This window comes from Syngnathus acus, chromosome 5 (assembly GCF_901709675.1).
Source record: "Syngnathus acus chromosome 5, fSynAcu1.2, whole genome shotgun sequence".
Classification (NCBI taxonomy): Eukaryota; Metazoa; Chordata; class Actinopteri; order Syngnathiformes; family Syngnathidae; genus Syngnathus; species Syngnathus acus.
This window is the reverse complement of record NC_051091.1, coordinates 5,547,773-5,691,951: the sequence shown is the minus strand read 5'-3', so window position 1 is coordinate 5,691,951 and position 144,179 is coordinate 5,547,773. Positions and strand designations below refer to the sequence as shown.

Genomic DNA, 144,179 nt, shown 5'->3' with positions numbered 1-144,179 from the left:
CCTCCATCATCTGCCTTGCTCTTCTTCTCTGATTAGGTGTGAAGAATAATTAGCGAGCGCTGAAGAGTGCCGTGTGGACTGGAGACTCACGGATGTCTGGTCACTCTCCTCAGCACCAAATGTCGCTGGTAACACAGCTGCGAGTGGCCCACGCTGCATCCATAATGACAATGCTCCAAATGTATTTGTGTGGTCACTTTATAGAACACTCCCCCTATATATAAAAAGACATTTGGAAAACTAAATATAATTTATAGAATTTTAGCACTTTGAGGTTTCTTTGAAATGTAAAGTGCATTATAAATAAAATGTATCGTCATTATTATATATGACTAATAATAATAATAATAATGACAAAGAGGGCCCCATTTCCACCGTGCACTTTGGGTGGAGTCAGAAGACATGTTTGTGTTTTTCTGTCTGTCCTGAAACACTCATATTCAGTCTCCTGCAGTGAAGCTTCATTACACCACCTGCACACACACTGCTGAGTTCACATCCACCCCATGAAATGTGGATATTTGCATTCACCTCACAAACTGTCATAGACAAAATAATCTGGGCCTCACATGGAGGTGTGGAAGGATGCGGTGGCCTGACACTTATGCGGCTTGGAGACGTGAGTCTGGGTCCACTGCTTATGTCCTGTGTGTGTGTCTGTGTGTGTGTCTGCGTGTGTGTGTGTCGGGGGGGCTTGTTCTTTTCACATGTCTATAACAAGATTTCAGGAGTAGGTGAGCAATGTCTGAAAGCTTTTGATACACTAATCACACAAATATATTAAAAAAATAATAAGAAAATAATACCTCAGCAAATTGATGAGAACATGAGAAGAAAGTGTTGAACGATTAGAATTGCTTGTGAAGGTCTCCAGGCATCCAATACATTTATGGGAATGATATTATATCCACAAATTAAAATTTTGTGGCCACAAATTAGGTTTTTTTTGTGCACATTAGACCTATTTCATGGCCACAAATTAGCATTGTGTCCACATGTCAGTGCTATATTTTGGCCACAATATTATTTTCCCAATGTCATGTGTGGCGTTCCATCTCATTTAACCGCATGAGTATGAAAAAGTTCAAAAGTTATACTTAACATTGTGGTCATAAGAATATAAATGACCCTAGAGTTGCATTTGAACAGAGTGAAGCAATGCAGATTCTATTGAAATGGAAATGGCTGTATCCTACTTTGTGTGCTTGAATGAGCCCGTTTTGTTTTTCAGTTCCTGTGGCGAGCTACAGAGGTCACCAGTCAGTGAGTCCGACAGGCCCATGAATAAGAGAGGACCGTTATCTGTCCTGACTCACCTGGGGACATTGCACGATGAAACAAATGGGAGCGTCACCATATATCAATAAAGGATGGACACTTGAAAGACTTTGCAGAAGATGCTGAAGTAAAACTACTTTGTTTCTTTTAAACACCATTTCAACACACACTAATGGTCAGACATGGCAAGATCACAATGTGGGGTGCTCGGCAACTGTGTGCAGGCGTGACTCGAGTGCAACGTTCTACAGGTGTGTTTGCAGTTGTTTTTTGTCTTGTGGTTTGTGTCCTATTCATTATGTCTCTTTTTCCTCCAACTGTGCCTGTCAACCTGTCTTTCAATCAGCTCCATCAGCCAATTGTGTGTGTGGCTTGGATTTAGTTTCCTGGTTTCATTCACCCCTTGTCGGTTCATTGCCCTTGTCTCGTTATGTTGCGTGTTCGGGTGTTGCTAGTTGTGCCTTGTTTGTTTTGGTTTTAAGTACATCCTGTCTTTGTGTTTTCCTGCATTTTGGTCCTCAAACCTGCTATATATACTCTATACATGCTATCTTTTTCTTTAGATAAAAAAAAAAATTCTTTGTGGAGTCATCCACAGCTGATGTGTTTTATATTAAGTCAATCATGTCATGTTCTTGCGCACACGATGACGACTTGCAGTTCAGCCACATTAATTAGGCACCATGGCTGGCATACAGCGGAGGTGCTTTCAAGCATGCCTGTCTGTCTGTGCATGCATTTGCACTCATGAATTAGGAATATAGATCATCAGATGTGCTGACTGTCTGACATCCAAGAGTGTTTGTGGGTGTGTGCAAGCACCACCTGGTGGTGGTGGTGGTGGTGGTGGTGGGTGGGGTGTTGAGCGGGGGCACGGACTGTAAAGCTATGACTTTGGTTAACAGTAAACACACCGCTGAGGGCTCATTAGAGGAGCTCTCTGCTCTTTTCGCTGCTCCAGTGACAGGGCTTCAGCTCCAGCTCCAGCATGATCTGGTCTCCTGCAACAAACTAATTAGTGGCCAACTAATGCCATTTGCTAATCAGATCATGTTTGTCTCCATTTATTCCAAGCCCCTGAAAAAGCCATTTATAGACTTCTAGTCAGGGGCTCCCCAATCACGTAGCCCTGAAAGGATTCTCCCGGGGTATAATGCAAGTTTCCACAAGCCTGGAAAGATTGCTTGCTCTGTGCAAGGAACTGTCAGATGCTCAGGGCATTGTGAAACAGGCCCGTTGTCATGGTTACATTACAGGATCTCATGATGTGGAAAATTTGTAGTTTGGATTTGAAATCTTTTATGATATGGGTACTTTTCTGACATACCCTGTATTTCCATCTTATATAATGGGTGAGGAAAACTCTAAATAATTACACCTCATGCTTAAAGGTCAAACTATTCCGGAGCGTTATTAACATGCAGCACGGCAACACCCCCCCCCCCCCCCTTTGTGTGTTAAAACAAAAGGAAGCATGCATTCTTAATCACAAAGCCTATTCATCACAGAGGCTATATCCTCCATAATGATGCGTATAGATGAGAAGATAATAAGGTAAATGAGAGGGAGCATCAAATAATACAGTGGCCACCACGGTTCATGCTCTGTCGCACTGCTGATAAATGACATCGCTTCCTGCTGCCCCTTCTCGCCATTTTCCATTTGCACACCGCAGTCAGCCAGCTTTTGGTTAATGTCCTGGAATGTAACAAGGCCGAGATCATTTCCATACATTTATTTCAAATAAAATCAGACAAATAAACACACTTTAGGAGAGATACAAATTTTCCTCAAAGCTGACCTGTTGGAATTGCCAGATGGTTCCGCCCCAGAGAGATGATGGAAATAGAATAATCGCCAACAGGCTATTAGGTCACACCTTCCGTCTCTGCAGGCTGCGATTGGCTAGTATTGTCGCGCCGTGTCAAGAAATTAAATTAGAAGCAATAAATGGGGCCAGAAAGGGGTGATTTTTAATATTCTACAGATAAACCTTATAATGAAACTCGACCACCTTTTTCCTCAGAACACAAAAGTTCATACACACAAGTTCACAGTCTTCGGATGTGCCCTTCCCTTCTTCCTGACCTTAAGCTGTCGATGTTATCTTCTGTATGACTCATGCAGCATCTCGATAAACTCTCTCACTCTCTGCCTGTCTGTCTCTCTCGCTCTCTCTCATACACAAGAAAAGTCAGTCTGAGCACTTCACGTTCCCCACATCATCCCCCACAAAAATATTTCCTCAACTACCTGTACCTGACTCCACCTGCTGGAACGTAGAGCAGGTTAAACTATTTTCTATTCTCTTTTGCTGTAACGTTTTTGATTTAGGCGCGACTAATGATCCCGTTTTATTTGCATCACAGCATACGCTGCAATTGCCGCTTCAGCTGAGCTCGGCATTGACATTTTTACACTGCCGTCAATAAAAAAATAAAGCAAGTTGCTTCTTGTCACATAACCTGGCAACTGCAACCATGGCAACCTGTCATGCAGCGGGCCGTTTGCATACAAATGAGTGCGACAGAAGTATGTATGCATGCACAAGTGTGCAAGTGAAGAACTGGTGCTAGTTTGCAGGTGGGTGGCAACATACTTTAGTGTGTGTATTTGTGAGTGGTTAGCTACATTCATGCATAGTTACGTAAAATGTGAGTTAAGGCAGCAATTGAAACGAAATTGATTTCAGTGTTATTATAGCAAAAGCCTCAGCACATGCTCTAATGTGACTTAATTATCCATGGAAACTTTTTCCAGTGTTCTCTGTATACAAGACTTGAATTCATTTATGAACTTAAGCGCGTGTGCAAGTGAGGGAGTGATTGTCCTGTTTCTGCATCCGTGTGATTTTGTTCTCGTGTGTGTAACAGAACAGGGAGGAGGCATTGTTTGTTAAGCAGTGTGTGTGTGTGTGTGGGGGGGGGGTTGTGTGAGCTGTCTCCATCGGCCTTGGAAGTGCGCCCAACATCTGCAGGCGTGTCTTGTGATACCAGGGTGGCACAACTCATGATGGATTACAGTCATCGCACCAGTGCACATGCAAAGCTAATGTTTATATAAGCAGGTGTTAACAACTACACGCATGTGTGGGTGACATGGTTCATATGATTTGTACATGCACTTTAAGCCACATTATTGGAGATACGACATAAATTAATGGCCCTGGTCTTTTTTATTTTCTTTAATTCAATGACTTAATAATAATAATAATTTTCCAATCTGAAAAGTTTAATTTTATGTTGTTGCTTGGCCCTCCAGTAATATTTCAATATTTGAAAAGAAACAAGGCCATCATATAAATGAGCCTTCATTAAGCAAAAGATACAATCGGCCGAATAAATAAAAAAAGTTTAATATTTCATTGCTGAAGGTTCTTTAATCCTATTTCGTGTTATCGTGTTGTGAATGATGATGATGATTTCAATAATGCAAGAGGACTATTGTCATGATTAATTAACAAGAGGAATGAATGCATTGATTTCACAACATGTCCAGGTTAGAAGCAGATGCTTACACCCCATGCGAGAATAGTCTGAAATATGATTAAATATTAAAAGAATATATGTGGAGGATATGAGGATCCTCTGCTATTTCATCATTCTCTGCTGGCTCTGTGGAAAGCATGCTGTGATATGTTTAAATATATTTAAAAAAATATTTTCTAAGTTCTCTATCATTGAGTTTCGCCAATCGCAGTAGGAAGTATGTATCTTCCACGATAAACAAGACCTGACTGTATATTCCGTCTTCAAAGCGGCTATAATGATATAAGCTAAGACACTTGTAAATCTTTTTTTCATCTCCGTAAGTGTCTTCACATGTGCGAGTTTCGCAAAAAGAGGCAAACTGGCCGTCCTCCCACGTTGGAGAGCACCACCTTTTCAAGTTGCATCTTGAAGCTTTTTTTTTTTTTTTTTTTCTTCCTGGCGGGCTCCCGGCTGTTTGAGTGCATCTGTTGGCCCCCTTGGCTCCCCTTTCTCTTGATATCACATGCATTGCACCCAGAAGCCCAGCCGCCAATGCCTGTCTATGAAAAATTGATTTCTCCCAGTTCCACATCGCCATGGCGATACACAGCGAACCTGCCAATTCTCCCTTTCAAGGATTTGCGTCAAAGTTGCTTCACTGAGGGGAAGGTTAGCAAGGTTGAGGCTATGTGTAGTGCACAATAATGTGCAATAGTACAAAAATTCAGTCTAATGTGTGACTGTCGCTTAAAATAAATTAAAATTTAAAAAAAACCCAAAGGCTTGAACGTCTTAGTGGCTATCTGCCAGTCCATCAACACAAAGGCAGCTACTTTCTTTTTTCATGAAGCACACAAATTTGTGTGAATTGTAACGCTGGCGGGTTAACAAGGATTTGCGCAGCACTTATCTTCTCTTTGAACACAACTTTGATGGAGACAAAGATTTCAGATAAACAACCTGAGGTATTGTACCATTGGAGCCTTGTAAACAAGTATTTGAACAAAAAGGCAAAACATCACAAGGTCTGAAATTCCAGGAGGAGTCTTCAATTCTCATCAATGTTTTTCGAGGTTACGTGGGTTTATTTTGGTACATTTGGGCTTAATAAAATCAAGATCCACATTGTTGTTGAATATGAAAGTCAATCTCCTTTTTTGTTGAGTGCAGCTCCAGATGAGCATTGATAATGAGGGCCAACCATCCGTCACCTGCTCAGCCGACCAGGAAGCCTTTGTGCCCCGCCCTTTGCTTCCCTCCACCGAGCGGCAGGCAAGAAGGTTACGACTTGGTCACCGGTGTGACGTCTCACTTCGTCTGTTCTCTTTCAGCTTTTTTATGCAAAGCCGCATCCAACCCACCGTCGCTGTCCTCTGACATTGTCTCCCTCCTCTTTCCGCTTACACAGTCTCGCTTCCCTTACATCTCTCGCCTCCCCGGCCCCTCTCTCTTTCCGGCTCGCATCTGTTGGATCTACGGTGTTCCCAGGGGCCCGTGAGGGGCCAGAAGGGTCCATGAATAAGTCATTAACGGTGGCCCCAAGACTCTGTGATCATCGGCAACCTGTTCAAAAACATGCTTCTCTGCCACCTCTCTCGTTCCCACTGCACCCCTCTTTCTGCATCCATAAGCAATGAAAATAGAAATAAATAAATCATAAGGCCGCATGTGTGCATGTGTGTGTGTGTGTGTGTGTGTTTACAGCTTATGTTTTACAGCGTTCATTGGCATCTCGGCTGACATGGAGATGATGCTGTATTAGGCAATGGTCTAATCACATTTGCGTTTTTGTGTATGAGCCTTTTGTTGAGAAAGACAAATTATATTAAAGTCGTATGTCAGTCAATAAATGAAGGCTTTGTCATGTAATTATATTTGGTTGCAGCAATCTTTGGTTGTGTTGGTTTTGTTTGTGTCTTGATGTCATTTGTATGCGTCTATAGTCACTTATTGTGTGATTGTGAATTGGCAGCATCAAATACCATCTGTTGTAAGTCATATAAAAAAAAAAAAATATATGACCAATATACTGCACAGTAAACCAACAACCTTGTAAACCTGACCTCACTGCGTCTTCTGGAAACTTTACGAATCTACAAATCTCAATCCTCATTTTTAGTAAGCACATCTGGACTCTGGCGCCGCCGTGTCATTGGTTGGAATTTGAGTACCTTATTGCTCTGTATGTGAATTCCATAGTGTGGTTACGAAATGAGATAAATTCTCTTTCGGCTTTTGATCAGTGGCAATATGACTCTAATATCAGATGCTGCACCAATTAAGAACTTGCATTTAATAATCTGGGCGCATTTACACATGGAGTGCTTTTCCCAGTGCGGTCTTAATGTGTCATTGTAGCAACTTGAAGGGCTCCATCATGATGTGCTGGATGAATATAAATGTAAAGTGAGCTGATGAGCAGCTGTGTGTCACACAGGACAGCGGAGGAAGATAGCGGGAGGACGTAATGTGGAAGCAGGTGGGGCCATCGGAGGAGTAGAGAGGACCACTACCGTTGGGGCTTGGCTCGAGTTTGAAGGGAACAGAAGGAAGAAAGGAAAGTCTCACAGGCATTTCTCTTTCCTCTCTGCCCATTTATCAGTCCGTCTTCTTCTCTGTCCTTCTTCACACTGCGTCTGGACTCACTCCAGCTCACACTGGATTCCTCACATGATTCCATTCCCTGTCCAGATTCAATACTCATCCTTTTCCACATTGCCTTTCACGATGGTCTATCTCTGCTTAACACCTTTTTTTTTCCTTCTCTGCCTCTGCCGGTCCTCTTTTGGCTTCACTTTCCTCACCAGGAAAGAACTTGGCATGGGCTATGTGCCAGTGCCGTCTACATTGTGCCACATTACCAAGAGAGTGGGTGTGAAACACAGACATTTCCACAGTGTGCCAGTGAGATGGCACCACATCCAAGCCGATGGCTGCACAAAACATGAATACATTCTGTCTGCTGCCACCCACTCATCTCTTGTTTGAATTATTTTGGATCTCTTTGCTCTGGAAAAAAATTATCTACATGAGATAAAACTACTGACGTATAGCTATGGGCTTTCAAAATTTCATATGTGGCGAGGCTAAGGCTAGCAAAGATAAGCTATTCTTTTTTCATAGCCTACCTTTATTTTCCTTTTATATAGAAAGGCTTTATTTGATGGATTGTTGAAGAATTGCCGGTGTATTTTCTTGGACACACTGGACTGATTTTTTTTGGCTACTGGTTCTTTGGTGGCAGACTGGGCTCAAAAAAGAAAACACAGAAGTCATTAAAACAGTGAAGGAGTTCATCAAGAAGAACATGCAAAATAGTCGTTTCCCAAATTACTCTCCCCAAGAGAGCAAGCGAAAAGCATGCCTAAAAGCGTAATTGTTAAAACCTCCAAGTCAAACCATTTTTAAAGAGTTCCAGAAAGACAATTTTGCACAGAACCAATTAACTGACAAAAATGGAATCCTTTCAGTGTTTTGTTTTTAATGCCACTTTTGAGTCTGGCCATGACCCCTGGTGTGTATTTGGTCGGTTTCCCTTCCCTTCCGGCGAAACAGTCCGAAAACGCAAACTTGGAACTGAAAAGAAAATGGCACAAAATGGACCGCCATAAAAAAAGGGATTTGTGCCATTTTAGAAAATGACCATGACCCCTGGTGTGGGATTGGAAGATTTGCTTAACGTTAGGCTCTAAGCCAAAACCCCCCTTACCTGTGGGTGAAAAGTATGAGACCACTTTTTTGTGGACCCCCAAGACCTGGATGACTGGTAATCTCCGCATACCATCCCAGACCCCACCCAACCTGCTCTATTCTGGCGGAAGCATCCCGGGATCAGCATCTCGGTCTTGAGGTGGCGAGTGGCCCGGGCCGCTGTGACGACCCCACACTGACAGAGTGTCAATACAAAGCAATTTACAAGCGCATGAAAAATCGACCCTTGATAACAGGCAATTTCTCTGCTCTGCTGCCTCAAGAGGCGTGATCCGCTCGGTCAAAGTGGGGACGGAGGGGGGTGACAAAGAAGAGGGGTGATCAGGGTCCAATGGAAGTGATTACAGCTTACTGTGAGGAAAAAAGGAGCTGTGGGATGGGGGCGTAAATTGAACAGTAATAGGCCTGGAAACTGAATTGGTACAAGCGAATATAATTGTCATGCTCGAAGCAGAGAAATTGCAGAATCCTCCTGATGGAAAAATTGACAGAAAGGGCGGAGTCCAAACACTCGGAATAGTGTCGGACTGACAAGGAGACAAAGATTTGTGGCTGTTTGCACGCTGACGGAATAAAGTTTTTGTCTGGGAATGAAAAGAGGAAATACAACGAGGAGACACCAAGTTGATGATGTGTGTGTGTGTTTGTTTTTCTGTGTGTGTGTGGATTGGAGGCCACAGGTGAGGACAGAGATAATGACCTCATTCCTCTTCTGTGTGTCCAAGATGTGTTCGTTCAAGGCAGGACTATTCATCACCCCATCTCTTCATCCTTGCGCTCATCCTCCTTCCTCTTGGTCAAAAAGCCAGAGGTCACAGCTTCATCCACACACACAAAGAATTTTCTTTTTGTTGTGTTTTGTGTGTGTCAAGTTCAAGGTCCGAATCCCTTCATTCAGGGATGCGGTACAAATTTACAAAATATGACAGAATATCCTGACTGGGACTGCTTTGAGTTTCTTCCACTGTCTGCCGAATATCCCCCCCCCACTTTTGTTAACAGATAACTTTGTACTGTTCTCCTCTGAGTACTTCCGAGGTGCTTAATGAAAACAACACTTTAAAAGTCTAATTTGAGTTAGCATCAAATGCTGCTTCATTTAGTGAGAGGTGTTTGATGGTAAAAAAAAAGAAAAAAAACCATCAGCAGCCTAATTAAAGATTTCACACTAACAAAGTAGAGCTAAATCTTTTTTTAAGTTGCTTTCCCCAAATAGACCAAAAGGTTCTTTAGATGAGTCGATGAACCGGTGTCATTGGCTTTTGGACTGGTCACACACACGCACACGTTTATTGTTATTTTTAACTTGTGATTAACCTTTTAAAACATCAAGTAAATGTGAAGCCAAGTGTCTGTCTTACATCTTTTTTGATTTATATAAAAAAAACGTCTGCTTAAAACTGCCTCCGGTTGAGTATGTGTGTGGCCCACAGTGATTAGATCGACTAGACACGTATAATAAAAACGTTTGTTAAACGTGACTGCGGCTGAATTTACGTTGACATTCTAGCCAATCGACAATTTGGCTCTGTTCTTCTAGGGCAGTAAATCTTGATCAAATTTCATGACCACATCACGAGTAGTGCTCTGATGACATGTGTGTAGTATGATCCCAGCAGAGCGATATTGTTTCACGTATTGTAGCTTGTATTATGTTGCATCTCTTGTCTGGTCAGGGATGTAAAGAGTGTAACATAAAGCCATTTAAAGAATAGAATGAGGTTATTGAACTTGTTGGATGCCCTGGGACAGATTTCACGTGGGTGGTGAACAAGGGCAGTTAGATGAATAAAGCAATCAGCATAAACCCATTCACTACCATAGACGTTAATGATTCATTTTGATGGAGAATGAGTCAAAGCTGAGCTTGGTGCAGACAAAAAAATGACAAATATGCTAGATGAATGCACAAGAGGAAAACAAAAAGTAGTCTTCTCAAAATACTTGGTAAAAAAGTCTTGTATTACGCAACAGTGGACGAGAACTAGGAAATCAAACAACAATATTGGACATGCGACGTGCACACAGTGAATGCTCGGAATTCCCGGCAGACATCCAGAGACGCTTGGTAAGGACATGACGTTCTTCCCTTGTGGGAGAAAAAAAAAAGTGCAGCATTTCAAGCATGAAGTAAGATGATTCTGACTGAACTTGAGTTTGTTTTCAGGTTTGCCAGTTGCACTCTGCCATGCCGTGCCGACGTAATTGGCTGCAAAGTCGTTGATGTTATGTCACGAGCCATGTTGAAGACGTCGACGTGAGCGGAGGAGAGAACAGCCTTTAAACGTCAAAGTTTGTGTGCACATCTTTTGGCAAAGAGAGATTCATTCAAGTGATGGTGAGGAAACAACAAAAGATTTGAGTGCAACTCATTGACCGAGTTGGATTTTTTTTTTTTGAAACGCATAACATTTTGTGTTGTGACTCTGACTTTCACTTTTGGCTTTCTTTTGTGCATTGCGCTGCATACCAAACAGTTTGGTTCATTTTTGGCGCTGGGCCAACTGGAAAGCTTGGGAAGAAAGAAATACTTTGCATCACCTTGGGATAAAAAGTGGAAAATGACTTCTTGTTAATGTCCTTGTAAGTTTATGTAAGTCGGGCTGTCAAATTGTCACTAGGGTGGCAAATACATTTGAATGAAAGAGCTCGTTTCAAGCCTCAAGTCATGTAAAAAAAAAAAAAAAAAAGAGTTTGTTTGGAAGCCATGGGTGGCTGACACATCATCTACAAGACTTTTATGTTATTGTTGTGTTTTAATGAGTACAGCAAGTTAAGTCTTGCTCCACAACAGCAGCTGCTGGCTGTGTTGGCTTGTCAAAGTTTCCTTGAAGAAAATCTTGAAGTTTGTGTTGTGAGTGCTCGAAATATATTCAGATTTATCGCTATGACAATTCCTGGTGGGAATTAGGAAGCAGAGTTTGGGTTTCTTCCTCCACCTGTCTTTCGAACAAACTTAGTCCCGCCTCCTCACCATACAGCATCATCCTCACACAGGAGAACACCAAAAAGAAAGATGCTTTGACCTTCGTCGCTCCTCCTCATCTTCTGACTTCTCTCTCATGCACAAGGACAAAGACAAGAGGAGGGGACGCTTTGTGTCGAACAAAAAAAAGAAGTGCACCAAATCTGCGACGGCTAGAGGAGAAAGAAGCCTTCCAGTCAAGTTCATTTAAATGCGCACCTTTGAGGGGGTGTCACATCAAAATCATTGCCAGAGATGAAGAGCGCATTGGGTGTGGTTGGTGTTCTTGTATGAAAGAGGAAAAAAAAAAAAAGAGGCGGCACGCTGTATGAATAATGTGTGAGCAGAGTACAATGCCTTGTCATTACACAGGCTATTGTGTTGAATGATTTAAGATTCTTGTGAGTGTGCTGAATGGCAGCCTGTATGACAACGTGTCCTCTCTCTTATCTGCCTGCTTCTCCCCACAGGCCTCATTCAATACTCGGCTCTCATCTTCCTGCTTGTCACTTTCCCTCCATGTCAATTACGCTCTCATTCCCTTTTGTCTACACTTCTTACACCTTTTACATTTGGCCACAATGTTTTCTCTCCCTCCTAGCAGCTCGTCCTTTAAGTGTCTTTTTTTCTCATCATTTCCTTTGGAGGCATCTTCACCCCTCCACCATCGTCTTTTTTGATCACTTTCTGCCTCCCGCTCGCCCTCACCATGTTTACCGCGTCTCATCTTCCTGCAGGACGTTGAGACGCCGATGCTTTGCCGTCGTCCCTCGCCTCCATGCGGCATCTTCTCTCCTTCCGGAATCATCCTCGCACGGAGTGAGTGAGTGACCTGGATCTGTCTCTTTGCATTACGATGCCCGCCCCGTTGGAAGAAGCAATAGCATGGCAGCAGAATGAAACTGTATTGCATGCCCTCATTTGTGTGCCTGAGTGTAAGTGCGTGTAATTGAACCTGCTGCAATGATAAGGCAGCTGCCTTTTGGCACGTGTGTGTCTGTCTGTGGGTGTGTGTCTGTCTGTGTGTGTGTGTGTGTGTGTGTGTGTGTGTGTGTGTGTGTGTGTGTGTGTGTGTGTGTGTGTGTGTGTGTGTGAGAGAGAGAGAGAGAGAGAGAGAGAGAGAGAGAGAGAGAGAGAGAGAGAGAGAGAGAGAGAGAGAGAGAGAGAGAGAGGAGAGAGAGAGAGAGAGAGAGAGAGAGAGAGAGAGAGAGAGAGAGAGAGAGAGAGAGAGAGAGAGAGAGAGAGAGAGAGAGAGAGAGAGAGAGAGAGAGAGAGAGAGAGAGAGAGAGAGAGAGAGAGAAGAGAGAAGAGGTGAGAAGAGGAAGAGAGAGACTAGAGCAGAGAGAGAGAGAGATGAGCAGAGAGAGGCAGTGAGACGAGAGAGAGAGAGAGAGAGAGAGAGAGAGAGAGAGAGAGAGAGAGAGAGAGAGAGAGAGAGAGAGAGAGAGAGAGAGAGAGAGAGAGAGACAGAGACAGAGACAGAGACAGAGACAGAGACAGAGACAGAGAGAGCTTGTTGTGAGTGAGTGAGTGAGTGAGTGAGTGAGTGAGTGAGTGAGTGAGTGAGTGACATATCTTTGCTTTATTCTACTCAGTTACAAACTTCTTCTGTCTTGTGTAGCAAAGAAAAACTTTCTCAAATTGCCTGTGACGAGTGAGTGAGTGAGTGAGTGAGTGAGTGAGTGAGTGAGTGAGTGAGTGAGTGAGTGCGTGATTGAGTGAGTGATTGCGTGATTGAGTGAGTGAGTGAGTGAGTGAGTGAGTGAGTGAGTGAGTGAGTGAGTGAGTGAGTGAGTGAGTGAGTGAGTGAGTGAGTGAGTGAGTGAGTGAGTGAGTGACATATCTTTGCTTTATTCTACTCAGTTACAAACTTCTTCTGTCTTGTGTAGCAAAGAAAAACTTTATCAAATTGCCTGTGACGAGTGCGGCAACACATCAAACCCCACCCTGCTCCCGATACATGACTGAAAGCATACATAAGAAACTTTCCAGCAAAGGATTGTGTGGGTGTTAGACGGGGAAGAAGAAACATCATATCTGCCGGGAAGGAAAACAATCAAGGCACAGAGCACTGACTTGTCAAAGATTGCGACACCACCAAAACACTGAGGTCCCTGGAAACAAGAAGAAAAAGACATTCTAGTGACAAAAAAACCCACAACACCTTCAAACTTAGTTTGATAATTACATTTATTTTTCTTCCTTCCGTTACATCTAAACCTCGTTTTTAAACCTCTAATACTTCACCCGTCAAAGATTGAGTAGCATTCGTTTAGCTTGTACTTTGTAAATGCTGCTTCTGGGCTAATTTATGCACTTGGAGTTTAGTCATGACAGTGCTGTCGAAAGCAGAGCAAGACAACAAGTACACAACGTGGAGCAGACGTGAAAACTTGGGGAAAGTTTACATTTGAATTATTTCTGTTCAAATTCATGCAGGGATGTAAGTCATCAAATAATTTACTGCTCCGTTAACAGAGATGACGACATTCTTTTTTTTCCTGCAGCGCTCGTTCTCTTTCGGGGAACCTTCATCGGCGAATCAGGGTACACTGGATTGTGTGATTCATCTTCCCGGAAGGCACAGTAACTTGAATTCCATTTCAATGACATCCATTGTGCTTCCAAAACTGTGCCAGAGAGAGAGCGAGATTCTCCTCCAGTGTATTAGATTGCATTCGGCAGGACAATTATTTACGTCTGGCAGCAAATGAGGTACCATGTTGTGTCTGGCCTGGGATGTGGCGGGGGACTGAGTTTTTGACAAACTCAGCTGGTGCAAGTGTTGAAAAAAGGCAGCGGAAAGCAGAGCAGGCGGAAAACACAACTGCGTCCTTTTGGCTTTAAGTCGCCCTCCTTAGTGTAGCTTCTCCTTTTCCTCACTTAGGATGGGCAAACACTCGACACCACGTTTCCTTCCAGTAATACCACTGCATGATATTGTTGAGAAGCTGACGTTCATGGAGTTTCCTTCCTGGAGATGTTTTGTCAGGCTTTTGCAGCATCCGCCACCTTTTGCATCTTTTTTTACAATAGAAAAACATGCACTGTACAGTGAAGGAAATTCCATTTCTTTTCTTTCCTTTTTGAGTGTGTCATGTTTCAGGTGGTACTGCTTTAGTCCACTCAGTGTGGTTTCTTTTGATCTGTTGAGTAGAAGGCAGGAGGAGAAACAAAAGTGCAAGGTGAAAATGTGCTAAAAGACTTGTTGCTATCGCTGTCAACACTCTTCCAGCAATCCTAATGGTAATGGCTGTCTGACACGTCAGTTGCCATGGCAACGTGACATTGAACATTCACCTTTTGCTTTCTCAGTCTCCTCGTTTTCTTCTCACTTCTTCTGTCTTTCCTCCCCAATGCAACTCACTTTGAAACCTCGAGTCCAAACAGCAAACATTTGGAACAACAGAATTGAGTTTCAAATTAGGCTTTCAAATCAAGGTTAGGGTTTCATAGAAGGGTTTCAAAATGGAGGCTTGGTGTTCTATTTCAAACGAGGTTTGGAGTTTCAAAATGGGGTTTCAAACTAGGGTTAGGGTTTGAAATTAGCGTTTTAAACTAGGGTTCGGGTTTCAAAGTGGGCTTTCAAACGAGTGTACTGCAAATGAATAAAACGCTGTGCTTGTGCAAGTGTGGACTCAATCTGTTGGTGTGAAGTCTGCTTGACACGGACAGTGTACTGGAAGTGTGTGTGTGTGTGTTTGTGTATTTGTGTGTGTGTGTTTGTGTATTTGTGTGTGTGTGTGTGTGTGTCTGTGTCTCATCACTTGTTGAGTGTCCCATGATGTCATGACTAATGACTCCCTGTGGTTCACGGTGTGCATATACACAGTTGACATTTGCCAACACACACACAAACACACACGCACGCACGCACACACACACACACACACACACACACACACACACACACACACACACACACACACACACACACACACACACACACACACACACACACACACACACACACACACACACACACAGACAGCTTTCTTCAAACGGTTAATTAATTGAACTAATTACAGGTCCTCATGTCAGTTCCATTGCCTTATCTCAATCCCACAATGCACTTGATCACAAGCTGCCGTGCTGGGATGCGACTTGATAAATTCTGTCGTTCCCCCCGACAAGTGACAGTGACACGCAACACAGTCAGATAGAACAGGTCAATGGTAAACGCAAACCGTCGGAGGGGCTTAGTTGAGGACACATCTGGTGTTTTAAGATAACTTTAAGTTAACCGGCCTTGATGATTTATAAGAGTCTGATTTAGCATTTAAAAAAATCTAACAAAATATGAATACAACATTTCCGTTTTCAAGCGTTATCTATAGAAGAACACGCAATGCAATTTTATCTCCTTTTCAGAAACGTTAATTGGAATATATTTCCGGGAGAAAAACAAGCAAAAATATGGAGCTATCTATTGAGGCCACTCGCAGCTTAAGACCTCAACTGATTCCTTCTTTGCAGCCTTTCAACATGGCTTCAGTGGAACTGCAAAACAGACATGCAAAAAATCATTTAGGAGACATCAAAGTCAATCATTGTGTGTGAATGAGGAAGCAAAACAGCCAATGTGGACGACATAAGCAAGCTATTAGCAGCGATTGTAAAGAATTACATTCACGGGCTCTTTGACTCATCAAATTGACTGACGGTGTCTCACGTGGGAGGTGCGCATCACTGACCTCCACCTTGCGTGCACGCATGCAACAGTCGATAGCAAGAGCGCACACGTGAAGCGTGCAAACCTTGTAGACGCCGGTGAGGAGGCGGTGGTACTAATTGGGTAGACGTAGGAAGACCCCAGGGGACGTGACCCATTACGGAGAGGGGGAGCTCCCAAGTCTGACCATGAAAGACATCAAAGGAAGTGGAAGCATACATGAATTAGCCTACAGCCCCTGGGTCCTTATGTTAAGCAATGTTTTTTTGAATTTTGAAAGGGTTTGGAAATGAGTTGATTTTTGTGAGGAAAACAAAATGAGTTCTTGCACTTCATGTTGGATTCTTTTCTGTAGTTGTGACATCATTGAATGGTAATGTTTATGCCTCGAGGAAAAAATAAACACATTGCGATTATTTGGCTGTTGTCTTCTATTTTTTTGTCTTTAATACATACACTGGAAAATGTATTATCCAAATTAAAACTCGTGACAAAATGGGAACAAATAAAAGATTGACTCCACTCAGAGAACACATTGCGTTCAATTTCAGAGAATCCTGCAGTGTATCAAGCCATGTGTGCTAAAGTCACATCAGGGAACAAAAGGTCAGTGGAGCGCGAGATGGATTTGGTGTCATAATGCTTTTTTCACCTGTGGAGAAATTAACAAAGTCGTCATAAAAGATCAGCCACGGAATTTCAACTCTATCTTTGACACTGATGAATACTGAAAAGCTCCACTTAGCTTGATAAAACAAAAGAAGTAAAAGCATGTGTTGTACAAGAGTTGAAAAAGTAGATTTTGTTGCACAGCTACTTCCACTAAAGTTGCAAAACAAGTTGCAAAACTTTAAATCTCCAAACTTTGGAGGGAAATATCCAGTCATTTATCTCATAAAAGCTTGGCCCCGTTCACAGTTATTAAAACCTTACTCGGTTTTTTTTTCGCCTCCTAAAGAAAACATACAGAGGAACAGAAAAACAAGAACAGCAAAACACAAGTATGCTAAATCAGCTAATTAAATCAGCTCATTAAAATGCTCTTATCAGATATCAGCCCCTTGTCTGTTTTGTAGTTGGAAAACTTTTGCATGTTTAGCCCCTTAAATGTGCTTTAACGCAAGTAGGCATCAAAAACGCCTCCAGAGCCGAGCTGCCTCACTTTTCATAATAATAATACTAAATTGCTAATTAACTAAAAGGTTCAATTCACATTTACATGGACCGCCGGCAACAATTTCATTTTTATTTCATTTATTCATATAAGCCTTCTCATTTACATTACTAAAAACAATCATATTAGGGGCAAAAATAATAGTCATCTGTTGCATGGTTAGAATAATAATAAATGAAAATGAGAACTACGTACGTAGATGTTATTTTGCGCGTCGTTTTTTTTCCCTTTTGCGGGTCAACTAGTGATGTGCATTCCAGTTCTTTTAAGTGAACTGAATCTTTAGAATCGGTTGTGTGTGTTTAACGAGGGTAACTTGGAAAACATATTGGAACGTGGCCCCGAGGACTAGAGCTTGACACCTGTGACCTTTGACCGTGATATTTCCCTAATAAAGTGGCCTGTTATTAGGTACACTTGAAAATGGCGGTGTACCTAATGGAGTGTCCGTGTGATTCCCTCGTTAAGCGCACCTGCGTGAAAAGTTTTAGCTCCTGCGGAACGTGAAAGGAGCTAAAACTTTTCACGCAGGTGCGCTTAACGAGGGTAACTTAGAAAACATATTGGAACGCGGCCCCGAGGACTAGAGCTTGACACCTGTGACCTTTGACCATGATATTTCCCTAATAAAGTGGCCTGTTATTAGGTACACTTGAAAATGGCGGTGTACCTTATGGAGTGTCCGTGTGATTCCCTCGTTAAGTGCACCTGCGTGAAAAGTTTTAGCTCCTGCGGAACGTGAAAGTGACCAAAAACTTTTCACGCAGGTGCGCTTAACGAGGGTAACTTGGAAAACATATTGGAACGCGGCCCCGAGGACTAGAGCTTGACACCTGTGACCTTTGACCATGATATTTCCCTATTAAAGTGGCCTGTTATTAGGTCCACTTGAAAATGGCGGTGTACCTAATGGAGTGTCCGTGTGATTCCCTCGTTAAGCGCACCTGCGTGAAAAGTTTTAGCTCATGCAGAACGGGAAAGTGACCAAAAACTTTTCACGCAGGTGCACTTAACGAGGGAATCTTGGAAAACATGTTGGAACGCGGCCCCTCGAGGACTGGCGGTCGGCACCCCTGGTTTAAGTGAAAAGTGCCACACCCGCCCTCACCCCCACTTTCTGATTGGCTGTTTGATCTGTGACGTCACACGGACACTCCTTTAGGTACGCCGCCATTTTCAAGCGTACCTAAAAACAGGCCAGTTCATTAGGGAAACATCATGGCCAAAGCTTAACTGAAAGTGAAAAGTGCCACACCCGCCCTCACCTTAGGGTTAGGGTTAGAGCTAGGGTTAGGATTAGAGGTTGGGTTAGGGTTAGACCTAGGGTTAGGTTAGGGTTAGGGTTAGAGCTACGGTTAGGGCTAGGGTTAGGGTTAGAAGTAGGGTTAGGGTCAGAGGTAGGGTTAGGGTTATAGCTAGAGTTAGGGTTAGAGCTAGGGTTAGGGTTAGAGCTAGGGTTAGGGTTAGAGGTAGGGTTAGAGGCAGGGTTAGGATTAGGGCTAACCCTAACCCTAACCCTAACCCTAACCCTAACCCTAGCTCTAACCCTAACCCTAACTCTAGCTCTAACCCTAACCCTACCTCTAACCCTAACCCTACTTCTAACCATACACCTCCCTAAAGCTGTGGGTTAGGGTTAGGTTAGGGTTAGAGCTAGGGTTAGGGTTAGAGCTAGAGCTAGAGGTAGAGCTAGGGTTAGGGTTAGAGCTAGGGTTAGGGTTAGGGTTAGGGTTAGGGTTAGAGGTTGGGGTAGGGTTAGAGTTAGGGTTAGCCCTAACCCTAACCCTAGCTCTAACCCTAACTAGCCCTAGCCCTAATCCTAACCCTACCTCTAACCCTACCTCTAACCCTAACCCTAGCTCTAACCCTAACCCTAGCTCTAACCCTAACTCTAGCTATAACCCTAACCCTACCTCTGACCCTAACCCTACTTCTAACCCTAACCCTAGCCCTAACCGTAGCTCTAACCCTAACCCTAACCTAACCCTAGGTCTAACCCTAACCCTAACCCTACCTCTAACCCTAACCCTACTTCTAACCATACACCTCCCTAAAGCTGTGGGTTAGGGTTAGGTTAGGGTTAGAGCTAGGGTTAGGGTTAGGGCTAACCCTAACTCTAACCCTACCCCAACCTCTAACCCTAACCCTAACCCTAGCTCTAACCCTAACCCTAGCTCTACCTCTAGCTCTAGCTCTAGCTCTAACCCTAACCCTAGCTCTAACCCTAACCTAACCCTAACCCACAGCTTTAGGGAGGTGTATGGTTAGAAGTAGGGTTAGGGTTAGAGGTAGGGTTAGGGTTAGAGCTAGAGTTAGGGTTAGGGTTAGAGCTAGGGTTAGGGTTAGGGTTAGGGTTAGAGCTAGGGTTTGGGTTAGGGTTAGAGGTAGGGTTAGGATTAGGGCTAGTTAGGGTTAGCTAACTCTAACCCTAACCCAACCTCTAACCCTAACCCTAGCCCTAACCCACAGCTTTAGGGAGGTGTATGGTTATATGGGTTAGCAAACGAGCAACTGTTTTGCAAATTTTCTTTGATAAAATTTTTAGGTCCACTGAGATTCGAACCCGGGTTGCTGGGGTGAGAGCCCAGAGCACTAACCACTACACTATGGAAGCCTCGCTCTAATGGCTGGGAATACATATGGTTTTATGGAGTAGCTCACAAGCGAATAGCTTAGTGGTCCCCAACCTTTTTTGCGCCACAGACCGGTTACGTGTCAGAAATATTTTCCTTTATATGAATAAACAATACATTTATGATAAATATATAAATACGATGAAATAAAATGATACGACTATTTCTTTCTTTTAGTAGGGCTTTTTTGAGTTTTTCCTTGCTCTCTTGGGAGCTTAAGATCAGGGGATGCTTTGAGAATAATTGTCAATGATATATATATGCATATATATGTGTCTTTGGTGACATTAGGTACTGTAAATCCCTGCCAAGCTTCTACCCAGCGAAAGCATTTCTCTCGGTTCTTCCACGGCTTTGGGAAAGATATGAAGAAAACTCCCCTCATATGATCCCGGTCAGCATATCGCGAGTCGCTCCGGCAGACACCAAAGCAGCAGTGATTTGTTGCAACCGTTTCTGACCAAAAAGTCACTGGTATGACCCGGCCGGGGTTTGAACTCACAACCTTCCAGGCTCAGGGTGGACACTGTACCACTAGGCCACTGAGCTGGTAGACGCTGTAGTTTGGTGGTATAACACTTATAGTAGTTTTTAAATAACGTGTATGCATATACACACTTAAATATTGTTATCCAATATATTGACTGAAATTTCACATTGGATTGCTGGTTTGAAATTTACTTTTAATATTATTATTTTTAATAAACATTTATGTTAAAACTTGTCTGGTGTTTTATTCCTTGTTTTTATATTCGCCAATTAAAACATAAAAATCTGACATTTGGTTAACTGCTTTATATGCTTTATATGTCATATAAAAAACCCGAATCACTTTAGGAAGTGATTCGTTCACTCTCGTTCACTGAAAATAGTCGTTCATTTGAACGAATCGTTCACTCACGAACCAACACTCGGGTCAATGTGAAAAGACCCAGAAAGCAAGCAGATGTAGGCTCAACTCAGTTATTTTTTTTTAAATTATTAAGATACAGATGCAGAAACAGGTTGAAAACCTTAAAACAATGAAACATCCTGGGACTTCATCGATCACATGAACTTAATGTTTCGTGTGCAAACACCTCAATATTTTCATTTTAAATGTAGAGTCTTGGATATTAGACAGCCTAAAGCCACGTTGAATTTACCTGTAAATGAAATTGAGGCTTTTAAAGCAACGATGCTATTCACAAGTGCATGTCTGCAGACAGTCTCAACCAGCGTATCTTCTGCTTATGACCCAATCAGTCCAACCAGCATGCACATCATCCCGTCATTATGGAGCACATGCTCTTCGTTGAGCTAACTAAACAATAATGTGTCCCTTGTGAGGGACTGTTGTGGGTCACGTCACATGACACACAAATGTGTTGGAGAATTCCATGACTAACCCTAACCCGACAAACTGACCTAACCCTAACTTGTAGCACGCACACACCAAAGAGAACTTGGAGTGAAGCCGCTTGATGCTAATCCATCTTGTAGCATCCATTGAAGCAGTCACGGCTGTCACCTTGCCCACAGCGGCACAAGTGCACCCTCACTGTGTCTTTAGGACCTGTAGACAGCATCAAATGTGGCGTCGGTTCTGCCATGATTTTCTTTCAGACCCCGTCCCTCCAAAAAGAAGAAAAAAAGATCTGCCAAAGTAGAATTCAGAAAAAAGCCCTTATTGTGCAGCAACAAGATTAAGGGGGAAAGGCTAAGTGGGCCAAATATAGATGATAACTCTGTTAACTATAGCAACATCATTGTGCATGAATGGAGAGGTGGAGGGGGGGCAAGCATGTTGCGCTTGGAGAAGGAATTTATCACAGAGTCGGCACGGCGAGATCATTTGCCTCTTGACAGGATCATTATGACATTCAGGGCTCTCGCCACCGCTGCGCAATTTCAGCGTTCCTCCTTGTGTGGAATTTTAATTGAATTAGCTCGGCTGGTTACACATGGTGCCGACGATAACATTTGGTGTCTTTGGTGGAAGCGGGTTAACGCTTTTAACAAGGCCAAGAAGAAGAAAAAAAAGACAAGGTGTTTTTTGCTGATTGCAATATGCTCACTTTCGTTCCCTCTTTTAGCGACCCTCAGCCTGTCTTGCATGTCAGTGCCCGGGGAAGCTGGGAGCAACGTTGTGGATGGAGGGGTGGGGGTAAACATGTTGCTGTTGGAATGATGAATGATGGCGGTCACGCTTGGAAAGGCCATGGAGGAGGGGCGCCATCACGCTGCAGGCTGACAACAAGGTGTCTCCGAGTTACTTTGATGCTACATGCGAGCAGCCATTAAAATGAGATTAATGGACGTGCACTATGCTAATGTGGGCTAAAGTACACATAGCAACATGATTCTTTTTGGCACTGAGCCGGGCAGGGCCAGATGAATGTTCATGCCAGAGTAGGCCCCTGTCATCAGGATGGACAGCATTGCATGGTGGGACATGGAAAAACACTTTGTATTGATTTGCAGTGATCCATGTGCCCCCCTCCCCCAAAGGGCGACCACTTAAAAGGGGCAAGCATTCATGCATCGCATCTTTTCACTGGCCACAGGTGAAGATGATGAAGGATGGCCGGTGGAGCTCTTCTTTACACATCTCACCAGTTGACCCAAAAAAAAAAAAATCAACAAAACATAACATGCCGAAGTAGACAGGTCCATGTTGATGTATGAAAATTAAAGTCCCATTTAAAAAAAAAAGGGAAAATAAAACACACCTGTATCGTGAACAAAAACAAAGGCCTTTGCTAATCGACACCCCCAATAGTGCACAAATCCATCATCGTTCAAAAACAGACACATTTTTATTTAGCAAAACATGTTTAATCTCTCCTTGATGCGTGTTTATTTACAAGTAGTAAATCTGCAAAGTAGGAAATAACAGAATATTTACACAATGAATGTTCACCTGCAAACTCCATGACAGTCGCTTCAAGTTTGAGACACTAATAATGTTTTAAAAATTCCTTTGCCACTAGCTCTCAACTGGTTGTCTTGCTTGGTATGCAGCTCAGTTTGAAGACTTGAAAAAAACAAAAAGAGGAACAGGAAATCAAAGAGGCGGGCGATGGGACTTTTTCTTAGGAGTGTTTTACAAAAGCATGACGCCGTCGTGACAGAAATGCTTTCGAAGACACATTTTGAACAAGTCCGCTCTCAGCCCAACAGTGCAAACATGACTGACGCTTCATTCAAAGCAACCGATGTCACTTGATCAACAACGAGAAGCATTAAGAAGAAGAAGAACACAAGCGGACCATGAACCTGAGAGAGAATGAGTCCAGAATGTTTGCCACGTCGCCACTTGTTCTGTGTGCTTCTGCGGGGGATCTTCTGCACGCTACCGATCCGTACTCGTCGTTAACGAAACCAAAAAAGTACGAATGAGGTGATTGATGCTTACAGATGGGAAATGTCCTCGACCGGATATCTTTACATGATTCCCAAAGTGTATGCTTCGTGTGGCGAGTAAACATGTATCCAGTTGAAGTTCTGACTCATGTAAACAAAGTGTTGACTTTGAATTAAGGGACCAAAAAAAAAATCTGGAGAGCCACAGCATTCATGATCAGCATTAAATGAGCCCAAAAAGATGAGCTAGAAAAACAAATGTCAAGAGTTTAAAGCAGCAAAGTCACATTTCCATCACAAAGACAAATCATTTGGACCCCCCCCACTGAAGTCCCATCAAGTACTTTTTACCGTCAGGCAAATTGAAGAAAGTTCTAGTGTTTTTTTTGTTTTGTTTTTTTTGCCTTCAGCGTACCATCAAATGTACAATTTACATGTTGGGAATAAACAAAAACAACCTGATTACAAAATAAACACGTGAGAAAGTATACAAATTTACAAATGAAAACATCACACAATACCACAGTTTGGTTTTTGGGCAAGCAGAAAAAAATCAAATTAAAAAACTGGTTTATCCTCACCAGCAAGTGAAAAAGAAGCTGACTTGAGTGTCGGGGAGGAGAGTCTTAAAAGCCACCGGTGGCGATGGGCCAGCTCGACAAAGAAGAGCTGCAGGTTAGGAGCATGATGACCTCCTTCAGACAATATACACTCAGCACATCTGTGTCCAGCCAGGAACATTTGGAACATGAATAAAATGCGTGGCTTCGGGCTAGGAAAGACACCACCCGACTTTGCTCGACACGACAGTAAACGCCGGCCGCTTGAACTCACCCGCATACTTTTTTGTGTCATCTTGTCGAGCTTTTGTAAAGCGAATATTTGGAGTTCCACACCAAAAAGCGTCACGGACGGCCAAAACTAACCTCCCGCTTGTCTTTTGTCTTCTTCTGACGGTCGCAAAACGTTTCATTTCAGTCACAAGGCATGTTCATATTTAGAAAATCATACGGTAGCACATTCCATCTAACAAAATGTCTTTGCACTAAACAACATTCAAAGGAAACATGGCACAGTACGACTTTTTTTTTTTCTTCTTTTCTATTTTTTTTGTTTGTAGCGTTTTGCACTTCAACTATCAAATGTATTGTTGGATTTTGTCTCTTGATTAAAACAAAAACAAAAAAGGGGGAAACATTGCTCTCTCCCTAATCTTTAAAAACGTAGCTGTATTTATATATAACATCTATATATTCTTCCTTTGTAGCGTTTCTGTAAATTGTGCAAATTCAGCAGTAATACAAGTGGCGAGAGATCAGAGTGGGCAGTTGATTACAATGATACAAAACAATTGAAAAACAAAACAAACAAACAAAAAAAAGCCAACATCCTGACACGTGAGCCACAAAGCTTCTCTCCATTGTGCACAAGAGGCCCCGCATGGAGTTCTTTCCAATCACATCCACAGGAAGCCAAAAGCTCTCACTGACACTTTCTCCATGAACGCGGCGTGTGAAAATGTCCGCTCTGTCACACATACACGAACACACGTAGGCATACACAAACCCGCCCACCTCTGCCGACCCCGCTCCGTTTTGCAGTATACCGCCTCAATGCTTTTGCAGTTTGTCTGTGAGGGAGGGAGGGAGGGGGGGGGGAGGGAGATGGACAGACGGACGGCCGACGTCGGATGGTCCTCAGCTGGTCAGGGCCATTGTGTCGATGACCTGCTCCAGCTTGCTCCGCAGCCGCTGCCTCCTCGCCTGCTCGTCCCGCTCCAGCGCCGACAAGATCTGAAGACAGAGAGGTGGTTGTGCTTGTTCTCATGAGAATGTGGCAGTAATTTCACTCAAAATAAAAGTTGACTCAACAGACAAAAGAATATTAGGACTACGGTGGGATAAGAAAAAAAGGAAATTATCAGAGTAAATTAATAATTTGTGTTTTTCAAGCAGACAATATTTTATGATTAAAAAAAAAAATCAGGTTGAAGCTATGTTGAAGTGAGTTGAGGAGCTTCATTCAGACAATATTCATATTTTGAGACCATTTTGTAGAATCTGGGGACCAAGGGACTACGTTGAAGTGAGTTGAGCAGTTTCATTTAGACAAAAGTAGAGCTCTGTTAGCGCTTACCTCGTCCTTATACTTGACAATGTAAGAGTAGATCTCATGGAGGGCAGACATGCTGTTAAACTGGTTGGCGTGCAGTCGCGACTGCTCCGCCAGGTAGGCACTCATGTCCTGGTCGCTGATAGCCGACATCCTCGAGATATCAGAGTAGTACCTGCGGGAACGTAAACGAGACCAGTTCATTGATGAAAGTCTTAACGAGAGCCCGCTCGGTGCATTTGACCAACGTACCGCTCCACCCAGTTTTTGTAGTTGGGGATGTCTTTAGCGTAAAGTAGCTTGTTGGACGGCGAGTCTTTCCCTAATTTATGCTCGGACGTCGAACAGGAGTCCATGAAGGTCTGGGCCACCACCGACAAACAGGCGTCGGTAATGCTGTTCTTGTGGATGTCGAACACAAACTGCGGGTTCTTGATCACATTCACCCAGAAGCGCAGGGGGAGGCTGCCAGGTTGGAGGGAGAACAAAAAAAAAAAAAAAGTTGCAGAATCACTCGTGTCTGCAAAGCAACGGCGTTGAAGGCACGCCGACTCACCAGTTGCTCTTCCAAGTGTGCCGGACGTCCGAGTCCGAGATGGAGTGTTTGTCGGCCTGCTCGTCCAGGAAGTCAAACATGTACTTAATGGCGAGCGGCAAGGCGCTTCCTCTGTGGGCTGTGCTGAAGATGGTCTCAAAAAGGTCGTCCACAAACTTTTGAAGCGTGCCCTAAGGAGGAGAATGGCAGTGGGAGTGAAAAGGTGACAAAAATTAAAGAACAAAACAATTTGGTTCAGATAATTGAGAAAGGAGACACAGATGGGGGGGGGGGGCTATTCTGACGGTTACACGGAAATTAAGGAAAGGTAGCGTCGCAATCATTAATTAGGCATCACATCACGGCTAATGGTGTTGCCGTAGGCGACGGCTGTCAGTGGCAGGTGTTGCGAGTGCGCTTCGCTTTTAATACCCCAACTTGGTGACGTGCTGAGAGCTCAGTTTGCTTTTTAGTCATTCAGATGGCTCCCAATGAGAGTTCAGCCTTAGGCTCTTTTATAATCCCCCCCCCCCCATTTTTTTCTGGAATTTTTCAGTCCTCAAAATAATATCATCCTGAAGTTCACACACACTTTTCTTCAAACATCCTGTCCACATTTCACAAAAGTGTCTCTGAAACACACTTTCCACAAAGCTGCGGGGATGTCGTAAGCAAGCACAAACAGCAGCGTTTTGTCGTTGCCTTCCCTCGACTCGCCTTGTTAATGATTTCCTGATTGTGGCAACACAGATAACGTTCAACGTAGCGCGTGAACAATGGGAATGCGGAGTTAATGAGTGGAAACATCAGGGGAGAGGAAGCATCGGTGTGAGATGAGTCACTGAGGAATGCCAAGCGCAACACCGCTGGCAGGAGGCAGGAAAGTGTCCATGGGTGTGCAGCACGCAACCTTGCATGTCACAACTTTGGCTGGGGAACTTAAAATCAGAAGATTTCATGATTTAGAGTGGCAACGTGTGTCCTTCAGAGGCTGCAAAAAAGTAACTGACTAGATAATGGATTGTCAATAAATAAAATGGAAGGAAAGTTGTACTGTAAAATAAATTCTTACTTCCAAATGAGTATTTCATAATACGTAACATATCCCATTTTTGCACAACAGTGATGTATAAATAACTCTAGCACTACATCTGCTCTCCCAGATAACGTTTATAAAAGTGACAGGCTGTCAATCAAACCGTCCGATGAAACAAACGTGATGTCAGCTGTTTTGCGCAAAAAATAAACCCCAACATCTCAGCAAGTGAGTCCACATGCAAGCAGAAAGTGTATTCTGGAGGTCATGGAGGAAATGCGGAGAGTAATGATTGCAGGGGTAAAGGCCTGTGACTCTAAGCCCCGAGGCCACCAGGAGACCGTCCGGTAACACCAACAAACAACTCGATAGTCAAAGGTCAACTTACTAATTAAGACGCACACATTTTTTTTGGGCAAAAGGTTATGAGCAATGTTAATGAGCTCGGAGACCAACAAAACAAAGGTCAACAGGTGCTATGCTGAGGAAGTCAGCTTTGAGTTCAAGGTGATCGAGATCCTTTTCTTCTTACCTTGGTGGCCAGCAGCCGGGTCAGGTAGATCTCAGAGACCATCTTGCTCCCTCGGTCGCCTTCCCTCTGGTCCGAGTGGTCGTGGTTCTTGACCAGATGCCACAGTTTGGTACCGCTCTCCAAGTCGGGCGTGATCATTGGGGTTCGGGAGCGCAAACTGTCCGGACTGCTAGCTGTTCTCAGCATGCTCTCTGCCAGGAGCAAAGCAAGAGTGAGTTGTCTCATTTTTTTTTTGTTGCCCGCTCGCAGACACACAAAACACACTCACACACCTTCTTTCGTACCGTATCTGCTGAGAGATTTGGTGAACGTGGAGGAGTTGGAGATGTTGTAGGCCGAGTTCTGCTTGGGTACGAGGGCAATCACTGAACCGTCCGTCACCTGGAACGACATATCTGATCAATTATCGCTGCAAAAAAAAATACCTGAAGAAGAGTCAAAGCCTGGTACCTGGTAGTGAGCAAGCGTGTTGAGTCTCTTCCAGTCGTTGTCAATCTTGGTGGTCACATCTTCATCCTGAAGGATGATGCGAGCCATCCTTCCTTGCCGCCATTCTGATCCACACAAAACATTGCCCGTTATGATGAATTGTGACTTTTTTTTTTTTAAACCAGTAAACACCCCCGCTGACAAAGTCGTCTTCTTCTTCTTACCCAGGTCCATATCGGAGGCCTTGGGTCTCTGCGAGTAAGGCGTGCCCTTGTAGACGGCATCCAGGAGCTTCTCCTTCACCTGCGTGACTGTGTCACAGTTGAGACTCTTCACGGTCACCTCGGGAGCATTTTCATTCTCTGGGTTCACGCAGTGCAGCGTCTGTACATGGGAGGAAACAGAGGCAAACATTTCAAGCGGCGATTTTGTAAAACCTGCAGTCATTCCCAATTTGCTTTCCGAGCACACGCATACGATACACTGAGTCAATTTCGACTTAATATCCGTCTGTCAATATCTAGTTAAAGAATTAATATAAAAAAAAAAAAGCTTTTTCTCCCGCTTTCCCGCCAAGCGATTGCACGAACGATTCAATGGACTGACCAAAGTTTTGTAGTCAATCTGCTGTCTGATGAGCTTGTCCTCGCTGAGGGAGTAGCGAGCCTCTCCCGTGATTGCGTCTATCGGCCCCTTCTCCATTTGCTGCTTCATAGCGCAATACAGCATGAAGAGCGGCTCACCGGCACACTCCTGTAAGAGAGAAAAAAAAAATCATCATGTAGATTCCTTAACATGTACTTTTAAACCATGATCAGATGAGAAGTTTATCATCCCAAAATAAACACTTATAACTCAAGCCTAGGTATTCTGAAGTTTTATGCTTTTGTCTGTCTTGGCTCAACATAGACTGTTTTTGTTGGAAGCGACTGAGATTTTGAATGGGTCAAAGTTCACCAAAATGACAGTTTTGGATTCATAAATTAAAGGCAGCAATATACAATGTGCACATGAAAAGAATGCAAAGTAGGTGGGGTAGTGAAAATTGAAGCCTCCATGAATCTCTGATCTTGTATCAAGAGGAATTCAAAGTGAGACAGACAGCTCACACAACACCGGAAAAATAAACCCGCATCCAAATTCTGCTACCAAAATAATGAAGTGACGGACTGGAAGGGAATCTGGTGAAGCGCTTTGGCAGTCACAACAACACGAGCGACGGCGTCTGAACACGGATTCAGAGCCCGTCCATTCGGAAGAGAGGAGCATTGAGCAAATGAAAGGCGGAGGTAAACGATAGGTAGCCGCTGGCCTCCGCCTTATCTAACGCTGCAGCTGTGCGCGTTTACCGGGGATTTTTCTACTCTACTGCAAGCGGGATCACTCCCAAAACAAATGTGTGCCTGTGGGCGCGAGAGAGTATTTCTTACCTTGAGGAACTTGTAAAGCAGGAAGGTGAACCAGTTGGTGAGCATCTTCTCAGCCACCGACTCTGTCCTGGGAAAGACAAAAGATGATAAAGGATGAGAGGAGATGAAAATTCAATCTCAAAGCGTATAAAAACATTATCCCCAAGTGAAACTTTCAAGATTGCGATCGTACCAATTATTAGACGACGGAGTCCTTTCCCTGAGAAAGAAAAACACCCCGCCCCCAATTTCCACCTGCTGTCTTCAACACTTCATTGTCACTATTGCTGTTGAATTATCTCACTTGTGTCTTTAAATAGACTCACGCTAATAACGCTACTATTTGCTTTACAAAGTTCGAAAGGGCTCAATACGATGAGAAATGACACCACCGAAAATGTCATTTTACCACCTTCTGTTCAAGACGAAGGACAAAGAGAAAAATAAAAGTGTGTGTGGGGGGGGAAATGGGAAAATAGGCCAAAGAAAGCAGCCAGTGAAAGCCTGTAGCAGGAACGTGAACTCCTACGCTTCCTTCCACCAGCCTCCTGTTTGACTGTTGTTTGATGTATGTGAAACGCTTTCTTTCTTCACGGCTGTCAGCCAAATATAAGCCATGAAAGATGAGGCGACGGGTAAAGGAGAGCTGGAGGATGAGGGAGGTGAATACACCTGGACAGTACACGCTTGTGGGCATGTCAGGTCCTGATAGAAGGTGACACCAATCCTTCTCTCATTCAGGGGAAACTACGCGCCAGCACTTATTGTTCTCAAACACATGGCGTAGCATTCCTGTCCGGAAAGCAAATGTACGGCTAAAGTTTTTTTTTTTTTTTTTTGGCTCAAAGTTCTCGTCCAGCTTGGCAGTTAAATCTCCAGATATTTGTGTGTTTAGCAAGGGCAGCATGTTGCGACCATTCCCCGCTGGATGGGATTAGAAAAAGCTTTACAAAGGCACATTGGTGGAAAGTCATTAATTTGATTAGATTGTTTTTTAATTAAATATCTCTCCAGGGAGAGGGGGAAACGACAAGGGGGAGAAGTTTTGATTATTTAATGTCAAATCCCTACTTCTTTGGAGAAAGGCTATTTGTCTCCAAATGTGACGATACTACTATCCATCCTGCTTCTTTTCCTTTTCTTCATTAAGACCGCCTATATTGCACCTTTTCAATAGTGCAACCACTTTAAACCGGTATTTATTCCGGGTCATCGTTTCGTATAAATGGCACGGACACCTAATGGGGCGTACAGACAATATTCCACTTTGGGAATGGCGGCAACATCTGTGTTAAGGATGAATGGCGGCACACGCAGCAGTGGTGCACTCACGTCTCTTGTGTTGTCCATCATTAGGGTGACAGCTAAACTTCAAGACAAAAGATGCGGATTATATCTTCTATATTCCTCCATCAGTTTGATTCCAGCTCAAATCTCCTCATAAATGTGTGAATCCTCTGCTTTGGCACTCCATCCGCCTCGCTCTCACTTCCGACGACACAAAGCCCGAATTCAATTTTGACTTTTATTTCACTCCTCTTGCACACTGCTGCACCTTTAGCAATCCTGACTTCATTCAAACCTTGACACACACCTTTGTAAATCTTTCTCCTCTATCCATTGACATTCACTCCATCCCTTGTATGCCCCCCCACTACCTGTGTGTGTGTGTGTGTGTGCTGAAGAGAGAGGTCTTTCTGTCTGTCTGTCTGCAACTCCACTGGGAATGTGTGTGCTCAGGGGTGTAATCCTTTTTGACAGCGACAGGGTTGACAGAGAGAGAGGACGAAACATCGCATATGCTTCTAAAAAGAGTCCCCTTGCCATCCTGCTCCAGCACAACACACAGCAATGCACGTCTTGGCAAACTTCGTCGCTCTCTATCAAAAGGTATAGAATAAGGAAATCCTCCCTTTGCGCCTACCTCCGCAGTAAAAGCTTGGGGTGATTCTTGCTCTCCAGGTTCTTATCGATGAGGTCGGACAGGAGCTGTTTAAGGACGCCTGTGGCGTACTCCATCTCCCCCTGCAGCGCCGTCATGATGAGGGAGGCCACGTTGCCGCGATCTCGCATGGAGAAAGACCGCTGCGCTTCCAGAGTGCGGATGAACGTCAGCAGGAAGTGTTTTTTAGTCAGCATCTGTCCGAAGAGTGTCAGGGCCTTCTCCACGTTCGCCGGGACCTACGGGAGAAGGTTTAAGAAAGAAGTTGAGGAAGTGAAAAGAAATTTGAAAGAAAGCAAGCTTGAGCAAGAGAGTATAATTTAATTTGCAGTGAGTTACACAAGGACACATTGGCAAATGAATGACTGGAGCAATGCGTGCCTTCGCATCCACTTGTTCTTTGTCTCCTTACAAAGAAAATCAGACAAATTGATTCACTTTCAGCTACATGCATAAACCAATTTATTGTCATCCCCTTTCACTTATTCTCATTACCTAATATTCTGTCTTTATCTTTCTCCTTCACTCCCTTCATCCCTCACTCCCCTCCCACACACTCTCCATCCAGCCTCTTCCTCTCTTCACAGCCGTAAATGTGAGCTTGGTGCTGTAATAAGAAATTGATCTGCCTACTACTGCACTACTGTGGCCTGTGATTGCCTGGGCCATACAAATGAAAATCCAATGTCGCGCTACACTATCCCTTTGGAATACAGTTGATAGCCGAGTGCAGATACTGAAATGTACCTGACACCTTCCTTGCATATCAGCACACAAGTGTGTGGGTGCGTTTCCACGCAATCTCTCTACTGACCAGTACCTCCATCTCCTTGAGCACAGGGTGGTCCTCAATTCCAGGGAAGAGGACCCTCATGGCATAGGTGCGGTAGTCCAGGAAGGGGATTCCTGCTCCGTCAAGCTCCTGAGTGAGCTCATGGATGTCGGTCTGCAATTCTGCGAATGCTGCGTAAGAGAAAATGATGATTAGCGTGTGTATGGGATGAGAAAGCCATCCACTGCTCAAACAAATCTCTCAGTTGCTTTTCTGAAACCCGGTTCACCGAAATAATTAAGAATAACAATAAATGGCTTCATTTTATATTGCGCTGGTTGAACTGGTAAACCCGCATATGCTTTTTAGCCGTCACCGTGCATGTTTTATTTGATCTCTAGAGGCAGTATGGATGTGTACGCTCATGATTATCATTATTCGACTCTTTCTTCCCATCTGCCTCCATAGCAGACAAACCATTTAGCAGCATCAATAGGCACTTGCTCAATCCACGCAGTTGCCTGCCAAATTAATTTATGCTAATGTGCTGGTGTGGAAGTCTCTCGCTTTGGCTCCCTCTTTCTTTGCTGCCAAGCCCCTCCTTCCTTACTATTGCCCTCATTGTCCCACCCTCTGCTCCCCGCATCTATCTGTCCTCCATCTCTGCCTCTCTCACACCCGCGGACACTCGTGAGGCCAGCCAGGCGGCTCTCTCGCTGGGTGGAGAGCCAACATCTGGTGGCTGGCTCAGATCAAAGTACTCCTAGAATCACACCAACACCCACACACACTTTACTGCCACATAACAGCAGGAGGGACTGTTTGGAAGTGGGAGGGAGGGGGAGGCAGAGCAAGCGAGGAAATTGAGACTAAAATGGATAGCGATGTTTAATTGGGGTTGTGCAGTGTTTGAGGTAAGCTGCAGCAAGGGAAAGATTTGCAGTCGGTTATTTCGGGACACGGGAGTTATTTCGAGAGAACGCTCAAGTGAAGGTAGAAGGGAAGCTGCGAGAGCACCGCGAGGTCTGATGGCGATAACTTCTACGATGTCAACTTACCTTCCTTGCACTCGAGGGCCACCCTGGATTCCAAGTTGTCCATTTGCAGTTGGAGTCGTTTGAGGGTGCGGTCTGCATCGCGGGACTTCCTTTTGTAGGCAATCAGCACCACAATAATAACCAGCAGCAACAGGCCGCCTCCACCTCCGATGCCGATGATAGCGGGCAGGGTGAGAAGGCTGTCTGAGTAGATTTGCAAGGTCCCCGGCGAGTGTTCAAAGCCTCCGACACGAACCTAGAGAGAGGAATAAGTAGACACTTGGATGCAAAATAGAAAACCAATGATACAATCAACATTACTGGCCTGGAAAAAAATGCTACTATTAAATATATTGTGATGATGGGCTGAATTCAACATAAATCAATAAAAACAACACAATGCTAGATTGCTGCATTGGTTGAAAAATTCTCACTTGTGTCAAGTCCAGACCAACCTGAACGCCTTCAGCTAAATATTTGTGCCCCGAGGCACATTTCACTAAAAACACAAAAGCGATTACATTTCTATCCATTTTTAACGTATTTTTAATTCTTCAAGTGGCTTAGATCTAGAAATACGAAAAGCAAGGCGGAATGAAAATAGTCTCAGTCTATTGAAAAGCAATACTGCCGAAAGCCCCCGGGAGTATACCAGCCAGCCAAGACCAATGAAAAGCCGCTAAAATATAAATACATTTGCAAACACCCCGAGCAATATTAGAGCCAGGATGTATGCTTTTACGGGCGTGGATATATGAATGGGGATGAGGAATGTAGAATGACTAAAAAGATTTACGTTTTATGCATGGGGAGCAAAGAATGAGAGGAATGAGAGGAAGGATGTGGATTGAGCTAAATGAGAGAGATGAAGAACGCAGACTGAGGAGATGAGAATTAAAACACACGCACCGGACATTCTGTATTTGCCAAACAAACACAACTCTATTAGCAATAGTAGTTACTTATAAAGTGAACATAAGAATCTAAGAGTATGAAAGATATTAAAAGGTGTGTCTTGGCTCGGCAGCACAGTACTCACAGTGACTTTGTGCTCTCCAGTCAGGTTGGGCCACTCACACAGCAGCTGGCTCTCAGACAAGGTGAGAACACATGGCGTGTCCCCGATCAGCACCGTGTAGTTCAGCTTTGTATTTCCAGGGGCTGCGGGAATTAGGTTACGGCCCTAGAAAAGTACACAATGTCATTTTCAATTGCAATCACAGTTGTGTCATGGCTTCTGTTTTACGAACAGGTATGTATCAACAGTGGGTCGCATAGATTTGAATTTGTGTTCAGGGTGGGTAACCATGGCAACAGTGCCGCAGAATGACAAGGTCTAAAATGATTTACTACATAATATTTCACAATATAAATTTGGATAAAAAGGGTTGGATGTAAAGTACAACATGACATTATACACTAGAACATTTTATTATTTTTTTTAACTCAAGAGAATGTCTGACATCTTGAATAAACCAGAACAGGTGATTTTATAGCAGTTGAGCTGACAAAAAAAAAACATGACATAAAACGATGTAAAGCAAAATCAGATTTAGAAAAAGACAATAAAGCAAAAAAAACAGATCAATGCTAAAAGCAAAAGGCAATTTACCTTGAGTATAAGTGGAGAGCTGGGCTTTAGCTCCAATATGCCGTTGGGACTGAGTGGTTCAAACACTGGATCCGGATGGTAGCTGAATGTCTCATTGACCACCAGCACCGAATGTACATTATCCATGATGAAGCCAATTTCATCTGGACTGCTGCCCACCTCGGAGAAAACTTTGTCAGACCCGGCCACGGAGGGAGCGAGACACACCATCACCGTGTTGTTAACCACGGTGCAGTTCTGAGGAGCAACACAAATTGCACATTAGTCATACAGTTTCATTCCAAAGAACCAATTAGCATATTAAGTAGTGCTAACAGAGGCCTATATGATATCAGAGAACATGTTGACATTATAACGTTAAAAGAATGCTGGATTAGTCGTGTCAGAGCAAATTGAATGCAATGATAGTCAGATGACAAACAAAAAGAACAAGAAAAATCATTCTATTTATAGCTCAATTGGAAAACTAACCAAGCAAAACCAAATCAACTGCAGCGAGTGGCCACAAAGGCAAAAAGGGATATTTTTTTTTCACTTTGAGCAAAGAGCCGGTGAGGGGGAAAGGTTAGCTAAGCCCCATGGTGCTATAGGTGAAGAGGGGAGGGGAGGGGGGGATTTGCCAGAGCCGCTTTATTACTGCTTGACATTTCAAAGGTTAAAGCTGCTAAAAGGAAATTCAACATCAAAAACAAACAGAAAATAGGCCCTTGGCTGCTTGACTGACAGTTAAAGTGTGCGTGTGTCCCAAGAGTGTGTGCATCATTTGAAAATCACTACTTTGAACAAGAATGTACAAAGGAAAGATAGAGACGCCATACCGGTGTGAATTCAATTCACCCATTTTTTTTTTCCACTTACATTTTCTGACTTGGCAGCTCCATATTTGGCCCTCATCTTGGGTTCCTTGATAGTCATCAAATTGGTTCCCGTAACGGTCAACATGGTCCCGCCACTAAAAGAGATTGTTAAACAAATGAGCGAGAACGATTACAGGCCACGTCAGCAAAAACGTTGGCTGAAAATAGTCTTGAACGGCACTTGCAATGACTCCACAGTGTATATTACAAACACGTCCCAAAAATAAAAGTAAATTGACTTCAGTCTGTATCCTCTGAGGAACGTGACCAGCATCTTTGTGCGCTTCAACCAGAAATGACTGCAAAGTAAATTGCTCCTGTAATTAACTCATCACCTGTCGTCTGACCTCTACTTGCAATATTTAATGAACTCTGCACAGCGCCCGTAGGAAGATATTAAAATGTAGGCACTGAAATTTTGCTGTGGTATTTCCAGCATGAGATATACAGTACACTCAGAAAGGGCTGTGTTGTCAGTGATCCGACATTTTGTGTAACCTTTACACCTGTGACCTATTCGGGTCCATGTGACGCTGACCAACAGAGACGTCGGTAACACGGGTGAGAGACTTCCCTTTTCCTCGCTGCCTTCTTAACAGCCCCCGTTGGCCCGAGACGCTGAACTTTAGCTGATGCGAACAACTCTGACAGCGGTTAAATTAGTTAACATACAACTTAAAAATGGAGCAGCGCTCGGCAAGGCTTGAGGCCCGAAACAGCATAGGCAGGTGTATTCATCGCGGGGTTTTACACAAGCAGGAGGACCAGCTCGAGAACATTCAATAAATAACAGAATATAAATTCCAACGAGTCGGGAGTTCCAGTGTCTTATCTCTAAGCCTGGGTAGCGGGCGCTGAGATGGAAGGAAAAAAACGACAGAGTGGAGAGAAGGCTTGAGGGGGTTTTGAATGGCATTAAGGCGGCTGACGGGCGGCCAAGTGGCAATAAAAAATAACAATGGTAAAAGTGACAAGAAGTGATTTTTACACAAGAACATTTTCAAGGAGAAAGAGCAGAACACTTGCGGTTTAAACCATGTATTGTGAAGGGTGTAAATCCTCATCATTACTGAAATACGGCCTAATCTTTCCAAAATCATTTGTTAGCCCAAGAATGACTTTCAATAGGGGAGGGGGGGCGCGTTTTGGATGAGGTCTGTTTCAGAACAGGGCGACAAAAGAGACCGGTAAACATTACACTTTCTTGTTATTGTAGCATGACACTTCATGTCAATAATTATTTTTGAAGGAACACAAAGTATGATTCTCAGCTCCTTTTTTTTTTTAATGTATGCCAATCTAATTGAAAGGCCAGGAAATAACGCGCAAACATTTCCTAGTAGTCTCTCGCTGGAGTCAATGACAACCACGTGAGCCAAAGAACAGTTTCTAGGTCATATTAGTGAGCCTATTAGTGTTTGGTTGCCGCAAGTTATTTATTTATACATTTTTTATTTCCTTATTTTTCACACCCTACAATGCAAGCTTGTGTTCGAGCAGGAATGCTTCCCTTGGCTATAGAGCCTCGTTTCAATAAAGTAATATTTACACACACTGTATATCTAGTATCTGTGCTGCAACTCATCAAGTACGTAGCGCCGCACTGCTCCAGGAGCTCTCCTTTACTGCTGTCGCTGCTCACAAACATTTACTTTTCATGCAGAACTATAAACAACATAAATAAGAGGCCTTTAAAAAGAGAGATGAGGTTGAAAATTGAGCGCAATGTTTGTTTTCCTATTCACCGAAATGCGGCCGGGGTGTATTGCTGGAATATTATGACATGAATAAGTTCACACGCAGAGTTCATATCTCAGTTGAGTTGGCGAGTTTCATGAAAATGTATAGCGCAACCGTCAGATACGATTAATAATGCATTGGGCCGGTAGTATCTGCTCTATTTGGATGCATCAAGCAGCATTGTAGATCAAACACAGTTCATATAAAATGGGAATTTTATTGCGTTCTATATAGATCATGAAGTGAGCAGAAAGTACTCCGCTCGTAATTATTTCTTTTTTTTTTTTTTTTTCTCTTACCTAGCAATACTCCAGTCGGGTTCAATTTTCAGGATGGTGGGATCATCCGAGTAGTTGAACTTGACCCCTGGGTTTCTCAGCTCAGCTGAGTTGATGTCCACCATGACCGGGGTAGGGCCTGGAGCTTGTCCGGCTGGGGTCACACACACTATCTCGCTACTGTTTCGCCTGAATGAGCAGGAGAGAGTGGGAAAGAGATGTGTTAGTCACAAAAGGTTGCTTGGTGAAAGAAAAAGAGCTACACGTATAATTCCTACTGAATTATGATTCAACATTTGCAGCCAAAACACACTTCAAGTCATCGGCGTAGCGCCTAAGTTCTAACAACTTTTAGCCTGTGCAGCAGTAGTCTCATATGTCAGCCTCTCTCCTCCCTACTGTGCTCCATCTTGCTGAAAGATCAAATGTGACAGATGAAGCTGGTCGTCTCTGTGTGTGATGTAACGGCATCGCGAGCAGACAGGCGACCGGCTGTGACCTGCAGGGAAACTTTGTGTTCCACTCCAGAGGTTTATTTTAGGTGTCCTGTGATGTCAGGGTGAAACACAAGCAATATGGCGATTGGCCTCCCATGAGTCCATCTATCGGGGCGTGTAAAAAGGTGCTTGTGCACAGCGTGGGGGTCGGCGAATTAGCATATAAATATGCTAAACGCAGGTAGAGTCTCTCGCCGCCCAAGCTTTTGCTTCCTGCAAATGTGAACAAGTTGCCCAAGTGGCACGTGGCGCAGTGTGATAGTCGGAATAGGAATTGAACACACTGATCTATACGCAAATCCCCCGCTCGCGTCCCTGGGGAGGCTGAAATCCACAGAGAGCAAGGAGATGATGGGGAGGATGATCAAGTGTGGCTTTTGCCTGACAACTTGCAGTGAGATGGAGACAAAATTAGCTGTGGAGGAAAAAAACGTTTTGAATCGGGAAACGGCAGTGGATCAAACTGAATTGTTCCACCTTAAAGTGGATTAAAGTGCATTTACAGTCCTGACAAGTTGATTCATATTGTAAAATGACATCACCTCAAACTCTACCATATTGAGTGAAATCATAATACCGTTGAATCGAAGGGAACAGAATTGATCCGATTTGAAATGAATCGTATCTCACCCCGTGTATCCGCTTTATTGGAGAGATGCACACGCCTAATAAAAAAATATATAAAGTACATATCTGCAATACATATTTGCTCTCGACGAATGTAATCCCTGCCGTCGCTCGGGATGCAATTTTAACAGTTTCCTCTGTGCATACTCAAACTGAGAAGGGACTGAAATGGGGGTTGAATATGGAAGAAAAGGAGGATGACTTCTTTAAAAAAAAAAAAAAAAGGTTTTCCATATTCCACTAGTCCCCTTGTTTCCATGGTAACTATTTTCACAACACTGTCACTGCTGAGAGTGCCTGTGGTGTCACGTATGTATTTCTGACAAGGTTGCGGCTAACACAAAAGAAAGCCAATGGGGAATACGGAGCGAAAGAAAACACCAAAGAAGGAAAACGCGTTGCAGAGGGAGATAAGCGGATGAGTGACTCGGGGTAAATAGGTTTTGATTAAAGTTGAGGCCCCGCTGAATAGAAAGACACATTAAAAAGACAGACGCAACCAGTTCATTACTTTGCCCATAAAGGTTATTGCTGCTCAGTGGATGAAAGGCCAAGACTATTATGTTCACCTTTCTCAGGGTGCGCTACCAAGCTTTAAATTGGCCTTTGCTACGACATAAAAAGAACTTCATAGGTCCGAGCTCATTAGTTGGACCTGTCACTTGTTGCGGCTGGAAAGGAAAACTAATATGAGAAAAATAAATGCAACCGATACAAGTCAAACGTTGAGCTTCAAAGCACAAGATAAGATGGGAAAGCTTTTATCATCAGTTCTAATTTATTTTGAAAAAGGAACCTCAAAATATGACTTTATCAAATCGCGTATGTAGTTTGGAATCAGAACAAAGTGTTTTAGCTTGGATAGTATACAAGGCATTTTTTGGCAGCAGTTATAAAAAATGTGTTTACTTCCATTATTTTTGTGTAATTTGATGCAAGTTATGGAAGTTATTTTAAGAATCTCGTCATTATTTTTTATACAAGCAAGGTAGGAGGGGTGGTTGATTAAAAATGGAAATTCGATTTTTGTGAGGAAAAAAATCCCCAATCCGTTTTATTGTTTTAAATCCACAAAGCTAAAGTATCTGCAGTGCACTCAAACGTGTGCTGTGACATTTACACGCAGACATGAGTGCAATTTACAGGGTGAGCCATGAGAGGAAGGAAGTTACCTTCGCAATTACATACATGTAAGAAAAAGACAAAATAACACCGTAGAGAGCAAAGTAAACGTTTTCAACACCGTATAGTTTGAGTCATTTCTCTTCAATGTGGACCACACACATCACGCTAAAAATAGGCTACACTGTCATTTTTACAATTGCTCCAGGTCATCCTCTAACCAAGACCTACCTCTTTTGCAATCTGCAGCAAATCAAAGTGATGTTTCTATAATTACAAAACACTAAAGTATAGTTCAACTAATAACTGGTGTAGCTGGGCTTTAAAAAAAACAAAGGGAGCGACGATATAGCGTGTTTGTATGACAATGTAGTAAAGCAGGACAAATATTTAGACTACATCGGGTTCACTCACTTCTCAAAACGGCAGGCATGGAGTCCAATCTTGACATACACGGCACTGCCTGCGTTTAGATGACTGCCATCTATGGTGATCCTCGTGCCGCCAGAAAGCGGCCCGGTAGACGGCCTGACGCGGCTGAAGTACGGTGACTGAGAATGGACACAGAAAGAATCAAATTATGGCCGTGGCACCGAAAGATGCTTTTGTCGGAAAGTCTCAACTCTTACCACAAACGTAAAGGCCTTGGTGGAGATTGCTTTGTAGTCTGGATGGATGCAGTCCCTCACACACACCTCCACTTGAGCTTCCTGCACCCGGTAACCCGTGGCGTCATTCAGTCGGCACACAATCCTGCAACGGACAGATTAATACTTTCAATTACAATGAGCAAATCAGACCAAGGCACAGGGAGAAGGAAATCTCTGCCGGAAGTTTGAATTGTTTTATGAAATTGTTCTGAGCAGACCTTTGTATCGCATTGCATCCTTATTAACATTAAAATGAAGAAAAATAGATGTAGAAAGTGTTTTAAAATTATGTTTTGCCTTTTCTTTCAGCGTTAAAAAGAAAACACCAATAAGAGCAGCACTGCCATCTACTGTGGCGGATGTGCAATTACACTTTATTAAAGTACATATTTGTATGAATTGCATAACATGAGCTGGCCTTTTGAGCAAAAATCCACTGAACTGCAGTCTATCCCAGAAGGGCAAAAGCTTCCACACATTTCACCCAATGAAGTCATGCTTGCCTTTTAATTAGCCAGTGTGAAAGAATGAGACAGAAAGAAAGACCAATGAAAGGCGACGCGAGAAGAAAGTACCGAGGAAGAAGAGACAGGGAGAGTAAGCGGGTTAAAATGAGCGAGGTTTATTAATTGAACAAGCTCATATCCTACACATCTCCTCGCCTCCCCGAGATGAGTTGACTCCCCTGTTTGTACTCGCCCAGCACGTGGTCATGGCAACTGCGGTGCTGCAGCATTTCACGTTCTGATGCAGTATGTTCTATGTCCATTGTTTCTGTTTTTCCTTTCATTTATTCCCTGGACCCCCACTAGGGGCTGTGATTAAAATGCTGGACAGCTCTCAGTTAAAAACTCGGCTTCTCTTGCATCATGTTTGCCGGAATGAGAAGCTGTTGAATTGGGATGTTATTAAATCACGATGAAGAAAGTTCATGATAAATTGATGGGAAGTAGATGAAATACAGGCGATATCTTATTCCATCAGTGGGATTTCATGACATTGGACATGTCAAAGTCTATTTATGGGATGAAAATCACAGAATACAAGCACGGCATATTTGACGTTTTATTTTGGCTTCATAAAAGTCAGCAAAGCACAGTCGGTGACTGTGACCAGGCGGGATCTGGCTTGCTTTTCCTGGAACCTCTCAAGAGATGTCAAAACTGTCCAATAAGATGACAAATAACATTTTTTATTATATTAGATATGTTTTTTAACATCGTCAAAGTTTTATTTGTCACTTTCTGGTGTCATTGCTGCCATGAACGAATCCAACTCACTTTTCCGTTTCTCCTGGAACTGTTTATATTTATGCCTAACTATCAGTGCACATCATTTCTTTCCTTCCAGCAGCTGACCTTGGACCTGCAGCGTCAGTCGCATAATCTTGCGTCTCGTGTGTTACAGGCAGCTCCGACAGGGTCACGGGAATGAAGAGAGTATCCGGGCCGCTAATGGCGTCGCATGGCTAACATCACTTTTAATTATCGGGACAGCTTGACTGCCAACTGCCCCCCTTCCCTCCCTCCATCCTCTGGGTGCTATGACAACGAGCCAGTACGGCATGACAGAGCAGACAGGGTTAAAAATGGACACCTCTGTGCTTTTGGATATGCTAAAAAAGACAAAATGAACATGCGGTAGTGAAAGCGAGTTGCCAAACATAGCAGCCGTGTACGTACGGGAGATGTATCCCGTGAATATGATAATATGAGTTTATGAATTATAAAACAACACAAACATGTCAACAGCATATTTCTAAAGCCATTTCGGGGACACCTGTCATCACCGTGTTGAGCCGCACAGCATTGTTTGTCCTCTGTCAAAGCATCAAAGTCAAATTTGTGATGTTTCCTTCCTTGTGACAGAGCCAAAGATGACAAATCTTTTGGGACTTGTGCAAAACTCAGCAAGACCGTCATTTGAGTTAAATGACAGAGACAGCACTGAAAATAGAATATTGAGGACGCCACCAGCACCCAAGTGGGGGTGACAAGCAGCCATTCCCCTAACATCTGCATCGCCTTTTAAAAGAAATGGGGAGAGTAGGCTCATAAAAAATGTGGACTGAATACATTTCCTGCATTTGTTTGTCTTACTTACGGTGAAATATATACTAAACAACAAACTTTGCATGCTATCAGCTCAAATAATCATTCGTCCTTAATAAAATGCTGGAGTTACTAAAAGGAAGTAAGGCCATCGTAGTTCAGAGATCTCCCAGAAAACACAAATTAATCAGAGGGAGTGTTCACATGGCGAAGCTTTCACGAATCGCCCCACTCAAATGTCATTACGTTGCTGTCAGAAGGGGCTGAGTTAGTGTGATGAAGGGGGTTAAATGAGGTAATCCACTTGTGATTGGGCTCTAATTCTGATTGATAATGAAAGAAAATGTTTCATGTTAGATTGGCTGCCATTTGTCTTAACGTTGACCAGCACTTTGAATAAGCACAGCCCGAGAACCGATTTTTGGTCTGAATGCACAGCAAGTGAGGAACCCTGAAGAGAAGCTTAACAGAGACGCAAACACAAAAAAGGAGTAAAGATGTCGTCAACATACTGCTCAGCGCTGATGTACTGGTCTTCTTGAGGGTTGCAGGCCACTTTTCCAATACGGACTCCGTTCTGGATGTCTTTGAACTGGAGACCCAAATTCTCACCGGTGATGGTCAGCATGGTTCCTCCCTGTCTCGGCCCAGTCTCAGGAAATAGCTGCAGACAGAGAGCAATTCACCGTTATAAATAAATAAATCCATGGACACAAGTGTTCATTTTGGCAGGACTTGAGATTCTTTGCGACAAAATTTTAATGAAAATGACGACAGATTCATTCCTGCTCAGTCAATCACTGGCACGTGACCCCCCCCGGCCTCACTTTGGTCACTTCTCTGACCCTGAGATGATTAATTTATTGAACGCAATTACAGCACACAGTGACCTCCGATCCCTCCGTTTCCCTCTTGAGTTCCGTAAAAGGTGTGCAGGGGTGCTAATGGCTAGACAAGATGAACCATGTCGCTAATCACCGTACCATTATGTCACAGCATGGACGCAAACAATAGTCCCTCTGGTAATCAGTCATTACTCGGAGAATTAGGGTTACAACTAATTGGATTAGAAATTGATGGGGGTGGGGTCATCTGTCACATAATATGGGAGGAGGGGAAAACATATGCTGATAGTTGGGTGCTCATGTCATTCCTGTGAGGTAACACTTGGACACTAGTTAAAGTCGATTTGTTTCTGGGGTACATTTTGTGTTTGTTGTGAAACCATTACAGAAGTGTAAGTACATTCTCGTACATACAAATGTGCAACGTGGCGATTTAGCACATACAAGTTCCTGTTGCTCAATATTAACTAAAATAAAATAAAATAATTACATGTTCATTGGCAACTGTCTGTATAGCTAGTAGCGCCGAAGTAAAGTGTCTCCTTTTTATGACTTTAGATGCAAATGGGGTTCACAATTCCGCAAAACCACCTACAATGGCACATTCTCAGATAAACATTCGGCATACATGCTGCTAAAAAAATACGTTCACCCACATTGACGACACTGAGCAGAAACACAACGGCACGCAGGCCCAATCCAAAAGGCCACCGACGCGATAGAACGACGGAGTGTTCTTTATCTTATGCCAACAAAGCTTATGGTGAATATCTTCTGCTCTCCCCCCTTGGCCTTTTCTTCTTCCTCCCCGCCTTTGTGCCTTTTCAACTCGCTCGCCTCTTTTCCAGCGTGCATGAATGGCGTGTGTTTTAGCATTAGACAAAAGAATGATTGGCACAGAGTGGTGGCGTCATCCAAAGTCTCCAGATATGGTAATCAAATCTTTTGCTCTGTTCAGCCGGTCTTATCAAAACACACACAAATACAAACCTTGTCGTTTTCACACTGAAACAACACAAACAAAAAGCAGACTTTCATAAAAGCCACCAGCTCAAACAATCGCTCTATTCTTCCCTTTCACAGTCACAGCTCTTGACTTCCATTCAACGTGGCTTTTTCTCATTCTCATCTACAACTTGTCCCGTTGTGTCAAAGGCTTTTACGCCAGACCTATTGCAGCCCGCTCGAGCAACAGTGCAGAGATAACATCGACTGGTTAGAAAAAGGGGGGGATATTGATGCGACAGGAGGGACAGACTGTAAAAAGACACTGCGAGGCTTTCCACAAGTTCATCAGCTAGTTCGCAGATAATGATTTCACATGGGACATTTCTGCAAAATAAAAACAAATATTCATAGCCTACGTTGTGTTTTTTCTTGCCGAATGGTTAGCTGGTTTTGTACAAAGGACCACCATAATAACCAAGAAGCAACTCGGGGATCATTGCTTTGGCGGAATATTATTGTATTTTGCACCAAAGGAGGATAGACCTGTACGGGCTATTTATTTGCATCTGTATGTCAATTTTGGGAATCCCCCAATAATTTGGATGGGTAAATGAGTCACAAAATTAGCTAGAATTAATCAATTTTATTTTTTAAATTATTACAATTATTTTCCATTTCCAATTTTGCGGACTACTTGTAATACCGCCACGGACCACTACAAGGCTAACACTAACAATCCCTGCTCTAGTGTTGAGTCATTCGGTCAAAAATAAAACAAAAATGCAAGTCTAAAAATATTTACAATGTTAGTTGAGAGCAGTTAGCACGCTGCCTCACAACAAGAACATCCCTGGTTCTGCTTCTAACACGTCTTAACACATGACCTTGGGAACTTTCTGTGTGGCGTTTGCACGCCCCCCGCCCCGACTACCACAAACATGCAAGGATAATTTCCAGTCAGCTTCATTGACCAAAGTGCTGACACAAGATCTTAATTCACTCCCTGCCCACCACTCCTCAGGGATGGCTTCAATGCAGACAACTCATTTAGCTCGACAATGCACATGTGACAAATATTTCAAAACAAACATTACAGTTTGTAGGGTATATTTTTGCAACACAAACTAAAAATAATGCGTCTGCAAAAAGTACTGGGCTGCATGCAAACACATTAAATAGGCGCCCCCACCACCACCACCACAAGTATAGGCATGGGTTGTTTTAATTGGTTTCTAAGGGCTAACCCGAATGCTTTTTTATTCTCCGAGGGGAGAACAGGCCTGAAAAGATGGATGATGGAGGACCAGGCAGCAACCAAGGCCATTACTAGGACAATGCTGCTCTACGCCAAAGGACACGATGTCTATGTGTGTGTGCGTGTTATAGCTTATTTGATCGGTATCGTTCCAAATCAAAACCTTTCTTGACAGCCTTCTCTGTCAGCTGATTCAACTGTGTTCACAACGATTACTGGAAAAGTGCCACACCAATCATAAGAGCCCTTAATCACCATTTGCTGTGTTTGGTGACTGTTGTATGTCCCCAATGCTATTAGTGGAACAGTACCCAACTGCTTATTCTTGAGAGAGAAAAAAAAAGAATCCGGCAAAAATGCATAAAAAGGGAAGAGAGCAAATGGGCTTGGGAAGTGGAGTGATATTCAGTTTGTGTGCTGTTCAATGAAATGGCTACAGAGGAGGGATTCTCTTTGTCGCCTGTGGAACGTTTTCTGGCACTAAATGTCACAGTGTAAATGTCAAAGGTGGAGATGAGACGAGATCCTCGTAGGTAGGCTTGCTGATAAACAACTCTCCAGCAATTCACAGGTGAATCTCTTCTTCTTTGTCCCTGCTGCGCTCAAGCCAAGTTCCTCCTCTTCCTGCCGTTATCGGTTGACTACTACGCTTGCTTTTTGACTGCCACCAACATCTTGCCCCCAGGCCAAGATTTGTCTCAATATGCGCATGCTTGCAAACACCGCAACCCCATCGCCGCCAATTCTCTCACATGTACACGTACTCACAAGCCTTGGCTCTGTTCGCTTGCTTCAAAGAGATAAGAGAGTGTGAGAGAAAGAGAGATGACTAATCAAAGGATTTATCAATGTGCTAGTGCCCCAATTATCCAGTACCTTCATTATGTATTCAAAAAGAGGAAGCAGAAGTCACACAGGAAATATACAGAGGGGTTCAAGCAAGGAATATGTATGCAGACATATTTCACGCCATTTAGCTCAAGAAAATGGGCACTTTTTTCCAAGCACTTCCTCTCCAAATGAAATGAATATCCGTTTTTTTTGGAAGGCCTCAAACTCACCACTCTGTGTGTGTGTGTGTTGATGAACAGCATGCCATTCCCTATGGTGAGCTGTAGTGACCCAGGTCACAGTGAGACATAGGCCACCTCCACAGTTATGGATGGCAACAGATGGGTGCACCACAGTGTTTATACGCCTTAGCCCACCCGGCATGTCAGACGTCGAGCACATACACACATTCAGAACTCATAGTGAGACCCAATTAACACACTCCCCATTCACTTTGTTTCTCCATACACACTTCCCAAGCAAACAAGATCTGTTTTCTTTGCTGTGTCGGTCGGTATTCGTCGTCTCTAATCACAGCCGTGTGTTTCAGATTTGTTGCGTGTGTGCAAACTGCCTCCTCCCGCTCGGCCCATCTGTGTTGTGCTTGCCGTCATGGTAATGGTGTCGAAGGCGTCGACCCTCCCCGCTGCCTTCGACCGTGTTCGCTTCCCTCACTGGGGCCAAACAATGCTGATGCAAAGGCAGGAGAATTCAACTTTGGTCTCCTTTTAATGTTTTGCCTTTGGGAGTCAGGGATTTCTGTCAACTAGCAAATTGTGGATTTGGGAGTTTTTATGGAGCAAGAGGCAATCAAAGCTGGGTTACAAAGTGCAAACTGTCAGTTGAACAGGGCTGCCCTCTTTGACCACCTCCCTTGCACAAAGCTGACATGTTTGTTATTTGGAATGTTGAGGTTGCTAAGCAACACATGTTGGAAGGAGGCGAGGGATAAGTATTTGTTCAATTTAGGGGCTCCAGGATATGTGCCTTTTATCTGCCTTTTATTTCAACAACCAATAGGAGATAAAGGTTTATACAGGAAACTAAGAGAATACAATATCACAGGAGACAATACAGGCAGAGATGCTATCCAACGGTATATTGTAGAAACATTGAAAGTCCGATGTCTCTTCTGTCGTACAGTTTGATTCAAGTTTTGCGGCAACATAAAAATCGTACGTCACAGTATTTTGGAGGCGGATCCTCAGACATTCTTGTCTGAAATGTTTTTTTTCTTTTAGAATATTTGATTCTTGTGACAATCATTCATGTGCTCTTTTGTCAGCGGTTCTTGTGACCTCACTCGGGAACATTGTCATTCCGTTACATACTTCTTTCATGTGTGATCGTCTGTCATGTCAGGAACACGGCTCACCTTGGTGATCTTGGGGTGTGCACAGCGGCTGTTTCCCGTGGTGGCGTGCATCCAAGTGCTTTCTGTGGGAGCGCACTCCTGCCTGAGGGAGCACTTTTTCTCCTGCACACACCAGCCGCACTCAAATCTGGGGTTGGCCTTCAGACACATCCCACAGCTGTCTCTCAGTGCGTAGCACTTATATAGGTGAGCTGTGGAAAACAAATGGAATATTTGATTGCAGGAAAAGAGAGACTAAACATCCTGAAGGCTACAACTTGATTGAAGATAAAAACATTTTCTTATCAACTTTTGGTTAGCATTTCAAAAAGTGGTTCAATGTCACCATCTGAAAGCAATATTTCCCCTAAATGCCCCAGGAATTGTAGAGCGCAATCCTTTCTTCTCTCTCCGCTATTCCATCCCCAAATCCCATTGGTCACGGAGCAGCTTTAAAGCAACCCCCGTACCAATTACTGTCTGCTAAATGACTCCTTCCTAATTACATTAACATATCGGAATTTTTGAAAATTTCTCATGCGACACAAGATGATTATCGTGATTGAGAAATAGGATAGGGACCGGCGGGGTACTAAGATATGCAGGAGGAAGAAAAATATCTTTAGGCTGTCGTTTTCGGAAGCACAATGCCATATAAATTGTACAGACTGCCAGGAAGGAACATGAAATATGTCATTTAGAGATGCTGTGACCTTGAAAGGACAACAGGTCGTATTAGCAATTCCCATTGGATGGATGAACACAACTGAAATATAGATATAGATATATATGCAGAATTTGGGACAGCAAGTAAATAACACATTAGATATAATAATAAAATATACTTCAATTATAAATGAAATGTCACAAAAATCAAACTGTGACAGTCAGAGCAAAGTATACTGATTTTTTTTACATATCATCTGCGGGCCATCTTGACAATGGCAATAACGTTACTTTACCACACAGCAGGGGAAGAATGCCACGCCCCCCCTGCTGTGCGGTACGGACAGTAATAATTTTGAAGCCAGAGCTGTAAAGATACTCCTACGAGCAATTACATCCAGCAGACATTATCTCATTGTCTGCTTCCACACCGGTGCTTCGGGTATACCTTTTAACCCTAAACATGATCATTCTTGGGTTGGCAAGCAAGGAAGGCGTGGCGTCATTCCGTTTTAATCATATATCCAGGGAATACAAGACTTTTTGACCGGATACAGCTGGAACTGCCTGTCCTAAATGTATACACTGTAATGTCTCGTATGGGACATAATGATGAGCAATTACATTCTTACAGAAGAAAAAAAAGAAGAACGTTTCAATTGGGTAACAAAGAATGCATACAACGCCACCGCTGGCTGAAACCAGAAAAACATACCTTTTATGTTGTATGGGTTGTCGATGTTAAAGTTTCCATTCCAAACCACAGACAAATCCACAGGCAGGTCACTGATGTCATTGCCGTCGTACGTATACTGAAAGAAAAAAAAACAAAAAACAGTAACTCAGGTTTCTCATTCAAATCGAATTTGATACAATACATTTAACCGAAAAAACTCCAATTTGCGCAATGAAGCGAAAACGTGCCAAAAATAACAAGACAATTCAGTTGAGCTGGCGGCTGGTGGTAATGTCGTAACCTGCGCTGCACCACCAGTTGAAGGGCCATAAAAATGAGTGATGAGAGACAGGCTATATTGTGATTTTAACACACCGCACATTCGCGCTGCCTGCCGGAGCACGGAGTTGATTAAGAGATTGTAATCCTCACCGCCGGATGACTCACTCCATTCAGTGATGAATGAAAGGCCTAATATATCTCCCACAATAACATTCACATCTAATTTCATTTTTGCATCCTGAACTAATAACAGCTGAAATGTAATTGACTCTTTGGCGGCATAATCAGTTTTATGGAATGACTTGAAATGAGACAACACGATTCCAACGCAGCAATGTGATGGCGAGACAACCAGAATCTGTCTAATGAGACACTCATAAATCATGAATGCTGAATATCACGCATAGATAAAATGCTGTTAATAACTTGAACCAAATCCACCCTCCCTCCTAATACAGTTTGTGTTGTTGATGTGTGATGTAATGTCAGTTTGAGCTCGCATGTTATTTAAGCTACCTAATAGTTTATTTTATTTTTTCTGTTGATTATTTTTGAACGACTACAATCCTCATAGTTTCACTCAATACTAGCATAAAGGACACAGTCGATGACATTTTGGCCGATGGCGAGGAAGTCAGTCCATGCTAACAGTCAACGGCTATCCACTCTCGCTACCACTGCTATGGTCACTACCTTCAGTGCCCTCTGGATGAGAGATAGCACGACTATTATCTTCGACTGGAGTGGCGATAAAATCCCATGTGAAAGCCTGGTGCCCGGAGCTGCGGCACGACACAGGCCTATTCTCGCAACAACTTTGTCACCATTTGATATCAACCACTCCAACGTGATACTGGGGAGATTTATCGTGACATCAATAACAATATAGTGAATTGGAATGTATTTGAGAGGGGGAGGACCCTCAAGTATGAGAAATGTGCATTGAAAAGATAAGAAAATGAGAGCTAGGACAGAGCAATGTCACAATGTGCGAGTGGCTGATTAATTCATTCTTCACATTTGCGATTGGATGATTTACACTGAGTGAGCTCTAAAGGCATAGCGATATTCAAATTAGGGAGAATGTCTCCATGCATCTCATGGGAACTCCTAGTTTGCTCTTGAAATTTTATTCAACTAGTTTTGTCCTTTTTCCTCAGACAATGTTCTGCTTGCTATTTGTTTGACGAGTCTGGGACCGACAATAAAAGTGTTCAATATTCCAGACTAAAAAATGGTGGTGGTGGTGTAGACGTGAGAACATTTCAAAGTGAGGTGATCTGAATTGGGAAAGGGTGAGAGGATAACAGCAGCAAGGGTGAAGGAGAAATGGCCGCGCACAAGATGGATCGAGAGAGGTTATTGTGCGTTATTCTGTGGACACCATTCATTTACACACGGAATAAGAGGCTGCGGCTACGCTATAAACGGCTGAGCCGGTGGGCTCTAAAGTGAAATTGGCATTTTCAATTTGTTCCCTGACATGTCTGGCCGCTTGGTCTTTTCACACTCCCTTTTTCCTCTTCTTCCCTCTGATTATTTCCTCCCTCTGCTTCTTAACAAACACCCACTTGTGGGAATCCCATTCTTTCTTTCCAGCCTCCATCACACAAGGCCTACCAAGAAAAAACAGAGAAGAATCCTTCATGTCCTAAGAGAACTGCTTACAATGCTGTAAAAAGGGTTTTCCAGCAAAGGTGTGACGTCTGGACAGGAAATATGAATTATGAATAGAACACACGGCCGATACGCCACATATTTAGACAGCAGCTAAAATTTCTGTCCTCTACATTTAAAACATGTTTTCATTGTGTTCTTCGTGACCCCCTAAGGGACCACCCAGCATGCTTGGGAATGTGAATCATCACATAATGTTTGGAGTTGATGATCTTAGTAATCGTACCCATCTGGTTCAAGCCTGCCCAATAAAACTGTTCGCTGCATATTGCAGTATTGTGCTACTATAAAACATATATTAAGGAGCACTACAGTAGTATTGTATTGTGACTCCATGAGTCACATCTCTTGTATTAACTCTCAGTCACACAGCGGTGGACTACTTTACTTGCATCTCTATTTCACTGACTAATCTGGTCAGTCAGTGACCTTGTCCTTACAATGAATCACATGCTGAGAGCAAAATAAATGATAGATAGATGCATGTTACCTTTTTCACCCTGCTGCTTTTATATCCCAACAAGACTCCCTGGAAAGTAACACCACAAACACACAGCAGCAGTGTGGAGGTGCAGAGATCAAGTAAGCACAGTCCAATAGCTTGCCTTCATTCCCCGTTTTGGCCATGTACAAGTGTGTGTGTGTGTGTGTGTGTGTGTGTTTGGGGGCAGCACATTAATATGTAAGGCTGCAAGCACTATGTGTGTGCATCTGTGTTTAATGGGCAATAGAGGCATCACAGAGGTTAGGTTACGATCCGATGCTCATCGTCTCTCATTGCACCAAAGGCTTATTAAACTTTCATACCACACCAAGTATTTTTGCGCAACACATTCAGGGAATAGGCATAGTGTGTGCTGTACTCACTGCATAACCAATTTCAATATGGAAATATAAACATTACACAGGTTATTTCAAGAAAGGTCAGGATTTACATGTGCAAAGAGAAAAGAAAAATCAAGAGAAAGGCTTTCACCAGACTGAAACTAAATGAAATGAAAATGCTGATATTTAAACAAAAACAGAGTGCAGATGCAAACTGAAGCTACAAAATGGCCTGCGCCAGTGGCGGTGAAGAGGAAAGCTTAGATGGATAGAGAGTAGAGACAGGTAAGAAGTAACATTCGGTACGTCGGGCACCTTCTGTCGGGGTCGTGTCCTGATAATTAGTCATGTTGAAGGTGTGTGTGCAAGCTGGACCGCTAAAAATACCAAACCAGCCCAGGGCAAACTCAAAGCCGAGATCGAGTTGGTTAGAATCACTCGTTCTTCACAAGGTGATGAGGGAGGGAAAAAAGTGTGACCTCTGGTAAACCACCATGCAACACGAATGTAGTCACGGGAATGTTCAGGCAAGCAGGCTGTTGGACTGTGCTTTTTTTTTTTTTATCAACGTATGGCACCATCCTGTTGCATACGCATGCACAAGACTGATGTGGCCTCCCAATCAAGGATCAAGCGCTAATCCGTCCTATAGCCCAGTGTGTGTGTGTGTGTGTGTGTGTGTGTGCACGTCGTGTATGAGGGATCAGGCTCTGTTAAATCAGCGCCAGCTCATAATGGAGGCCTGTTAGCCCGTGCTAATCGCTAATGCTAACAGGATTGGAGCATGGCCGGACCCAGTTACCAAGCTTATCTCTTCCACACACAGAGGAGTGGACCACACACACAATTCATGGCGTATAAAAAGAGCATGGGGCGTTACAGAAATGCTGGCTTAAGGGAAAAATGTAGTGTAGTTATATGAATTAAGCTTGTGTAGGATTTCCAGACTTGTCTAATTATTTGCAGAAACATCCATCTTTCAACATCACTGCTTTTTCGCCCCTCACCAATATTGGAGATTATTATTATCATCATCATCATCACCAAGTAGTGTTAATATTATACCAACAAGGTTACATGGGTAGGGGACAGACAACTGCACAATCAAATACTGACATGGAAACAGGAGTTGAGAACATTCCGACAGATTCTCCCATCCCTTGATTGCAGCCCTACACACTGTAGCCAAATAAAGTCAAATTATACCGGCTGACTTTCCAATAAGGTTTCCAGTTATGTGGAGAAGATAACAATAGAAGTGAAGAGAATGCAAATGCCTCAGACAGCATAACAAGAAAAGATCATGGTGTGAACTCCTTGCTCATATAATTGGCCATCAAAGCTGACACGGACGGGTGGGACGATGCTACGAAAGGGTAAAGCAAAGTCAGGTAAAGGTCAGCGATTACAAGAAATAGATGATGAGACAGTAGATGGGTGGAGAAGCTGACATATGGTTTCAGCTAAACAGCAATTAATCTTTATTTATCAAGGAAAAATGAGGGAGCTACTTCTCACCCGTCATAAAGGAGGGGGGGCAGCAAAGAGAAGGAACGGGGGAAGAACAGATAAAACAAAAGGATGCTGTATTTCAGGGATTATAGTAATAGTAGTGTGTGAGAGATACAATCCCGAATGATTACATCTCTTGATTCAACTTTACTGTATGACTCTCACTGTTCTCCCCCAATCTACTTTAGGCCCCTCCTCTTTTTTTTTGTGTACATGCACAATAGCGGAACAATAGTGCACACAGATACTAGTGGCTGCCTCCACTGCAATTCATCATCATTTTATCTCCCTTAATTGGATGCCATCGGGACCCCTGATACTTCCCATCTCTCCTTTAGCTAACAGCTGCTCTCCACAGAAGAAGAATGCACAGACACATGTATCCGAAAGTAGATTTCTTCTCATTCCCGCATCTGTTTTCCCCCCCGTTCTCCTTCTCCTCTTACTGGTGAAGGAGTCAGGGATAGAGGGTGATGGAGTGGCCCAATGGTTTATCAGATGGAAGGTAATGGTGTACGGCCCACACAGATGTTATCTGTCCACTCATTCCAACCCTCCAGGGAGAAACCTCAATAAGAGGTAAAATTGAAGAGAGGAAAAAAGGCAGATGGGATGAGAGTGAGTAAAAAGTCGTGAACTCATTCAACTCACTTCCCTCACCTTTGACATTCACATAATACTCGGCTGAGGTCCATCGGCTCTTCTGACCCCAAAATGTGGTCATGTGAGCAGGCTGACTCCGAGCAGGCATTGTGTGAACCCGTGTTTATTTGCACCTTGAACCTGCCTGCCACTCTTGAGCACAATATCCCAACCAACTGCCCTCTCATTGGTTCTGCCTCCTGGGCTTTGACCTATGATTGGTTCACACAGCAGAAACTTTCCTAGGTTGAGTTAAAAGAAATGGACAAAGGGGATTCAGACGCCACCTTGTTATTTTACCTGCTGTTGACTGGAGCTAACTGTTCGCATAACGGCTGGTCATGAGGGCTTGTTTGGCTCCTATACATATTTGCAAATCAGCCTTTCTGTAACATCCACAGGTTCCAAAAAAATTGCTTTAACTGCTCCAATGTGTGGTAGCCAACCTTTTGTTAAGATGAAATTTCATGATCGATTGACCCCCCCCCCCCCTCCTTGGGATCAGATGTACATTATAGCTTACTGTATGTTCAGTAAAGAAAAAACGATAGCAGGCATATTGATATTTTCCCATGCAAGCAGTTATGGATCGCTGATACCCAACCGGATCAGTATGCAGCTTATGTTACACTATCATATATCAAGTGTGTCACATACATTTATACGGTTATTGGCAGTGTGCTGTTAGGGCATACCACATGGGAGTATCGGGTTATTACAGTCAGTGGAAATGAGGTAAAGAATCGGAAAGTAGACTTTAAACATGATCCGACTGCGGTCATAAGGTACATTTTCGATGTATCCTTTTGGATTGTGTTTGAAAGAGATGAGATTGAGTTTTGGCCTCAGGAGATACTTTTGAGACAATTTTCTTCCTTACTTTCTATCATCTTCTCCCTTCCCTCTTGTTTTTTTCAATATGACTCCTCTCACTGCTCTGTTCAGTCATACTCCAATTTCACCGGTCGGTCTTGTCTGGGCCCATCTCGGTTCTACAGAGTCCACTCTCTGTCTTCCCTCTCCAGTTATACATTTCGGAATACACACACACACAAAATTCAGTCTTTTGTCTTAGCCACTATTCCTAGCACATATCTGTGTTTCTAAAACACAAGGCTAAACTGTGGATTAGCATCCTTGTGTTTATTGATCGGGAAGCCCTCACTGCCTCAGTCTTGTAACAGTGGTACAATGGAACCAGACGCACTCTCAAAGATATTGTGGGCTTCATAGCCTTGGGCATTCCGAAAGGTGTGGTGTAGACACACAACTGCCAAATGAATAACTCATATCACCTTCACCTTGGGTCTTACTGAGGCAATTCAAATCTTTTTAGAGAGCTAGGTCATAGTATAAACTGGTTGATACAAATTGAAGAATTACTTGTGTTTGGGCTGACTTGAAATAAATATGGGAGAAGGAAAAATTATTAAAACCAGTCGTTAGTTGAATTTAGTGACAGATTGAAATAATAGATTGTTTTTAAAACACTTATCTAGAAACTAAAATTTAATCAAATCCAGAATTTTACAATCTGACATTAATCAAAAATTCATAAACTAAACTAAATGAATCACTTCCTCACCTGTTGAACATTAAATTACAATCAAGAATCAACAAGAAATTCAGAAGGAGGACCAGCATAGTCCAAAAGAATAGAATTCCAACTGTATCAGACCTTACAAGTGTGTCACAGATCAGTTACTAATCCTAAGCGGAAGGATGTTGAAAGCCGAAAGCAAGCGGCATTCTTCATGTGCTAATTGCAGCCATTAATAAAAAATAATTGTGTGTGAAGTACGGCAAGTAAACACAGCTATCCAATTTTCCCCATCTTGTACACAAGACAGGCTACTCTTCATCAATACTTGGTCATGAAGCCAGGGTGCAGCAGCTAATTGCTAGCAAGGGAGAAGCGCTGACAACCCGAGGCTAATTATTGTGAGCAGTATGTCTGGCTTTGTGGACACCAAATAGAGAACCTTGGCCAGATAAAGGTTTTGCTGCTGCCGCGTACAATCAACAGTTAATACAAATCTTCATTTTGATGTGGACAACCCTGTCAGTAACTAATTAGCTCCTGCCGTCAACAACTACCATGAACCAAACCTTAAATCTGTCAACATTCCCTTGTGTGTTACTATTCCCGACAGCTCACCTACAACCTGTACACCGCAAACTCACTTCTCATCTTGTGCGTGAGACACTAGAAAGAGGCACAAAGGAAGTCAGGCAGGAAGGAGAACATTTGACAGAAGAGGAAGTCCAAAGAAAGATGGGCTCTCGAGGCAGAGCGCGGAAAGAAAGGTGAAGTATAGCGTCAACGTGTAAACAAGATCAATCCGCTCCAAACTAGCTTCATAGGAACACTCGTTTTTCACATTTTCAGCCTCAGTGGAGCGCGACGCTTGCTACCTCTTATCTGTCATGCTAGTTTGAGGCCTCATACACACCGACACACAGACGCTACTTGGATTTGGACACAAATATACAATTTTGTCCACTTGTGCAAAGATGAGCGTTTCTTTAACTTTAACAAAAAGGGATTAACATTTATATATATCATTATGTATTATTTCTAGTAAATAATTGTGTACCGTATTTTCCGGACTATAAGGCGCACCGGACTATAAGGCGCACCATTAATGCATCATGTCAGATTTTTAATCCAAATGAAATCATTCTCCATTTTATCTTTTTTATTTCAACTTCAGACGCAACAAATTACTTTATAATCACAAAATAATGATCCATAGACCTTTTGATTCATGATTCATAGTCTTCAGCGGGCCACTTATGATTGATTTCATGACACAATGCTTCGGGTCAGGTTAAATTGAGGAATTTGGTCCATTTATAAGGCGCACCGGACTATAAGGCGCACTGTCGGCTTTTGAGAAAGTTTTAGGTTTTTAGGTGCGCCTTATAGTCCGGAAAATACGGTATTTGTACATTAAAAGCACCAGTGTTGGGATGTTGAACTTAATTTCTTTCTTTCAATCAAGCTCATTTCCTTATTTATTCTACATGTAAAATAACCTGCAATTTGCCATTGTAAAGGCACAAATATGAGAACACCCACTAAAATGTTCTGGGAAGGTGTCCCACTGTTGAATGGAGCATTATTAAAGGTCTGTCCATGACTGAGGAATGTTTCATGTCCAAGCCAAAACAATGAGGGTCCAAAGTCGCCAATAGATGTAGGTGGCAATTATCGCAATCCTAATTTAGTCATTGTGCTCAGTGTTATCATGATTTAGCTCACAATCGGCATTCAGCGGATAAAATCAAGACTATTTAGTGACGATACAAAGAATAAGTTGTTATTCTTAGCAGCGGATGGAGTTCTGTGTCACAATGCGATGTTTTCAAAAAGAATTGGATGTCTTTATCGGTGACTGGGGCGCCGAGCACATCATTTTTCTCTTGCCAGACTTTTAAATTCTTCAAAATTGAAATAATAACAAAGTCTGTCTTGGCTAAGTCATCCATCAAATCTAAATGGTGTTACTGATAAACAAAAACAAACACAAACTGTTCAAGTCAGTCGCTTGAATTCTTTGGAGACCAGCATCACTAAACAGCATTCTACGTGTTTGTTTTTTGGATCATCTCACTCACCGCTGTCTTTTGGCACTGAATTGATGAGCTGTTGAAGCGCAGTGCGGGGACACTGTGCGTCTCCCCCTGGATGTGGAAAACACACTCGTAGTTCCTCTGTCCCGATTGCGGCTGGGGAAGGTTTTTGGCAGCTAAGGTGATAGGCTTGGTCACCCCCACTGGGATGTAGATCTGTGTTGACGGCAGAATCTGGGGGCAGTCCTGTAGAGGGAGACACCGACATTACTCAAAACTATTTATAAAAAAAATGTTGGATTGGGGTGAAGTCAAATGAGTGTCAGAAAATAATTGAAACAGTTCTCTGATTGCAAAAATGTAATCAACATATTATGAAACTACAGTAGATATTTTGATTAATGTTTAACAACCGTCAATGCTCAAATACTAATAACAACTGGTGAGGTGTGCTGATGTCATGCATGAAGTCACTTTGAATTTTTTTCTGCAATCCCAGTAGGATTCTTATTTTTGCGAAACTTCCAAATTCAATTGGCTCAGAGGTATTCAATCGTTGAGGCTCCACAGCGAGCTGTGCATGTGTGGAATCGGCGCAATCTAGATGCCTTAGGGTTATGTCATGGCATCGTTTCCGAATAATTACATTTTTGAGTCAATAATTTTGCCATTGATCTCATTGCAGAAAAAAAAGGGTTTGGTCCAAAAAAATAAATTAACAATGAAGGTTAAAGATTTAGAAGCTGGGTAAAACCAAGCGAATGTGACAATTCAAGTCTTGTCAGATGATTATTTGTACAAAGCTTAGGTGAGTTTATTTTTGTAACGGGACCATACAGAGTAACTTTGAGGGCTGTGGCGCCAAAGTATAAACACAGAAAAGGAAACTAGGGTGACCTATATCGAATTCAGCGACAACTCAACTTTGATATGTTTAAACTTTGATTCTTCTAAGCCAAGTAAGCAGATGGTTTGGATTACCCTAGTGTGCTTGTTTGCTTTGCTACCCAAGGGTAGCACTGACATTTATTGTATTGAAGTTAAAAATATCAAGATATCTCATAATCAGACCCTTTCATTCTCCACGAATGCTTCTTCAACTTGCCAAAACACTGTGGGCAATATGCCTCCAATATTATGGGAAAAGTTTGGGGAAGGCCCTTTTCTGTTCCAACTTGACTGCATCTCACACGTTTATGTAAAGTATGTCATTTACTTGTCACCATTAAACGTGTCCAACCAGTCCTTGTGAGTTGATTGAAAATGTATTGGATCAGGCAAAAACCATCACCATGTCTCCGTCTGTCACTCACAACAGTTTGACCTCAATTTTTTGCTAATCTGTGCCATTTTAGATCGAACATTGCCACCAGCATTCTAAAAACAGAAGCAGCTGTCGTTCTAGGTCAAATCGTTCTAAAACTATCGGCCTCCACTTTTACCACTGCAAACTAAAAATTAGATGTGGAAAATTCAATAGAACAAGTGTTCAGTGGGCAAATGAGATAATCTACACTCGCAGGTGAGCTAAACACCTTTTAACATGCGCCAAGTGCAGATAATGAGACAGTTGGCTGACATGCGAGTGCGTACGTGTGTGCCTGCTTGCTGATATGCGAGTGGTGAGATATACCCGCCCCTCTCTCCCAAAAAAAAAAAGTGAGATGAGATATAATGGAGCGAGGGTGAAGAGTGCAGGGTTTCAGAATAAAGACCAAAGCCAGGACGGCAACGTATATACATAAATAAATGTATTAAGCCAAAAGAGTTCTGAAGGCTTTGGCATAGCCTGACAAGATATAAATTAATAAAGCGCCAAAAACACTGCGCATATGTAATGAGGCTGGTTGTCTGGTCGTTTTTTTTTTTTTTTTTTTTAATCTTCCTCAAACCCCCCCTTTTCCCTCCCAAAGTCCATCCATAATTAATTAGCTGCCTTTGTGATGTGGGGACTGTAGATCAGGGAGGAGAAAAAAATAACACACTAAATAATGAAGTAAAGCGATATGGGGAGAGCCCGGGGGGAGGGATGAGATGGCACGGATGGTCACAGAGGATTGGACCGAGGGGCACGTGGGTACAAAAACCATAACCGGGACGGGCGCGCCCAGAAAAACATGACATGTTGGATGATCCCTTTCCAAATGTCAAAGTGACCCCCGTAAAAAAGCAAACAGAGAAAAAATGAAAGAGCCGCCTGCACCCTGGTGACTAAACATGTCAGCCACAGCTGGTTACGATCCATTATATATTATTAACAAGATATCATTAACCGTGGCGTTTGGTGCATGCTTTTAACAAAAGGCCCTACATTAATGTATGCGGACAAGCTGTAAGGAACCCCGGTGGGGATTCAACGTCGAAACCTTGTAAAGACTTCGGTAAACACCTCAGAGGACAATATAAATGACACCCGCCATTTTGCTCAGATTACAATAGCTTCAACTTTTAAATTTCCAAATGATTATCTCGAAAAGGAATGACTTGATGTTATAAAATTATCTAGGGCGGTCCTACAAAGTAATGCTCCTCCGCACACAGGTATGTGCAAAACATACAACAATCATGACAAATGACATGAAACGTGTCTTATCAAAAAAACGAGCTGTAGTGTTGAAGTGTGTGCGCGTGCAAAAAGGTGCGAATGCGGAGGTCGTCTCATTAGCAGGCAGGAAGCAGAAAGATGTTCTGCGACCGGCTCGACACTTAATGTGGGGAAGGGCTGAGGAAAAAAAAAAAAAGAGCGGGAGAGCGTGGAACAACTTAATAAGGCTGCGACATGTAGAACAGCGCAGGAGCGAGCGAAGCCGAGGAAGAAAGGAGACTTTGAACCTTGAAAGGGACTGAGATTGTCCGCCTACGCCCTTCGCTTCCGAGCAGAACCGAGCGGGGAGAAGGAGCGCCAAAGATCAGGAGTGAAAGGGAAAACAGCGTGCGGAGGAATCACAGAGAAACAAGAACGTGTGTTATGAATGCTATTTAGCGAGGGGGGGATTATCAAAGTCACACCGAGCACAAGCTTGTGATGTGTCTTCCTCCTAAACATGCATCCGGATGCGTGTCCATGCTTTAATGTCATACATGTTGATTTCATCTTCTCCGCTATAATCCTCTATTCTTGACATACTGGAAAACCTACACAGTTGATCCTCTTCAACATACATGTAGGCCATGCAGAAATGTTTTTTCCACACTCAGTGAGATTCTTTGTTTCCTCCTTATGGATTTTTGTGGTGTGGGTGGGGGCCTGGCACCCCATTATCATGCTAACCCAAATATGTCAGCAGTAATCACGTCGCATGCTTTTCAAAGACAAACTTTGATTCAAGAGGTACGCTGTGACGTTTCCAAGCAATGACTCTTCTCGGCGCCGTATTTTATCTCTAAGGGACGAGTCAAAATAATTAGCCAAGCTTGTGTTTGGTGCGATCGTTATAGACTGCCGTTATGGTTTTAGGTGATTTAAATGAGCCAATTGAACGCACAAATAATGACCAAATACGCTTTTAAGTTTTTAATTCTGCTCCATGCGTCACTTGCAGTATGTATATTTAACTCATTCAGTGCCAGACCAGTTAAAATAAACGTTTGACGTCTAGAGTCGTCAATGGCAGTGAATGAGTTAACTAAAAACATCTTTCAGGTTTTCACTTTACGGCCCAGAACCCTTTTTGCATTTCTCTTGTTTCTACACTGTAAGAAAAAAAATGGGTGAAGTGAAAATTCCAAGGCAACAAACTGATTCAAATTTAAGTGACGTCCTTTGTATTGTTCCTCAACTTAGATTGTAAAAATAACGCAGCAACATTGCACCAGTGCTAATATTGTTGCCAAAAATGTCAATAATCTAATTTAAATTGTTTTAGCCCCTCCCCCAAAATTATATTTTTTTTTACATTGATACAATTCTATTAAAACAATTGATTAACTGGAAAACGAATTCCCCGTAATGACAGAACTCAGTGGCAGCAGACTCGAGCGACTGCCGATGACTTTGTTGATGGCTTTCAGAACTCAGCACGATGACAAGATGACAGACAGGTCAAATAGTCTTATAAGGCTGAATGACGCATTCATTACTGAGCAGAGTGTCTCCTTCCCTCTCTTTTGCAATACTTCTCCATCTCAGCAGGCAGTCGCTGCTACCTATTATCATATTCTTGCCTCCTTTTGAGTTTGTTTTTCCTGCGGCTCACATTGCGGTATTATTTGCCCGTCTTCCTCTAACATCATCCCCCTCGCTCAGTGACTGTGCAGTTATCTCGTCCTCTCACTCTCTGGGTTGGATCGAGAAAATGCAAAATTCATCCGTGTTCACATTAGGCAGGCTGCAGAGATGAAGATTTAATACAGTCTGAATAATTAAACCGCGGGGACCGGTGACTGACACAGACACACACTCGCATTAAAACACACTTATGCGTGTTCCGAACCTATGATGTTACTAATTCCTTTGCCGGGATATGCGTGCTTATATAACGTCCTCAATTTTTTTTCTTCTGTAAGATCACACTGATTTCAGTCGCTATTCAAAACACTGGCTAATCCTTTCATTTCTCCTTTTTTTCTATCTTTTCATCTTCATTACAAGTTGGGAGAGTCCATGATAGTTAAAAATTAAAAATCATTATGCTAGATGCCATTCCAACAAGTGCATCATTTCTCGAGCCTTCTAGCCCTGTTGTTTACACGACAGGGTGGAAAGAGAACACACCATTTTCGATTGCCCAGTGTCATCTTTGGAATAATTCATGCATTTTAAATAATCTGTAGAGGAAATGTTTTAAGAGCTGCAAAGGAAAACGCAAAGGATAAGCTCTGGGACTATAAATAGCCTAAAAAGAGACGGTGGGGAGGAGACACACACCTGCATGCATGACACATCATCATGTACGTGTAACACACACAACACATGCTCAAATGCACGAGATGATCAGAGGGAGGAGAAGATCCAAATCACACACAACACAACGTGTGACACATTACAGAGCTAAAATACAAATACACTTAATCCCCTCCCATATAATCCTCGATTAACAAATTCCAATAACATGGACTATATATGCGTATGTCATTCTAACTTTCCAGAGGTGTCTGAAGTCTGCTGTAACAGTCTAAGTGGCTTGACAGCTAACGGTGGTGCACCGCTACCAAAGCAAGGGTTAAATACTGGCTAGATACGGTCCAGTGAATATCCATCTGGCGAGGAGAGTACGCGCTTACTTCAAGCTTCCACTTCCACATGTCTTCTCCCTTCCCGCTCTCTCTCTGTAAGCACATGCAGCAGTTGCAAAATACATTGCGTCACTCTGACTGTAATCCCCTGCTTGTTACAGTTCCTTGACGTGGCTTCTTGCTATTGTCTTCACCCCCCCCCCTCACCCCCCATTTCATTGTGTTTATATCCATCTGGTTTCAGTTATGGCTGGTATGTCTGTCTTAAAATACCCATGCTGCATGGCGCGATATTATAACTCACTTCTTCCTTGGTTGGTCATTGATTTATTTGTCCCTTTCTTTGTTTATATTTCAATTGAAACATGGCAACTATGTTTTTAACATTTCACAGAGGCACGCACATGAGAGTGACTCACATTTAGGTGGGAATAAACTCTTAAGAGAAGTGCCCAAACAAAGACATTTGACGCTTTGAGATAGGAAGCTGCGTGATAAAACAAAGGAGTGAAAAATCATTGGAATGGCGGTCAAGGGATTGAATGACGGCACCTAAAACATGATATTGACAAAATGACAATAAAGTTCTGTCTAAGTCTAAGTCTAAGTCTAATATGATCACAAACGCGGGGAGAATGAACGGAAAGAATAAGGAAAAAGCGGGCAGAGGATATAATGGCCGGGTATCATTCAACAAACATCCCCCCCAACCCAGACCACCTTCACCCAAACCCAGATGGACCCCGCAGCCCTGAGCTGCTGGTTGTGCTGTACCCTGATAAGAAACAGTCACACGTGTGCATGTGTGACTGCACATATGCGTGCAGAGTCAAGCCCCTCAAGTGGCCTTGGCTTACAATGTGTGTGTGTGTGTGTGTCTGCCCTGTTCAGTACGTGACTACCAGGCAGAGTAAACTGAGTGTGCCAGAATGTCACGGTCTGGGGCCTTCACACCTCTGTCGCAAATAGCCCTGTCAGCTCAGCTATAGTGTGTTTTTGTGTGTGTGTGTGTGTCTGAGAGAGAGTTAAAAAGTATTTCTATGGTTGTCGAAGAATGTGTGGGTAGGCTGTGAGCTATAAGTGCACGTGCTTATTTAAAGGGTGTGAATGATAGAAAGACAGAGGCTGAGAAAATGTGCTCATGTTTTGTTCAGAGCGCAGACTAGACGGAGCCTCGGTCCATGTAGTGTCAAAGAGCAATGTGTCATACGTAAGCATTACGTGGGTGTAATTGGCAACAGATAGGAGCACTTTGTGAGCGTAAGCATGTGTCTACCAGGATCATTTCAGAAATGATTTCGCTTCTCGCATGTGGTGTGCGGTGAGGTGTGTGTCTTTTAGTGTGTCAAAGTAAACCGTCCTTAACCCCAATTCTTAGTGATGAAAGGCAGGTGACGTTCTGGAGAGCCACAAAATTATCTTGGCTCGAAAGAACAAAAAGAAATGTCAGGATAAAAGAAAGTAAGAACAAAGTTTTAGATCCATTTGGTTTAAAATGAAAATGAAGTGATGTGACTGGAATTCTTATACACCATCAACGTTTTCTCAAGCTAAACAATAATGCCATAAATTTGTCATTTTCTTCTTCTATTATATACTGGCTTTCGACAACATTAAGACCAAGAAAAAAAAATTCTGTCCTGCATCAGTTGAGATCTCTAGTATTACTAACACCGAACACAATGCTGACCTGTGTTGAGTGCCCCAAACAATCTCTGAGGTGGACGACCGACTGTGAATGCACAGTATCCCCAGAGTTTCCCCTAGCAGGATACAATTAAGCCTCGCCTTGTTTGCTCGTGCAAGACCGGACTGTGTTTTGCAGCCAAACACACATTAAATTAGCTAAGCCCAAATAGCTAATATTGTGTCTGGTACTCATCAAGACTGTAGCATTTCATTTCAGGGATGACAAAAGGTGAAGGAGAAATAAGAGAGAAGCGTGGAAATGATAAAAGAGCAACTTGAAGGGAAGAAATGAAGCCCCAACCCCTCCATCAATATCTACCTCCTTTTTACTGCCTACTACTAGTAGGCTTGTTTAATTACGCTTCTCTTTTTCAGGTTCTATTCCCTGTTAGTTATTGAAAGATATTATACAGCATTTCATAAAGTTCACGGCTAACACATGCGATGTGCAAGAAGAGGGGAGGGCATTTGAATTATGTTGCCATGGCAACACGTACCGTGAAAGCTATGAGGAAAAGACTAGAGTAAGAAACAAATTATACTACAGTTTATAAATGAAAATGTTGGATATTCATTTATCATTGCCAATGTAACCATCGTGAGACGCAATGATTACATTTCATTAGAGGAGTGGAAACTGAATTATGGTGTTAAGCAAGGAAGGAATGTCTGTGAGCATTTTTCTTTTAGTCACAGAAAACAGTCTGGGTGAAGTATATGGTAGCAAATGAAAAGTGTGTGTTTTAGACAACTTGTCGTGGGATTTGTGGGGAAAGAAGGGATAATGTCAGGTCATGCGAAGCAAGGTAAAGGAGAGGTGAGGGAGGAAGGAGAGACTCAGAGTAGAGAGAAAGATGGGCCTCGGAGAAGGGCGGGCTAAGTCTAGCCTACAGCAAAGAAGTGTACCGGTCGGGCCACAGAGAGTGCAACTAATGGATATGGCAGCCCAGAAAAGGATGATGGATGATTGCGTGTGTGTGTGCGTGCCCGTCACTGTCAAAGTGTTTACAATTCAGCACGTGAAAGACACAAAGCACCGTTGTCGTGTGTGTGCATGCATGGGCGGGAGATAGACAGCGCACATGATGGATTTCCTTGTGGAGAATGTGACCGCCGGTTTCTTGGGCCAATGAGACGATAGCAGATGTTTTGGTCATATCACCTCTTTTCCAGCTCGCCTCTTTCATTCGTCCTCAATCTCGCAATCTCCCTTTTGTGTCTTGATTTTGTCAAAGTCCGTCTCTGTGCCAATTTCAATTAGTTTGTATGTTTACTCGCACTTCTCCCAGAATCACTGCAGGCCTTTCCTGTTTACCCATCCGTCGGGCCGCCGGCCTCTCTCAGCTCAGCAACGCTTTCCTCATGCCTTGCAGATGGGTGCACTAATCCGCAAACGTCGGCTCTGTGAGGCATGAAGGCTCGGCCTGCGTGTTGTTTCGGATAAAGTCCGAGGCTTTGCTTCTGGATGTTAGTGTTTGAGACTCTCCCTTGGGTCGGTTCAGAGGGGAGATAAAGGGGGAAGTAATTGGATAAAGGTTGGCCAATTAATAAAGGCCGATATAACATCTTTCATCTACGTTGAGATAACAGGGAGAGTCCAAACAGAATGCGTAGCCTACACGTGGCCTAAATCAGATAAGATGAAGGCACGACTGTCCGTCGGTCGGGAGCGAGACGCATTTCCATTCAGAAGTTGATTTAAAAATGAGAAGATATGCATACATTGAATACATTCATGAGGTGGGAAAAAAAAGGAAAAGGATCAAACAGCATGGTGTACAATACTAAAATTGCTGCACACATTTGAGCAGTTGTTAACGCTTGTTATGTTTTACACGCAGCCTGCTCAAGCAGCTATTCGGCACGATTGATATTAGCTTTTATGCTAATGCAACGTTTGCTTATGTAAAAGCAAAGCAATATTTCCACGGACATTTATTCATTCTCGGCCTGCTTATGGCTTTATGGGCTGCAGCGGAATTATTACTGTTGTGTTACAGATGCAGATACACACAGCGGTGTGATGAAAGGAAAGCTGAAGCAAAAATTAAAGTGGGTGCGCACATTAGAAAACAATTTGTGGTTTTATTCCTAGAGATTAAATTAGCATGTGGGTAAAGTGCTCCCCATAGACAGTATTTATGGAGAAGGTAGCGACATGGAAACATGATACATCCTTGGTATGCATATGGGGTAGGATAAATTCATAACACGTTTAAGGGTAGAAGACAAAGACACAAATATTTGCAGAGGAAGTAGGCCGTACAATTTGGGGCTAAACTTACCTCCGAAATGTTAACTCGACCCTCTTGAAAGGAGCAGTCGTTGGCGTTCTGGGTACACATGTGTCGGTACTTGCACCAGTAGCATGGGAATGATCCGTTGACACACGAGAGGCAGCTAGAACATACAAAATACAGACGTGATGAATGTTGCTTAGGCAAAAATAATAACTAATACACAGCAAAAGATGGAATTCAAAGCAGTTTTACACAGTTAAGGTTTTACACCCGGTTTGAACATTTTACAGCAATTTATAACGTTTGACATTTCTAGCCTAATTTTGTGTGCGAGTAAAAATCCTGGAATTTGATTGCTCAATTATATTTGAGTATTTATGGAACATAAAGGTGAGTATATTTCTCTCCGATTTTTTGGGGTAAAATAAATCTTTTTCTCACACGCTGTCAAATGTGCACTTTGTCTGACCTGCTCCGCACACCTTTCGCCCACCTCATTTTTCTCCCACCGCAGCCCTTATTTATCACTAAGAGCTCAGCGATTCTCGTTGCAACACGTCCACTCTGCTGTGCATCCATTTCAGGAGTTTTTCTTTGTGTGTTTTCATCATTTCATGCCTCCAATCCCTTTCATTTGCCACAGACTCCGTTTTTTTTTTTTTATAGGCTCTGCCTCCCCATGTTCTTTGTCTAAAGCCCTCTTTCATCCGCGAGGCTATAATGCCTCCACCATTTTTAATTCACCTGCTCCGGCAGAGGTGAGGTGGAGATAGACGGGCTGAAAGAACATGATGGGAGAAAGAAGAGATGGAAACGGAGCAGAGATCAAAAGCAGGTGGATTTGCCTGATAGACGCCGAGACGCCATCCTATCGTGGGAGAGGGAAAACATGGAGGGGGTATGTAGCCTGCGGGGCTCCGTGTGGGGATCTCACAGGGGATGGAGGGGGGCAAGTTATTAACGGTGGTGTGTGACAGTTTCAAGTGCACAGTTCATCAACACAGCTTCGGGTTATTGGCCATTTTCGGCCCTTGAGACATATTACACTTTACAGAAACTCATTTACATGCAAACCTCGAAGTTTAATGTAACCAATATGACTATGAATAAAACTTTCATTTCATAACAAAGCTCTCTAACGTATTTCGTCTTCAGTGCACATTGTCTCTGTATGACTTATTTTGCGTTCACAAAACTAAATGAGCATATGGTTTATTCTGAATGTAATAAAACGAGGCAATTGTTACAAACCTGGATTTCTGACAATAAAAGAAAGGAGATGCTTAATATGCATGCCGATTTGTCGTCAAGCACACTTTCCACAGTACGTACGTCCGAGCTGCTTTGAGTACGCTTCCGACAAGCACTCAAACATTTTTTAACCCTTCGTGAAACGCTAGCCACCGTTCCACTTATCCGCATGAAAAATTTGAGTTTCATCTCCAGCCTATATATAAATCCATCAAACCCTGACATGGATTCATTTGAATCAATTAGAGCGGCTCGTTTGTTAGGTACGTACTTTAAGCGATCGTTTCCAGTGAGGGCCCCTCCTTTTGAGCAAGATCAGAGGCCGGGGCTTAATTCAATCCCACTGCTGCTTTAATTGACCAATTTAGCATTGTGCTGAGAGAAGCTGTCCATTTACAATGAGGGATGAGCGGCTAAGGAAATAACAGGCCTCTTAATACCGCACAAGAGCAAATAGGAATTTATCATTGTTACTAATAAATGGAGGGGGAATGAGTAGGGCACGTTAGTTTAGCTTAGCATAAAGTCCGCAGACTAAACCCGGCTTCTTAAGACAGTTTTTTCAAGAAAAACGGATGTAAATAGGTGGGTGACGGTAAAAGTAACCCATGGTACAGTCTATACCTTGGTTTTGGGGTCACAATTCACCAACGGCTTCAAAATTGGAGCTCAAAACATTCAAAATGACGAACCCATTTGAGATTTTAATTTTAAAGCAATCATCTAATATCAGTTTCAATTGTTTCCACAATGCCAGTTCATGAGGAAAATATTTCTTATTTTTTGTTTTTTTTAAGGCCCACCATTAGAGTAGGTTTCATTGAAATTCAGCAGCTTGCCAATTTAACAAGTATCAAAAAAACGAGCAGCAGCGTCAGCAACAACACACATCTGTCACAATGTCCGGATAATATTTGACTTTCATCTTTTATTTCAGTCAAATCAGCCTCGCTCGTGTCCCAGTGATAGAAATAACGAGCAAAATGTCAGCAGGTTGCCGACGCCAACTTTTATGGTTGTGCTCTTTGAAATAGGAGCTGAGTCATTACGGGTGCCACCCAGGGCCACTAAGCTCTGTTTGACAACCCCCTGCTGCTCAGTCTTTGCTCCCTTCAAGTGACCAGGGGTCTCCCTTCCTTGGGATCTCACAGATTCTCTTTTAGCCTAGGTGCAACTTCGCCCTTAGCCCTACCAAGGCGCATCGTGGAATGTTTGATATTTTTCCATGTATCAGCGGTGGACTCATTCTTTCAGACCCCCAAGTGTTGCCTTATTTCTACCCCTTGAATGGCCATCAGCTATTATTACTCAGAGGATTTGAGAAGCAGCAGACAGGCCCTATGCTCATAATGCTAATGCCTATTCAGATGCTAATCCACCAGCACTGCCTCGAGAGCGCCAGTACTATTATTGCAGACCTGGAATAAAAATACAACACAAATACCTAATCATTCCTCAACCCGCAGTCAGTTTGGAGTGTTCAACACAATCACCTGACCTAATGAGGTCTGTTTGACAGCACTACTCTCACCAAAATGACTTATTTATCGACTACCGTTTGGAAGGGGAGTTTAATAATTTACAGGTTGCTTTACATCTGATCCCTTTACCCAGCGAGTTTGTGAGTAAATACACAGTCGACATGCTGAATGGAACAAATATCGAATTTTGTGCAGTGTGCTGTCTCAGAAAGGTGCAAAATGATCAGCCAGTTCCACTCGGCAGTTCTGATCAGTACGATTGGAACTGGTTCCTGTCGCCTAAAATGACAGTTACATGCGTGATCATTTTTCCCATGGTCAATCAAGGAAATGTGGTCATTGTAATAAACTCACAAAATACGCAGAGCTGTACCACGACAGGTACTGTAGATCATTATAACCCCAATTCCATCCTCCCAATCTTAATAAACAGAGGGAGGAGAAATGAGAAAATGCTTATGGAAATATTTAATTACAGCGCAATTGTGGCCGTGGGTGATTTTCTATTTCAATCTCAGCAACCCTTTAACTGAAACAGTGGGAATTCTAATTACATTATGCACTATGCAAATGTATGGCATTTTTGAAAAGGCAAGGGCTGAAGCAATCAGTTGTATAAACAGGCAGGAGGGGTGTATACATTTTGGAGATGGGAGGTTGTGCAACAGTGGAAGTATGAATTATTAAAAAATATAATAGGATAATGCCAGGGTTCGGCACGACTGTATAAAGGAATATTAATGAAGAGCACGTGCTTGCAAATGTGCGTCAATGTTTTGAGAGTGTCTGTACGGTGGCTTCCTCCACACCACTTAAAGGAGCAATTGGCTGTGTGAGGAATGGCAAGTGAAAGTATGGCGCACATATAAACTTGGCATTTTAATGCAGGGACTTGAAATCATTAATACCTTTTACCTTGATGCCCAAGGGTCACTACGCCTATATGGGACAGAGTGCCACTTTGAAATGGGATTCTTATCTCTGCAGCTTCGCTCACCATAAAAGTCAGTGGCAAAGATGCAACGTGGCATATCTGTAACTTAATTAAACATGTCCATTACATCCCTCAAAGGCCATATTAGATCGGCCCTGGGAGTAGATTTAATCAGCTCATTGGGGTAATAGCCTCAAATGGGAGACTCTTTTACCTCGCTTCTTGTTTGAGGCTGCTTCCATACGAGAAGGAACGTCATAAACCTTAATGGGACTTTGTATTGCAATACATCCAAGTGACACCTTTCATTTTAATTGAGTATACTTTCTCAGAGCATAAAGGTTTTCTGTACTACCTTGGGAATGAAAAGGCACGCAGAGTTAAAAGCAAATATCACCGCGTCCTTATGGGAGATGAATTAAGCGTGATTAGACATTGTAAACCGCGGCGCCCTTAACCAGCTGGGCTAATCGCTGCGGTTTCGGCAAGGGATTCACATACTGCGACAGAAGTTGTGTGCAACCAGGTCAAAGGTCGAAGTGACAGATAAGGTGTCCGAGACATTCGGTGCTTAAATGAGCAGTAAGTGACTGAGCGGGGAGAAGTGTGGCTGTGCATGTGAATGTACGAGTGTGTTTGTGGGCAATCCTCGAAGGAGGCTCAGCTAACATCCAGAGGGAAGTCAGAATGGTATCCCGGGGGCCTACTGGCCATCTGCTGCCCTCGGGCTAATACCCCACCAGACGTTTTAGCCTCCACTGGATCAGCCATGGGTGGACAGAGGGAGAGTCTGAGACTCAAGGGCGGGTAATCGGGGTGATTTGATTCAGAGCTGAAGGATTATTTGATCCCGGCATCAGACACTGGACTGAACACTAAGTTAGAGAGCTGTGACTGTGCAAAAAATAGACAAAAAAACAGAGGGCATCCTACTGCAGAGGAGACTAATTTTGACTAATTCACTGCTCTCCGGTATAGTATTTTGTCTTTTATGTATAAATAAGAACCAGATGGAGCATCTCTTTTTAAAAAGAGAAGAATTAGTGAGAAACAAGGTTTGTATAACAGGTCGTCCAGTAATGAATTCATAATAATACAAGATTTATTAGTGTGTCATGGGTTATGATAATGAGACTAGAATTACCATCTCATATCACAATCGTTACATATATACATCATGTTCGATTTTTCACTCTAAAGGTAATGCGATAACCCGTGTGGACTTAAAAGGAAGATGGGTGTTTATTGTGTGAGTCATCCCATGGGAAAAGAGGACAGAGGGACGGAACATGTAAAGCGAGAAGGGAAGAACTAAATGAAACCGATGAGCAAATCCATATTAAATGCCCGCACGATTAATAAAATGTGGGAACTTACGAATGGTGGACACTGCAGTTGTAGAAGACAAAATCGACGCTGGCGAACTTCTTGCCTGTTTCCTTGGATTTCAGATAAAGCTTCACCACACGCTTGTCACCTGAATGAACAATAAACAATATAGAAAATAATAAACAGATAAATACATAACAGTAGCAACGTTTGGATACTGCAGCTGGAGTTAAAAAATGACAGTGCCACTTGGAGAAAACCTCCACGTTGCATATATTTTGGTGCTTGGAATACATTCATCATTTGTGTGGCAAAAATAGAAGCTGACATGCACTATCTCTGCTAAAACAAGAGGAAGCGGATATGTCTAAATACAGCCATAATCACCGATTCCTGGCTTTGAAAATAAGTTAGAGGCACAAGCAGTGTCCTTTAGAAGGAAAGAAAAAATAAATAAGTGAAACTGACAACGGTGCATAATGCATGATAATGGGAATTCAAAAACGTGGCTATTTTCAGGGGAAAAATGCAAACTTGAGTTAGGAGGCTTTGAAATGGAACAGCCAAGAATTATTGGTAATGACAAGGTATTCTGGATAGAGTCACACTCAGCAAATCATCTAATACTGCTAAAAATATTTTCTGGTAGCTGCACAGCTGCATCCTTCTCAGATTGCACAGTAGAAAAAAAGACCCCTCAGAAGGAGACATCAGCCCATGCTGATGAATTAATAGCAGCAAATAAATTCTGGGCACAATGCAGAGGGGAGCATATGCAACAAAACTTTAAAAGAGACTCAGCAAAAGCAAAATGGAAGATCCTCTGATTAGTGATTTCATCACCCCGCTAAACATATCCAACCTTTGTTCCGTGTGATGGGGATGACGTCACGGGCTGAGGGGGACAGGCAGTAAATGTGTCCGCCTTGGATCAGTCCCTCGGTCTCCACGTAGTCCTCGAAGGAGCAGTTGACCCCCGCCAACAGATCAGGCACGTTACGAGCCTGAAGGACCAGCTTTTGAGAGAGGGAGAGTCAGGCAATCAGTGCAAGATCAATGGAAGGACACGGTGTACATGGATTGTTATAAGATATGACATGGGGGTTAATGGGCACTGGATGGGGGGGGGGAAGCCGGACTACGTGTGGGTGTGTGATGGGCCCGGTAATTTGCGTGTGCATCTGTTACAATGGCAGCTATTATAATTATAGCAAGGTTAATGTGTGTGTTATGGTGCACCAAGAACCAGTTGGGATCCATTTTCAATATTAGATTCACAATGGGTACCACATTTCATTTGTATAGAACTTCTCAAAGAGAGTTAAAATATAAAAACACGTACCTGCACTTCCGACATAGTGACGGAAATATTTCTGGGCTGAACGGTGAGCTCCACACACTGTCTCTGGTCTGATGCGAACCTCTGCGGTTCTCCCGCCCTTTCACAACGGTCCTTTCGTGAGCATCTTTAGAGCGAGAAAAAAAAAAGAGTGACGAGAAAGAGACAGGGGCAAAGATAAGTGTTTTGATGTTATGACAATCATTTTAAACATGATAAAGAAGCAGAACAATCACCTTCACGCGGTAAACGAGAGCAATAATAGAAGACAAATTGGCTAATAGCTCGCCACGGCCATTACGGCAGGCCTAAACATCATTACCCTGGTGGCCTTGACATTTGTGCAAGAAACACTAAGCTGTGTACACCCACACAGCTCCTCATCTGTTCACTTTACAGTCCCGCCCAATTTCAACTTGTCAGGAGATATATATGCAACCATTAAAGTTTCACTGAGCTGTAAAAATGATACCATTCAAACCCAGCGCATAGCAAAAAGGGTCAGCAATTTCCCCTTTGCTTATTACCAGGCAGCTGATGACGAGGAGAAAAAAAAAAGCATCGCCGTGCAGCAGTTTTACTATTAGCTATTCATAATGCATTAGCTATCACTTCACCTCAGCGCTAACAACAACTGGTCCCAGAGGTGAGTGAAAAGAGCTGATGTGGCACTCTGAGAAGGACTGACAATAATGGGGAGGCGGGGAAAAATGCTAACTGCTTCCCTCCGTGAGCAGCCCCCGTCCTCTCATTTAGTTAGTCTGGTCGAGGCGTTTGTTCGATCGCCAGAAGCCCCTCCGACTACTCGTAAACTCACACACAAAGACTATTAGGAGATTTTTCTTTTCTTTTTTGCTGCAGCTCGTGTGTGCGTATTTCCTAAAAACCCCTGCATGTGTGTGCCCAGCTCAATTCTACTGTTGATTGAAACTACCATGGCTATTAATAAGATGTGGCTAAAGGCACCAGAGGCCCGAAACGAGGCTTATAAATAATTTGCCTATTAAGATTTGCCCCTTTTTATCCGCAGGGCCTTTGCCAGATTTGGCAACACAGTCAGCTAGAAAATGACACACAGTCGAGATGTGGCCCAATGGCAGGTTATCACTGGTTCAAGCCCGTCACCATGTTGTCATTTTAATGATGGCGGGGCGGCACACATGTGATTGTGCGTGCCTGAAGCACAGACAGCTTGCTGATAAGTTGTCTAGTTTTAATTAACACGGCCGGAAACGGCATTAGGCCAAAATGCTCACGGTCTTCTGGATGTAGTCTAACTTCCTGTCACCTTGCAATAACGTATAATTACTCTTGACACTCACTAGCACTCACTTAGTTTGAAAAAATTGGGGATAGGTAAGCTTGCCACAAGCCATCATTGGTACTTTGTTTGGCATTTAGAACATTTTAAACCCTGCACCAAACCCCATTAAAATTATTTACTGTTAATAGTGAAAACAATATTCAAGTAAGTATTGTAACTCAATTGAGTTATTGACCAAAGTTTAGGTGAATTATTTGGGCGTAAATGTAGAAATTAAGCAGGAGATTGTGTTAGGATGTAAAGGAAAATTTCTAACCAAAATTTAAAATCCGAATTTATCAATGAATGCATACAGAATGTATATTTGTTTAGTCGAGATAAATGATCCTTTTTTTGTCTTTGACTCTCATGGCACACTTCTGGACCACACTTCCAGGGAACCAGCCATATATTCAACAAAAAACATTCACATTAACTCAAAATTTTGGCCGGGGAAATTAATCCTAAATTGAAACAGGATTAACTGTCGAATAAAGTAGTCAAGATAAATATAGCACAAGTATTTTGACTGTTAGCAAACCTCAATAATCAGTGTGGGTACTTACACATTGTGGAGGACACACCACCCACAGTGAGGGTCTCTGGAGCCTAAACACTCCCCGCATGTCGTGTACTGTTCACAACTCTCCACTGGAACTCTCACCACCTGCAGAGAAACCAAGCGGCACAAATACAGAAAGAGAAGGTTAGTCGAGACATTATTTCTCCATTAACTTGGCTCATGATGAGTAACAGCGTATGTGGTGAGCCCCCTGCAATGCATGATGGGAGACATGACAAGTGGTCACAGATTGTATGGTGACCTCAAAAAAACATTGAGAGACAGGGAAGTGTACACGTCGCGAGACAGACTCAAGTGTTTGAACAAAGTCGGGGTAACAAGGTCCTATGTGACAATGTGTGTTTGTGTGTGTCAGTCATTCAGATGCATGCCAGAAGTGTGGGCTTGCTCAGGTGCCAGATACACAAAAAAGTGTCCTTCACTCCACTTAAAGGTGTTACAAGATGATTCACAACATGCTCCCTGCGGATCAGGAAGCAGGACTATTTCAAGATATTTCTCACTTGATGTTTGACAGGAAAATCACAAGCATATGTGCAACAAAGTGGACATGTCCTTGTGTGCACGTGAATGTTTCTAGGTTTGAGAAAGATCATAAAATTGTTTAAAAAAAACAAATATTGGAATGTGTCCCAAAAAGTGTATTAGAACATGGTTTGAGCGGAACCGTGATTAACTTTTCCTTGCTAACGGGGTCCCCGAGTTGCTGAGTAACTCGATCCCTGCGTCATGGTGTGTGAACATGTGTGTGCCTGCGCTTGTATCGAGTTGCTACTGCAGGCTACTTTAAATCAGGCAGTGCACTTACCTTGCTTATTAGGGAGAAACAACATCTAACAAACATCCCCCGGCTAACTAGTGTGGTCACACAGGGATGTTATGAGAACCAGCTTTCAATGGAATGTGGGGGCAAATGGGGGGGCGTGGCTTCTTCTTATGAAGTGCAACCGGGGTGTATGATATTGCGGAATGAAAAGAGGAACACAGACTGCAGGAGAGAATCCAGGAGCACAAAGGAACAGAGCAATGAAATATTAAACTTGAGGCCAAGAGTCCCACGTGAGCTCCAACTACAACAGATATGTAGGACAGATGTGACATAATGGAACTCATTTGTGCGCCCCAAAGTCTGCCTACAATGTTTTTAAAGGAACAATATGGCGCAGAGGGAGGCAAAATAAAAAGAAACACAATTAGGTCCAGAGAGCAGTCCATAGAAAATGATACGAGTGAGCGAAGGTGTAGAGCAGAGAAGACAAGAGCGGCCGGTTGGTTGGATGAATGAAAGCGTCATGGAAGACAAACACGCAAAAGAGGGAATCTATGAGGAGACGGGTTACGGTGGCAGACGCTTACTATGCGTCATTGTCGCCATGAGTGTGAATCCAGATTCCATTTGAAAGGCGAGCTGAACAATGTCTACAAGAACAACCGTGTGAACGAATAAGCAGATAATGGCGGCAAAAAAGACACCATTTCTTAGATTGGATTGTGATTTAACAAAGAGGAGGAACGCAAGAAGGATTCATCACAGCTCTTCTTCTCCATACATCACGATGATGATGATGATTAAAGACAATGGGGCCACATGCCGTAAATCCCGCTTACACTACCAGGCCGTGGTGATCTTACATCACCTTGTCATTGCGCTGTGTGATGATCGACACGGCCAGTTGTCCATCCCAAGTGATGAGGCAAATGTGGTACAACGAAAAAGAAAATATCGATGCAATAGAAAGTCGTTATGGTGAACTAGTCTGATGGGATTGGAAAATGCCTCACTGAAGTCTACTTGCATCCCAATAATCAACACATACTCCATGTTGATGATAATATATGAGTTGCCTCCACACATACTGACATACATTCTCAGTTTCCCTACTTCCAGTCTCTCCCGATGGCTCTTTTAATGAAAGCCAATTTCAGGCTGCGTAGCACATTACTCCTTTAAATGACCTCATAAAGCAAGACTGGATGCTCCTCTCTCTTGCCATCTCCTCTAATTTACAATGGCCTCCGCACTGTAACTCAAGTCCCTCCTTTCTCGGCCTTCTCCGACCGCTCGAGCCCGGCTGACTGAAGTGTCTTGACGTCTTCTTTTGCCTGTGAACTTTCCACCTTTCCTCTTCAATCTGTTTTTACAGTGCGCTATCACCTGCTTTTAAGAGTGCAGCTAACAGGCTTTGTGACGGTCACCCCCAAACCCAAAGGACGTGTAAAGCTTTTAACGTGGCTTTTCATTGCTTATTAAATCTAAACACATAAAAGGCCCTGCCTTGTTGAGGCTGTTTTTTTTTATACATTAAAAACGACAGCAGAGAGTATTGGTTAGTCTTTTTTTTTTGTTGTCTCGCACCATGATTAAGAAGACATGTTGCTTTCTTAATCATTGATTGTTCTGTATATGTCAATATATTGTACATTTGATTACAAATTACAACATGGTATTGTTCATATCCTTTGTGGCCACTTGGGGCATTTATTTATGGGATTCTGTAATATCTTTTAGCTAAGCCTAACGACAACAGAAGTGTGGTTGTATGAGTAGGACAAAAAAATGTTGAAAAATAATTAAATCTCATCAGTCTTCATTGCGGCTCTTGTTATATGGACGTTCCAATTAACTCCAGGAAAGTTCAATCTCTCACTATAGGTCAGTCGACTCCACAGTCCTTTGTGAAGCCAGTTGGTGCATGTGGTGGGGATGGAAGAATAAACTGGAGAGAGAAAAACAGCAGACCAAGACAGGGACTGAAGAAGAAAAAGCCGCCAAAACAAAGGTGTGAAAAAGGCAGAGGGTGAAAAAGAGAGAGACGGACGGGGTGGATGTGAATGGCGAAGGTAGACGACGAGCCTGGAGGTCTTCTAATTAACTGCGGATGGGAGAGAGCGGCTGCCTGGTAAATGACTCTGTCACTTTAGTAAATGGACTTTGTGAGGAGTGAGAAGCCACACAGCTGGCATTTCCATTAGCACTGCCAAGCGACCCAGCGCCATGTACACAGGTCGCCAGCAGAAGAGACGGGGGAAGACAATACAGTCATTCCTCAAAGGTGTTTGGATGAGCTGTGGAAGTTGGGAAGCTCTGAATCTTGCAGCTATAGCCGTCTGCTTCACTTTGGGTACCTTTACGCATAAATGGATTTAATGTAGTCTAGGAATCAGAATTTGAAATCGGAATTTTTGAGGATCGGTTTCCAGTGAATAGATTTTCAGAAATCCTTTGCTTGCCTGGCGATTCAGTTTATCGATTGATGATGTAAAAGGTTAAGAACTTTTCCAAGGTGGCACTACTTATATATAACCTGCTTATCGTTTATATTGTTAGTTTAAGGTGTCGAGTATTGTGTTAGCTCCAGTGCTACATTTACGACCTGCTGTCCAGTTTGCATGTTCTCCCTGTGCTTGCATGGGTCTTCAGACACGCCTAAATGAAGACTCAAAATTGTCCTTAAGTGTGAGTGTGAACGTTTTTTTGTCCGTTTGTCTTTGAGTGCCCTGTGATTGGCTGGCAACCTGTACATGGTGTACACCACCTCCACCAAGCGTCTCTGTGATATTCCTGAATTATACACCACTTTGCTGTAGCAATCTATTTTCTTGGTTCCCTCAAGTACCACCTCAAATATGATTATTTTCCTCTATTATGGCCATTGGTCACATGCCAAGAAGTAAATGGCGACAGTTCTTACTGTTTCCTATAGCTATTGAGGAGGTACTATTTTAAAAATGAAAACTGACTGTGCACAGAGAAAAAGACATTCACTTAACTGGAGAAGTGTTATCAAACTCTTAAGCAACACAATCACTCAATAGCGCCTTGGTCCGCCATTTTTTCTTTCTGTTATAAAGTACGGTACTTTTCCAATTTGAGACCCGGTTGCTTTTTATTTCGACTCTATAACGCTGCCATTGTGTAAAACCTGACCTGAAAAGTGGCTCGCTAGGGAGTTTTATATTTCATCTAAAGAATTCAATTCAGAACAATTAGCCAAGTTTTGAACAGACACTCGGCTCAAATGTGTGATGTGACACAATAAAGGCCATATCAACTTTTAGGCTGGCATCATTCCATAGCAGTCAGTCAGAACCACATTTTCCCACTCATCGCCATCCAGCTACAAGATCGCCAATTGTATGTTCGATTGAGGAGTAGGGCCAAATGGAGAGGAAGAGAAACCATTAACCTCCCTATCTATCTCACCTTCTTTTCCAACCCTATCAGTCTGGACCATTGCGCCGTCCTTTTGGGAGACAACAATGGAGTAAAACAGCAAGAGATGAGAGAAAGACAGAGCTATCTAGTGACAGCTAGACTTGCGTTAGAACTGATAGCATCAAGACGCGTCTGCACACACTTTTTCCGATGCCGCAAAATCCCACAAGAGATAGAACGGGAAAGTGTAACGGGGGGCGAGGCCGCAAGAAATAATCTCTCTCTTTTGATCAACGCCTTGCTCAATCTTCTGAAATGTGAGACTGTTAATAAGTATTTGGAACTTATTCAATAAAATCATCGTATTAACCAAAATGGTGCAAACTTCTACTCAGCTGAACAAACCTTTTGGATACTTAGGATTCCATTGTGTTATTGAGATCCGAATATAATGTACCGTATTTTCCGTACTATAAGGCGCACCGAAAAACCTAAAATTTTCTCAAAAGCCAACAGTGCGCCTTATAGTCCGGTGCGCCTTATATATGGACCAAATCCCTAAATTTAAACTGGCCCGAAGCATTGTGTCATGAAATCAATCATAAGAGGCCCGCTGAAGACTATGAATCATGACTCAAAAAGACTATGGATCCTTATTTTGTGATTATAAAGTAATTTGTTGCGTCTGAAGTTGAAATAAAAAAGATAAAATGGAGAAGGATTTGATTTGGATTAAAAATCTGACATGATGCATTCATGGTGCGCCTTATAGTCCGGTGCGCCTTATATAAGGACAAAGTTTTAAAATGGGCCATTCATTGAAGGTGCGCCTTATAGTCCTGAAAATACTGGTACTGACTGAAAAGGACATTATTAAAAAATATTGTGCCAAAAGGATGAAAATAGTTTTTAAATGAATTATGATGACTGAACTCTATTATTTTTATTTACAGTATTATTCTTAGTAGTAGTATTAAATAATTTTCTTGGGTGTGGGCATACTAGCTAGTTAACTGCTTGCTATTCAGCTTTTGTATATTTTCAGGAGCTATCATCAAAAGTGCATTGAGACACAAAATGCCCAAATTCATTCATTAATCACTATGATTAACACCGCTGAATAAACTGCTGCGTGTCTGCTCGACATTGTGCGAGAAAAAGAGCAATAATGGTTTGAACTTTTAGAATCGAGTAAAACGCTGCACTCGCTTTTGCCGCTCTCCTTTTCACAGCTGCCTTCGCCTCACCGCGCCATGTCCATTAACATTTGCATGACAAAGACCACCGACTTGTTCAAAGTCTTTCGCTGTGCATAGCTACTCCTGAGCGACTAATGTATGATGTTTGTGCTCTTCAAGCCTTGCATGGATAAACCAGGGAGTTGAAAAGAGGGTGGCGGGAAGTCATTAAAATAAATATTTCGATTATTATTTTGTAAATAAAACTGCATGAAATCCACTCTATCCTGAATAAATCCAAGAATTTAAGATGTGAACACTTAAAAGATGAATACATCAAGAACGCAGCCAAATATGTGTTATTTTAAACTACTTTTTTGTCCGATTGTTAACTATCGGAAATGTATGTTGATAAATAGGGCAAATTAATCTTGGAGCCACTTAGACCTGACTGATTAGCTGTATTGAGTTGACTAAATGACAGTCTTGATTGATACAACCAGCTGCCTTGTTATGTGTGTTGATGTCAGTCAGTGCTAATGTGTGTACTAACGAGATTGGCGGCGGACCAGTAATACGGGAATGTAAACAGATCGGCGGACACACAAACAAGAGCACCCCGGACTGATGCGTGATGAAACCATATGTGGGAGACATTAAATAATTACGCCTCGTTGTGGGGAATCAATCAGACAATACAACACATTGGTTTCCCTCCGAGACGCAAACTAAAAAAAAGGGAATACAGTTGTGGGCAACCTTGAATGAACCCCGACGAGAGCTCAACGTTTGCTATCTTGGGAAACACTCGCATTTGTTCGCAGCTCAGTGAAAAAGGGTCTTAAATCTCTCCATAATTCATGTCGTGTAAGTCTGCTTACAAGCTTTGGTAGGTGCTGCTGACTTGGTTTGCAACATACTTCAAAAGAGCTATTATGCAATCAGCAATAATTGAAAAATGTACCACGGAAAAGGCGACTTAAGAAATGCCACATTTAGTTGGCAAAAAAAAAACCGACATACAGTACATCAATTCCAGCCCCAAAATAACAATATAAAATACTTTAATGGAAAGACATTTACTACTTTGTATTGTATTAGCACCCTGTTCGAAGCGTACACACACACACACACCCACCCACGCATGCACGCACACATACACACACACGCACAGACACACAACACACACACTTTCAGCAGACTGCCCTCTCCTGATGTCATATCTTCTATCAATAATAATGACAGTGATGAATATAGCTGGAATTGAGCAAGTCATAAATCACAGAGCCTCGCCCCTAACTCTGATTCACCGGCCAGTGTGTGTCTTTGTGTGTGTGTGTGTCTGTGTGTGGAGGGATGGAGAAAAGGGAGGTCTTGTCTTGGGCTACGCGCGAGTGGAAATGTCCAGTGACACCTTAATGTTCTTGGCTTGTCTGAGGAGCCCCTGCAGGCAACCAGCTACACGCAGACACGCACGCGCTTCACTGAGAGCTACTGCGTGTGTGCGCGCGTCCATGTCATGAGCAGATAGGAAAAGAAGAGCATGGCCGCCGGACTCATGCAAAGTAACCTGCAGTGTGTCGCGAATAAAATCCAGCGCTGCCAATTGCGTTGCCGTATTTGTGTGTTGAGCAGAGGTGCAAAAGGGGGTAATAGCGAGAGATCATTAAAACACGGCAATGGGATCAGTATAAGGCAGCTGAGAGGGGAGGACTCAATTTGGGCTTAGTTAGAAACGTGTGTGAGTGTGTGTCAGTCGAGACAGATTCGTACAAGTAGGGGGGGGGGGGGCAGCGGATAAAATGAGGAGAGGGTGGAGGGCAAGAGGGAGGAATTGCTCCCCTCTGGTCATTAGTGATGGGAGGTCATTAGTGATGGGAGGGGCTTCAAAAAGCAGGCCTGGCAACCCGCTCGCTCTCCTGCTCTGCTTAACTCAAGCCTGAGTTATTAATGGCGATTTAACAAAAGGCAAGACAAGCATGTGTGTACATGAAAGTACAACAACTAAGTGCAGTTTGTTCTAAGTTCTAAAAAGTTTATTCATCACAAATGACCATGTGAATTCTTGTAAAGCCCTTGCCCACGGGTCTTTAACTGAGAAATATGATTCAATTTAATAGCCTCTGCTTGGCTCGCTACAGAGGAGATTTGCCAAGTCTCCAACACCTTCCATAAAAGCAAACATCACACATATATCTCGGCCGTTTTAATCAGACAGCCGCTTTAGATCTATTAAAAAAGGCCATCTTTGCATCATGCAAGCACCGGCTCTGCTTCCTTCACTCACTGCGCGCTAATGAGACAGACAAATGAGGGGAGCAGCTGGGCCTGGGGAGCGACAGAGCTGTGACACGCTCGCCTCCGCCTGCACACCACCCCCCTTCCAATCCCCAGTCTTATTGCTCTCTGAGTCCTACCATCAGAGTCGACATCAGCGGTGGGGCTGGTAATGACCATCGGTGTGTAGACACACACAGCACATGTGACCGCTCACCCTCTGTATGTCTGTGTGTGCGTACATGTTCATTATTAGAGGTCATGCTGGCTCGTTTGGTCCATATAGCTGGGAGGTGATCGTATGGGTAGCATTAAAATTGCTTGAAGTGTATGTTTAATGGGGCTGGGGGTTATCTGTTGATAATGGTCCGAAGAAAAGAAAGTGTTACATCTGCATGTAGGCAGGCGTTAATGTCCATAAAAATAATATCGTGTACTATAAGCATGCAAAAAAAAAGTCATCATCAAGAAAACTGGATATGGCTTAACCTTAGAATGACGTACAGACATTTTTTCTATTTGGTGTATTTCTTCTCGGGTTGTTATTATTTGTTTGTTTTTTGTATTTTTCTGTTTTGCTTTGATTTATTTTTTTAAATAGACATGAAGGACAAACTCACCTGTCTGTCAGTCAGTGTGTAGAGGTACTGCTGGTCTGGGCTGAAGAGCATGTCTCTCAGCATGGGACTTCCTCCTTCACTTAAAGTCACCTTTTCATAGAGTACTGATGGACGGTTTGGACTCACAGAGTTCACCAAGATCTAAAAAGAGGAACACAGACAATGCAACAAATTATGCAAAATAAATCATGGTGCGATTTTTGGGGGGGGATCATTTTAATATTTCCTTGTTCCAAATCAAGAGTGCATATATAAGCACAACAATACCCTTTAGATATAAGACAAATGTTCCTTCCATCTGAAAACTGTAGCTCATAACTCAGACTCTACAATGTCAATAATGCAACACGTATCCACAAGGAGCTATTTATCCATCTCGCTGGCGCTGCAACCATCCAATCTGACAATTGATTGAAAAGTGGATGCTCGACATAGTAAATGGCCTAATTGCAAGCCTTTGCCAATAGTGTGTGTTGATTCTATTGCAACTAATTATAGTTATGGAGACTTGATTACACAAGTAGATAAATGGAAAGGGAACTACTCAACCTTTCAAAGAAACAACACGTCTCCCAAGCAAATGAAATCAAACAAAGTGGAAAATAGTATACATTGCTCAGAAAGAATCACGCTAATCTCTTTAATAATCTTGATGTGGAAAAAAGGGATGACCATTGTGTAGCGCCTTGCAGGTCTAAGTGTCTTTGTGATCTTTGCTGAACAGTTCAACAAGACGTGAACAGTAATGGAGCAGAGAGAGGATGGAAGATTGTCTGGCTGGGATGGCTGTGAGCCAAAGTCATCTCAGCAGCAAATGAAAATCACAAAGCAGTGGCGAGGGACGGGGGTGGTGGGAGGGGGGGGGGCAAGTAGCATCTCTCCGTTATTGTCAAGTCGCTCTGCTATCAGCTCACAATGACAAGAACAGGGACAGCGGCAATGAGTAGTTGGAAAATGTATACAAAGACATGCAGACAAATAGGCTCGCTCTGATATAGAAGATAAAGCATGATTAGAAACAAACATATTAGACAGTTATTGCTGGATATGCACACCGTAAAAAGTATCTCAGGATGTAAATGGACTCAAAAATATAGTGGATGGAAAACTCAATATAAATATTAAATAATTTGTTTACAAACGAACAGACGGGCGTCCTATTATTTCCGCAAGAGAAAGAGCCCAACCAAAAAAGAGATAAAGCACTGGCGATAAGCAGAAATAAAGACAATATTATCAAGATAATGGAGCAGTAAACAAGGAATGCGTTATGGATCCTATCTGGACCAGAAATGAATAACAATATCATTTTTAAAGAGATGAGAAAAAACAACGAATGACACGCTGGGGTGGACGAGCTTGTCAGTGGGCTTCTCTCATTAGCGCATCGTGTGACCGTCAACCCAAAGATTTCCATCGACATCGAAATGACAGTGAATATTTGCGTACCAGTTTACCATCGGACAAATTGCTCCTTTGCCTACTGCTGTTGTTTCATTCAACCTTCGCTCTCAAGAGGGATATTGTATGCAGTGAAAACACAACTGTGGAAAGTGAGAAATGTATAAAGAAAAAAAAAATGGAAGCAATTGAAGGTAGTCGACCCGTGAAAGGAAGTAATAATGTTCATATCCATTTATCCAAAAGGGAGCACAGCCAAAGCTGAAAATATTGAAACCAGCAGGAGAACACCATTACTAAGAAGACTTAAGTGTACTACTGACGACATAATCCATGGGGATGGACACAATGATGGATGGATGGATGGATGGACGGATGAAGGAATTGGACACATTGTTTGAGTCCAACGGCACAAGAGATAAAAGCAACACAATCTATTAACCGGTTTACCAGAAGGCAGCCAAACTTAATAGAAAAAAATAAAATATGACTGTGTGGAGCCTTAAAAATCGACACGTCTGCCCCATCAATCTACAAGCGTCTCTTTTTTTAGCGTGTCGAAATTGAAGGCGTATTCATGATGTGGCTGTGCATGTTTATCAAGTCAAGAAATCAATGCAACGTCCAGATACAGTGCTACTCAGTCATTGTCTCCTCTTCATTGCTAAGCTTTCCAGTAAATACTTGATGGATGCTTTCGCAGACTCATACATAGAAGCATTTGGGTGGAGCCCTTTTTTTTTTGCCATCTTATGATAATGAAACCTCCAAAACTGAAGACAGTCCAATCCGAGGCACAGGCAAAACCTGATCACAAACGGAATTAATTTCTCCTGCACTGGTCACTGAATTCCGATAACACCAGTTGGGATTTACTGCTTAGTATGATTGTGAGATTGGCCACATGACCAAGAAGCAATGTGGCCATTTGACCTCTGGATTTTTTCCTCCAACCTTCCTCATTCCCACCAACCCACCCAGTGCCAAGATATCTTGCCACAAGGCCTGCTTGGCTGAGATAGACACCGGTGATAGCAAGCTAGTGATGGGGCGGCCGGGCCATGACAGCGAAAGAGCTGGCTGATAAGACAGTAGCATGAAAATGATGAGAATGATGCCTGTCACTGCCGGCAGTGACAAGTGATGGACCGAGTGGAAATGAAACTTGAGATATGCTCGGAAGAAACAAATAGGGGCCGGGAAATTTCGAATCAGTTAAAAATCTAAATCTCCATAATTCTAAACAAGTGAAGAGAACTAAAAAAAGGGATGGAAATAAATAACTGTGAAATTCTCAAAGGCCATAAATTAGCCTCGCTTAGAACAACACAGAATAAAAGGGTCCAGGTGTTCCAGGTCTGCTAAACATCTTCAACGCATCGTTACCTTTAACCTTTGCATGTCGATCAGGGAACGGCTGTGACATTTTAAAACCGATCTGGAAAATGTGGATGAACATAAAGCATATTTTGCTCGGTATAAATGTACCCATGCACACATTTAACACCTTAAACGTGACATAAGCACGTCTGGCCCCGTATAATTGCGGAAGGCCTCACATTCCTGACTTTGATGTGCAGGAGGCCCCGCATGTATGAGAGTGGCTTTTTTTTTTTTGTGGAGAGGGGAATTCAGTATGGCCCTGAACAGAACAAAGGGGAAGAAAGGAAAGCAGAAAGAGCGTGATGGACAGAGAAAGGGAATGTGTCAGGGTTCTATAGGACCTGTGCTGTTCGGAGCCACGAGGAGGATGAAAGAGTTAACAATGGATGGAAACACTTAAAACCAGGTCCTCACCCATACAATTCTTTCTAAGGTCAATCCCAACTTGAAAGCTTTCCCAGTTCTATGGTAAATTATATTTTACAAACTTTATCAAGCCAGAATCAGGCAGAAATATTGCTGCAACACAATTTGACCCTGGACAGGATTTTTTCTGTTTCCATTATATGAGATATTTAAAAATCCAAACAGGTTATTGACCTGTACATACTGTAAAATACGCTGTGATATTGAATTACTTTTCACACCTTGCTCATACACAAATGAACATGAAGGACATGCGTGTATTATTTATGTTGCGCAATTGTCAAGATAGTATTGTGCACGGCCATTAAGGGTTTTTTTCCCCCTCCCTCTCAAGGCTGTATTGCACATGCATTTTCTACCATTGATTCTTGCTTGCTATCATTGTCGCCGATCTATTCCACAAGGTTATTCCACACAAATCCTAATGAATAGACACCACGTTGCACTACCTCACCGCTTAATGATAGCTTCGTGTCCATCTTTTCTTAAATCAGTCACGTCCTATCGCATTGCGAGCTTGGACTTGGGCAGAGCAAGACGCAATACAAAAAAATATCACTTTCAAAACGGAGCATGAGCAAGCGCAGCTTTTCCATCATTGTCTGTGCAGTTAAGGTCAAACACATAATTGATGCCCTCAATAATTAGAAGGGTGTTTATTTGACGATTCTGCCGGCTTGTGTGCTTATGCCCTAATGGTGAAAAGATGAGGGCAGATGGAGCATCACGCGTGAGTGCTCAACCTTCCACATCTTTCGGACAAATCCCTCATCGCACACACCCCACAGACGCAAGCAAACGCACGGACACATTTTTATAACATATACAGCCAACTTGGATTAACTGGGGGTAAACTAGCACCATATGTGGGTCAGCCGGCCTTTCTTTCAACAGCGTCATGACAGACAAATGATGGAGGTGGTGTGTATCCACATATAAAACACACTCTGTGGAATGTTAGTGTGACAGCTATCATAACAGTCTCTGCCTGAGGGTATTTTAAGATCTGGCAACCATGATCTTTACGCGCCACCATTTAATTTCTATTGCTAAATATCAAAGGGTAAGTCAACATCCCCCAAAAATATTACAACATAGTCTACTAGTCCAAACACGGTATTCTGATTAATATTGTGTTTGCGTAGTAAAAATTAATCAGCGTAATCCACTTGTTTTTATCCATCTTAGAGGTGGCCATTTTGCCACTTGGCTCAGCTTGGAAAAATCACATAACAAAACTCAGAAAACAAGTGAGCTGTCAATTAACAGGAGACAAACGCAACACAGGGATCAAAAGTAAAGTTGAAACAACTTCATTTGACGACACAGGTGACAAAATAAAAGACCTTTGGACAGCCTTTGTTAACACCGAAGCAGCTACTTTCTGACAAATTTCACAACCATTAAGCCATTGACAACAAGTCCAAAAGGGTGACTTGAATCCCTTTGTCCTCTCTTGTTTACTTGTCGTGCCGACTCGGACTGACAGGCTTGGATCTTCACCTGCCAATCTGCACTGTACCTATTCATGCGCGAGACTGTGACCTTTTGCTGGACAAAGTGGCTGGGGAGAAGGAAGTCTGGGCTTCCCTGCTGAAATTGCTGCCCCCGTGACCCGACCCAGATAAACGGTAGAAAATGGATGGATGAATGGATGGATGGATGGATGGATGGATGGATGGATGGATGGATGGATGGATGGATGGATGGATGGATGGATGGATGGATGGATGGATGGATGGATGGATGGATGGACGGAAGGATGGAACTTCCATGTGTTGCTGCAAATTGTTGACAAACAACATAAATAGTACTACATTTGAACAGGGCTCCTCCAGAAGACCTGCAGAGTAAATCCAGCCTTACGAATCTTGTCATTAATTTATCATCACTGCTGCACACACTCTCTCTCCCCTCATTTGTCTCTCAAACATCACTACCTGTTTTTCCCATTCCTTCGTCTTCCCGTTCAAATTAAGCGTCTTTAGCTAGTAGTTGTCAGATAAAGTGAGCACAGCGAGTCACTATACACACAGCATGGCGGAGGCATTTCATCTTCCAGCCAGCACTATATCACACTAACTCAATCATCTGCGAGGAATTACATGCGTAGACACACACGCGCATCTTATGGCGCCTTACTATGCCTGATTTTATCTGCCGTCTCGCAAACGGTGGAAGAAATTGCACCACAACATTATCATATACAATAAAATGAGATTGAGCGTCCCAACTGAACCTTTTTAGCGTCGCCATTCAAATGAGGAAAGATCTTCTCTCACTGGGAGGCGGAGCACAAATTCCCTTATGGAATATGTCAGCTGAAACAACATTACACATTAACAACTGCTGAGCGAATATCAATGTACAGGATATTGCATGCATACATTTATAGGCCATCTTTTCTATTTATCCAGCAATAAGAATATGATTACGGTGCAAGTTTAAAGTGGAGTTGAGCCCGGATGAAATACTGACCTATGCTAATAAGATGCTAGTTTTATCAGACACTGGCAAGTGGGAAGTAACGACAAAGAATGGGAAGCAAGTTGATTTCAAGGGCCAGATGCTATCGTCGGTGGATCATGAGAGATCTGCAGAGCGTAAAAAACACCGTACATGGAGAGCGCGGCGAGGTGTGCAGCAGTGAGGGTGTTTGTGCCGAGTGTGTGTCTACAAACTGCGTTAGACAGGATGCTTATACCCAATTGAGCGAGCGGCGTTAAATCAATTAATAACTAGAAGGCATTAAGAACATAAAACAAACAACATCCCACAACTGATGGTGCACCACGCAGCATCACTTGACCCACCATTCACTGACTAAATCCTCAATTCTCTGGGATTACACTGATTATGGACCTCATCTTCAGCGGTAATTACCGAGGTAGGTGCGTGCATGTGTTCCTGTGGGAAAGCCAGAGTGATTACATGGCCACTGGTGCCTCTAATAGCATCTTTTAGAGAAAGGGAGAGAGGGTGATGAGTGATTTGAATCTTTCTTGGGAAGAACCCAAATTCATGGTGAGGAATTTTACGGTAGTTAAAATCTACATAAGATCTTTTATTCTTTTTTGACTTGACTCAGGAAAATAGTAAAATACATTGAGATGATAAAAACATAAAAAAAAGATTTCCGCAAGTAGTGTCACCCACTAGCCACCCATCTGAAGCAACTAATCTCTCAGATGAATTTAAACATAGTTTTACCAACGGCAAAACGGTTATCCCTACAGTATTAAACGTGATGTGTAAAATAATACAAGTTTTCAGGCACGTAGTAGAAAACTAATTTGAAACAGAAAATCAGTTTTGATTTAAAAGATGGGCGTGTATTGAAGTGAACCGAATTGAATCGTTCCCCTTTAAAACAGAGATATATATCGATTGTTTCTTTTATTGGAGGGATATGTTATTAAATGAAAGCCCACATGTCCAGTACTTCCAAGTTAATTCATATTGTAAAATGACAAGAACACTGTCTCATATCCTCTGCTGTACCATAGGGAATCGAATCGAATCGCACTACTTCTTCACTGTGACATTTTCAGGATAAAAAGAAGATACCAATTCAGCATGTATGAATGATTTTGACTATTAGTGAGTGAGCATGTGTTTCTTTGAAGATGTTTGCATTTGGATGTAACACAAGAGGGAGTAAGGCCAAAACTAAACCTCAGCATAATGTGTGCCATACCACTCCTGGATTCAAATTCCTTTTTTTCTGAATCTTTCTTCACATTTGTTTCACTCCACTTCACTGTTCAACAGCTAACATGAGATTTTCAACACCTTTTTTACATTGCTCTTTATCAATACTTCAACACTCATTCAAGCATTAAATCCTCAAGTATTTTGCACTGCTGCCTTTTCTTTCAACAGCGTTTTTTTTTCCGCCTTGCAAGCAAAAAAAAAAGTTTAAATCCTCACTCAGCTCCTACCAAAACCACAAACACTCATGGCAAAAAAATGAAAACAGAGTTTGTGACTGGGAGAAACTAATTTGACAGTGGGCGTTGGGTACAAAATTGGCGGAGTCATGAGTTGACAATGTTAAGAATTACAGCGGGAACAACGACAATCTTGGTAAGTACGATAATTTAATGAAACAAGAACACACACGTTACACATACACGGGCACAGATAACGTCTGTCTGTAAAGAAATACAGATGGTGTTTAAAATCAGCTTTATGGTGTGGTTTGGAGGAATTTACAGCAGTGGTGGGCTGGTAGTTATTGGCTCTGAACGTGTGTGTGTGTGTGTGTGTGTTTACTTGGAGAGTGTGAGACTGCTTGAAGACTTTTTCAAATGTGTTTCTTACACGCATGATTAACCTCTCCATTCAAACGCGACCTGTGTCTTTTCCTTGGCATTCATCTTAAAATGTCAGAGAATTGTGATAAATGCAAAAATTAAGATGAGCTGTCATTTAAACAAAAGACCGACAGTTCTGCTGAATTTTTACCACTGACAGAAATTATGAGATTACCATACAGGACATGTGATACGTGTACAATTCCATGTGTGTGTGTGTGTTGTTGCTGGTTACTCGTAGAGAAGGGGAGGCACATTCCTGACACGCGTGCTCTTAAATGCAATCCGACGACTATCTGTTAGCTCAACAACTCTGCGTCTGTGTTAGTCTACATTTCACAGTGGAGGTAGACAGCGATCCAGTATACAAACAAAGCACGCCATATGTTTCAAGGGTAACGGGTATCGGCATGGCAATCACCAGAGGAGGATACGGAGGTCCGCGTGCATGTGTTGTGTCAGCTTCACATTTCAGAGGGGCCTGGGGAAGAATTAACATTGGGTTGGAGTCAAAAACACCATGACCTGTGTCTTAGTGTGTCAAATGGTGATGCGGTATGTGATTTGTACATCTGGTGGGGTCTGTGCTGTTTGCTTAACAGCCAGACCGTATTTGTGCTTCTCTGTCAGGCAGAACTGTTTTTCTTGGCGTGGGGCTGAATGTAAGGCCTTCTGCTGTGAGTTGGACAGAAACGTCCTGATGGATAAGGTTAGAGTTATGGACGCTCCAAATCTGGACAGGGAGATGGATAGTCTGGGTGGAAATATGCTGAAATATCTGTTGGGCATTACTCGAAATGAACTTGGAATGTTGACGAAAAAAAAGTAAAAAATCTAACACCTTATTTTTTTTAGTTTGACTAAAATATGCCTCCTTCAATAGTTGTACCATCGTCATGGAAGAAGTAAGCTGTGTTTTGTTTTGACATTTCTATGACATCATCAGTGAAAAGAGACAGTAATGGAAGACGTAAACAAAGTGTTAGTAGGACCATAGACCAGGAACTGTGACGTAACATTCTGTTGTCCATTACTGTCCAGGCTGCTCGGTTTACAGCATGTTCTGTCAGTAAAATATCCACCGTCCATTTCTAAAGTCTGACAAAACTAAGTGTAGTCTGAACTCGTCATTTGTTCAGCCCACGGTGAGGTAAAGGAAAGTCCCTGGCTTGGATCTGAGGCCTTGTGCTTGAAATAGTTTGAAGCTAACGAACGGGAGGGAAAACAAGCACAGCAATGTGGCCACAGACAGGAAATAAAACTTGGAGCAATGTAGCAACACCTTTAAATACATGTTCATTCACTGACTTCATTTCCACGCGTGGTTAATTCAGAATAGTCCCAGTTTTACATTTTTACATCTCATTCCTCCTTCACAAGTCATACTGTGTTCTGTAATAGTTCATGGTGGCAGTCTTGGCCACGGTCCAATAATACAACAAGCTTGGCTGAATCAAAAGACAGACGAGGGGAGGAAAGAAAAAAAGAATGAGCTGTGAACGAAAGACTGGGACTAACAGCCACCCTAAAAGTATATAGACAAAGGTTTGGAGACACACCTTTTCATCATTTCCATCAGGGGCTGTGCTAGTCAAGCCCAAATCTTTCTCAATTGGCCGTTCTTGTCGGTTCTTACGTTGTTGCGGTCTCTTGAAATGTTGCGGCATAAGTACGGTTCCAATTGAAAGTACCAATAAACCAAGAACCCACAGGAGACCCAGATGTTGTTCTTTTTTTGCTAGCTTAAACCAAAGATGCATGGGTTGGATACTTGTGAAGACTTGTCAGGGAATACATCTCAAGATGCATTTTGTGCTGCTATCACAGAAACACGTCAGTGTTATGGGGGAGTTACAAAGAGACGACGTTCTACAATACATTTCGAGAAAAAATGTACTTGGCCAGTTCACTTTAACGCACTTTTCATTATTTATATTGAGAAACGACCAATCTGTCTTTTTGTGGATTGTTTAAGCGTTCATTTGCTGCTTGGTAGAAATGTCAGTACTTTTCCATTTCGGAACACAGCATAGTCACTGGTGGTGTAGTGACACATTTGTTGGACTTCTGTGTGGACAGCGTGGAGCTTCGGTTCCCACCCAGTGATGGTGCAAATGTGAGTGTGAATGGTTGTGCCCTGCGACTGACTGGCAAGGTCAGCAAGCTGATTTTGAGCAGAACGACACTTGGCAAATAAAGGTAGTGAAGCCAAACTAACAAGGATCAAAATCCCATGGAATGCATCGAAGCAAAATTCGTCTTGATCACAGCTCTGCATTGCACTTTCAATAGACTTGAATTTTTTCGAATGCACCACCACAGATTGCAGCAATCAAGACTTCATCTGTTAAACAGACAACGGAATGGAATGAGAGGAATTGGGTCGGGAGAATGATTGGATCTCCACCCAGTATACATACATGCACACAAATCATGATGGTACACAAGAAAGACAGATTGTGATTATCTGAAACTTCACACTAAATTCTAAATGTCAAACAAGAATTAAAAAGTAGGTAGTCTGTAAGAATAATGAGGTTTGCACATTTTAAGTCTCTGAGACAAGGTACATGGACAACATCAAACAGTTCCCCTTTCTATGGGTCGTAAACTTGCTGTGCTGTACTAAAACACATCTATAAATACTACACAACCGGACGGCATCACCTTGCGTAACCGAGAGGTCAACGAGTGCAAGGATTGGGATAGATTTAGGCCAAGGATGTTCATTGAATGCCATTGACAATCCTCGGCTCTCACTGGGGGTGCCACACAAACACACACACATATTCCTGTCATGCCACAACAGAAGTGCATGAGCAGCTGGTATGTCCAGGTGGTGACAGATTCCCCGCCTCTGCTTTGGACCGTAGCCATGGAAACACAATGGTGTCCGACCAATTGCTGTGGTCTCTGGAGAGGAATGTGGATGGGTTCAGGAGACGAATCAAATGATCCAGCTCACCCACATTTGCCAGAGCCTTGCCAGATTATGACAATAAGAAGCTGTAACCGACTTGCTGTATGTGGGCGCATGATGTCATCCAGGGCTGGCCAGCATGCGTGCAATTAGCATGAACAAATCTGGCAATGATTGAATCAGCGGGGACTAAGCCTGGAACACCCGGATGTGACTGCTTCCGAACCTTGATTTTTAATAATGCTCGTCGCCCCACAAAGGAACATACTCAACATGTTGTGTAATTGTGTTGAACGTTTTGGGAGGGATAAACTCAAACACATACACCGATAACACTTGAATAGTTTTGTGTTCCATGTACAGGAAGTCACAAAAACTAAACGCGGTAAATGTGAGCGGCGAACTGGCTTCAGTAATTCACATAAGAGCAACATGAGGGAGGACATAAAAGAGGTATGCGGAAAGATAAGAATGGGGGACAGCAAGAGGAAGGGAAACCAGGATGGTCTGAAGCAAATAATCATAAAACTGTCAAATTCAATGAAAGCACATGAAGATGATTGGTCGTTATTTTCGCTTCAGCAATGGAACAGGGTGAAATCACAGTATCGACTTCAACTGAAAGAAAGCGGGACAAGATAAATACTTTATGTTGTTTATATAACCTTCATATAAACATCACAGCAGCAAAAAAATTTTTGTGGAACTTTACTGTTGCTATTACTTAAAGAAAATGGTAACATGTTATGTAATGAAAACAGTAGGGACACCTCTGGTTTCATTTCCTACAATTTGGAATTCAATCAAGAGTTTTGAGATCACGCCATAAAAGTAAAACCAAACTTGGGAGTTTGAACCATCGCGACTAACTTTAGTGAACATCTTAAGAATTATCTCCACAAGTGTTTTGATTTTTACTTTATTTTAGTTTCATTTGGTGTTCTTACACAGTGTTTCGATGACAGTAAGAAATGTTATAAGGTTACTTAAAAAATTGAACAGTGAATAAATGATTTACGACTGGAGATGGTTTGAGTCTAGAACAAATTAATTCACTTAGCATGATTCCCTTTGGGGATTAACAACTTGCGTTGTAGGGTCCGCCGTATAATGAACGACTTAATATAAAACGGCACGTGCAACAGCGTACCGAGCACCACCATCAATATGTAAGAGAAGAACCCTTGTGTAAATGAGTTCAGGTAGGTGTGTGCGTGTGTGTGTGTGTGTGTACACCATACAGGCTCGTGACACATGTCTCTTTGAATTACATGGCTTATTGCCTCCATGGCAGTTTGCTTTCGAGCCCGTTTTCTCACTACCTCCAAAATAGAGCAAAAGCCCGATGACCTACGTCAGCCTTCCCCATACACTTAAAAAAAAAAAAAGCTAAAATCAGGAAAAGGCTTGCCATGAATCAAATGTGGTGAGCTGAAAGGAATGCACGGTAAAGTTTCCAGACAGTCAGCTGAGTGTGCTTGATTGTCACAAGACAGCTTTTTATAGAAGTGCTACTTATTCTGACGTTGCATCCAGCACACACACACACACACACAATCTTACCCAACCTTGTCACTTCCTATCGTTTCTTTCCCACTGTTTTTCAGAAAGAAACAGGAAGTGTGTATGAGTCTGGGAAATTGTCCATATAGAAGGCTAAAGGAAATCCTTTATCCTGGATTACTTTGTCTCACACGCACATGGGGAGCTCACAGAATGACACCAAGATGCGATCAAAACAATAAGGCTTGATTAAGACGTACTTGTAATTAGACAGGTCCACATTAACGCATTGATTACTGACAAGTTCTACTGACCTGATTTGAAGCCAACTAAAGAATACGAGTTACTGCCATTTTTGTTGCGACATGCTAGAGGGTAAATGGAACCTCTTGTGAATATGAACCTGCCACCGTGGTAACCAAACAGTAAATTGGTTCGAATTGGTTGAAAACAAAACCTGGACAACGCACCCAACAAGCGCATGAATGGCTCTTTGACAGTTTCCCGTTTGCCTGCTTCCTGACTCATACACAAACAAACACAGGAACCATTCACTTATAAACAGTTGCAAAACACAAACGCACAGAATTTGGATTCTGAAACAATTAAAAATGTCAATTCGACTTATATTTTTACAAAACTTGTCACACACTGTGTTTCAAGCTCTTTGCATTAAATAAAGGGAGAAAAAATATTTTCCCCAGGAGACAGCACAAGGAAGAGGTAACAAGGAGGGAGGGAGTAAATGTAAATATGTCTAATGGTGCGGTGTCTGCCAGGCTGTTAAGATAAGTGCCTGATATATGCAGCATCCAAGCAACACATTTTAGATACTAAAACAAATTCTCTTATTTTGCATGAAATCCCTCTGATAATGTTTGTTGACTTGCCAAGCCACTGCATCTTGGCAAACACTGTTTTCTTTCCATCCTTCACAATTGGACAGGGCTGCAAGTATTTACAAGCGGCTCTTTCGAAAACACATCCACTCACTCTTATTGTGTCTCTCTTCCTGGACTGTGTCATTTCCTGCAAAACTAAATATCATATTCACATTGACTTCCTCTCTGCTATCCTCAAGGTGCTGTGATGCCAAGTTTGTGGAGTCAGCCTCCGCATAAATCGACCGACTGTTTGTGTGCTTGCTCAAATTGCTATTGGCCGAGGCACAAAGTCTCTACTGACAATACCGCTCCATTCAGAACACAGATGGTGCAACCTGTAGGTTTTTCATGGCCCATTTGTGGACTGGAAATGCTTCACTGTCCAGCCTTGCTGGGCTAACACACACAAAGTGACACACACACACACACATTCACATACAGTTCAGGGAAGGCAATAAATTGAATCCAGTACAATCCGCCCCCCGCAACGGACAAGGTGGGAGTGACGGCTTATGCCAGAGAAAACTGCCCGCCCCAGAGTTCAAATGGAGGTAAAGTTGAATAGCGCTCACAAGAAAGGCATGTGATGCTATTTTTCAATTAAATGATGACGGGAATTTGGCTGCTTTTTCACTGGTTTAACTCGAACCACCACTTGGATGAATGTGATTTATTTAATTCCGTAATTGTTGTAATAAACGCTGTCAATGGAGGATAGAAATAATTTCTATTCAATATTTTTTACAAGAGGATTTATTGTATAGCAAAGTTGAAAAGACACGACTTAGCAATGTAATAAATATGCTTCGACAAATCCTAGCACTCCATCACTCTGCCTTTACCTCATTACCTTTACCTTTCTTTCCAACAAAGGTCTCTTTATCAGCTGAGTGAGCTCTAACCCAAAGCTGGAGTGGATGAGTCCCGGTGGGAAAAACCACTTTCCGGAACATTTTACCCAATTTGCATTGCTGCTGGCTTCATCACTCTTCCCTGGGGTGGAGCGAAGTCGACGCAGTGTATATATCTGCGTGTGAATGTTTTTGTCTCATTTGGATGTCTCTACTAAGGAGAACATGTTTGTCAGTTAAATCAGCAAAATATTTTTGGGGGTTCTTGTTGCAAAGCAAATGCTTCATATGTCCAGCCATTCAGTCATGATGGATTAAAAGGCACTTAATCAAAGTGTGCAACCAAAAAGTAGTAATGTTAGTAAGAGCAATGTTAAAGCAGCCTTGACTATAAACAACTGAAATTGATGTGTACAAGTGTAAATAGTGTACAGGTGAGGTTTGCACGCCAGAACTTGCCCCCTGCGGCTTCTGATTCTCCCGAGACCCCAGAATGTTTTTCGAATTGCCACACACAAGGGAGAAAGTGATGTAGGACCAATGCATTAGAGAAATGATGCAACAAGAGCAGCAATCAGTCTGATTAAGTGTGTGTGTGTGTGTGTGTTGTGTCATCTATTTTATCCTCCATGCCGCTCAGCGATGATTCCCTGCCTGTACTTTTGATTTTTGACACGAAACCACCGGGTTAGGTAGATGGGGAAACAGGCAAGTGTGACAAAAATACAAGAGTCAATCAATCAAGTGCCGGGAGTTGACGGTTTATTCCAAACGGACTATTACGAAATGAGCAATAATGCGAACATGCAAACCTATCAAGGTTGGGAACTAAATTAACGATCAAATTGGTAGCGACTCGGAGACGAGAGACTTAGTAAATAACCGAGCGGGCCAGATTTAAATGGAAGCTGTTATTTGTTGTTTGCCAATAAATGGACAACGTGGAGAGCCAACTGCAACTATTTAAAGCGTCTTTGCAGAGTGTGGCCTAAAGACAAAATAAACCACATTTTCAAATCAATCCACATTACTTTGAACAATACGTCTCATTTGATCTTTACTCTGTAGTCCTCGGGGTCGCTAACGATTACAAGCGCACCTCTTTATCAGAAGGCCCAATCGAAAGCTAATTTCCCTTAAAGCCAGCCTCTAAACTCTAATCACCTAGAGGAGCAAACAACAGCCTGGAGCTCCTGAGAGCTACCTTGCTGCAGATTAACTCACCTAAGGCCCATTTCAACATCCCTTAATAGCTCTATGCCTTTAATATGCTCATTAAACGTGTGTGTGTGTGTGTATGTTGTGTGTGTAGGAGATGCTAGCTTATACTGATATGCGGCATAGCGTGCTCTGTCATCAAGTAGCTATAAATGAGAAGGAAATAAAACCCAACCCAAGATCCTGGTTACAAACAATATTGTACAGTAGAGCAATTGGGTTGTCAGTGAAACAAATTGAATGTTTCTTGGTCTAGCATTACGACTTCTGGTGGCTGCATATTTTCGGCGACACAACAAAATGCAGTGTTAATATTCACTGAGAAATTGAAATCAAATTAATTTTTTGGGGGGGGTTTCTGTCACACCATTTTGACATGACCTGTCTTCAAATGCCTCCAAAGGAAGTGTAATTGGTACCTAGCGACAGTTAGCCTTTGAAAAAGTGGCCACCATAAGATCTTCACGCGGCGGCTTCTTTTCTAAACTCGGACACACTTCATTCGCCGCAGCAGCAGCAGCGGCCGCCTTGACCCCGGTGCCTCCTCTGCATCACTAAATGCAGCCATTTGGGCTCCCGTAGGGCCCATGATGGAGCCTCGGTCGCCTCGCAGCCACATTCATACCACTGAGTCTGTAATGAAACTATGGATTTTCCATCAGAGTCCCGACACTAACTGCCTGTTTGCCGTGCATCCAGTCCCCGCCGCCGTACTCTTCTGTACTGTATATGGAGAGGCGATTTCAACTGTGCTTCTGTAATTCGTTTCACATCATTCTGCCAGTGGCAATGGTTTGTCAGCTTGATAGCAATAACCATATACTATATATTGATTTGCAGTCAAGTGGGAGGCAGCTTTCAAAAAAATGTTTACAGTAAGATCCACACCCACAGGAAAATCTCAGTCACCGGTGAATGATATCAAACGGCATCTGAGCGGTTACCGAACATTTACATTTTATTAACATATAGGGAGCCTTTTCATGCATACGCCCGTATTGTGGCTGTAATTACAAGCGGGATCAAAAGAAGCGCAGAAGGTGAACTGGATCCTGTTCACAACCACTGCGTTGCGCATGAATGAGCACAAAGACGAAGCTCATCTGCCAGCACACAAACACGGAGACTGAACGAACATGCCAAGGGACTTAATGAGCAAGTGTGCCGTCTCTGCAGTTTCATCTCTGTACTGTCTCCTGCTCGCTCGCAGCCCCCCCACCCCCATCCACACACATGCGCACTTCGGGGTAAACATGACCTACAAGCCCACTTACTTCCAAGCCCATCTGAAAGTCTACTTCTAGCACTAACTTCAACCCAGTAACGTTTTGGATCCCTCTGCCTTGCACCGCAAAACATCAATGCTCTTTCTCTCTCCTTGTTCCTCTTCCTCACTATCTGTATCTATGGCTGCCCTGACTACTGTTGCCATAGCAACCAAGGAGCAAGCCCCGCCACGAGGGATTTTCAGGCAACTTGGAGTAAAGATCCCCGTGTTATTGGAGGCTTATTACTGGGTGTGTGCTTGGGTGCGACTTGTGTTTGCCGTGCTCTGTCGCATTGACGTCTTCCCCGCAATAATGAAGCAGGTCTCTCAAGGTGCAGTGACACAGTCGTAAACCACGGCATAGGGACGAATACAATTTAAAGGCGACTAGAGGAGCAAGTCTAATATCACCTACTTATTTAAATGTAATACTAAATCACCAACCAGTTTATTTAACGACGCGAGAACAGAAGTGGCCAAACCAACGGGCTCGTCTTTTTCCAGACGATGTTAGATGTGCATATACACACCATCTGTGCTGGTCCTCTCCATTCCAAGGTTATCAGTAATCCAATAGGTTTTGCTGAAAGCGGGCAACTTTCCAGAGACGCAGCCAATATCCTGTAAGCGGAAACATCCGGAAGGAATCGCGTCTAAGTGACACAGCGTTTGCTCTCTTCCCGTCCATCTATTTGACAGGAGGAAATGTTTCCTGCTGGCCGTAGTTATTTCTTCCATTTGTTCCACTCGTTTCTTGTTGGCGCTGATGACAAACCGATGATTCATACGTGTGAAACCCAGTATTGTATCGTGTTAATAGGCGCCACATAGTAGTACACGGTGAAACTGCAGAAAGTCACATGCAGTCAATTATTTGACGTTGGTCAACTTCCAAGTCATAGAAATAACAAAACAAAGTCACGTGACTTAACGTTGACTTCATATATAATATTTGAACTTTAGTAGTTCCACGAAACACATTTTACAGATATAGCATGTTTTGAAGCCATGCTATGAATTTAGAAAATGCAGAGACGAGTATAGTAACAAAAGGTCCACAAAAATATACCTGCATGCACGCATGGTGAACCCTCAAAATTGGACACATAAAAGCATGTATCAAATTTGAAGAAAGTGGGTCTTGTGTTATTTCTAGGCCACTAGTTCACTGCCAGTGACCCACAAATTGGCAGCACAAGGCTGTTATGGATGATAACACACAGTTGAGAGGCCTTGGGCTGAAGCTCTGAGCAATCACACTCTGTGCATTTGCTTTGAACAGCCGAGCAACACGCACAATGTTGCAGATGGGTTGCAGATTTAAGATGGTCTCCATGGAAAAGAAATGTGGCCAGGTTTATTAACATGTACAAGCTATACCTAACGAGTCAACGCTATCCGCGCTAGTTGATATGAATGCAAGCCCGTTCTCATGTTTCCTCCCTGTTTATTCCATTGTATGCTTGCTGTCATTAATGAGGGTGTGCGGCCACGAACATATACGTGTGTGTGTGTGTGTTTGGCCTTTCCCTTGGGACGCTGTTTGCAGTGCTTTAATTAGCTTAATCCACCAGCAACACATGGATGGGGGGAGCTGTGAATGAGAGGGGTTTGACGATAGTTGGAAGGCGAGGTGACTGAGGATACACAGAGGAGAATATCTCTTCTTCCACCATTTGTTTCTACCCCCCGAACACACCACACACATAGGGACACGCGCACACACAAAGCACCCCTCGGTCTTGGCAGCGTCGGTCGTTGGCCGAGCCATTGTTAAACCTGCAGGGAGGTGGAAACTGTTTCTGAAATGACCACATGTGCTGCAGGAGGCCAGCGAAACCATTTCCAGAGAGACTTTGCAGTCACAGAGAAAGCCAAGCTAAATGACCAATTAAATATAATAGCGATGGCTTAATTGGTGTTCGCCAATTTAGGATGACGTGCAATTAAAGCTATGGAGGATATATGGAGAAAACTTGAAATGTGGAGAAAAGGGAGTAAGATGCTCTAAAGGCAGGGAGGGGTAAAGTGGCGAGATGGGGACAGGCATAAAAAAATAGGAAGAAAGATGATGCACAAATGCTAGTCTTGGGAATAGATGCAATCAGCTCAGTCAGTCAGCTAATGACTAATTCCACAGGGGAAGTGCGTAGCAAGAGGAAAGGAGACATGCATGTCTATGAATCAAAATCATAAACAGGCTCTGGGTCAAAGACACGAGAAGTGATGAGGGACAGCCAAAGCAGAAGTTGCGACGAAGGTGGCTGCTTTTGAGTCAATAAATCAAAGTCATTGAAACGGGAATGATTGAATGTTTATTTGAAAAATAAAAGCGATAATTTAATAAATTTGCTGTTGCAAAGAGGATAAAAAAAAGTTCCAAAAGGGAATGAGAAAACAAAAACCACCCTTTGCGTGACATTGACTGAGCCATTTTTAATTACTAACAGCTTAATGGGTGAAAATCACATCGCCACAAAGTCAACTAATGCACAAATAATGCCATGATCTTTTTTTTCCTTGGTCCACTAATGCTGTAATAAAGCCTTAAGCTGGTGGACATAATTAGTCCACTTTTAGTTCCAAAACCGCAAATCCAAGAGGACATTCGTGACACAAGGCTACCCTATAGTTGATGACTTTTTGTGTATTGCCAAGAAATAGTCTGCAAAAGGCAAACGTCTCCTAGCTTAGCTTAGCGCAGTATCGGAAATTGTATCGGGTTCTCATAATTGCAGTAGTATATACATTATGCTGGAGAAGCCAGTACTTTGAAATACCAAGCAAGGAATTCATTCTGAAAGTTTATTTTGGTTGCAAATTATGGGCAAAGAGTTCACGCAAGTAAACTTTAAAGTGAGTTTTAGCCCATTTAGTTCAAGGGCTAAGTGTTCTACTTAAAATGCACACAAGAATGTGAGGACAGAATGTAACGTGGGAAGAAGAAGTGGTGGTATGAGAGTTATCGTGAAGTAATGTATGCTATGCATTTAAATTATAGGTAGCTTTAAGGTATTCTCCAAATGGGGGGCCAAGGGAAGGGGGGGGGGAGTAATTAGTTCACCAGCAAGAGACTCAACTACACTATGGCGGAATGATGAATGTGAGGGAGCCATACCTCATGGGTAATATCCTTCACGCATGCACCATAACTGCTCATAACACTGTGGCTTTCACATACAATGGTCCCTAAGCAGATGTCGTCCACATGACGCCACAGTTAAACATTCAAAACCAATCCCACCCGTAAGCATGTAATCTGTAGCTTTAACTGTGCTTTAATTTCATACATAAAATACTTGAGTGTAAAGCGGTGTATACAAATGTGCACGTATTCCTAAAGGAGCGTAATCATCCTGACAAGTTTACCCCAGAAGATCTCATCAAAATGATCTACTGTAAATCTATTAGCGTGGCAATGGCTAATCTGAAAAGCTTGCTCCTGTTGCATCCCTAAGCGTCTCTGTCTCTTTGCATTCTTCACACTAGATTAACTAATTTGATAGCAACATATTTACAATCATTTACACTCCAAATTTGGAAGGCTCAGGAAGCTGTGAGCAAGTGCCTAAATATCTTGCGTTCCCTTATGTCCTACCTCGATGCTAATGTACCACTAAAATCTTGTGCCGAGACGAAAAGCTTTATGTAATTTCAGTATGTGCTAGTTAAGGGCTGATGGAAGGTGTGCAGCCAAGGTAGCCTTAGCCAAAAGCATACATGGTGAGATGCTGGGTTTAATTGCAAGGAAATAAGTATGCACATCGAGGAGGTAGAGAGAGCGCGGGCCAAAGGTAATCTCGGCCTACTGTGCTACGTGTGCATGACCCTCTGGACATTGCTAGCGTCCAACTTTCCCACTGTGAATCTTTGTACATTCCAGTGGGAACATATTCTTTGAACTTGCCATCGGGTTTAATCACCGATACCAAGACCTGCACCAAATACAATTTTCCAGACAATTACATCATTTTGCATTCATGTAATTTCTAGTTTCTGATTTTAAAATGTCAGCCGTCGCAGGTACCAATACCTTGAAATAAGACCGTTACAGATAACTGGCATCGGTACTTGCCCAATGGTATTTTATGCTACGTGAATCTCAGGCTTGTCGTCCACGTCTTGTTGACACGCCAGATTCAAATGACGGTTGAAATCACATTTTATGATGTCCTGTTTTCTATAATTGGCTGCTCCAGTACACCACGTTCCAACTGTTAAGAATGGAACGGTTGGGTCTCATATGGTTGATGGACACCTTACTTAAAATTTGATCATGAGTTTTGGTTACGTTATTTAGCTGAGAGCAGATATGTTCACGTTCTTTAACATTTGAATACATGAAACATGAGAATACGTAAAACATAAAATGATGACCTAAAATGTCTATTTCTATTACAAAATATGTCATTTGACAACACGCTACAGAAATACTATGAAAACAGTGATGTGCGATGGAGATGATCCAGAAAAATGCCATCCAGGGCCTTGCTGGGATCATGCGAGTATTCCAGCTTGTATCCACTCATCTGATCTTCCTTTCAAATTGGATTCTAGCCTGACGTATTCATTATTCATCTCCTCTTCTCAAAAAGATTTTTCTCAGGCTCCCTCTCGCCTGGTCTCTTCATTGTGCCTCATTAACCCTTGAAAGTGGCGAATTTCAGCTGGCATTCGAAAGTGCTATGTGAGGTCACAAGCGAGGTAAAAATGCAAGAACAATGAGCTTTAAAAAAAGATGGCACGAGCGTGCTGGAAGAACTAGTAAAATGGTCGTCAATGATTTTTGGAGCTACAAAAGCCGCTCGCTTTAATTGGAGGAAATGATTATGGGGGTGTGACGATCATTACGCGATACCTCCACGCGTACTGTACATTACACAACCGTTATCAAGAGAAGAATCGGAGTCATTGATTACGAGTGGAAAGAGAATACAACAGCAGTGGATGGAACAGAAAATGAGAGAGCAAAAGCAGACCGAGACAATGTTAAGAAGCCGGTTTATTAATTCATAACTGTGGTGACACGATGGCAATTTAAATAAGAATGAGATTGCCTTTGAGTCACGCAAAAGCTTATCGTACAGTAAACCATGTCTGATTTTTATTTTATATACAGCACTTGTATGCTGCTGTTATTTTTAAGTGCTCTATAAATAAAGTTGAGGGGGGTTTTTTTTCTGCATAAATTAAATATTGAAATGATAATCCTTTGAGAACGATGAGTCCGTAAATTTTGTCAGGGGTTGTAGATTGCGGTCAGAAGAAGAACAAGTACTTTTGTTAACAGAATATGGTGACTTCTGAATACAATCATTATCTGGAGATGCAAATATGAAAATACACTGAAAATTCATTCAATTTGGAATAATACGCGGTGTGGTGTGTTGTGCTGGGTTAGCATGCTTTGGAGCAGATAGTCAGCTTGTGACTTCATGTGATTGAGCTGATTTGATCCAAGATTGGATGCCAAGAGAGAACTCTTGTGTGAGTGGGCGTGAGAGTGACTGAAAGAAAGAAAAGAAGATCGCCACGGAGAGAGATAGCGAGAGAGAAACTCGCTTGACATGCTTGACTTGTCACACTCGCATTATGGCTTAACTGGGCTGTAGCTAATAAGAAAATGCCATTAAGTCTCTGCCCCGTCAAGAGGAAAAAGAAATAACTGGAGAAAATGACACATTTTGCTGTTAATTTGGGAACATCCTGATAAGATTGGATGACTGATGGCGCTGCGGGTCGGAGTTAAATTAACTGGAAAAAGATGTACTTAAGCAAAGTGTAAATGATCTGTTTTGTCTTGAGCAGTATGTCTGAGCACTATTTGATCCCTTTCATCATTCTCTGCATTTCCCGTCTCGCTTTCATCCGTTCCATGCGTGTGCGTGCGACCGCATGCAGTTGTGTGAACTAATGACCGAAAGCCAACAAAGCCAACCTCTGTGCTGCTGCCCGGGTCAGACAACTCGTGGCTCAGTGGCTCAAGCCAAATGATGACACATGCACACCCACCCATACATGGGATCTAAACTCGATTTTGATTTGAAATGATCAACCAACAGTATAACGTTGCTGTTTTAGCATCAAATAAAGTAGTGTGCTATTTTGTTTTCAAGTGCAGGGTAAGGGGAGTGGGCGGGGGCACGATGCCACCGATTATTGGCAGCTATTTTTTCATGTCTATTTTCTTCTTCTTCTTTCATTCAGGTTGGATGAATTGGGAGGAACCTTAGCACTAACCCAACTGAGCCTGGCGCAACAACTAGCAGCACACAGTGGGCAACGGGATCACCCTCCATCCGGCTCACTGGACACACACGCATAGCAGATGGCTCACATTGAACGCCCCCTCACCAAAACCGCCAATAAATGAACATAGCTGAAATACGGGAGAACCTCTTCTGTCAAACACATGACCTCTTTTTTCTTTCCACTAGAAATAAATGAAAATACCACATCATCTATCAACAAGCAATATTTTAATTATTATTTGGTCATGACATCACTATGTAAGTGAGTGTACCTGACTCTAATTTTCCAAGGTGTCCAAAGCCATAACTCCCAGAGAGACAGAGCCGACGTCTCACTTTGCCAAGCCGACACGGCGTGATCTGCACTTAAGGAGCCATGTAAGCTTGGGTGCTGACAGATGAGGACACACGCTGACCAATGTCGGGCCAAATCGAGCAGTTCCAGATAATGAAGCAGCCAAATGAAATGGAGACTTTTAATCCGAAATATTAAATGCGGCGTATGGCTGGTCCACCGCTGTGTCCTTGACTGCGGTGGAATCCAGATGACCGCTGGAATTAGTTCATCACAGCAGTGTACTACACTTTCAGAACTTCTATCCCTCATGGAGTTGCTCTCTTTCGCTCCCAACAAGCCAAATGGGAAAAAATATCAAAGGTAAAATATTCTTTTGATAAAAATAAAAGTGGGGAAATATACAGACGTATACAATTGTATCATTTTTTTTCCCACTGGCGCTGTGAGTGTAATTGCTTTCTATCAATCTTTTCCTGCCCTTTCTCTAAAACTGTGACTGTACAAAACACTAGAAAAATGCCCTCTAGAAGTCTATTCATCCATTGGACAGATATTCTTGCTCCCCCCCTTTTGAGAAGCCTTCAGGCATGGCTATATAAACATGACTATACAGCCGTGTTCCCCAGGGGGAAGCATAAAGAACAGGGACAGCCTCTGTATTTTCTGCATGAACCACCACAAAACTGTCAGCACCTAAAAACATTGCGCCATTTTAACGATGCCATCATTTGAATGCACGGAAGTTCAATGAGTTAAACATTTGGTCTCCAATTGATTGAATGTGTGTATAAAAACCAGAGTTCTATTTACCAGAATAAAAACGGACGAATCTGCGCGACAGTGGAGGTTTGCGACATTTCGTGTCAAGATTGAATCAACGGCGCCATTTTGCCTAGGTTGTATTAAACCCCAAATCGTCATCAATCAATTCCACACTATGGATTGATTTTTTGTTTTCATCCAGTCCTAGTTTCATAAAGAGAATATAAAGTTCTAGCTCAATCATCTCTTTTCCTTTCCCCCTTCATTATTCATTTTTTCCTAAAATCTAAACTTTCCGAGGAATCAATATCGGGATTGTTGTGCACGTGTGCATCCATAAACACACCTTGCTGGCCGACGTGATGTACGTACACGCACATCTATCAAGCGGAAAGCACAATCACACTGAAAAAGGCCACAAGAATAACAAAGTAAAGACAGTGAATAGCTGTCATTTTGACAAATGTGCAACACTAAATCATAGTCCGGCGTGCATTGTTCCCCACCCTCCTGAACACCACATGGCAAATCCCAAGATGCTTTGCTGGGTCGCAAAGAAGCATTCAAAAGTCCTCAAACAACAACGTTAATTATATATTCATGATCTTTAATTGTTGACAGGTCTTGAGCGAAACCGGCATAAATTCTCACCATGACTCCCAAGAGGGTGCTCATTCATGGAATGAGCCCACAAACCCGAGCACACACACTCGGGTTGTTCTGCAAGTCGCTTCTATTATTTTTCAGTCATCCTCTTAATTGATCACAGAGCTGACGAAAGCAAAGAGTCTTTTTAAGTTTCCCTGCCAATGGATTGATCGAAAGCGAGCTCTTTGAATTAGAGGCGAGCCAGAATGCGGTAACGGTAACATTTTACACTCTGGCGTGACTAACATGACAATCAATGAAGGCAAAGCCACGGAGTTGCTGCAAACGCCTCATTAAACTAACGGGCTTCAAATCGGCCCTGAAATGTCATGAGGAAAATGAGTCTGGCTGCGTTCAATCTTTGCATTTGTGTGTGTTAGGGGGGATTGAAAACACACACACTACTGATCCAAATCAGTTTGAGCAAGAGACAATCGACATATAGTATTATCATTCATACCTTTTTCAGTTTGCCATTGCGCGTGCCGACAAAGGCCACGGTGTTGCCACGGTAGTCATACGCTGCCACCGAGGTCATGCCATCTTCTTTGTCGAGAAAGAGGGGGATGCCCTCGATGGTGCTGGTGCCACCCAGAGGCTGGTTGAAGTCCTGGCCGCAAAAGTTGTCGTCAATCTGCAAAGGCTGGCGAGAGAGAAATTGCATAGTTGGTATAGGTGCAAGTATAGCATAAGAATTTTTTTTTTTTTTTTTATTAGTTACTATATTTCGTAACTATTTTACAAAAACAACACAAAATGATCTATTCCACTTAAACTATCAACTTTCCGTGATGCTGCTCCATGTTAAGCGGCCCATCTAGTCAGAAACCCGACCCCACCCCTTCCAGAAAGAGAGCCCTATCATGGCTGAAGCTTATTGTAAAGTGCCTAGACATGCTGGTGGCGACCATGTGACAATATTTGGAGCATTCCAGTGTCACCAGAGAGACGATCACCCCGGGCACTCCGCTGACCCATATGACGCCTTAAACAGTCAGGCGTGCTCGCACACAGTCACGCGTTGGTTGCTGTCCAACAAAAAGCACGTTTCCACATTTTGTTAGCAGTCATATGTATTTTCAGCATTAAAACGATTTGGGGTGGGGGAAATGCAGATTTTTTATTTATTTATTTATTTACTCATTCATTCGTTCGTCTTCTTATATTCATTATCATTTATATCAAATGTGTTCTTTGCTGTTTTAGCATAACTGTGCCAAAGTGCAGGAAACGAGGTTCACACAAACACTTGGGTAGTGAGTAACTGGCAGTGTAATCCATAGTCTTATCACTACACATTATCTAATTGATCCGCGGAGAAGAAAAGATAACACGCAACACACCCTCACCCTCACAACACACCCTCACAATCTGACTTTTGCCTTTTGCGCAAGCGCACATCAACACATTGTTATTCAGTTTATTATTATTATTATTATTATAATACTTTCTTTTTCATTTCTATTACCGGTTTCATCCCTTCTTGGCAAATCTGCATCTATCATTCATCCACTTTGGAGTCCAAATGTGCGCATGCGTAGGGGTAGAGTCAATTGTCTTCTAAAGTCAACAGAGAGCTTGATCTCTGCCGACCTCTGTCTCAGGGTGCGAAGGAATTCTGGACTGTTTGATGGATATTTATGGCTGTGTGTTCAAGTAAGTGAGACTCACAGCCCCTTTCTCAAACAACTTTCTCTTGTGATTATCGTCACACAAAACTAGACTGCAGCAACCTGTGAGTTACTTCTCTGTGTATATAGACACTTTAACAAGCCAAAAAGCCATTTTAAGTCGGAGAGCAAGACAAGTGTCAGCGGGCAAAAGTTTTCAACCGTATAGCTATGGGAAAGCAACCCCCCCCCCCCCTTTCAGGATTACACATCCGTGCACCAAAGCAAAGCCATGACGTCACAGCCCAAGGGAAAACGTCTAAAGGGTTAATCCATTTTCTACAGACCAAGTCTCAGAAATGCTGTATACAGAACTCCCTAAAGTCCATAAAGGCCTAACATACACAAAACACACGTATACATGGTGCTATATGGGGCACTGGTGGGGAAAAGTCCCATAACATTCTATGAAGGATGAACTAAAAATTGCATGCGCGCTTTCATTTAATTTGAACATTGATTTTGCACATGGAATCAATTTTAAAAAATGACCAAGCAAAAAATAGACAACGACAGCGCCCACATCTAAAAAAAGAGTTTCCATCTGGAAAGAATACTCCCCTCTGTGATCTCTTATTGATGAGAGAGCATATTGAAGGTTCTGCTGTGTTCTCAAGGACGCACAACAAGCAGCAGGGAAGAAAGAGTTAAGCCAACAACCTGCTGCTGAGTTGAACAGCGGGCTTTTACAAACAAAAGAAAGCCAGATTCCGTGTGTGCATTGCGGCTTCCATAGTTGCGGCTTTTCTCCTATAGTGGCCCAGAACATTTATTATTCATCTTGCATCTCTTTTACATGTCACACTATAACCTAGATTGTTCTTTTCGTTTAGACGCTTTTGTTCCAGAATTCTCTGCCTACTTCAAATTGACTTGAGAGCTTTAGTCAGACATGTTAGCAAATGGTCACTGGTCTAGTTTTTCTCGGAAGGAGCTATTTGTACTCACGTCACACTGAGAACACACCAATGAAATGTAGTCATTCACGCGGCACTAAATATGCAAGGACAGTACACGCAAAACCGCCCGCAATTAGACCCGCTGAGTACGGACGCACATGGGCCAAGTCGTGCTAAAAAAGGAGATTGCTATTTCTTTTACATTTCATGCTAGTAAAATATGCGTGAGCAAATATTACGCCCGCCTCAAGTGGAATTCATCAATAGTCAGCTCCTTGAAAAGAAACAGCAGGGGACTTGTGTATGTGATTTTGATGACCAATGCCGGTGTAAAGAAAAACATACCAGAAGCCGAAAATTGCAGGGAAAATATTAGTTTGAATCAAGAAAGTAGAAATAACTTGCGCTGTGTACACATTACGTGTGAGACAGCGTAACCTTTGGTTAAAATAAAATAAACAAATTCACTCCGAGGTCACACCCAACTCTGGCCACTGTCTCATAACCATCATAACAGGGATCGGTATAGCATGATGGTTGTAGATAAGGCCACTAAGTACGCTACATAATCCTCTTCTGTGAGGGTGTGTGTGTGTGTGTGTGTGTGTGTGTGTGTGTGTGTGTGTGTGTGTGCGTGTCTGTGCGAGCCATAGGTTTGACAGGAAATGAATTATCTGGCAACAAACACAGGGGCAATTCCTCTGCAGCCTCTCACATTGTTTTCTTATCAGATGGCAAAAGTTTTCACAGAACACACACACACACACACAGGTGCCTTTACCTGAATGTGCATAGCAGAGTGAAGAATTGAGGGTGAGGCCGCCTCATAAATTACCCAGAAGTCTCAGCGGGGGCCTTGAACTTGTAGAGAAATTGCTAGAGTTGTTTCAAGAAGTGCTGCAGTGTGTGTGTGTATGTGTGTGTGCGCGTGTGTGTGTGAGTTACAACAAACACTCGAGTGATTTATTACAGAGGCACAACTCAGCATCTAATGGTAAGGAGAATACATATTCATAATGCTGAATTTCCTTGCGTGCAAATCCGTTGAGATGACTAACATTGGTGTTCAATGTGTTTAGAAGAACTTTTCTTGCAGCTACATTTGATAGAAACTGTGATCCAGACCACAATATAATGAATTTAATAGGGAGAACTCCACATTGTGTCCCTAATAAATTGATCTAAGCGACAATGAAGACGTTGAAAAATCTGCATGTGAAAAGGAGATCAGGTAACAATTGCGTGGCCGTCAATGGCTGCCCAGACATTCCCAGTTCTGGTTACCGGGGTGACACCCGATGATATGTCCCATTTCAGTCATCTGTCACTCAAGTGTATTCTAAGCTCCCACTGGAGCCTGCTTTTGTTGTGTCGTAAAGACTGCCAACACGTTTGTCCACTTCAACAGTTCTTTGACGCCAAAGTTTGGGCCAGGCCACAAAATGAATGAATGACATTCATTTCAATTTGACAGTGTTTCGAGTTAAAAGCGTGGTTAGCGAATACATTCAACTCATATCTCAAGGAACCACTGTAGGCAATAAAAAGTATCTCTCCTGTGTGCAAAAGATAAAAATGAACTAATAGTGTAAGAAGTATTTAAAAACAGTTGAATGTCAGCACTGCAGGCGCATTGTCTGGCCCACATTTTCTAATTACTCCTGATAACGATGTAAGCAACACGCCACCCACACACACATACAACACAGATCAATACCCAATTACATTGACAATTAGTATCATTAAAGCGTGGCGAGGGAAAGGGGATTTGTTGAGCTAAAGTCTCCTCAGAGAGACCAACAGAAAGGTCAAACAACATGAAGAACTGAGCTGCTCGCACACATTAGCTGCATGATGTCTCTTGCAAAATGTCCCCTAATAAACGAGATGAGAAGAAGGTTGGAGTGCAGAGCGGCTTTGACATTGTTGGCTCACACATGGGGGCTTTCTCATGTGCTCAGATGTTCATATAAATCAATCTTGTGAAGAAGGAAAAAAAAAACAAATTCCACAATTATGAATCTAAAAGGTGACCTAATCGCAGCGGCAACATAAACAGCCACCTGCACAATCAGTGTTCTCCGAGCTCACCTCATTTAGACTGCCAATTAACTCTGCTCATCAAGTCGGGCTCAATTAATCAAGGCAAATTACTTCAACACTTTTGCCCACACACATGCATTCTGGGTATTCCACTCCAGTCGGGTTGAGTATTACATGGTCCACAAGTGAGTTACACCCATTAAATGATATTTATCATGATGGATTTAATCAGGTTAAGAGCGGGTCTCACACAGTCGATTCTCCTCCACTTTGTCTGGGACAACATTAGCAATGTTTCTTGCTTACTCAACTTGGACTTGTGAGATTGATAATCGTAGTAAGAAAAAGGATCCGGTTACATAACGCCAATGATCATTTGATTAGATTTTTGCTTGGACATCTCCTAAATCGCGACCTATTTTTTTACAATTTTTTGGGGGTTTAGTTCAAGGACATGTAGGCCTGTTTTACTACCGGTTGACGATAACGGAATCTGATGGCACCGTACGGATTCTGCACCAAGATCAGAGGTGGGCCACCTTCCGGGAGGCGTTGCTATGGAGAATTCTGCATTGACATCACTGTGCATCATTACAGGGCGTACCGATTGATGGCAAGAAATTACTTTTGTTTGGATTGGAAGGAAGGATATGCCAACCCTGTGAATCAGACTGAAATTGAATTCCGATTTGGCTTGTTTATTCCGATACAATTGTTTCAATGGATGCTTTTTATTTGTCTTTGGGTTTTGTTCCTATCAGAATACAAAGCTTCATGTAAGCGCGGCTAGTGAATGATTCTCTGATGTAAGGACTTCACCACTTCACACACTTGCATGACTCATATTGCAATGAGAGTCCATGATTTGCTTTTTCATCATACCCACCGACTCTCAGCCTCGCCATGTTACAATTGTCCTTAAAATTGTCTTTCATCTCCGCTGTGTGATTGGAGCTCTTCAGTGCTCTCTGACTATTTAAAGTTCCTACTCACATGGCTTATTTTCTTCTCTAAACTCAACAATTGTCTTGTTTTCTTCTTCTTTTTCTTCACATTAACTTTGTCTTGCTTTCATGTGCACTTTCTCGGTGGAACGGGTTTGTATCGATCCACTTTCGAACCAAAGAAAAGGTCAGAGGTTTACTAATCACAAAAAAGACAGAACAAACACACGCCTACAAGGAGGGGAAAAAATAGCTAGGTCGCAGCATGAAGGTGGTGTGTGTAAAGACCAAAGACCATTCCAGGTAACAGGAACCAGCCACCATCTCATTCTGCCCATAAACACATCACACTAATGATTGCCAGAGGCCAGAAATTATGATGCAGCACAAATAGGAAGTCCACGCTGGGACTGGTGGAGCTCGGGGGGTCATCAATCACGACTGTGCGTCGTCTAGCAGCTGTGCCGGCCTCCCGCTCTCCTCCCTGGCCTGCCGTCTGTGCTGCTGTAACGCAGGGTCAAGCTAAACAGCTTTCCCACACAGCTCAGTCAAACGCAGTCTTAGGCGAGGCACTTAGGACGAAAGCACATTTGAAGTTGCGGGGAAGCTTGGAAACAGCGGGTGAGACTAGCTTAAGGGTTCAAGAACTGGAAAGGAGGACGGAGTTGAAGGTACAGTGGTGGGGAAAAAATGTCTGTCACCATTAGCGAGCCTGGCAAACCGGTTGAAAGTGTCTTGACTATTCTTTTAGATTACACCAGGTCCCAGTCACAGAAAAATTATATCGGCCATTTATGTGAGGTCAGATTTAAGGTCCTTTGGTCCACTGAGTGTGGTTATGGTCTCCAGTCAGTAGTGGGCAGCTGACATGAGGTCACTGCTTGAGGGCAGCGGAGCAGGCATCATTAACCTGAAGCTGACCCTCAGGCCTCACTGCTGTCATTCGGTTTGGCCATTGTGCTCATCTTAAATCATTGCTGCGGCCATCTTGGATACAATATTATCCATCTGTGCTGTGAGGTTATGATAACTCATGAGAAGAGCATATCGTATCTAAGAAATGAGAAAAATAATTCTGAGCGACAGACAAGATGGGGAACACAAGATGGGATATAAGTATTTAAAGCTCCCAAGAATGTAAAATACCCTGATTAAAGAAGATTACACAGATTAATACTGATTTAATGTTTTTGTCATTTAACAGGAGGGTCAACAAATCCCTTTTTTTTTCTTTTTTTTTAAATTACCTACGGTAATTCTGATGCCATGTATGAGCAAAACTCTGGACCCACATGAATAAAATATGAGGTCAGGGTAATCAGGCTCATGGAACAAGACAGCCAAGCCTTCAGCACCACACACAGTATATATTTTTTTTGTTTTTTAAATGAGAGCACTAGGTGCAGGACCTGATCATCAAAAGAGTCACGTGATCTTATACTGAATGTTATACCAATAGACCTCACACTCAACGTGCACTCCTTGCGCTTCCATACTTTGTACACAAGCACACACTTATGTGTTTCTATTGCAAAAGGGCAAGGGTCCAACTGAAATAAATGAGATCCTGTTTTCTGAATCACAGCTATTGTCTGTGTGGCAGGCCATAAAAAAAAAATCCACCAGAAAAGAATGAGACGACCACTGAACTGGAAAGATAGTTACTTTACAGAGGTTTTGATGACGAAGAAGGATAAAGGAGGGTGAATAGGGCCTTGGCTGGGTCCTTCACATCACTTACGCTAGCGAACAAAACACATCTGAACACAGGCAAATGAACGAGCATAAAGAGAAGGCTTGCGGCACAGCAGCCATCTCTTTTACACAACAGAGTGGAAAGTAATTAATGTGCAAAAAGGCCTTCTAAATGAAGGACACGTGCATTCGTAGAAAAAAACCCTCAAAAGGGATTTCAATTATAATGTACTGAAATTGAGCATGCTGGTGGGGTAGAATGCTTTCAAAAAGTAAAATGGTTGAAGAACCAAAACAGGGGTTGGACGTAAAGAAACTCTTCTCAATTGCCTCATATGGTTTAAGAAAGAACAAATAAAATAAATTCATAATGTCCACAAAACATGTACCGGACTATAAGGCGCGCCGGACAATAAGGCGCACCATTAATGCATCATGTCCGATTTTTAATCCAAATCACATCATTCTCCATTTTATCTTTTTTATTTCAACTTCAGATGCAACAAATTCCTTTATAATCACAAAATAATGATCCATAGTCTTTTTGATTCATGATTCATAGTCTTCAGCGGGCCACTTATGATTGATTTCCTGACACAATGCTTCGGGTCAGTTTAAATTTAGGAATTTGGTCCATAAATAAGGCGCACCGGACTAAAAGGCGCACTGTCGGCTTTTGAGACAATTTTAGGTTTTTCGGTCCGCCTTATAGTCGGGAAAGTACGGTAGACGAATGAGAACGAGTACTTTGAAGCTCAATTATTGACGATACAGTAACCAAACATTTTTGTCTGCCGAAAACTGCCCCAAAAGTGAAAAGTCAAAACACACTTACCGAGTTGATGCACGCCAGTTCCTTGTTGAGAAGCCATGGTAAGGAAAGCTTGCCATCTCCCTTGTAACAAGACTGGATCCTTTCCTTGATTTTCTCCTTTATTCTCCTCAGCGTGAACAGGCACAACGCTGATTCTTTGGGTGGTTTGGCGCGATTCTTCTGACCCTGAGAGAAGACCGTGAAGAGGATGTCTTCGTTCTCAGAGATCCCCAGAGAATTTGCCAGTTGACGGCCCGGTCGGGCCAAGTAGGCATCTTGAACCAGGCGGTACTCGACGCCGTCTTTAGTACAACCAATGGGGAACTCGACGTAGGAGTAAAATTTGGGGTCGTCAACACACAGGCGTACGATTTTGGAGGTGAAGAACTGCTCGCCGCTGGCGTCGGGAGAAGTGAGCTGAGTATCCAGCTGCATTGTAAGATAATACACAAACTGTTCACTGCTGAAGCTGTACACATAGTAGATGTCAAAAGCGGGGAACTTGGACAAAGTGTCGGATGGAATCTTCAGCTGAGAGGACACAAATTCATCTTGGTAGACAAAGCTAAACATGTCCGCGTTTTCTTCGTTCTCCATCAACTTCCGGCTAGAGAGGGTTGGGAAGTATTCGGACTTGCCATCAATGGGGGTTCCGATGAAGAGTTTGCTCGTTGAACTGTGAGGGGAGCTTATAATGACTCCTGACATGGTCCCCGACTCAGCCACACTGGACAGGTAGTGTTCCTTGCGATGGTGAGGCTCACCCAGTTTGAAGAGGTCATCCAGACGTAGAAATTGGCAGATTCCCTGCGAAGTGCTACCGCAGGCAATGAGGCGATTCTGGTCGTAGTCAATGAGTAGAAGCTTGTTCACGTTGGGTGTCTGAGCCAAGTCATGAGGGCACGACTGGACACTGGGCGGAGGGTAACACTTTTCGTTGTCCACCACCGGTCCAGTCATGTGGCTACGCAGCTTGGTTAGATTGCTGGACAACTTGAAAATCCAGTTGATAGCTCCCACGTAGACTTCTCCGGTTTTGTTGTGAATGGCCAAATGCGTAAGCCCCCATTCTGCAGGTGCAAATCGTTTGAAAGCTGGCGGCTGGCCTCCGCAGAAGGATGAAGTCATGAGAAGTAAAAACCCAAACACAGGAAACAGGTTCCCGAGAGCAGGGGAAACTGTTGCTCGAGCTTGCGAGCACATGTTTGGTTTGTCCCGAGGAGAGGCTTGGGGGGAGGGGAAGGAGAAAGAGAGGAGGAGGAGGAGGAGTGCAAACTTGACTTCCAAGTCAGGATTTGGAGTCTTTCAGGTCTACTGTCAAGAGAAGTATGTAAAGATGAAGTGGGGAACAAACACTTCTATTGATCCACTGTCCTGTTCGCGGCGTCACACGCCATCATCAGGAACATCATCCACAGAGGAACGCTGTGTGAGCCCTGAAAGACAGAGAGAAAACACCGTTAGTGACTGATGAACATTTCCCATTGATTATGCATCAAGCATAGAGGGGCCTTAAAGGCTCACAAATTAAACAGACAAAATGAGGCGGGTGGAAAAAAAAAAAAGCTGACATTTGCCACCTTGATGAATTAATGATATCAAATCAAGTCTGGAAGGCAAATGTGTGTTGGCATTTAATTATGAGGGAAGATAGCAGGGGAGCCATAAGCCAATTATTGAAGCCATAAGACTTTCTGGAAGAAGTAACGTACATAACATTCCAATCTGTAATATCATAACTTCAATCAGAGGAGGCAAATGTTAGATCACGTGCCAGTGCGTATTGTTACATTACAGCAATAGTCACCTTGTAACTAGGAAATTTAGAGTTGGTATTATGTGTGCGCGACTATTTTGACAAACCAATTCTTCTCCCACCAAGCAGAGATCTACTGTAAATGCTGATTATGCTAAATTGAACGCCTCAGTCCCAGGGAAGCCGTGCTTCACGACTACCTTGACAATCAAAGTGTCGACACAAACAGTGTTTTATGACCACTTCAAATCGGAAAAGATGAGAATCATTATGGAGTCCGGGAAGGTAAGATGAGGGGGGAGGCAAAAGCCGTAACATAGGGGATAATCAAATGGAGTCCCAGGTTTCTGCCTCCTGCTCCAAGGGTGGTGGCGGGAGCAAGGCTATCTGACTAGTATCAATCAATCAATCAGGGAGAAGGTCAAGTTGTCAGCTAACCAAGCTCAGAGGACTGAACGCGTGTTGTCAAATCTACATTTGTTGTCCTACGTGGATCGAGAGCAAGTGGGAACAGCAAACCACCTGGTCTTTACAAGCTTCAGGGAATTTTCTTTCCACTTACGTATATTACGAAGATATTAGAGCGTTGTGTTGTTTAAATGCAAAAAGACTTCAATCATTCTACTCATATCATGAGAAAAGATGGTAAAGATTTTCACTTTGATCAAACTGTCCAAAATGATGTGATGGTAAACTAAATGACTAATAATGGCGGCATGTTCCACATAGTTGCGTTTTCTCACAGCTGGCGTGGCATCAATTCATACTTAATGCAGCGGAACTGGATGGAAAGGCTTCTGCTACGGCCGTCACCGTAAGTAGATGATGCATATAAAATATAATACAATTCAATATATCATAACATTTTGCAAATGTGTGTATTTAAAATAATATCAAGTTATTACTGAAAGCTAATAATAATAATAATAGATTTCATTTGTTGTGGTTGATCCCCACAATAAATTATCAGTGCGTCTCACATAAGAAAGACAAGAACAACTATAAAGACACTAAAAGGTGGAGCAGGTGATGCTCAAAAAGACAGAGGGAAAAAAAAGAGTGGGTGATTTATTGGTGAGGGCCAGCAAGAGCCAAACAAAAGACAACTGCATTTTAATTAGCGCTCCACATGCACTTGAGCAGGAGACCAAGGATGAGGCACTTGAACACAACACTTAATGTACTAGTTACCAAATATTCAATGGGCCCATATTGTCTCCTCTTGGAGACTGCCACATTATTAAAACGAACAAGCTCCAAAAAAAAGGTCTTTCAAGTGTTGGCAGATGGCAATTTGAAATGTATATAAAGGACAGTTTAAAATGAAGACTAGAAGCAGAACAAAGAACGAGTGAATACGGAGGAGACCAAATTAAAATAAATAATTAAAACAGTTTTGCAATGACTGGCTTTGCAAGTAAGCACTCCGGCAGACTGTGAGCCACATCCGGCACCGTGCAGGGAACATGTCAATCATCCCAAGGCAGGAGTGACACTTTGGAATGTGCAGCCACCGTGTCAAAGGAAAAGAAGATGTTATCACATCAGGGAAAAGCATTACAGTGAACTGGCAGTAAGGGGTCAACTTGATTGGATTTGAGATCCGGATGCTCCTTGCATTGACGGAGAACCTCCGTACGTCAAAACACACTTGGAGTACTAATGAGGGATGCAAAGTGAGGTGAGGAAAGGCAGGAAAAGCTCGAAGGGTCATTGCCTTAACCCGAGATAAATTTGTTTTGCTTGACGGTAGTGGGAATCCCGAAAGGAGGTGATGGTGGTGTTTCAGGTCAAGTGATGAGGTTCCAGAGCCTCTTGAGAGTAGAGGTGGGGGAGGGGGAGGGGGAGTCATCACTCCCTCTTTCGAGTTTCCTCAAACCTGTCCGCTCCGATAATGGTCATTGCTCACCCCGGTGCAGTGCTGATTTATTGCCAGTGGCATATCAATTACAGCATTCACAACTGGAGGGGAGAAAGAGGAGAAGAAGGTTGCGCTGGAGGGAAGATGAGGAGGAGGAGGAGGAAGAAGTGGAAGGGTGCTCAGACAAATTCTCTGCCCCCTGCACCGTATCACAGCATGTGGATCACGTCGAGTACAGGAGAACATTAAGTGCCAAAGATTAAGTAAGTAGACTAAAATAGGAGTGGAATGACCCAGAAATAGGGATTCGGCCAAGTTGGGCTTTTACAGACTTTGCCTTATCTACACTCAATTTAAAAATGAGCTGGTTCCAAAGTTTGGGGTATTGGCATACAATCGCCTACACTGTACACAGGCTAAATTATATGATGTTAATTCATTACAACAAAAATTTGCATCTACTAAAATAGACCACGGCTTCTTACAGTAAATGTATTTATCAAAAATGTTGCACTATTGGTTAAATAAATAAAGAAATGTCTTATAATGAATGCAAATTCCAAACACACTCACTCACATATCTCGTGGGCAAGTCAATTATGCATCCCCGCCATAGCATATTTGGAGAGGCGACTGCAAAAAGTACGACTTAAAAGACACGCATTGATTGGACACACTCCAACCCATGCAAGCCCTCGGCACATGAGGTGTTTGTGTTTGTCACGCGCGTGTGTGTTTGTGCGCACACCCCAAAGCGTAAGCTTGCGCCCTGTATAGATACCATTCATGAATGAGTGCACGTTAAATACACACATGGCTCAAGCAAAAACAGTTCTCTCTTTTAATCTACTCCCCACCTCTTCATTTAGCAACCAACACACTCCAGAGACTGGAGGTTTACCCAAGAGAAGAGAGAGAGAGAGAGAGAGAGAGAGAGAGAGAGAGAGAGAGAGAGAGAGAGAGAGAGAGAGAGAGAGAGAGAGAGAGAGAGAGAGAGAGAGAGGGAGAAGGGTAAAGGATAGAAGAGCAAGAGAAGACTGCAGGAAGCAAGGACGGAGGTAGCCTGATGGGGGTTGCATGCTTAGAGAGGAGGTGAGATAGTAGGGGGGCCAAGTCCTGAAGCCATAATCCTCTCTCAGGGTCTGCCTAATCTAGCAATCACTATCTGCATATGGAAAGAATGGATTACCATCCCCCAAGATATTGTCGAGTGGATGACAGAGGGAGAGCAATCCCTAGACAGACAAACAATCGCAGAAGAAAAAAAAAAGTTGTTTTATTCTTCAGCTTGAACAAATCTCATTCAAATCTGAGCCAACAATTGAGAAATTTGCATTTGTAACATATGGCCTATAAAGAAGTCAGTTTCAAAGAAAGAGAGCCAGGAGAAGATGAGGATTGTAAGAGAGTTCGCACGCAATAAACTAATATCTGAAAACAGCGACAGAGCCATTACCCTGACGGCATGGGATTATCAGAAAATGTCGACATAATTGCAAAGGATCACTGGACTACGATCAGGAATCATCCAAGCCCATCTGTCAGTGTGCAATTTTGCCATTTGATCCTAGACCAACAACTACATCATGTGTATTAATAACTGCAAAAGTGTTTCTTAAGAGTGTGTCGCTCCAATACAATAAAGCGCCAAAAGGTTGAACGCCATCTGGTCAATACCAGATTTATAAAATCTGCCCAAAAAAATATTTGTATAGAAAATCATAGAAATTGAATTGAACTCCTTCATTCCTATTTTAAGAAACATTTAAAGCCCCATGAAATAGAGTTTAAAAATAAATTATATCACGGGTATCAATACGGCCAAACAATACATCTTTATCGATGTTGATAGAACAAAATAACATTTACAGCTCCGCTGACCTGAAAAAAAGTTAGCGGCCACTAGTATCCAAACCGTCCCATGGTATCTAACTAACCCTCGCAGAGAGGTAGCTGAAACTTCTTGAGTGCATGTGACAATTGCCAGCTGCCAGCAAAAGACCACAGTCCGACTGCGGGCACGACATCATATAAATTCCTCTTGCTCTCATTCCCTGACACTTCAGTTTCTACTCTGACGTAGCCAGTGAAATGCCTGAACAGGCTACTTTACATATAATGAGAGAAAATAGTAGATTTATTGGCAGTTGGGAATGTGTCTGAACAGAGCACAGTTGTCCTTGCCACCAGCGTGTGCAAAATATAGGACAAAGAGGCCCACACACACACATTTAACACACTCATGTCAGCTCTGTTAGTCTGACCGCTGACCTCAAATCAGCCCCGAACAAGAATGCAGAAGGAATGTGTTGCAGCCACACCTCAATGAGGAATTCATCACCTCCAATATTCCGCGGCATAATATGAAATGTGAAAGATAAATTGTGACAAGTATATCCCTATGTGCGCGTGCATGGAACTTTTTCCATATTTCGCATTCATTTTGACGGTATGCAAAACCGTCCCGGTGTTTCTCAATTTCTTGTTTGGATAGTCCGTGCCAGATTTGGCTGGTGAAGACAGAGTCGAGTATCTCCGAGGCATAGAGCTGTTGTGGTTACAATAACACATGGCAAGTAGACAGATTGTTTTCATCTGCATCTTTATATGGACTTCCATCCCCTGTGGATCTCGCTTCATTGAATTCTCTTATCCTCATATATCCTCTTTCAGTCGTGCCAGTCACACATTTCGCCAATTTTCTCCTCCTGTTAAGACTCACAGTCTTAAGAGACCTAATATTTCCTTATAGGTACATAAAATGGACTGAAATATTAGGACATTTAATCAATCAAGAATTGGTCATGAGCCCATAGTTGGCTTTTTTTAACAATATAGTGTGTAGTGGTAGGTCGATGAAACGATAAGTTAGCTTCGGGGTGTTGGAATCAATCATATCGTCGAAGCGGTGGCATCATGCGGCAATGAACAATTGGGAATCTATGTCGTGGCAGATAATAATCGATCATAATGATTTGTTCATATTCAGCACGCTAGATAAATATTCTTATGGTCTGTCCTGCCTGTGCCAGTTGTCAATGATAGTTTCATTCAGATGATTATAGCTTTTGGTCTCATGGAACTGACATCATTCATCACATAAGTGATGGGACAAAATGATGGGTGGAAGTTGCCAGCTAGCAGCTAAGGATGCTGCATACTTTAAAAGCGGATGTTTGGACGCATTATGGATTTTACCAACAGGCGGGGGATATGTCGGGAACACAACCTACTCGAGCTGTGGGAGGCTCTATAATGAAAGATTCTCAACTGAACATCCGTGAAGAACACTGGAGACGCGACAAGATTCTGTCGTGTGACCACTTTACATTAAAGGTGATACCTTCTCATTACAACGAAACCACAGCTCGGGAAAAAACGTCACCACCACAAGTACAACTGGGCGAGGCGAGTATTTCTGGTATGATTTGTGAGGCCAATCCAAATAATTTATGTTAAGGTTTAATGTCATTCAGTTTAATTTGTTTGCGATAAAATAGAAGCTTACAGTAAATCGGATTGTTTGGATTCATTAATGAAAGCAAAAACAGTCAAATAGTGACATCAAATTGAATCGGTGACATCACAGTATGAATCGAATTGAATCGAATCCTGAGTGAAGAGTCACACATAGTTTAAAGTCAATGCGGTGGTCTTACGAACCAGAAACATATGACCCGCAAGAGCATTTGATTGTATCCACCATGCAAATGTAAAACCAACAACAACAACAAAAAATAATCTTATGAGATAGGAGAATAAACATTTGGTTTTTTTCACATTTTTTTTAGAATTCAGGTATTATTCTTGGACACAATACAGTTGTAAAAAATCATTCCCACCTATTGCAATGCGAAAAAAAGAATGATGCGGAAATTGTTTCAACAACCGTTTGTGCCAATTCTACACCCGCATAAAGCCGGCCCACGTTTTAGTCGCCACACAAAACGATAAAAGCAGCGTCAGATTAGCGGTTTACGCTGTAATCTCTCTCGACTGGGTCTTTCTTTCTGTGTCATAAATCCTCCGTCTGTGTGAATGTGTGCGTCTGTGTCAGTGTGTGAAGAAGGTGGCGAGAATGTAGGTCAAGGCCGGAGCAAGCCTGATTCAATTTAAATAGGAGTAGCACAGACAAAAGTTCAGCTAAAAGAACCAGCTGAACCGGTACCGATGACAAATCATGACAAACTTTCTCAATGTAAACAAGCCCACATGATTTGGGGAAATATTTTTTTGTCTCAATAAACTCGTGCAATTATCTGGACTGTCAAGAGTTGTGTTTTTTCCCAATCCAGTTAAACTTCTTCAATTTGAGCAACCCTAAGATATTACCGATACATGGTACAGTTTTGTCCAAAAAAAAAAAAAAAAACAGACCCAGTGTGGGAACTGCATGCAAACACACCCCTGTCATGTGTGAATGGTTGCTTCGTTTCAAACAAGACAGCTGATTACTTAAATCAACATTGAAGAATGCTAGCCACAATTAAGGTCAACCACAAAGCGCTTCGTTTCTAAAAGCTATTCATACCTCCCACAATGTCATTGTCTGAGCTTCCCAAACTGGTTGGATAGGTGTTAAAGGGCGGAAAATGCCTGGTGGCAGGTTTAGTTAGTGAACATTACGATGCATATTAAGATTTTAATTAAGCGTAAATAAAGATGCGACTATGGGACAAATCTATTATCACGCAACCATGCAAAAAAATGCTGTGTGATTTTAGTCTGGAGCTAAAGAAAAACACATTCTTTGGTAATACTGCTTATCAGGGTCAACTTTTTGAAACAACATTGTCAATGAGCTAGCAGGTATAAATGCGTCCTTTCAAAGAGAAAGGCATTAAGAAAATCCTTCCATGCTGATATTTTAATGATGCTATAAATATCGTCTCTCCTTGTCAGATTGAGTGCGAGACTTGAGCCAAAAATCATCTGTAGCGGTTGCACGGTCAACTTGTTCTCGGACCACACTGAAGTTGAAACTCAAAGCTTTTTTTACGGTGTAGCTTGCCATTAGCTGACCTACACATTCCACAAAAGGATTATGTCCATGTCTTGCTCTGGCTCATAGCTTCTCATTTGCAGTCGCAAGTGATATGTCTGTTTTCATTAAGCATATTCAAAGAGACAGAAACCATACCACGTTACAACTAATTTCCTCTAGCTGAACAACGGAATCCTTCATTGCATTTTTTTTTTGTATTCATAAAAACCCTGCCTCATTGTAATGAAAAACCAGTAACGCAACTATAATCTGTATAGTTTATACAGAAAGCCTGGAAAACTTTGTTTTGTGTAAAAGCGGCACACGCTATATTTCCCGACTGATGTGCACAGTTTAAAATCCATCCATAGTGTATATCCGTTTGTTATTGGTTATCGTTTTCAGGGTCATGGGGAAGCTGGGGCCTCTCACAGATGACTGTGCGAAAGGCAGACCACACTCAGCATTGATCGGGGCATATATGGACTGACAATTGTTCACACTTGCATCCACGCTGACGGTCACTGAGTGGAAGTCCATTCCACACTATTGGAATGAAAAGTCAACTGTGAGTGAAACTACACTTGACCCAGTTCAAAACTACCATATTTTCAGGACTATAAAGCGCACCTAAAAACCTAAGATTTTCTCAAAAGCCGACAGTGCACCTTATAGTCCGGTGCGCCTTATACTATATGGACCATTCATGGACCTAAATTTAAACTGGCCCGAAGCATTGTGTCATGAAATCAATCATAAGTGGCCCGCTGAAGACTATGAATCATGAATCAAAAAGACTATGGATCATTATTTTGTGATTATAAAGTAATTTGTTGCGTCTGAAGTTGAAATTAAAAAGATAAAACGGAGAATGATTTGATTTGGATTAAATATCTGACATGATGCATTAATGGTGCGCCTTATAGTCCGGTGCGCCTTATGTAAGGACAAAGTTTTAAAATGGGCCATGCATTGAAGGTGCGCCTTATAGTCCGGTGCGCCTTATAGTCCAGAAAATACGGTATGTTAGTGCATTTATGAACGAGATCGAGATTCACTCAATTGCATGTTTCATGACAACTGAGGGTTAAAAAAAAAGTAAAATAGCAAGGAGACAAGAGGGAAAAGGGATGCAAATTAAAGGCAAAATAATGGAAAAGAAAGCGGGGGAAAGATGAGAAGAGTCAAACGATACCTTTACAGATAGCCAGCCAGGCAGAACGGGACGGAATGAAGAGAGATAAGCGCAAAACAGTCTGTGCATGTTTAGCTTTTCCCTCGACAGCAAATAGGAAATTGAGTGCCTGTCACATAGCTCGACCACTTGAGACTACTTGAAGAAGTACGCATTTGTCCATAATGTGGACGCTTCTTAGCTTGTCAGTCAAAAAAGTCTCGATTCTAAAGTCATTGACAAGAGTAATTTTCTAAATGGATGGCGCAAATTAGAACACTGTCAAGTCACTAAGCACGTTTGTGTGACGTGGAGCGACGGCAACCTTTTGAGATGCGCCTGCCTGTTCTTGGAGCAAATCCCAAAAGGAAGGGAGCGGGACTACTGGTCAGTCCAGAAAGACGAGTAACATCATCGCCATTGTGAGTCTCGTACAGGGTGGGGGAAGCCGGATTTGAACACAAACGGACTCTATAGGTCAATTTGGATTTATTTATTAAATTTTTTTATTTGGACAATTTTGTCTTGCCAAATGAAAATGGGGTGGCTCAAGAGTGGGGGGAAAAACAAGCCAATCTGAGTCAAACAAAACTCTGTCCATAGATCTTGTCGCTATCTTTGTGCCAGTGGAACCTCAGAGGTCCTACTTTGTGTGGGACTACATTGTGCAGGTGGATTGAGAACGGAGACAAAACCAAAAACTATGTCAGTAGGAGTAATGTGAGCAGAGTAGAAGAGTGATAAGGAGAGATGGCTAGTAGCTGAGGAAGATGAGTGAGAGGGGAAAAAAAAGAAAAGGAGGAGAGCGAAATGACACTGAGCTGAGACCTACTACGGCTAAAAGCCACTAACGATAGCTTTTGGGTTAACCACAAACTAAAGTTGCACACAGGCAGTTCACTTTCTGATGACAAAAATGACTCAAAACAAAGAGAAACCACTCTCCCGAGCCCCCAACAGTAATCTAGACTGAGGTGATAAAAAAAAAAAGTGAAATTTGATCTGCAATCCAAAAATTGTGAAAACATATTAAATTACCCAAATTTGGATTTAGGAGATTTCCACTCAACAGTGATAATACGCCAATGTCATGCATGACTTTAGTAGGACATTTTTCTGTAAACTTGGCAAAGAAAAGAATCGGCTACACAAAGAGTGAATTAAACAAACAAAAAGCAAAAATGTCATTGATACAAATGAGCATTGACCTCGTATTTCACAGCCACTGCTTGGTAATTGGATTGAATGCTAAACCGGTCTCCATTGCAGCAGTGCAATCCACTTTCCTCTGCGGGTCATCTGACCCTTCCCTTGATGTTTTTCAGAATGGCTTCCGTGGTCTGATCTGCCTTGTTAAAACATCATGAGATTTGTCAAGGGGGGGTAAGCGTGCTCACCCAAAAGGCAACATTAGCATCTTTAAAGCAAACCAACCTGCGTGTGTAAATTGGGAATCATCTTTCATTTTGTATTTTTGAAGAGCAAAGTGTGAATTTAAGGGAAAGAAACTTATTGGCACGCTTGAAAATCAAGCTCCTCTTTAAGCAGATTTATTAGCGAGTGGGGAGGAGGGATAAGGAAATGAGAACCAGACTAAACGAGATCAAGAGATTATGCAGAGCAACCGCAACTGCTAAGTCCATCAAACACACAAACAAAAAAAAAAACCTCTTGAAGCGGTTGTCATGGCTCCTGAAAGGTCTCATCCAGCAATTGTGACTTTGTGTGGCCTAAATGAAGCCTCATTGAAAGCTAATCTGGGTTACCGTGGTGCCATATTGCCGACAGTGTGCACGTGTGCGCATGCACTGTTGTTTCCGTTCGATCACGTCTGTTCTCCAGCTGCATGCGGTTCCAGACCCCGTGGCTGTGGCAGTCTGGCGGTAAAATTACTCAAGTCATGATTAGCAGATCAGTGGCTGTGGTGGTCTGCTGGCACAGTTAGTTAGGTTGCGTTTGGCAGAGCTCTGGCCGTGGTGATCTGTTGGTCGTTATTCCAAAATCTGAGAGGGTGCCCTCTGGGGAAAATCCTATAGCGACAAGCACAAAATCAGCACTCCCCAAAACCTTGTATCATAAAACATGGGGTTGAGGAACGGGCCATAATATGTCTCCAGAAGTAGTTGAGGAAGAAAAATAGTTCCAGATGCACACATACGCACACACTCAAACCTTAATAAGAAAACACAACCCAGAACCTAAACTGAAAGAAGTTTCTGTGGCTTTTACTCAATTTCATTTCATCAAGGTTGCACGAAATAAATCATCTGGATCCCAGAGACACTTTTTGTAATGTCACTACACATTTATTTAAAAAAATGTCTGGATCCAGATATATTGTGCAATCACTTGATGAAATTAACTTGAGTGAATTCAATACACAATTTCTTTTTTTTCAATGAACGGAACTTGTTACAGACGTCCCATTTCAGACTCGCATTTCAGCGAGTTTAACCCGACAAACAACAGTCGGAAAATGTCCTTCGATTTACAATCGAAGGGGGGGGAAAAAGTGGCCTCCACAAATGAAAGCTGAATCACGCTTTGACTGTCAACATTGACACTGGTACAGAGCGTAAACAAGCCTCCCATCACAAACACACAGGGGCTGGGTCTTTACCACAGTGGCGCCGGAGCACGGCCGGCAGCAGCTACTAATTAAGAGTGCTTGGCTGAGTAGCTATAGTTAGCGCCGGTGCTACAGGGCTGAGGAGAATAGGGCAACATGTCTGACACTATCCCTGTATGTGCACATGTTACTGACAACCCTGCAGCTCCAGACCAGGCCCCCCCAGTTCAAGTCCTGCTGACTCAGTGTCAACACAGCCTTTCTGGCTGCAACACTGCTGTAACAGCAGGCAGCGGGAAGAGCAATTTGCTCTTTCTGTGTCTGTGTGACTTTATTTTCTTCACCCATATTTGACATCCTCACTCTCCGCTTCCTCCCTCCCGCAGCACATAGTCAAGTGATTCAATAAGCTTTATTGGCAACTGACACAGACATGGGGATTAGAGTGGAGCTCAAAACAGGACATTCATTTGCTAAATGTTGCACAATAGATTAACACTCCCTTGCCAAATATGCTTCAGAGCAATCTCCTTTCTCTCTTTTTCAAATAAGTCTTGGATAGTATATATACCTGGCGAACAACCTTGTTGGGTAACATTGGGAATTAACTGCTCCACTGGACCAATGCACATAAACACGAGATAAAAATAGAACGGAAGCACGTCCTCATATATCTTCAGACTTAGGGACAATACTCGCCTACTTGAGGCAAGTGGTAAAAATGATGAGCTGAGCTGGAAATCACACATTAGACATAAAGTCTACAGATTCATGAAGCACTGCAGCGATAAACAAAGTCGGACATATCCTGGCCTGAACGTCATGCCACTGACTCCACTTTTTTTGTACCGTGCTGAGGTTTGGGGAAATGTTGTCATTGATAACTCTCAAAAATTTGCGATGAAAACCATACCGAAGAAATCAATGCAATTCCAAATATGTCCAATTCAAGATATTGTTATGACTGCATGCATATGATGTTCGAAGTACTTCGTTTCAAGCGTTAACATTTTTGCATGAAAGTTTCTGTTGTCTAAACCGAAGAAAAAGAGAAGAAGGGTGCGGCATCATTTGTGTTTCAGCCAAAGTCCTTTTCCAGCAGCTACTCTTTACTTTATGCAGGCCTAAATTATGTTGTGATTACGAGACAATTTGGTACGCTGACCACAAGAAACAAACTGAATACTCGTCTGGCTATATTTTGGGGCATTTTCACATTAGATGTATTTATTCATTTTAGTTTAGTAAAAGAAGCCAAGGTTTGTCCCACCCCACCTTGAAATCACAGGTGAGTGTATCAAAATATATCAAACGTGCATTGTGACAGGTTAAGAGGCTTGGCCTGGGGCCCGCGTATTTAGCGTGCCAGCTAATCCCATTGTTGTTGTTGTCGCTGGGACCAAAGTAGCACACTTGATGTTAAACCCTTGCTCTTCACTCTGTCTCTTATCATCAGACACAACTGTCCAGATTTAAGTTCATACTATTGGAATTTATTGCACATTTTAAAAAGAGCAGATTGCTGCCAAGCGGCCAATGTCAGAATGGCGCAATTTGATTGACAGCCTTTGTGGAGATTTATGCATTAATACAATGCCATCCACTTTGCCGTCATTTCAAGAACTGTCGTCTACGGTGATGCATTGCATACAAAACACAGTTGCTCATTTTCATTTTCAGTCTAAACAGAGTGTGTCATTTTGTTTGTTTGTTCTTTTCTGTGTTCCCAAATGTTTACCTCGGCATAACAATGGACTAGCCTGGGAGAATCCGAACAATGAAAGTCTGATCCTTCCTTTGTGTGTTTGTTTCTTTTCTAGGCTGCTATAATTTTGACTGCAGTTTAAGAATCGTTTCATTCTTCAACTTCTTCAACATCATTGTGTACAAAATTAGATTCTATGTCTTCTCTGAGTGACTCACAGACAGACTTGCTAGGGAGCATCCACAATTAGTCTGGTCTTCCAGAATCAAGTCACAACAAATTGGTTCCAAACTACACCCTGGACTGGTCACTGATTGTAAGCGGCCACGACAACCGCAAGAAAACTAGATGTGGGAAGCTAAGCTTAACTTAAATTTACAACACCCAGTATTTCCCGGCATTGTTGCATACAAACACTAACCAGGTCGAACTTTGTTTTGGTTCCATGATTAATGTTTGGCTATTTTCAAGGTAGTATGGTTGTTAGTTGACCATTACAAAAACATTTTGAATATTTTTTTTATGTTGTAATCTGAAGAAAAAAAATGAACAAAGCTAAATTTGACCAAATAAATTAAAATAAATAAAGAGCTAATATCAGAGAATTAAATGGGCCGGACGATTACCTTAATAGTAATATCAACACCTCATTGTTGCACTGTTATGATGTCTTATTCTGATATCTGGGCTTTTAGCCAACTAACTGTTGGGCCAACAGTTCCATCAGAGCAGATGCTAAAGGTGATCCGGCTACCAAAGCTACAAGACTGCGCCTTAAATAGACTCGAGCTTAATTCTGATGACTGCAACAGGTCAGATTAGTTAATTTTTATCCTCTGCTTGACTGAAAGAAGATCAAACATTCTGACCATGACAACAACCACAAAAGCGGCAAAGAGAGCAGCCATTGTATTTTACGCAATAATTGATTGTGCTCCAGAATGTCAGAGAGCAGCGAGTGATGATGCACAAAAGCTGAGCAGCTTTTCGTTAGAAGTTCAACAGCCAGACAGAGGGAGCAGATGAGTGCGCCGTGCAACCATCCTCGTGCTGGCCCCGTGCCAGTCGTGCTCCAAAAGAGGAACGCGGAGAACTGGAGGGTGCTTTGAATCTGTTCGTGTGTGGGGAGGGGGGCATGCATTCCCCTGGCAAGATCCCCGGGACACAGCGGAGGGCAGGGTTCAGCCACTGAAGGAGAAGCTGGCAGTCAATTAGCGGCTCGCATTTACACAACAAATGGATCGCCCACGTTTTTCCAACTCTCACACGAGTGCGTGCACACCACTCACGAGTGTATCCACTCAGTACTCATCAGCACACGCCAACGCAAGGTCAGGGAAATTTAGGGGGGGCAGGTGGCACAGTAAGAGAGACAGAGCAAGAGGGCAGCTATCTCCTGGAGTGGTACTCCACTCATGCTAACTCGGCGGCTGTATCCGTCACACAAAGACGGAAGACGCGTTCACTACTGCTGCAGAATATTGCAGCTGTTCAAAGTGATGTAATCTCAAACTCTTCTCTACTTTACAGCTCGTGAGCTACTTTCACATTTCGATTAGGGAACTAATAATTAATAAGGATTCATTGTGTGTGACATAAAACACTAAGAGCTGTTAATGTGAATGGGTTATCCATTCCACTCTAGACAAGGTTTGTCAATAGAGGTGTCAAAATTAATCGACAACAAAACGATTATCAAATTAATCGCAATCAAGTAATTGTTTGGAGACATTATTTAACTAAAGACTGTCCAAATCTTCTGAGCTGCGGTGTGTTTAAAGCAGAGGTGAAGTCAATGACAAGCCATGTGATAAATCATGAGATGGATATTGGGGGGGGTTGAAAGGGACTTAGAACTAAATCATAATCTCTGTCCATGCTAACCTCCCTTGCTCTTGCCAACCATCTGTCATTCTCTACTATTAACATACAGGTAAGAACGGTCTTGTTTAAAGCCCGAATATGTAGATCGTAATTATCCGAGTGCATTTGTGTGGTTAAGAGAAGAAACCTGATAAAAATAAGACGAACGCCGTTGACGTTAAACGTCGGATAAGCAGCCATTCGGTTCGCTACTCTGGGTGTCAATCCGTTGTCGACCCCCTCTGCCCGTCCATCTGTCTGTCTAAATATCAATCCATTGCAAAGCATTATTGGTGAAACAAAAGCGGTGGTAAGTGGATGAGAGGCGACCTGTGCCATACAGCAATCAAAAACCCAAACCGTGTCATTCTCCCTTTCCCTATTCCTCCAGCTGTGCTCTGAATAGGCCCTTAAATCACTCAGCCGGGCCCTTTGATTGGTTGACCTCTCTGCATGATTAAACAGCCATTTTCATCACATCCTCCACAGCGGAGTAACAGCGTGAGGGGGGAAGAGACAGGCCGGCTGATAAGGAGGTGAAGGAGCCAAGGAAAACGGGAACTCACCATTTGGTAAACAAGTTACGTGAAGTACAAGAATTGTGTGGATACAACAATGAGCCCGCAAGAAATCATTTCTAACTAAAACCTTATTGGATGAAGCTCGTTTGTTTTCAGCCACTTGGTATTATATGACTTCTCTTCCTTGTAAAAGCGCTCCAAATGTGTACTGATATTTGGAATTCTGGAACTGTTCATGACTGCGGTTCATACTGGAGAAAAACCAATCAAGCTGCTGCCACCAGCAGAGATCACAATGGGTATTGTGTTCTTGTGGGAATGCGCAGCGTTAACCCATGGATGAGTGACCACATTTAGGAAGGGGAAAAAAAAAAGGCACTCCATTGACACATGTGTCATCTAGTGATAAAAATTAAGCCTTTAAATTACATTTAATTATTGAAATCTTGAATTTGGGGTCTATACCTCCCCTTCTGTGAATTTCTGGTCTGATAAAATGTTAACCCTCCAAATCAAACAAATAAAGCATCAGTTCCAACTTTGATTTGTTTGCCATCCCTCTTTTTCTTCTATTTTCCCCACCCCACCTTCCTCACAAGCGCGTTTCGTCACAACATTATTATTGGCTTGTTGCTCCGACTCTCCGAGTGTGCCGATGGTGCCAAGTTCCCTCCCCCACTCTTCTGTTGTCTGTTTTGCGCAGCTGTGCCTGGCCGAGGTGCAGTCTCCGTCGTCGTTTTGTTCACATTTCCCCATTCCCGCCCATCCGCAAATCTAAAAATGCTCCAGGCTTTTATGTCGATTCACCTACAGGCAAACTGGGAGATGTTCAAATGTCCCTGTACTGCGGCCAAATTTTGACTGATTTCCGAGGGCAGGATGAGGTGTGCCTCTTCGATATAAAAAGCCAGAGCGTGTGTCGTTTCGCATGGCTGTGGTAAGCTACATATTTCGTTTTGGGAGGACAAACTATGGCACAAAGCTTGGTGACATGTGACTTACGAGCAAACGGGTGTGTTCAAAACACAATACCGCTGTCTTGTCATGGCGCCAACCAACATTTAGTCTTGCCTGAGTTTTCAGTTGGGCAGCTGTCAAAGGGAAGTCAGCGAGTCACACCGCTGGCACACCATGTCACTTATTTATTTACGGAGCCAAGTGAGGTCACAGTGGGCGTTAGGAAAGGAGCCCGGGACACATTCCTTTGCATGGGATGGAAACCATGGAAAATATACATCTTAGTGATGCAAGGGGGGGTGTCCTGAGAGAAGGATGAACGGCGAGAAAGGAGGAAACTCCTCCCAGCCGCTACGCATCAGCACGTCACACTAGTCACAAGTTACACAGCCCATTTCATTTGGAATGCAGTGGCCCTCAGAGGGCAATCGCTGGCGCATTCCGCCACCGTGCTCGCTGGCTGCTTTGTCACATGCTCATTCACCATCACCAAAGGACTTGGTGGCACAGATTTACAAATGCTGGGAAACATTTGAAGATCCTTCGAACTGGTTTTAATGATAATGTTTATTGGCCCGAGGGACACAAATGACTCTTAGTGTGGAAAGCCAGGCCACAGCTGACAATCATAATAGGACATTAATGTGTGCCTCCTAGTAAGGCCCAACCCCCACAATACTATTCCGTTTCTCACCCGTGGCCGCCAATAAAACCTCTGTGGTTGAATTCCACCCTTAAACAAGGGATCAGTATAACCTTTGACCCCCTCTATCTCAACCCTTCTTATAGATCTATGGCATCTTTCTCCCACTGCTCTTTAGCTAAAAATCCATGCCCCCACCCAATCCTAGCAGTCCACCATTGTCTGGCCTGGAGTACTTATTCCCAGAAGCCTCCTGCTCTGCGTGCCTCGCCTCGGCGGGGGGTCAGGGAAGGATAGAGGACTTAAAAGCTCCCCCGGGACTTGCGCTGTTGTAGAATTGCGACAACCAAAGTCTGCCAAAAGAGACTTGAGCAGTCACCGGCGTTTGAAACAACATGGCGGGGGCGCTGTGTGGTTTTTCGTAACTAGCTTTAGAAGGAAGGAAAGGGAGGGGAATGTGTTTTATGGTCCAAGCGTGCATGTTTCCACAGAGGCAGGAGAAAGGAATATTTCTGCTGCATGGTGTTGGATGGGAGGGGAAGGTGCATTGACCTGGTTGAAGAAGAATGGAAAGATTCTAACTTTATTTTGGAAGGTCACTTATAGCCACGGAAATCCAAATGTTGGTTGACATCCAATGCGCAATAGAAGACCCGACTTGGCGGGCTACTCATCATTTCTCCCTCCTTAACCCTTTGAGAAGAGCACAAAAGAAGAAGCTGACAAAGAGGCTGTAGAAATAAATGAAGGGGGAGGATGTGTGGCCCATGTTGCACATGTTGCTTTGGTAACATCTGGGCAGTTATGGGTAAGTGCATGTGTAATTTTAATGAATTGCAGTTGACTTTAACCACAACAAGACAACAACACCAACTGGTGTGTAATGTCGCTAACAGTGAGTCAGTCTCCCCTCACATCATCCTTACTCCCGTTGCCTTCACGGGCTCTCCGGAGCATGGGAAACTTCAGAACTTGTGAACTATGCGCAAGGGTTGCCCACGATATGTTCATGAGATAAAGACACCAAAATGTGTGCTCACTTAAGACTACAAAAGGGAGAAAAAAATATGGTTTTCTGTTTTACTATTATTAGATGGGAATGAGACCGACGAGTTGAGCAGCCGCCTGCCGCAAGAGTTAACAACACTGCGTAAAATTAGTGGTTTCAAATGAATTAACACAGAACAAATTGACTCTCCGTCACAGTTGAGTAATCGATGGAATAACCCATAGGATAATCGATTCTAAAAAGAGTAAACCAACCAGCAACTAAGATAATGCAACAAAAGGCTTCATGAATAGACAGTCTTTTGTAGATAGACTAATCAATTCTAAATAGAGTAAACCAACTAGCATCTAAGATAAAGCATCAAAAGGGTTTAAGAATACAGTTTTTATATTCTTAAATCCTTTTGTGAAACCAGACAATATTTGATGGCTAGTTTCTGATAAAAATCCTTTTAAGAGGTCCACTAAGGTGCAGATATATAGGTTAGCTTTCCACAGTCAAGCCGTTTGTTTTAAGGCCCGCCTCCTATAAGTCTTACGTCTACAGTAAAGCGTGCACGAGGTAGCTGAATAATTGAACATTTCCTCTGGTAAACCCCACAGAAACCAGCCGCTTGAGTGTGCAACAAGGAAAGGTGATGATATTTGAAAGAAATGGAGCGGAAAGCTGCAGAGACAGAGAAAAGGCTAGAGAAAATCACAAGTGAGCAATTATGAGTTGCTGCTTGTGATTAACATTAATCACAAGGATAAATAGCCGTGCACCTGATTCCCTTTTCATCTCCTCCACTGTGATAGTTGCCTTACGTTACACACACAAGTCCCGGTGTACTTTCGGATAGCATCCCGTATCGTTTCCTCCAGCGAGCACACCGACGACGTGCTGCTTATCTCAATGCAAATACATGCACAGATTGCGCCTTCTCCTCTTCCTCTCTCGCTCACTCTCCCGCACGCACGCTCGCATGGTGATTCTCATTAACAAGCCAAACATGCCTAAAGAGGCAGACAGACTCTAGTGAGCATAGTAAATAACCAGCAGGCTCCCTCCGCTGAACATTCAGAATATCTTAGCATCAGAAACGCACACTTTCCGCGAATGAGCTTGACTGGTGGGTCCAGACATCCATTCAAGGTTTTCTCGAGACCAGCAGATTTTGGTGTGTTTGGAAAGGACCACCTGAAAAGGCAGAACATAGCCTGATTACGCCTTCTATGTATTATTTTTAACATCAAAAGTAAAAAACTAAACTGTCCGTGGGAGCTCAACATGAGAAATAAAACCGTTAACATAATCAAAACCACACAAATGACCAAGCACGGCGTTTGTTATTGGAAGGACTTGTGACTTGACGATCGATGGGAAGGTCCCACCCGAGCCGTGGAGAAAATGAAATATGGGAAGACGTTTTGATGTGACTCGCAAGCAGGGGGGGGGGGGTGCCAAAGCGGCCAGCCTGACTCAGAGTTTGGCGAGATGGACAGAATGCTGACGAGGGCGTTAGCATGCAAGCGAGGGAGCCTCGCACAGTCAAGCTGCGCCCGCAAGCTGCAGGAGGCGCTGGGATTTGGACTTGAGGCCAGCGGGTCACAAAAGGAAACAGAGTCAATACTGACTCTTTGCACCTTCAGGCACAATTGTCACTTGGACTGTGACTAAATCTCGGTGTTGACATGTCAAAGGATGAGATAGCAAACAGACCCGCTAAGAGCAGGCCTCTGTTTCGAATTAGAATCCACTAAACAAAAACACACTGATGTCTTGAGATATGAGTTTAACTCAATCCGTGACCATAATCGTAATCGGTATGGAAAAGAGCACACCTTAAAAAATCGAATAAAATGGGAAGCAGAAAAATCTTTGCAACCGTCTATCAGACTTAATAGATGTTGCATCCTTATCCTGCTTCACGGTACAAACTTAATTTCCACCAAACAACCATTTTCAACATGGAAATTCTGTTCCCAACAGGCCAACGCAGACTTGAGTGGGGCTGGATGCTATTTTCAATTTGCAGCCAGATTAGCAGGCACCTTTTTGATACTGTCAGCGGAGCAGAGAGAGATGTTTCTGTTCCAAATCATCTCGAGTTGAGGGACCTTTCTACTATCTGCTTCAAACAGCGTCCCCCTTAGCCGAGCAGCTGTCACTTTCAGCAGGAACCGCCGAGGACGGAAGCGAGGAAGGGGTCCTTTGAAGGAATGGTTAAAAGTGGATGATAAAAATAAACTGGGAGAGGAGAGAAAATTAATTATACATAACAGACAGTTCACTTGGCTGAGCAAGACCGAGTCTGAGACAGGAGGGGGAAAAAAATAAAGCTGCCCTCCTCTGGTGCTGATATTTGAGCCGTGTCCTTATTATACTGACTGAACAAAGGACCTTTTGGAAAAAAGGTCACAGGATCAAATAATACTAACTGTTTTCGTTTCCAATTCTCCATACGGGAACTCCAACCGTGCACGCGCTTTCATTCGGGCATTTTGTGAAGAACAAAATAAACCGCCGGGTTTAAGCCTTGAAAAATGTGTTGAAAGCTCGGGTAGCCTTTAAATTTGTTTCTGATTGGCACTGACGAAGGTTGATACTGCGGGCCCACCTGCGTGTTCACACTGAGATATGATTTGGAATGTGCCAGTATTTCGCACTTGAGCGCCGCCCACTGACTCTCAAATCTCAATTCCAGCTCTTCATTTGGTCCAAATGGAGGTCATTCCTATTTGAACAGTCAGTCAAGACAGGCCCGCCAGGTATTGGCGAGTGAGTTTATTTCATATTAGGGGCTTGTCGACTGGAGCTGTGTTAGCACCAAGCGAGCTGTGTGTGTGTGTTTCTGTGTGTGTGTGTATAACAGGGCCTTTAGCTTTGCTGCTAGTCCCTCTTGGTGTGTTTTAATATTGCTGCTGCATGGATTCTTGCCTCAGGGTACCACACAACAACCCCACAGAGACTCAAGGAAAACACACCAAGATGGGGGCAAGGGGGGTGGGGGACATCGATGGTACACAAGGTCGGGACAATACTGGGACCTTAAATTTGAGGGATTCAGCAGTTATCAGTTTGAGGCCAGCACATGAAGTAAGCAAAGTGGCCAGTCGTTTTGCTGCAAATCTAAACTGGAATTGCAGCTGAATAGCGTTGCAATGTTAAAAGCCAAGAAAACATTTAACATTTTGAGTTGAATGTGTGCATGTATTCATTTATTTATTCATCATTTATATAAGTACATTTATTACCGATGACGTATTAACTGAATGATCTGAAGTTACCCAGTGTCTAATTTACCTGGCAACAATCAAAAAGGAGAGGTTTTTTTTTTTTCCACCCTGAACACAAAATTGATCCAACGCCTGTGACGTGAGCAGATATTTTACATTCAACTGAGCTGACCCTGACATTGATTTATACTTGGGTATGAAATCAGCCTTCTCAAGGTTTCTCCGTGTAGCGAGACAAACAAGAGCATAGTTTCGTCTAGAAGTGCACCAGAAAACAGTGAAGGTGACATGGTGGACTTTTTAGACTATGAGGTGAACTAGTCAAGAGGGGAGGCTGCATGACTGCGTCTCCCATGCGCGAGTCGGGAAATCAGCGCGTAACTTGACAGAGTGGGAAGAGCAGAAACCAAAGGAGCGAGGGAGGGAGGGAGGGAGGGAGGGAGCGAGGGAGTGCGCAAAAAGAAGAAAAAAGGCGTGCGCGCGTCGGCGTGAAAGGAACGAGGCAGACGCTCCTGACAGGACGCACGGAGAGAAAAACACCAGCGTGAGGGGAAGAAGACTTGAAGAAATCCTGAGCGGAAGCGCGAGGTCGGAAGAACAGCACGGGAAAGGCGACTGGATGAGAATGAGAATGTTTCAATTACGCACACTGGAAAAGAACGAGGAGACTTTTACAGGCTCATAACACACACAGAACCCCGCAAGTGTGATCACTGTACATAATATTAGGCCTACATGAAAACAATTATTCACAGCAGAGCACGACCCGAAAACATAAATTATTTCTTGTTTCTCGCCGTCATTTCTCACCTAAGCACGGTTCCTCATCCATCAGCAATCTAATTGGACCTTAAATATCCTGCTCACTGAATACTCCAAAGGAATGCATGGAGAGGGGAGGGGACGGGGGCGCGCAACCAAACAAAAGAAGAGCCAGGGGGTGCAAAGTGCACATGTCAGCAAGAATTCCAAAGTTTGGACATCACGGATTGAGTTTACGCGCCAGCAAAATTCATGACACTGCTGCTCTATTGTGGGAAGATATGTATCATAATTAGGCTAGATGAAGGCAACCCGCTTGTTATTTTCTGGTTGGGGTGCAGGAGTCATGTAAATGTCATGCAAGGTTGCTGATTTGGATTATGATTGTGGATAACGACAGTGCACAATCAATGGAGGCAACCATGAGGGGTGGGGAATTTACCACCCGCAGGAGCACGTGATGCAATTGTTAAAACAAACAAAGATGATGATGATGACGACGACGAATTGATGATTTCATTGTTGGACATTTTTGGAGATGTGGACATCCACACTTAATAAAGACTGTCATGTTTTGTATTGCCACCTGTTCGATTGAGTGCTCGGTGGCATCGGGCCAATAATCATGACTGAACATGGGCACGATCGGGCCATGTCCCTTCTAAGTAACTTAACGTGCGGAGCATAAATCTTCACACCGGCATCACGATTAAGCATTTCAAACGTTAAATTAGCCAAAACCCCGCAAAATGCATTGAAAGGCACCTTTGCACGCTGCAGTGATTTCTGGCTACAGGTAAACCGCAAAAGAAAATGATACCCAAACTGAATTTTAATTAGGCTCAAAGTAATTCAAAAATGTGTCTGCTTGCAAAGTCCAATTATACTTTTATTGTTTGAATAGAAGAGGAATGAGGAGAACCTCCCGGAGCAATGAGTCTGAGCTGCCAAGCATTGCGCACTCGATCCACACACCCACAGACTCCGATCGCAGCCTTCTCAATTATTGTCGAATGACAAATCGTACAAATTGCATTAACGCCCCCTTTTAACGCCGCTCCAACACAATTGTAATCATTTCAAAGCTAATAAGGGGATTGATTTTGGGTGGGGGTAGGTGGGGTTGGGTTAAGGGAACACCGGCCCGTCCCTCAGGAGAAAACCAGTAATGGACTTCAACCCGTCTTCAGGGGAGACTTGTGTTGCAACCGTAAAAATTAAAGTAGTGAGTTTGCAGACAGATTTCGAGTGTCAAACCAAATATGAGGATGTGCAAACACCGGTGGTGGAATTTCGACAGCCAGCAAGGCGGCTAGCTGCTCGGTGTCAACAAACGTCACTCCGGGTGCATTCTCGTTGTGCCATCGCAACATTTTGACAGGACACAAAAGTCAATCATATTCTCTACCTCCGACACTGGATCGCAACCCGAAGCTTTCGGGAGAAGTTTGCAAAGCTTTGCTGTCGGTTTTCCCAACTCCTGTCGAATAAGACTCTGCCTGTTGGACCTCATGTATATTTCCACGCCTGGCTCGGTCTGGCGCGCCCAGCATTTCAAACAGTACCCGATCGTGGAGAAGCACGCTGCTCCTTGCGGGTTTGGGGGATACGAGCAAGTAACTGCGCCGAGCAGAGCTGCACAAGAGCCGAATAACCTCAATCCTGCAGCCGGTTTCGGTGACCAAAAAAAAAAAAAAATGCTCCCCTAACAATCCCCACGCGTGAGTTTTCACGCCACTTACCGGTCAAGTGATCCGCGGCGAAGGAATCCTCGCCATGGTTTAAATTCCAAAACTTGGGGACATTTCCACTCTGGTCACGGGGGTGACTGGGGTTCTCTCTTCGGTGGCTCCCTGCGTGTGACTGGAGAGAGGAGGAATGCAGCTCCGGCTCCACGCGGAGTGGGAGTGGGGAGGGTTGAGGGGAGGTGCAGGCGCTGCGCTCTGCAATGCTTCACTCAGTCCATAGAGGGCGCTCCTGGTTGACGTCTGTGGTTCATGCAACGCACCCTTTTAACACGTCACATTTGAGCATTGAGTTTCATTCTGTCATACACGTTTACTTATTCATCTCGGCTATTTTTAAACCTGTTTAATTTCTAGTTGATCTCCATTTTCCTGAATAATGTTGTCATTTGTACTGTAAATTATTTATTCACTGAGATGTGCTGGTATGAATATTTGCATGAATTTAACCATTAAGCATTCAAGAAGAGAGCGCTTGTCTATACAAAATTGTACATAGATCATCTAAGAAGAGAGGGGAAAATGCAAAACTCAAACGTTGAGAAAAGAGTGTCCATAAGTGGCGTAGAAAACGAAGGCCGGTTTTAAAGTTACATTTAAGAGGCCACCTTTGTTTAGTTTCCTCATCAGTTTTGATGCATAGTGCAACTAAAGGTCAAATTGAGAAATTTTCCAAATGTTTTCTTGGTACATCTTGTGTCTCACCCTAACAACCCAAACTCCAAAAAGTATTTTAGAACATTGACCGATACTAAAGTGACATGATATCATTCTGGTTGAAATTACCTTTTCGGATACTCCATTTACACTCAATATTCAGATTGCCTCAAGCCTGTCCCAGATAACTCCAGGTAAAAGGAAGGAAGCCTGGACTGTTCACCTGTCAATCACAAAGTGGAGAAGCATGCACCTTTTACTTGGGAGTAAAAAGAAAACAGCGCAGGAAAAGAATCAGCCTACGAAGTCACGTCAAAGCTGTTGTGTATACAGTAATAAAATTACAGCGCAGCCAACATACGTGTTTATTTTTGTCATTTCCTGCCATGTGCATTTTCTTCAAATGCTCAATCAATTTTGAAACTAAGAGCTGCTTCTTGGCTAATAATGTGGAAAAACAAAACAAATTAGCTTTATTCATGTTAGCATGATGTTGTTATTAATAATCACTGACATTAAGAAAATGATCATAATGATTTCTCACAATATTGAGGTAACATAAATACCAATACGCAACACTTTATTTCTATCAATCTCTGCCAGTTTACATTTTCGAATGATCACTTCTATATCATTCCTTGAAAATGCCAACGTCCCATCATGGGTGAGCTACTTTTAGAACCGGCTACCCATGTGGTCCTTGGGGGCCACCTGGCGCCCACGGGCATCATGTTGATGACCCATGACCTACATAATATCGGCTTGGCACACTTGATCGGGTGCCAGAAAAAACAACCCAGCTTGTAGTAATGGACTGAACTTTCTTTTGTCAGAAAAATGTGTCAATAATATTGAGTGGTGGCTCAGTTGAGCTACAGTGAGAGACAATATACTTTTGAGTCTCTCCTAATTAAATAAGGAGGCTCCGGAAGTGCCTGTCATGTTCCATCGGCCGGCGCCTTCACATCGCCTCATCTAAATTGAGTGACACTCTAGTAACACATAATGAATACAAGTCTTAGCGCAGACACCTTTTATATCCTCTTACCAGTATGCAACTTCAAGTCAGTGAAAGTGTCTTTGACAGCAGAATGTCAGTATCAATACGGGCCGATAATACGAACATGGACAAAGTGTTCTTTTAAGCACTTTGCAACGATGTTTCAGTAGTGAGCAAGCTTTAGGGGTAACTGAGTTATTCAAGCAGGCAGCTCAGGTTACTGATTGCACTCGGGAGAGCAGAGAGCACGCTCTGGTTCTGACAACAGCACCTGATCCAGTGTGCTGTGTACGCACCACAGGAGGTGGGGGGGGGGGTTCTGATCGGTTACGAGAGACAGAAATGCGTGTGTGCATTATGCGAGGGCAGCTGCATTTCAGTACTTTGCCAAAACGTTTCCCCTGAGTTTTTTCCCAACGCTCTGCTTTCAATTGGTTTCAAAGGCCTTGTGCGCTGTTAGAAATGGTTATTTTGGTCTTACTAATATAAAAATATTAGGCTCACTTACCACGTGAAAGGCCCCAAGACAAAACTGTTCATAATCCCACACTGAAACATTAGCACATTGATTGACTCACGTTGATCGACTTACACTTCAGGCGGACAATAAATTCTCAGGGGAATATTTTTTTTATGAATACAACACATTCTCAAATAAGAAACCTGTGTGCAAAAGCTGCTTCATTCTTTGTTGAGTGTGTTTGGTATACGTAAGGCAGCGCAACTTTTCAAGATGGCCAAATATAAACGACACAGCACCTTAAAGAGGCTTAAATAAAGCACCTTCATCTTTGCATACTTAACTCCATCCAAACTTGTTTTGCATATACAGTAGTGCTCACTACTTTTTTAATGAGCCAGATTAGTCTTTGCTGTCATGAGTCGACTAGACAGTGCACAGGCTGAGCAGCTTGGGCTGAAAGCACAGAGAATATTAAATCAAGTCACACATGCCAGTTTGCTGCTCGGCTGCTGTTTTGCTCTCTATTTTTTATTCATGCACAATTAATGGGCTTGTGTTTGGCAAGAAGAACAAATATTTCTGGACAACACACCAACTGACTCATCTATTCGTCCTTGAATGCACGCAGATTCTTTAAGCTAGATGAAAGATGTACATAATTATTTCACACAGTATGCATGAATAGTATATTCAGGTGTATACAGTATAGATCTTTCACACAGTAGGCTTACATATTAATTGTGCATCCAAAACACCAATTAAGGTGGAAACTCAGTTTGGAGCAGTGACGTGTAAAAAGGGGGGCACCAATGGGATAAAGCCCTCAGGAATCCACCTAAGGGGGGAATCCACAGCACCCTCCCCGTTGATGAAAAAATGTCTCTTGCCAGACAAAATACCTGGCGTACGTCAAGTAGAAAAATGTCCGCCCCCTCCGACATGTATGAAGGGGCATCAAACCATGGCGAGGGACCTCTGTCTCAGACAAAAGAGCGAAAAGCCCATGAAACAGCCAATGGCAAAATCTCCTTTTCAGCAGATTTGCTAGTCTTGTAACCTTGGGTGGCCTCATGCAAACTAACCAGTTAACGAGCCATTAATTGGCTACCATCGAGATGCTAGCATGGTGACCGGATCTCATCTAGCTAAACCTGTCTGATCTCTCCAATCTCATTTCAGCCACCACATCATGTGTGCAAGTGGGACGCTTCTTCCACTCTGATATACAGAACGCTTGACAAGCCGGTTTCCTCCCCACTTCTAGTTGGCCAACACGCTAAATAATAAGGAAACATTTTGCATTGAATAATGTCATCTCTCAGTCGACCACTCGTCTGTCCTGTTTTGCGCAACACATAGCGATAAACACAAATTCGATTTATTAAATTGAATTTTTCTACTTGTTTTCAATTGAGCACCAGAGCAACAACATTCCCTAATATATTTAATCTCATTATCGAAGAACAAGCTGTCCATTGATGGCTATAAATTATTTTAAAAAATCAAAGGAGAGATCATGAACAAAAACGCCATTGAGCATTGTGTATGTGTGCCCAGTCGCCTTTCGACTGCTCACAGTCGTGGGGTCAGACTATTTCAATGTTAGCATAGAAGCTTAAACGACTGCTATTCAAAAAGTTGGAAAAATACATTTGATTTGCGTCATGTCAAATTTGCGTCATATGATACATTGCTCTTTAATTTCATCACCTTACTTGTGCTTTTGCATACACCCACACAGTGTGATGCAAATAAATTGCTCTTTATCATATTATCACATATTATCTTGTCAAAGTTGAGTAAATCTTGTCACTAATCATATTTTGCCTTTGGATTAGAGTATGCAATAACACTAATCCAGTGATTAATTAATGGTAATAATAAATTAACACTAAAACAAGGCAAATCATATCATAAGATTATAATGCTGGAAATTTGAGTAGGTTTCAACATTTTCTATGGTGGTGAA

At 42.8% G+C, this 144,179-nt stretch overlaps 1 protein-coding gene and 1 long non-coding RNA gene across 7 annotated transcripts; one reads left to right on the top strand and one right to left on the bottom strand.

The window, feature by feature from the left end:
• The first annotated feature begins 10,445 nt into the window (after positions 1 to 10,445).
• On the top strand, positions 10,446 to 12,451 carry LOC119123530. Its single transcript, XR_005098097.1, has 3 exons — positions 10,446 to 10,527; positions 10,627 to 10,797; positions 12,162 to 12,451. It is a non-coding gene; the product is annotated as an uncharacterized LOC119123530 (long non-coding RNA).
• Positions 12,452 to 22,698: 10,247 nt separating this feature from the next.
• Positions 22,699 to 140,238, bottom strand: LOC119123531 (plexin-A1-like). 6 transcript variants are annotated; one of them, XM_037252705.1, is made up of 33 exons: positions 140,088 to 140,232; positions 135,453 to 135,544; positions 115,345 to 116,759; positions 107,719 to 107,901; positions 83,131 to 83,271; positions 74,883 to 74,983; positions 73,017 to 73,140; positions 72,537 to 72,690; positions 71,723 to 71,822; positions 66,725 to 66,839; positions 57,621 to 57,821; positions 49,101 to 49,197; positions 47,741 to 47,931; positions 42,999 to 43,150; positions 40,415 to 40,538; positions 40,200 to 40,336; positions 37,561 to 37,728; positions 35,523 to 35,616; positions 34,665 to 34,901; positions 34,092 to 34,235; positions 33,074 to 33,308; positions 32,058 to 32,206; positions 31,226 to 31,482; positions 29,323 to 29,389; positions 28,499 to 28,645; positions 28,117 to 28,276; positions 27,914 to 28,017; positions 27,736 to 27,844; positions 27,464 to 27,654; positions 25,917 to 26,086; positions 25,613 to 25,825; positions 25,385 to 25,535; positions 24,946 to 25,041 (listed from the first exon to the last, which is right to left on the bottom strand). In XM_037252705.1, exons 3-33 carry the CDS (start codon positions 116,524 to 116,526, stop codon positions 24,946 to 24,948), a joined length of 5,694 nt encoding a protein of 1,897 aa, XP_037108600.1. In that variant the 5' UTR covers positions 116,527 to 116,759; positions 135,453 to 135,544; positions 140,088 to 140,232. The 6 variants fall into 6 exon arrangements, with proteins under 6 accessions (XP_037108599.1, XP_037108602.1, XP_037108601.1 ...); XM_037252704.1 differs by lacking the exon at positions 135,453 to 135,544 and having other exon boundaries at positions 22,699 to 25,041; positions 140,088 to 140,238; XM_037252707.1 differs by lacking the exon at positions 135,453 to 135,544 and having other exon boundaries at positions 22,699 to 25,041; positions 27,748 to 27,844; positions 140,088 to 140,238.
• Positions 140,239 to 144,179: the final 3,941 nt, after the last annotated feature.

Bases quoted from the DNA above. Each gene is read 5' to 3' on its own strand.
- LOC119123531 (XM_037252704.1), bottom strand. From the start codon at position 116,526: ATGTGCTCGCAAGCTCGAGCAACAGTTTCCCCTGCTCTCGGGAACCTG. The intron at 47,932-49,100 runs GTATGTTTTTCT...TGTTTTCCACAG, and splicing joins CAACCCATACAACATAAAAG to CTCACCTATATAAGTGCTAC. The intron at 27,655-27,735 runs GTGTGTGAGTGT...TGCTCCTGGCAG, and splicing joins CAGATACGGTACGAAAGAAG to AGAGCATGCTGAGAACAGCT.